At 39.9% G+C, this 121896-nt stretch overlaps 1 protein-coding gene across 2 annotated transcripts; it reads left to right on the forward strand.

Annotated features, from left to right (window-relative positions):
- Window positions 1-4591: 4591 nt before the first annotated feature.
- Window positions 4592-121255, forward strand: LOC101941550 (sodium channel protein type 2 subunit alpha). Of its 2 annotated transcripts, XM_065561783.1 has the most exons (27): window positions 4592-4844; window positions 30850-31168; window positions 35274-35392; window positions 39898-39987; window positions 41792-41920; window positions 42604-42695; window positions 43608-43880; window positions 49531-49594; window positions 50253-50394; window positions 51148-51354; window positions 52898-53191; window positions 55091-55435; window positions 56562-56694; window positions 59338-59576; window positions 61143-61316; window positions 71647-72003; window positions 73197-73676; window positions 91660-91780; window positions 92174-92328; window positions 94134-94307; window positions 101350-101472; window positions 111119-111400; window positions 113657-113710; window positions 114987-115124; window positions 116384-116488; window positions 118137-118407; window positions 119936-121255. In XM_065561783.1, the coding sequence occupies exons 2-27, from the start codon at window positions 30902-30904 to the stop codon at window positions 121129-121131; spliced, it is 6024 nt and encodes a 2007-aa protein (XP_065417855.1). In that variant the 5' UTR covers window positions 4592-4844; window positions 30850-30901; the 3' UTR covers window positions 121132-121255. The 2 variants fall into 2 exon arrangements, with proteins under 2 accessions (XP_065417855.1, XP_065417856.1); XM_065561784.1 differs by lacking the exons at window positions 4592-4844; window positions 30850-31168; window positions 35274-35392; window positions 42604-42695 and adding an exon at window positions 42416-42507 and having other exon boundaries at window positions 39881-39987.
- Window positions 121256-121896: the final 641 nt, after the last annotated feature.

Consider the following 121896-nt stretch of genomic DNA (forward strand, 5'->3'; position numbering starts at 1 on the left):
TGTTACCCGAAATTGGGCCAGTTAGTAAGCTTAGGGAGGACTAATGACCCACCAGAGTTTAGCAGAAAGCAGCATGTTTATTATATTGATAGCTAAGCTCAAAAGAAGGAGGGGAGGATGTCACATTCACATACTCACACTCCCAGGACAGGCATGGCACTGGAGATGTCAGGATCCTTCAAGGTAAGTGTTCCATAGTGCAGCGATGGATGGTGCAATGAAGGTAAGTCTTCCCAAGGCACAATGGAATGCAATACGGCAAACCACTGACCCAGCGGTCCGGGCAAAGGGCCTTCATGGGAGGTACAATCTTGTGAGTGCACTCCTGAGCACATGGCCCCTTCCCCTTTTAAGGACCTGCTCCTCATGGCCTGTGACTAGAGATGACTTGGCCATGTCTGGTTGGTCATACTCCACCTCGGACAGTGTCCATGCAGTGTCCATGTACTGGACGTGTGCTTGCTGCCTAATCAGAGTGCCAGACACCTTGTCTGATCTTCCAGCTGCTCATTCATCCCACAAGCATTCCAGGAGGAAGTGGGAGGGGGAAAGCCACTTCACAGGCATTCAAAGAGGGAGAGGAGACACAAACGGGGGGGAAGGTGTAACTGACTTTTTAAGCATACAGGTTATACATAGCATACAGATCGCTACTGCTCCTACAACACCTATGTCAGATAGCCACACTTTTTGAAACCAGATTATGTCAATGATTTCAGGCTTTCTAGGGTCACTGACCTCTAGATCATTTGACATACTAGTGCACATTGTTCTCACATTCCAAAAGAACGTCTGAAGAGGGCAACCATTGTTCCTGAACCTTCAGTGTGTACGCCTAGGCAGAAAAAAATAAGGAGGCAGAGGTTCGTCTTAGACTCATAGTCCCCTCTTGGCCATGCTGATTAGGCTCAAAGACTTGGAGATATTTGTAAGCCAGCCCAGCAGCAGGAGATGCCAACCACCTGTCATTTTCTTTGCAGTGGATTTGGCTCAGGGTTTTCTCCCATAGTTTTTGTTCAGCCAAAAACTAGTTGCAAGCGTTGTGTACTAGACCCTTAATGTTCATTTTCAGATGGAATATTTACAAGAATCATGGCTTGTATAATAAAGCAGACTCTGCTCTCTTGTAGATCCATCTTCAACACCCAACTGAATTCACATGATCTACAGATTAATAATGAACATTAGTTAATGGAAATGAATGGTGTGTTTTTTCTGGAAAAAAATTGCATTATTGCCTCTTTCTGACACTCATACAAGCTAAAACAAACTTTTTCATCTAAAAATCACAGACAAAACATAATGGCATGATAAAGTTGGTTAGGAAATATCCATATATTACATGTATAGCCTACTTTTGTAATTTTGCTTTTCTCTCAAACTACAAATAATATTTATTTATTATAGCAAGGGATGTCTTACAACCAAATTACCCTAAAATATATAAGCATGTAGGCAGTTACAAAAATTAGTACATGAGGAATCTCCTACAATAATTGGAGTAACAATGTACATTGGCCTGATGTGAGGGAAGGCTTGGTCTTTGTGACAGATCATGTCCTTGATTCTTCCAAGCACACAACAGTGGCCAATACCGGACTAACATGAAGACATATTGGCATATGGAGGAACACAATGGGCCTGGTTCTCCACTTCCTTCACCTCCTATTGTCATTTAGTCTTATAGACAGTGAGTGCAACTAGTATATAAAACTGCAATGTGTCTCCTCAGCAACATGGACTACCACAAGCACATCAGCCTGACCTCCTCATGTTACACTGCCTTCCCAGAGACTACTTCAGTGTGCTCAATGGCCTGAGACCATCATATCTAATGGATCACCTAAATCTTTGGGATGAGGTTTGTGGTCAACAATTCCACTTCACAAGCAGAAAAGAAATTTCTACCAGGAGTGCAGGAGACAGAGCTTTCTCAGGGGTCAGGCTGAGACTGTGGAGTGAGCCATCACAAACGTCATCATCTTCTGCTCCTAGTGCAAGGTGAATGTCTTCAACCTTGATGTCTCTAACATAAACACATTTCAACTTAAAATAAAGTCAAAACCTACCAAAATAAAACACTACACTACACACATACTTTTCCCTTTGGGGAAAGACTGAGACAAAGAATGATCCATGTGTGACAGAGGTTAGTCACACTGATGTAGTATTGGAAAGCACACAGATACTACGGCCCTGAAGAAAATACTGGAACCTATATAGAAAAGAAAAGTGCAAATCACTAACAATTCTGAATGGTAGCATTTTATATTTTGCACAGGTATAAATGACTATATAACCAAAGCTGTGGAGAAATAGGTCCTACATCAAATGAAAAGAGATCGTTGACAATTGACATTTGATCCCGCCATACTGAGAAAGGAAACATAAAACAATAATTAAATTAAATAAAACATCAAGACAAAGACAATGCAGCATAAATGCTAGATTATGCTAGAGTGGCTAAAGGTTAATCTTTCATGGTAGAGTCCATATAGAGAGTTAAAATTATTTCTCCTCCCTACTTCATGACTGGCAGCCCAGAAGTTAGCTGCTTTTCCTGTGCTCACAAAGAATCTCTCTCTCTCTCTCTGTTTCTGGAAGAAACGGTCTTATGTCCATCTTTTTGCAAGCATTAAAACTAGTTTCCATAATCTCAATTTTTCCATGGAGCAATACATTGTTTTCTGTGACACCAGGAAATATTTTAAACTTTCATCCTGCACTTGTAGTCCAGATATTTTATCCTAGAGTCTACGCTGGAGTGTGGCCACTTTATACCATGCTGCCAGAGCAATCCATACATGTAACCAGCCGTGGGTGAATCACCCCGCTATAGGGGATCCTCCAGTAGCACAGTGATTCCTATTACACACCAACTGTTGCTGACATAAAGATCATGACTAGAGCAAAACAGAGTGCGGCTGGGGCAGCCATATCAGTCTTGGGGCCACTGGCAGTCAGCATAATTTAAGGTCAGACGGGACCATCATGATCACCTCCTGCACGCTGCAGGCCAAAGAACCTCACCCACTCACTCCTGTAATAGACCAATAGCCTCTGGCTGAGTTACTGAAGCTCTCAAATCATGATTTAAATCAGTGGTGGGCAACCTGCAGCCTGTCAGGGTAATCTGCTGATGGGCTGCGAGACAGTTTGTTTACATTGACCATCTGCAGGCACAGCCGCCCACAGCCCCAGTGACCAGAAACGGCGAACTGCGGCCACTGGGAGCTGCGGGCGGCTGTGCCTGCGGTCGGTCAATATAAACAAACTGTCTTGCAGCCCGCCAGCGGATTACCCTGACAGGCTGCAGGTTGTCCACCATTGATTTAAAGACTTCAAATTGCAGAGAATCCACCATTTACACTAGTTTAAACCTGCAACTGATGCATGCTTTATGCTGCAAAGGAAGGTGAACCCCCCTCGGGTCTCTGCCAATCTGACCACGGGGAAAATTCCTTTCCGACCCCAAATAGGGTGATCAATTAGACCCTGAACATGTGGGCAAGATCCACCAGCCAGACACCTGGGAAAGAATATTTTGTGGTAGCTCAGAGCCCTCCCCGTCTAGTGTCCCATCACCTGCCATTGGAGATATTTGCTGCTACGTGTCATTATAGGTGTCATTATCATACCATCCCCTCCATAAACTTATCAAGCTCAGTCTTGAAGCCAGTTAGGTTTTTTGCCCCCAGTGCTCCCCTTAGAAGGCTTTTCCAGAACTTCACTCCTCTGATAGTTAGAAACCTTCGTCTAATTTCAAGAGTAAACTTGCTGAGGGCCAGTTTATATCCATATGTTCTTCTAGCCACACTGGTGCCTAACTTAAATAACTCCTCTCCCTCCCTGGTATTTATCCTTCTAATGGATTAATTTACAATGGAGACCAAAATTATATAGAGGCTGGCCAAAATTAGGGAAACACAAAAGTGAGTTTTACACTTCTTTAATTCCTTCCTCCTGTGTGATGTTATGCTCATTGCCCCAAACCCAAGCATCTATCCCTTTACATAGGAATCAAATCATTAATTTTTGAATTATAGAAATGTACTTTAGGTCATACAGAACCAAACCAAGGCTGAAGGCATTGTATGGCCAAAAAGCAATCTTTAACATTAAGTCATTTTTAGGAGGAGGTTGACATGGGGATGATAATTTTATATGTAAAGAGGCCACATGTTGGTATATAACAAAGGGAAGATGTTATAGTGCCCTGAGTTTTCTTGCGATTCATAATATATGGATCCAACAAAAGCAAAAATTGTGTCAAACAAGTTTATTAATATAAAATCAGAAAACTATAAGTCTTTTATGCCTCACCTCACTCTTTACTAAATGTTTAGTGGTCAGATTCAATAGTTCATATTTTCTTCTTTTAGATCAATGTCGTTGTAGGCTAAATAGTGATTATACCAGTTTTTTAAAGATAACTTGCAGTTCTGACCATAAGGGTGTTAAAAAAACTAGATGATCTAATTCTCTCTGCCAGTAGGTGGCGCTGTCATGTAATATGCTGTCTTTTTTTTTTTAACATTATCTTTTTTTCTCCCCACCCCTCCACCTCCATCAGTACACCCCTTCCCCCCACATCAGTTTGCTGATAGATGTTGGGGACCATAGAGTGAATCTCATAACAGGAAGCTAGGGCAGAGGAGACAGAATACTGCAGAGGTTTCTTTGTTGTTGGGTTTTTCTTTCTTTCTTTCCATGAGGCTAATATAAATATAAGAGTTACAAGCTTCTTTGCTGAGGAACCTGAACAACTGCAGCAGAAGGAGCCTGATCATCTATAAGTATATGGATGTATATTATGCTATGATTTGTAATTCTCTTTTTATCAGGTAAGAAAACAGAATATTTCATTAAATTATCAGACAATATATCTCAGCCCATTTATGCCAATGTTCTTCTCTCATGCTGCCACACCTAGTCTGCAATTAATATTAGATGCAACAAGAGGAACAGAGAATACAAAGCCATCCTTTCAGCTGGCTAACATTTTCATACTGTTTTTGTGCTAAAATTACATCTGGGTCTAGTAATAAATTATTTTGGTATCCTTTGGGTTTCACTGGCCTTATATTCTTTAGAATTCAGGTATATTTTGTAATTTTGTTTAGAATCAATTCTTTTTTTTTTTCATCACAGTGGTAGTATTTTGTTGTTGTTGCTGCTGTTGTCATCTGTAAGTGTTATATTTCTTCACTGAAGGTTATATTGATGCTTTATGCAAAATGCAAATTGGAGTGAAATGTTAAAGCATATTAACAAGACAGTGAGATTACCAAGCTTTATATTGCAGGGGTATGCTGCTTCTCTATACCATCTTCAGACAGAGGCTTTGCTTTATATTCTAAATTCCTTCTCTTGGAAGGTATTGGAGATTTGTTGGGTTTTTATCCCCCAAAATAAATAATTACATAAATAATTAAATAAAATAAAAATAGCCTCTCCCTTATTGAAGACAGAATGGAGGATACCTATAATGAAATACAATTTTACACCACTGCGGACTTCACATAAGACACATAATGTGAATTGCTTTATATTCGAAGGCTAAATTTTTATTTTAAAAATTCCATTCTTTATTGTTTGAGGCACAAATATGATTTTTTCTTTATTATTTTTAATCACATATCACAGACTGTGAGAGACAGCAGAATGACTCAGGGGGTGGAGAGCTCATGCAGCTCCATGACTTGTCTCTTCAATTCTTGTTTTTTATTTTTCCTTACCTTTTCCTGACTACAAAAAGATTTCTTTAGCCAGGGAAAGCACTAGAGAAAAGCACTGGAGTACACAGCCAGAGCTCAGAAGAAGGGCATGAAGCCTAAGCGTGAGAAATTAGAGGGTCTGATTAATTTTAAAATACCTTGCTTCATTTCATAGGGAGGGAAGTAGAAAAGCCATTATTCATGCTTTCCTGTGCCTGTATAGAGGTAGATTTTGTCCGCATTATCAAAGCAGGAAGAATTTACCAATAAGGATTTGTGGGCTAGAAGCAACCTTGGCCTAACAAGATTCTCTGACATATATGAAATGTAAAGTGGTTTCACATATGCTCTTGCTCTCAGTGCATGTTGATTTACCCCTTGTGTTTTCCTGAGCACTGCTGATTTGTGTGTGTGTGTGTTGATGGGCTACTGTAGTGGATATAGGGAAATTACTGCTGTCTTCATGAGGTGGAAGGGTTCCTCCCTTCTTGGCCAGGAATTGGGGAGCAGGTGAAAGCATTGTACCTAGCTGAGCTGCTATTTCCTTCAGTGATGATTGTATTATGATAAAATAGGTTTGGTTTCTATTAAGGATGATGGCCCCTTGTGCCTATAGACCCTAATTAAGCAAGGTACTTAAGCATGTGCCTAACTGTAAGCATATGAATAATTCTGAATCAATGGGATTACTCACATGCTTAAAATTAGGCACATGCTTAAGTATCTTGCTAAATTGGAACCACAGTATTTTTGCTTTAAAATTACACCTGTTCTCACAAAGACAATATCTTTTTTTAAACATGAACTCAGTGTTATTAAATAGAAGTTACCTAGCAGGACAGATGGAACTGTGGCTACCTGAGGTTTGATCTTTCAATGAAAATTCCAGTTGTGAACCTTCAGGGCAAATCCTGGCTCCAAAGCCATTCACATTCTGAGTAAGCTGGCTGTGCACATTAGACATCCATGACGGTTGTGGGAAATGAAGGATCAAAGCAGTGGTCTAGCATCCTCTCGGCCAGTACCAAGTGTTTCTGAAGAAGGTTCAAGATGTAGTGCACAGTTATGAAATAAGATGACTATAGGGGAAGTTTCCTCCCAACCCCCACCAGATAGTGGTTGACTTCTGCCTAAAAGGGTGAGGACTTATATCCCTTACAATGTATGTTCATCCTATCAAATGTAGTTTAGGATGTTCTCATTATCCATATAAATGTCTAGTTCTTCCCATCACAGAAAAGCTGCTCTGCAGCTGCTGCTGTAGCCTCAGAACTGCAGTACTGTGTGTGGCTCCTGCCCTTTCTCTAGAGGTTTTGACCAGTGGACCTGCATTAGTGACAGATCCACAGGTCACAAGTCTTCCCTGCCCCTGCCCAACCCCTAAACCCTCTGCCTAGTGATATTGAGAGCACTCCCTTATTAACAAAGAAAACGACAGTAGCTGCATGAATGATCCAAAACACTACAGTATGGAAGGGTATGGACTGCTACCGTGGAATACCATACTTGCTTCATATAAAGGTTGCTGTGTGTAAGCAGGGAAAACACAGTCCCTCCCATGATTTCTGCATTGTTGAGACTCTTTGTGCAGTGGAACTGAGATTTTTGTTTTTCCATTGCCTTTCTGCAGGCTAAGTAAATATTTACTAATTAAGAATGCATTACATACAAAAAACTAAGGTAAAAGAACATGAACGTTGCAAAGCCAAGCACTCAAAAGTTAAGAAATATCATAATTAAGGTTGTCCTTGTATAATTACATGCTCACATACTTTTCCCGCACAAGATTCCTATCTCATTTAGTGCACAGGATGGATGGTGCTCTAAGAATGAAATCAGGGTTGTGTAGTGTATGGGTCTGTTTTCTATAGGAGCCCTGTTGTCTTATTTTTGCATAAATTGGAACGTGTGCAATGTATAGAGAAAGAATGGTCTCTGTTTAAGGTGACTGAATGCCACCTAGATAATTGGATTCCATCTCCGCCTCTGTCCTGGAGTGCTTTTGTGATATGGGGCAAGTCGTTTAAACCAAACTTTTCACAGGTAGTCACTAATTGTGTTTTTGTTGTATCACCCAGGCAAGGTACTATCAAGCTTCAACAGGACTTTATTTTTACAGTGGAAACCTCTTTACCAAGCTGCAGCTGCACCCTCTGTAACTCTCACTCAGCCTCAACTCCTCCCCCCTCCTTCCTGTTTCCTGTCCTTTCAGACTCCCAACAGCCAGTGCTCCCAGTCCTAATAATACAAGCAGCATCTAAACACCACATTCCCTCCTCTCTTAAGAAACTTTCCCAAATAAAATAAACATTGTTGTTCTAACCACAGGAACAAATATGAAACAAGACACTATACTATTGGCAAAAATATTACACTGAAAACACTGTAGATACTACATAACAGTCTCTAGTCCGGGTAGGTGGTTGTCTGGATCTGACAGGCCATCTCTCAAGCCCCGGTTCCCGTGCAATGTCTTATGTTGGTTCTATGGTTCTACGGTGAAGTCATCCAGTGCAGACTGGGTGCTGGCATACCTTGCCTGGTTGATACAACAGTTTTTTTTCATTTCCTGGTGCTTATCTTGAGACTCTTGAAACCTGGTTTGCAGAAGTGCTGAGCACTTCCAACTACAACTGAGGTCAATGGGACCTCTATGTGTGAACATATAAAGCACTATATAATGCTAAGTACTCTGAAAAAATCAAGCATTTCAAGTTGGGCACTCAAGTTTAGTAGATATTTTTGACAATTTTGGCTTTAATCTCTCTGTGCCTCTGTTCTACATCTGTAAAATGGGAACAATCTACCTTACTTCACAGTGGTGTTGTGAAGATAAATTCATTAGTTTTTGAATCACTAGATACTAACTACAGCAATAAGAGCCATAGGAAAGTCCATGCTGAAACATAATTCTGTATTAAGTGCAGGTTTTGGAGTGTATGCAGTAAATAAGGCCTGAGGCCGCACATTAAATGGGGAAGATAAAAAGAAATACTGAATAACAACCTTCCCCTCTAGCTTATTCCTGTCTACCTCTGCTTCCGTTGTCTCCCAGCCTGCATCTGTTCCCTTTTTCCTATTTCCTTCACAGTCCCCTGATTCTTTTGAATCAGGCTGCTTCCTCCTTGTCCTCTGTGCTGTCTAGGTGTCAGCAGTAGGAGCATTCACAATGCATGAGAGACAATCTTTCTGCTTTCAGTTCTAGTGCTAAGTATCACAGTAGTCCCTGGCAGCCAGGAAGAGCAATTGGGATGAAAGTGCTGCTAAGCCCTGATGGAATAGGCTGGAACATATTCACTGCAGATGAAATCTTTGGAAATGTTTACTGAAAGTCTCTATCAAGCCTCTATTGAGCATGTGTAAAAAATGTTGTAGAGGCTTATAACCTGGCCAAACTTTTAGATTTCCTGTACATTCTAATCAGAAGGCTGATTCTGCTACTCCTGTTGTGGATCATCACACTGTCATGGTGACATCTTCAAAGCTGATTAATTTTTAAACTTTGTTATATTTAAGACAATGTTTTAGTGATTTTATCTTGGTTGTGATTGGAAGGATAAAGTGAAATTCAAATTATATTGCAGTTGTTAGTTACTTGGTTAATGATAGCTAAGGGTAAGATTCTGCTCTGCATCCTGGAGGTGGATTGCAAGGCAGTATGGAGGAGCCATACTGTGGCTGGAGACCTCAGGAAAAATTCTCCAGTGAGCTCCTGGGATATGCACATTGGAGAGGTAGCTCTGTAATCCTTGAAGTGGGTGCAGTATAGTCCATGTTACACTGACATGTGCTGCTGATCTCCATGTTTAAGATAGCAGACTGGAGATGTAACTGTGCCTCCAGCCAGATAACAGTATCCCCTCAAGCCAACAAGCACTGGCCAGTACTGAAGCTGCACTCCACTTGTAGGACTTACTCAGCATTTCACAAGATTATCTTGTAGGACCGAGTCTTCAGTGTGAGGCAGAGATCTCTCTCTCTCTCTCTCTCTCTCTCTCTCTCTCTCTCTGTGTGTGTGTACTGTATATAAGAGGATTTCTACACCATTTCTTTTTGCCCCCTCAGTGCAATTTCACAATGCTGAGCATATTTGACTCTTAATGTAGTTTTTGCTTAGTGACAAATACAAATGCCTCATTCTGAAACTAAGGGTCTGACACAAACTGTCAAAAGTAAATAAAATCTGCCCTAAATTCACCTCTTTGTACTTGGTAAGATCACAGACCAAAAGATATTCTGATTGCAAGTACCTACACAAAATGAGGTAAGGTAAGGACAGAGTGACTATAGTTTTGCTTTTGCAACTCCAGAGAGGCAATGACCAGTGTTCTCTGCTCTTATCAGTTTTTTAGAGTTTAATTGTTTGTGATACTCTTTTCAAAGTCTGAAATTAAAATGTTATTTCCTAGACATTATGTGTGTTTTAATTAGCCACACTCTGATTCTTGTTTACTTACATCACTTCAGTTACTGAGCTTCAGTAACTCTGATCCTGATCCTGAAGTATCTGATCAGGCAAAACATTAATTCACTTCGGTCCTGATATTGCTCCCATCACATTTTATTTTATTATAAGTAGTAATATTTTCAAACTCCCAAAATGTTTTAGGCGTATTATTGCTATTGAAGTAGCACCCACATTGTTCTAGGAACTGTCCAAACATTCAGGAAGATCACTACCCTAAGGGGTTCAACAGAGTAAGGAATTTTTCAGTGTAACATTCAAAGCGCTCCAAGGGCATATACAACATTTGTGACTGTAATAAGATCTTACTTGCACTTTTTCCAACTGTATAATTTATGAATTAGATGATTTCTGATTATCTGACGCAAAGCCTTGGTTCTCTAAGCCAAAGTGAAAGGTCAGCAATGATACAGTGACAATCTGTTACTCTACTTCACCAGTAGGCATCAGAAAAAAATAATTAAATATGAGAGCTTGCTTGAAGGCATAAAGGTGATGATCTCTAATTCTATGTGGAAGACTTGGATGCAAATTGAGGCTGATGTCGTGATCCCTGGGTTGTCAGAGGCTGGGAACACACCCAGACTTGGAGGAGGGGCTATTGTGCCTTTCTTAGCCAAGTTATCTCTTGCAAATTAAAGATTAGGAGTTCACACATTCTCCAGAGAATCACATCCTGTCGTTTGTGAGAAAGATGGTGGATGCGATGCAGAAACTTGAGGATGCTGGTATGAAAAACATGGGAGAGATGGGGAGGTATTTAGGGCTCTGACAGATACTGAATACTTCACTCAGAAAGCATGATAAAAGACAAAGAAAAAATGAAGAATACATAGGGCGTGAATCAAAGGAAAAGAGAAAAGAGAGACAAAAAAGGATCAGAACATAGAAAAGGAAATATAAAAAGGGGAGAGTAATCCAGTGCAGGGAGAGGGAGGAAGTAGTGTAATGATGTGTAAAATCTGTAAAAGATTAGGAAGAACAGAAATTCAGTTGATAAGACAGGAAAGGGGGATAAGAGGGCTGTGTTAACAAAATATTAAAAGTTCTATTTGGTTTTTAGCTCAGTTGAACATTGTTGGTAGTGCAGCGGTGCATTGCTCCTGGCAGTGGTGCACTGCAGGATAGTACAGTGCCCCCAGGAGATATTGTGAAAGAGGGGTGATAGGGTAATGTGTTTTCCCTCTAAAAAGGGCCAGTTTTGCTGGCTAAGGGGAAGGGGAGTGAGCCATCCCTCCGGGGAGGCTTCTTGCCTCCACTCCCTTGATTTGCACAGGGTTAGGCACAATTGATCAAAATGGAATGCCAAAAGAAAGGAAACGTACAGTTAAGATGCAATGGCCAGATTCTCGGCAGGTATAAATTGACATTACTACATTGAAATCAACAGATCTAGCCCCAAATCGCCAAGTCACAGTGGGTGCAATTGCACTTTGTTTGGACTAGATTTTGGCAGATGATTCTGAACAGTCAATTTCCTTTAACTTGCGGGTTTAAAGTGATACTTTAATGGTTGACAGACTAAAAATTTAATTCCCTTAATTTTTTTTTTAGTCCCTATGAAACTGAACAAAGTACCAGCCTGTCCAAACTTAGGGTTGCAATGGTGGAAAAATTCCAGCTCCCATGTTTTGTTTGGTGGCCCCCAAGGGTGCTAGTGTAGGTGTGTTCATATCATGCCACTCTTCCAGTCCATTCCTGTTCCATTCTTGAGCTTGAGATGACAAGAATCCTGATCTGTTAGCACTTGGAAAAAGAGTTCTTGTTAAATTCAATAACCTGCAAATTTATATATTAGTATGTTCAAAAATATTTAAAATGTATCAAAGTATTAAATCTTAGTTTTAAAATGTAAAAGCAGCTAAGCACACAATCTCAAGCTGGCGGGAATTTAGTCACATAGTAGGACTCTCAGACCCCAATCAGTCAGCACAGCTATAACTCCTGTTTACAGCAGACTCATTCTTCTTTGGATAACATTTTGCTACCCCCAAGTTCTAGCTAGTTTTCTCAGTGGAATAGTGATAATCACCTTTCTGCCCTCCCTCAGCCGCCTATGTCTGCCGTATGCACTTTGTCCCCTAGGATAACTTGAGCTATAAACATGTTTTATGCTGCTCACAATGCTCCCAATTAATTGCTCTCTATTATAAAGTTTTAAGTCATCACAGCAATGTATAATGCAAGTGGAAGCTGGCCTGGCCAGCTGTTGCAATTTTTTTTAAATGGCATTTCTATTTAATTGTGGGCCAATTAACTACTCAATTTTCTTTCAGATAAAAAACCCAAACACAATAGAGATCTGCTTAATGCTTCTTAATGCTGTGCATCTTACTGATCTTTTCATTACCCAGTGAAACAAACATGCTGGTCAAGTCACAAGGGAGCACTGGTGAAACCTGCTTTTCCAAGGGAGCAAAATAGTCTGTTGTGATGCCACAGCTCCAGATTTTCTCAGTATAGCAGCCTGCCCAAAGTAGGAAAACGTGAAATGATCAAACAGCTCTGGCCTACACAGATCACCTAGCTGGTCATTCAGGGACTGTTTTCACACTGTTTGGCCTAATCTATTATTTTAGGTTAAAAAGTAGAGAATTTTGAGCCTGTATTCTGTCTCACAAAATGACATTTTGAAATGTTCACTTGACAGGCCTGACCACACTAATGTAGAGGTGCTCAGGGTTTAGTAGTTTGCCATTGTAAAAAATTAATGCCATAAGCAGCAGTACATCAGGAATTCCTGAGTTCTGATCCTAGCTCTACCATTGTGGGTCTTTGGGCCAATCATACATCTTCTGTGTGGTTCCTTTTCCCACTTGGGTATTGATACCAAGCAATGTGTTTTGAAAATTAACTGGCTAGTGTTTAATAAAGAGCTTTGGAGATATAAAATGTTAGATAAATATTACACACAAAGAAACTACATTAAAAGAAAAATTAAGGTTGCAAACACTCGAAAGTTAGGAAATACCAGAATTAAAGTTGCCTATGTAACCTCAATCAGGCAACCAGAAAATGAGGAGCACACAATTAATGACCATATCTGAAAAGTTTGGTTTAAATTACTAACCCACAGCACATAGGAATTCTGTGGCAGAAGCAGGAAGAGAATCCAGTTCTCCAGGACAAAATGCACCTGCTTTAATCCTGAGAACCTCCTTTCTCTTCCTGCAGTCCCCTGCATCATTCCCAGCAAACTTTCTAACTTCTGCAACAAATGAGGTAAGGGTCCTACAGATAATACCCTGATTCATTTCCAGAGCAAATCCATCCTATGTGTACATGTGTCTAGTTTCTTAGGTTTTTAAAAAAGCAAACTGAAAGAACAGAAATTCCATTATGTGGCATCATAATGACACCCACATGGGTCATCAGCAGAGTTGGAAGCTTTGGATTCACTGCACAGACCTCTGACATTTGAGTTATCTGAGTAACTGATAACAGTAGTAGGTTATCATCCTCTATGTAGACCAGGACTGAAAGGGGATGAGACACTTTACCAATGGGTTTCAGATATTTGCTGACAGCAGAGGAATGGTGCGAGTCAGAAATCATGGGTTCTGGAGGAGAGTGTGCTCTAATAGTACAGACTCTTCTGCCTGCTCCAACTAACCTGGCCCCTTCAACCTCATTCCCTCCAATCTGTGCCCTTTCTCCCAGTCCCAGTCTTCCTCACTGCAGCCCACTGTTAATCCCAGTCTCCTTGCCCACCCAGTCCCAGTCCCCGCTCCCTCTCTGGCTCCTCATCTGATCTGCTTCTTTTTCTGCAGCAGCTATGTTCCCCATCTCTTGTGTCTCCCAGTCCCAATCGCCTCCTGGCCTTGGCTCTTTATCCCAATATCTTTGCCCTGTCAGTCTCAGTCTTCACTTCTGGCTCCTCGTCTGATGTCCATCTCCCCACACCCCTGCACTGCCTCCCATTCCCCCTCCACCCCTTGTTTCCCTTGCTTGCTCACCATCTCCTTGCCTGGCCAGTCCAGGTCTTCTCTGAGGGCAGACTAGGTGATCTAATGGTAAAACCTATGAATCCTCCACTCCCTGCAGCTCCCAGTCTCCTCCCACCCCAACCCCTGTCCCCATTTCCCTCCCCCCAGGTCTAGCCCTAGTCTCCTCTGCTTTTGGATCACATGGCTTCCTCTGCCATGCTCTGGGTGCCAGCCAGGGGGTGGGGGAGGGTCATTGAGAACAAAAGAGAGGAAGCCTTCTTGCTCTTAGTTCAGGTGCCAAGACCCAGAATGATGACCCGCAGCAGTCCAGAGCTGCAATTACAAGAAAAATCCTGCTCAGCTCTGAGCTGGAGCATACCGGGTGCAGACAGTATCTTCAGAGTTTTTAGCTGCGAAGTTCTAGCATGTGCAAATGACAATTTGTTAAAGGCTTATACCTAAGCTTTTGTCTTAGATGAAGATTTTGTCATGGCTATTTTTAGGGTGCTCCAGGGTCCCCTCTGCCACTTGTGCTGGCCGGGAACTGCAGGGGACACCCTGCCACCCGCGGCACCCAGGAGCTATGCCCCCCCCCTCCGCCCACAATGGCCAGGAGCTGCGTGTACCCCCACTGTGGCAGCCGGCCACTGTGGGGTGCCAACAGCAACCAGAAGTTGCGGGGTATCCCTGCCGCCCATGGTGTCTGGGAACTGGGGGGCCCCCCACCGCCTCAGGTGACAGGTCCCAGCCCCCAGCCGCCTATGAGCTGAAATCACAGAGGTTTTTGGAAGTCACGGATTCCGTGACTTGTGCAACCTCTGTGACAAAGACATAGCCTTACTTATAACTTGGTAGCATTTGGGCAAATTTTCATGGGTCTAGCAAAAGCTACTTCCTGACACAAAGGCTACACCTGTGCCAAATTTCAAATCTCAGCTCCAGAGCCTAGGGCTCCTAGAGCTTTTCAAAGGATAAGTCACCAGAACTTTTTAGCATGAGCAAAACAAACCTTTCCCTAGCCTCATTCTCAGAAACAGCTGAACCATTTTGGCTGAAATTTTCAAAAAATATTCAGCCTGAATCAGTTATCCAGCATGGAAAATTTCAATCCAAATAGTTAAAGTTTGGCTACTCTAGCCAACTGAAATCCGTGTCTTACAAGGGGAAGCATCTGGCACCTAATCATATGCAGAGCTACCAGACCTGCTTATAATCAATAATATCACATAACATGAGTACAAAGAACTAGCAGCTGGGCTGTGGACCCATCTGCACACTGAACTATGTGCTGCTTCTTGCTGAGAGGCACTGTAGGAACTGCTACCCCATAAAACTTTGTAAGACTAAATACAAAGAAAGAAACCTCAAATGTTTACAAATAAATACTGGCCTAATTTACCTTGGCTAGAACTTAACTACCTGGATGACTATAGCTAGGTTGCTTCCACATGCTAGAATCTGGAAATAGATATGATAACCAGCAAGTCCCTGATAAAAGACCAAATTTTTCCCTTCAGTAACATGAGCACAAGGGACCGGGTTGAGCATAGCTGGGCAGGGGATGTATAGGGGAACACATGCTCCTCCACCTCCGCTTTCTCTTGAGCCCATGGAAGCCCCTTCTGCTGCAGCTCCATAGGGGCAGAGGCTCCACAGACTATGCAGGGCTGATAGGGAAAGAACTGGGAAACAGGACTTATGATATTCTGCCCTCTGAGCCTAACATATATCCCAGTGGGAGTTAATATTACTCCAAGCAGAATTAACTCCTGCAGCATCCTCTCAGCAGCTGGTACTGTGCAGCTGCAAGGAACCTGTCAGTGGCAGCTTGGCTCCTGAGGGAGAATTTTCATATAGTGTCTATGAAAACGTCAGTTTCCTCCATGTTGGATGCTTGTGCTTTCCATGTGTTCATGGAGTTCCCAACTCAACAATAAGTGCTTCATGAGATCAATAAACTGTTAGAATTCGGTGCCTACTAGAAGCATTTTTCAAAGCGTAGCACTGTATTTACATACGGATTCCTTTTTTACTTTGTAAATGTTTTAAAATGAGTTAAAATTAGCTACCTCTCTCTCACACCTGCATACATGCCTCTCCCCCCGACCCCTTTGCAACATGTACTTGGCACTAGGGTGACCAGACAGCAAATGTGAAAAATCAGGACAGGGGGTGGTGGGTAATAGGAGCCTATATAGGAAAAAGACCCCAACATTGGGCCTGTCCCTATAAAATCAGGACATCTGGTCACCCTACTTGGCACTCACTAAAGTCTAATTCCCCTGTCTCTTAAAGGGGCACTTGAAATCAGGACAGTCCTTAAAAATGAATTACAAATATTTTTAGTATTGCACCTCTCTCAAGTCCCCTTTCCCAGTTTCTCTGGTTTTACAGTTACATTTTCCTATTTCTAAAAATGCCTTTCTATCTCACGTTGTGGTTTAAAGATCACACAAGCAACAAGGGATACTAACTGTTTAGAGGGGAAACAGCATAACTGAGGATATGCTTAGTGTTATCAAATGCACAAAGTGAACAAACTGAAAAACATGAAACATTTTATTCTCTAAGCCCTTTCAATTATAGGGAAGGCTATGTTTTAGTCATGGGCATTTTTAGTAAAAGTCATAAACAGATCACGGGCAGTAAACAAAAATTCACAGCCTGTGACCTGTCCATGACTTTTACTATATACCCCTAACTAAAATGTGGGTGGAAGGCACAGGTGTTCAGGGGGGTGGTGGTCCAGGGGTATCATGGGTGCTGTGCTGGGGGGGGGTGGCCTGGAACCCCTCTGGTGCTGGGGGAGAGGGGCGGGCCACGGCGTATGGCCCTGGACCCCTGCTGGTGCTGGAGGGGAGGAGAGGGTTGGAGTAGCTGGTAGGCCCCCTACCCAGCTCAGCATGTCTCTGCAGCTCCTAAACAGCAGAGGGGCCAGAGGGCTCAACGCGCTGCTCCTGCCACAAGCACTGGCTGCGCAGCTCCCATTAGCCAGGAACCACAGCCAATGGAAGCTGCAGGGGCGGGGCCTGCCAGCAGTGTGTGGAGAACCCCCACCCTCCCCGTTCCCTCTGCCTAGGAACTGCAAGGCCATGCCAGTGGTAGCCAGGGAGTCCCCCAACCTGAGGTAAGCGCCCCCCCTCCGCATCCTCCAACCCCCTTCACCCTCCAACACACCTCAACTGCTGCAGGCAGCCCCTGAGCCAGCACCGGCCACTGCACAAGTCACGGAAAGATTCGCAGCCTTAATTATAGTTATTTAAAGTGTTACTTGTTAAAATGGGGTAAAACCTTTGACAAAACTGTAATTTTTAAATTGGTGTCCCTTCAACTCTCTTCACAATGGGACAAATCCAACTTGAATAGCCAGTCCAGTCATTGGAAGAATGAGTGATGGGTAGAAATCCTGCCCACACTCCGCAGCTACAGAGACAGTATGTAGCTGCTACTGCAGCTGAATAGTCCCCACAATGGGAGGACTGGATATCAATAATACAGCATCTGCTGTGGTTTAACTCCTGTGGGCTCCTGCAGGGTTTGTGCATCCTTGTACCATGACCGACCCCTTTGCATAGCAGAACTGCCTTATTTTCACAGCCTCCATGGCCAGACTCAGGGGCTGACCCTACCCCTCTCTGATTTACTCCTTTATTTTGAATACTTAGTAGCTGCTGTTTTCCTTTAGTTCTGTTTCTCCTCCTTAATGTTGGTTAGTTTCTGTTGAAGCAGGTGGAGGAGGTTTTTCTTCTGAAAAACCTTCTGCCTGGAGAATGGTTTTAATTCTAAAGTTTCCTCAATTTTATGGCAGCTGTGGAAAATCACCCCTGTATTCCTCCTCCCTCTCATGCTGCTCATCTAGCTGCCAGGTCACAACTCTCCTGCTGCAGCTTCCAGGACGAGTTGCTAGGCAACCTTTTTCCACTCCCTTTTCTATGCAGCCTGGCTGTCACAGGGCCCCTTTCTCAGAGCAGGCGTAAAGAGACAGAACCGCCATTGCAAATCCATTTGTTTTAATATGGGAGTAGTTCTCCTTACATTTTCTTCTAGCCAACTTCTCATCCATCATCCTCAGTTCAATTGCCACCAAACTGCCCATCTCCTTCTGTCGGTCCCATACTCAGATATCATGAATGGAAATGATATACAGTACAGATGGGGTTGGTGCTGTACCTGAGACCATTCAGAAATGGCAGCAAATGCAGAATGCAGCAATCCACTTGTATAGTGATGCTTTGCAACAATGCTTTTACACTTGTGTTTTATGAGCTGCACTAGCTTCTAGCTGATTTGGGTGTATTTTAAGGTATTAGGTTTGACATTTAGTGCCTTAAATGTTTTGTGTCCTGGTAATCTGCCTCTCTTGCCATCTGATATAACAGTTACTATCAGCTATAACACTCATGTCTAAAATCCTCTGGTTTAAAAGGAAGGTTACTTGAAGCAAGTCATTTTAAGTGAGGGGTTCCTGACTCTCAAACTCACCTCCCACACATGTTTAAAAAGACCAAAATTTGGCCTGCAGTATCTTTAATACTAGTGATGCATGAGCGAGGGAGAATATAGATTCACTTTCAGATCCCACTTATTAAAAATAATCATAGAGGAGTTTTTAAACTAAGGGCTGGGGGGAAGAGGTGCAGAAGAGCACATGGTTTGGACAGATTTAGTGGAGGATTTATTAAGAGGATACTCTATATCCTAGTAAAGAGGAGAGGATACAAGTTGATAATGTACAGGTAAGAACTGAAGGGAACCAGTCAAATGAAAGAGAGTCCCATTCAATTACATCACTAGTTGTCTGCCTTCATAATATTGACAAATTTTATAAGTGCTCGTATACAAATGCAAGAAGTCTAAATTCTAAGATGGGAGAACTTGAATGCCTGGTATTAAATGATGATATTGATATAATAGGTATCACAGAAACTTGATGGAATGATGAATATCATTGGGACATGGTATTACCAGGGTACAAAATATTTAAGAATGACAGAGTAGGTCGTGCTGGTGGGGGGAGTGGCAGTAATGTGAAAGAAGGCATAAGGACAGAGGTAGTAAAAATCTTCAATGAATCAAAAGTATCCTAGAATCACTATGCATAGAAATTCCATACTTGAACAATAAGAGTATAGCAATAGGAATATATTACTGACCACCTGACCAGGATGGTGGTGATGATTGTGAAATGCTCAGGGAGATTAGAGAAGCTACAAAAACAGAAAGCCCAATAAAAACGGGGAATTTCAGCTATCCCCATACTGACTGTCAACATATCATCTCAGGATGGGATGCAGAGTTAAAATTTCTAGATGCCATTAATGACTGGTTCTTGGAGCCGCTAGTGCTGGAATCCACAAGGAAAGAGGCAATTCTTGATTTAGTACTATGTGGTGCACAGGATCTGGTCCAAGAGGTGACTACAGTTGAACTACTCAGGAATGATGACCATAATGTAATTAAATAGAACGCCCTTGTAGGGGGGAAAATACCAATGAACCCCATCACAGTTGCATTTAACTTCAAAAAGGGGAACTACACAAAAACAAGGAGACTGGTTAAAGACAAATTAAAAGGAACAGTCACGGGAGTGAAATACCTGCAAGCTGTGTGGAAACCTTTTAAAACAGAGGTTCGAACTACATGTATACCCAAAATAATTAAAAAAAAAACACAGTAAGAGGACCAAAACAATGCCACCAGGACAAAACAGAGTAAAAAAAGAGGCATCTTTGAAAAACTGGAAGTCTGATCCTACGGAGGAAAATAGACAGGAACATAAACTCTGTCAAGTTAAGTGTAAAAGTATAATTGGGCAGGTCAAAAAATAATTTGAAGAGCAACTAGCAAAAGACACAAAAACTAACAGCAAAAAAAAATTTTAAGGACACCAGAAGCAGGAAGCCTTCCAAACAATCAGTGGGGCCACTGACCGATAGAGGTGCTAAAGGAGCACTCAAGGAAAACAAGGCTGTTGTGGAGAAGCTAAATGAATTCTTTGCATCGACTTTCACTGCAGAGGATGTGAGGGAGATTCCCCCACCTGAACCATTCTTTATGTGGTGACAAATCTGAGGAACTGACCTAGATTGAGGTTTCAGTAGATTTGGATTTGGAACAAATGGATAAATTAAACAGTAATAAGTCACCAGGACCATATGGTATTCACCCAAGTGTTTTGAAGAAACTCAAATATGAAATTGCAGAACTGCTAACTGTGGTATTTAACCTATTGCTTAAATCACTCTCTCTACCAGATGATTGGTGTATAGCTAATGTGATGCTGATTTTTAAAAAAGGCTGAAGAGGCGATCTTTCCTCACAGACCTGTGAGCCTAACTTCAATACCAGGCAAACTCGTGGAAACTATAGTAAAGAACAGAATTATCAGATACATAGATGGACATGATATGTCAAGGAAGAGTCACCACGGCTTTTGTAAAGGTAAATCATTAGGGAGTCAACAAAGGAGGACAAGGGTGATCCAATGGATATAGTGTACTTGGACTTTCAGAAAGCCTTTGACAAGGTCCCTTCCCAAAGGCTCTTAAGCAAAGTAGGCAGTTATGGGATAAGAGGCAATGTCTTCTCATGGATCAGTAACTGGTTAAGAAGATAGGAAACAAAGGGTAGAAATAAATTATAAGTTTTCACAGTAGAGAGTGGTAAATAGCAGGGTTCCCCAAGGATCTGTGCTGGGACCTATGCAGTTCAACATATTCATAAATGATTTAGAAGAATGGGTAAACAGTGAGGTGCAAAGTTTGCAGATGATAAAAAAAATTACTCAAGACAATTAAGTCAAAAGCTGACTGAAGAGTTACAAAGGGATCTCATAAAACTGGGTGACTTGGCAAGAAAATGACAGATGAAATTAATGTAGAGAAATGCCAAGTAATGTACATTGGAAAACACAATCCCAACTATACATACAAAATGATGGAGCACTCAAGAAAGATCTTGGAGTCATTATGGATAGTTCTTTGAAAATACCTGCTCAATGTGCAGTGGCAGTCAAAAAAGCTAACAATGTTAGGAACCATTAGGAAAGGGGTAGGTAATACAGTAAATATCATAATGCCTAAATCCATGGTACAGCCACAACTTGAATACTGTGTGTAGTTTTGGTTGCCCCATCTCAAAGAAGATATTAGAATTGAAAAAAAGTACAGAGAAAAAAGTAATTAGGAGTGTGGAACAGCTTCCATATGAAGAGAGATTTAAAAGACTGGGACTGTCCAACTTAGAAAAGAGATGACTAAGTGAGTGATATGATAGAGGTTATTTACTCCTTCACATAATACAAGAATCAGGGGTCACCCAACAAAATTAATGTGCAGTAGGAATTAAAACAAACATAAGTGCGTACCTCTTCACACAATGTAGAGTCAAGCTGTGGAACTGGTTGCCTAAGGATGTTGTGAAGGCCAAAAGTATAACTGCGTTCAAAAAAAGAATTAGATAAGTTAATGGAGGACAGAGATATCAATGGCTATTAGCCAAGATGATCAGATACAACCCCATGCTCCAGGTGTCCCTAAACCTCTGACTGCCAGAAGCTGGGACTGGATGACGGGATGAATCACTTGATAAATTGCCCTGTTCTGTTCATTCGCTCTGAAGCATCTGGCACTGGCCACTGTCAGAAGACAGGATATTGGGCTAGATGGACCATTGGTCTGACCCAGTATGGCCATTCTTATGTTCTTATATAATTTTACTTGTAAACAGAGCAGTAGTGATCTAAAAATCAATGCGACATAATAAATGTGGAACTACATAACATCACAGTCACTTCTCGGAACAGAACTATGATTAATGTTAGTTGCCCAGAAACACTGGTTGGGTGTTACAATGATATTAAAATCTTATATCGGCATAATACCCTTGTTCCCAAAAGATAAAAATAATTTCCTGTGGCATTTCTTGTAACTGTGCTATAGTTAAGACTGAGATGGGGCTTCAATCTTAAATACCTTCATATGTTTATAACAGTAATGTTTAAATAAGCACTCGGGAATCAGGTTTGTCAGGAGAGAAGACACATCACATTTTATTAACTGCACAAGGACTCAGCACAGTCTCACTGTGCTCAGGCTATGTAGAAACCAAAGGGCCTTTGTACCCATGCCAACTCACCTCCTACTGGTCATACTGGGAATTAGCTCTCTTGGACCACCAGGGCACCTTTTACTAGCAGTGTCTCACTTGTCATTACTTCCATTTCCTCCACCGTCTGGACCCACGTCACTCCCAGCCCTCTGTCCTTCCACTTGCCTCAGCGGCCAACTGCAGTCTAGCCTAGCCCTTGGTTTCAGGGCCAAACTGCAGTCTGGATTTAGGCCACTCTCCTCAGTGGCAAGTAGGGGGAAAGTGTGTGTAGGGGGGGAGGAACCCAGGCCCACCCGCTACTCTGGGTCCCGGCCCAAGGATCCTATAGCTGGCAGCCACTTACTGCCCCTCCTCCTATTCACACTGCCTACTTGCCCTGGGCCACTTCCCCGCAGCCCTAGCACCTTCCCTGCCCTTGCTTCAGGGCCTCAGTCTGGCCATGGTCATCCAAGAGTTCCCCTATTGCTCCACTACCTTGCCCAGCACTGAAGTATCTCTGGTGCTCCTTAGCAGACAGTCCTTCCCCTTGCCCTCCGGGTGAGACTGCCTTTTGCTCCCCTGAGCAGCCCTTTATATATGGGCTGCTCCAATAAACCTTCTCCTGATTGGCTCTCCCAGTGAGCCCTTTCCTGATTGGCGGGGTTCTGCACAGCTTCTCCAAGGCTGCCTTAACCCTTCCGCAGCAGCTGCCCCACCACAGGCTTGTTTGTTTACTGACTTTGAACTAAAGATAAATAGAATTGTTGACAGAAAAAGACGGTTTCTTATGTAAATGGTAAAAATGAGGTAGCCAGATATACAAGATAAAGGATAACCAGAGATGAGGCAGTACTTGTTATAATACCCCTGTTATAGTAATACATTTTTATCAATTTATTCCACTTGGTCTGCCTTTCCTCAAATAGTTCAGTGTTTAATCTCGTACAGTTTTTACCTTTCTTTTTTCTGGTTCTTTTCACCACATTGTTTTAGATACTTGTTTCTGAAACCACAATAGTGAAATACACTTATCTGATGCAAGAATTCATAACAAGCATCTAGCCTTGTTTAATTTCAGTACATCGGGTTATTTTCTTAATGCTATAGTAACAGGAACCTGGCATACATAGTCCTGAAATAACTCTTGCAATTGAGGCCATTAAACTTTCCTACCAGGGTAATTTGGTATTTTCCTTACATAGTAAAATCCTCCACCTAGCCTAGAGTTGGCCATATGCCACCTGCTCCTGCTGGAAGCCACCTCCCTGGCATAAAGGACACATAGAGGCCCAATGGTGATCCTGGTCCCCTTAGGGACCATTGCACACAATGTAACAGCAATCCTGAGGTTGTTATAACTCATGCCATGGGCTGACCTGATCCCTGGCTTTCCTCAAAAGATTCCCAGCTTCCAACCTCTCTCCCTTAGGCAGGGCTGCCAAGTGTTATGCATTCTCTCACACAGTCCACTGCTGAGATCTCATGCAAGCAGTGGGGCTACAGGGACTGAACAGAATTTTCCCAGCAATTATTCTTCCTGGCCACAGTGGGGCTGGCCATGAGGGCAGAGCAACTCTGTCCTTTCCTGTCTGCTTCACCTGCTCCTCAGTTGGCAGCATGGAAGAGAAGAAGACAACATGTTGCATGGGCAACACCCGGGATGGGGGGATGAGGGAGGACAAAGGGAATAATGTGAAGCTGGGGCAGAATGTGCTGGGAGCCTGTTTCAGGCCTGACCTCACCCTCCATAACCCACCAAGGATCCAGGCTCTCCCACCCCATGCCAGCACACCCTGAGGTGAGAATAGAACATTGAAGTTTGTGCATAGAATTAAAACCTCATAATAAGGTCATAATCCCATTTGCAGACGACCTGTGACCAATCCCCAACCCTTTGTTCTGATCGTTCGTGTTACAGACCGATGACCCCCCTCTGATCTCGCCCTCCAACCATGTTTGACAAGCTTGCAATCTATCTTCCATCTTCCTCAAAACTCTGTCACAAGCATAAACTGCCCACGGGTTCACCACCTTCCTTCAATTCCTCCTCTTTTCTGGGCTATCCTGTGAGCCATCTGTAATGTGACAAACACGTAATACCAGTAGCACCCAGTTTCTGAATGCAACACATGCTCGTCACAGTATGGAAAGGAAGAGATGGTAGCGCTTCCTTAAGGTGTCAGTGTATTTGACCGAATATCTAACATAGGAAGGGAACATAATTAAAAACTCTTTCATTCCTTCTTCCTCTTTTTTGATTTTTTTCTCTTTTAAGAATGAGGAATGAGAAAATTAAGTAAAAAACAAACTGTCAATGCAATATTAAGGTTGAGAATTTAAATACACAAAACTCAAGCATTTTGAAAATTAAGGTTTTTAGAGTAACATTAACATGCCGCATTGTAAATTATAGTAGGAACTGCAGTCACCCCACACTTTGATTAAAGTTGCATAATTATTTTCATACCATACCCTGTTTCAGTTGCACATAATTTTGTGGAGCTTTTACATCTGGAATTGAAATTGTCCACACTTTCACTCGTCTTAAAGGTGAATGTTTGGAAAGTATAAGTAAAAACTGTTCATCCATTTTAAATATTAGAGAGGGGTAGAAAAATATGTACTTTTCCCAATTTTAAAAAAGTGACTATTTGACATGGAAATACCCTTCATTGGGGAGAAGTTTCTTAGTATGTTCTGATGATATATGGTTTTAATTTGACCAAGTTTTGACCCTTTCAAAATATCACACTATATATGTACAGTATATTTTGCTCAGAAAATGTTTCTAAGCTTTAAAAATGCCTAGCTAATGAAGGCTGTACTGCATATGCGTGTGTGGGGTTAACTTAGCTGTTTAATCAAAAGTGTACTGAAGGTATAAAGGGGCTATGAAGGGCAGCTGTGCACATTGGACCAGATTGTAATGCCCTCGCTTTGTTGAGCCATCAATCAAATATGTGAGTAAGAGGGGTTGCCATCTGGCTGTTTATAAAGTGTGCAGGGCAAAGCGAGTGGAAACACAGGAACTGTTGGCTGAGACCCTGCAGGTAGATCTACTGCATATTTTGTAAAGTTGTCAGGGGGAGCCCCACTGTGATGTTCCTTGTTAGCTACATGGTCTTTAAGGTTTGAAGAAGAGAGGAACTCTCCTGTGGACCTCCTAAGATATGGGAAATGGCTGTGCCATTCTACCCAAAAAGTTAGATTAATGAATTACATTTGCCAATTTTCTGAAGCCATCTAAGTTTCAACGTCAGAAGAGTAAAATATTTTTTCTTAAAAAAAAATAAAGACAGAAGAAATTCCATTTTAAACATATGGTTTATTTTATACTTTACGTATAAATTACTTTAATTGACTCTGTATAGCATGCACAGAATAGCACATACTCTAGGATCCTTGAACATGCTTCATATTTGTATCTAATAATATAGAAAAAAATTGTGTATGAGAAATAGTACAGCACAGTAGGCAGTAAGAATTGCAGTTTATGTGCAACATGGCTGCTGTGCTCAGAGGAACGTTGATTTTTGAATTTGCTGAATTGTGCATTTAAATTCTCCACTTTTATATTTAATGGATATAGTTATTTTTTAGCTGTCCCTGAGGGAAAAGCTGGTAATTTGTTTTTCTTGAGGGTTTATTAACCAGGATTAATTTAGCTGGAGTGCAGAATGCTTCTAGAATGTCAGAAAAAGAATGACATGGTTCTCTCAGATCTACCTTGTCAGAGGGTTAAATTCACCCCAGTGCAGAGCTCCTACACAAGGTTCTGAGCATCACTTATGCTCCACTTAATTCTGCCCCTTGTGTGGGCTCTCAGCACAGGGATGATTTTTTCTCTGAATGAGTAAAAGAGAAAACAGAAGTGATGTTTGTGGTCAAGAAGAAGCATTTTAAGGACATTTTCAGACGTTTGCATGTGAAATGCCCACTTTTTAGGGAGTATGGGCAGATATCTCTCATGAGACAGATGTTCATGGCGTTCATCATTGGCTGCTCCTGTGACCTGGAGGTCTATGTTGAGACAGTGATTAAGATTGGCTATTATCTTATCATAGCTACTTTTCATTCTCCATTAACATTTTGTGTAGTTTTACGTATACTTAAAAAACGTGTACATGTAGGTTATATTGTATTTTTTATTTGATTGAGGTCTACATTTGTTTGTTGCTGATCTCATCTATCTTAGGTATTGTTAATTATAAACTCAATCAAGATTTTTTTAAGTGGCAATTACCATCTCCAGCTTCTCTGGAGAGTCAGTCCATTATTTTCAGATACAGCTCTTCCAATGGTCATCCCTATCTTTGTCACATCCAGGCTGTACTAATGTACTCTACTCCCTATAGGTATATAGTTCTCTGTAGTGCAGCATACATTGTGCTGTACATGCTGCCCTCATGTCCACTCCACAGTGCCCTTTCACTTCACTTCACATTTTGCCACTGCTTCTTCCCTTTTATCTCTCTCTCTCTCTCCACTGCCCCTTTTTTAGCTTATGCATGCAGATGTTACAGATTGGGTTGAGGTGCCATAGAATCTCAAGTCCGTACATTAGTACAATAAAAATCACACATCTCAACTTTTTATGCAACTTTTGCAAATTAACTACTAATATAATGTCCACACTTTTTAAAGTTTATTATCCAATCATCAGAGACCAGTATTTACTGCTTTGAGTATTCCCCACTGATTTTCTTGTCATCTGCAGGATCAAGGCTTTAGGTCATCCTCTTTCTTGTCTTGCAAATGTATTTTTTCATCTTTTTTGTTATTTCTGTGTCCTTTTACTTGCTCTCACTATTTTCTTCTTCTGTATATCCCTTGGTCCTTTTTTCTTATGTCTTCACTGTATATATATCACTCCTTTCTGTACATGTGTGTTGTTTTGTTCTTCAGGATACAGGATGGCCTTGCAGAGGGAGAATAGCATTCCTGCTTAGTTTTGTGGTGCTTATTATCTTACATTACAATAATGATGGAATCAGACTTCTTACCCAAACTGTGTGGATTAGGCAAGCTTTTGAGGTATTTGGTTTATCTGAGCTTTTATGTATACATATACATATCTATGTATTATATATATATAATCCACATGACATTAGACGCTAAAGTAGAAATCTCATGACTTAAAGTATTTAATATGTGATGTCTTTGAATTGATCATATTAACTGTATTTATGGATAGTTACTATTTGAATTGTACATTTGCATGGTTTAAATTATGTATTTAAAGAAAAATTAAAGAAGTATTGGTGGGAAATTGTTAGTCTAAGGCAAAGTGAAATAATCAAGACAGCTACATTGTTATTTGTTGAGACCTAGCATACACAGGGCTGCTGCTGGGGGACACCTAAAGCATTTGTCTTAAGCTTGGGGTGGTATGCCTCTACCACTCCTGCACATCAAGCCTTGCCTAGCTAGACAGCTTCCCTTGTTCTGGGCACTGCTGTGCTGAACAATGGCACAGCCTTGACCTCTCTGAGATTTTATTTTGTCACCTACTACTCTGATGATGAGATTGCACACAGTGCATGAGTTACTGCAGTGGCTCCTTTTGGGCTCTGGACCACAGTGAAAAATCACACAGCTATTTTTCTTCCACTCCTCTTCCTGAAACTCTGGACACCTTTCTCTCCTTTCCTCCCTACTACCTGAGGAAATGGCTCTTGCTGGAGCCTCTGTACCCTCTCCCCCAGAGTGGCATCTCTTCTGAATCTGGGGCTCTGTCTCATAATCCTCCTCCCCTAAAGCTGCAGCGTGACTTCATGCTTCCCTCCCTCCTGACTCCATCCTGTCAAGGCCACAGGAGTGGGCTTTTCCTGCACCTCATAGTTTCCTTACTCCTCCCTTCTCCATTCCAGCCTCAAATTGCAGTGGCCCACTGTTCACAACCCAAGAGAAAGGCAGCAGCTGCTGGATAATGAAATGGATATGGAGTGAAAGAACGAATGAATGAGTGCTTGAGAGCAGGGCCAGCTCCAGGCACCAGCAGAGCAAGCATGTGCCTGGGGCGGCACATGCTAAGGGGCGGCATTCTGTCCATTCTTGGGGCGGCAGAGTCCGGGCAGATTTTTTTTTTTTTTTTTTTGTGCTTCGGCAGTTCGGATGGCAGCAGTCCGAGCTTGGGGCAGCAAAAATGGTAGAGCCGGCCCTGCTTGAGAGGGAATGGATAAGGGTAAGTATGGGTGTAAAAAGTGAGTGATAGAACATAGTGGTGGAGAGATAAGGAAAGGGTAGCTAGCCAAGTGAGCAAATGAAAAAAATAAATAAAAATAAAACCAATTAAGAATAGAAAATCCAGAGAAAGCAGGAGAGAGAAAAGGAAAAGGAAATAAGGCAGCATTTGGAGTGGGGCCCAAAAGGGATTACTCAGTGGGCTGTCTCGGGGTCGAGTTTCTGAGGTTCCTGCTTCTGCATCTTGTTTTGGGCACTGTAAATCCTGGCTGCATTCCTGAGCACAGATTCAGTGCAGCATTGAGCTCCCATACCTGCCACCCTCTACCCGCAACTTGCACCCAAGGGCTGCATTTCTCTGCTGCTTGTGTTGAAAAGACACCAAATAAATCTAATTCATTTATATTGGTAAAAAAATGTATCCCTTACTTTAAATTAATCTAGACTACCATAGGTCTCAAGAAATGCCTTAGTTGCAGCCAGCCTGGGCAACACCCATTTCTCTATTCCTCCTCTCTTTTGGTCATTGTAATTTTCACACTTTTAATATCTGTGATCTCAGCATCAACAAATGTTGCATGAGTTTAGAGAGTCGTGAAAATTGGAGAGATTCTGTAAAAGCCAGATTTTCAATGCAAAAGCCTCAGGTTAGGCAAGCGTTTGAGTATCCAAAGTTTCTAGTTGAATTCTGCAGTTGGTTTCTTACAGAAATGTCTTCTGATCGTATATGAATGCCATCTAATGGTTGTTACAATTACAGCAACTAGTAGTCTCTTGCACAGGAAATGCCAGTTTTTACTTCAATAACCAGGATCCTTTAGCAGGAAGTTAGGTGTGGTCTGTTGAAGGAAAATTAAAAAAAAAAAAAAAAAAGGCATGATGGAATTTTAGCTGCATTCTTCATGATGTCGTTCCAAATCCACACACGTGCAAGATTCTATACTGGTAATGCATTTTTTTAATTGTCACCTATAGTGTTGAGAGAGGATTCTGTCTTTTTCTATCATTAACAATAAAATCTGTAAGGATTTTGCAGTAGTACCACTTTCATTTTCATAATTAACACTTCTGCTGCCACCAAACTGTACATGTGTTCCAACAGCAATTTTCTACAAAACATCCATAATAGGATGCACCAGGTGAATTTGACTGCAATAGAAGAGCGTGTTTCACAGATGTACTTGCATAAGTTGCAGCATGCCTGTGTGTGTGTGTTGGAGGAGATGGTTATGTATATGGTGAGGACAGAAGAATGGAGAATTAGACATGGTGTTAGCGTCAATTCAGATAGCTCTGAAAACATGAAGTTGCTGCAGCTGTGGTGGAATCGGACAAGCCTATGTGTACTTAGTGGGGAAATAAAAAACAGAGCGTGCAGGAAAATTCAGATTGTCGCATCATTTTAAGTTGATAATTGCTTTTTTGGTATATCATCTGGCACTGAAGCTGTTAATCTTGTATTACATCTGCTGTTTTATTACATGGATAATATAATTTGCCCATTCAGATAAAAAAATCTTGGGGAAATTATCAAATGCACAGATTACATTCATGATTTCGGATCATAGTATCTCTGCATTGGAAATATTTTTCATTTGTCATTTTTGGCAGAAGTATAAGGTGGCTTTAAAAGAAGATGGTTCTGCTCTCAGTTCTGAAGATTATGCAAAATATACACAATTTAAAGATAGCAACAGAAAATAAAATGTCTAAGAATGTTTAGTAGCGAAGACCAATTTGGATTTAACACAGAAATTCTTTCAGGACATGATATGTTACCAGGGAGGGGATTTACGTTCAGGTACCTAAACCTGGTTCCTTGCTCCCTAATCTGTGAAGCCAACATGCTTGTCCCTGAAAAGAGGGAGCATTCCTCTGGCTGATGCTTTCAGTGTCAATGATGGGATCCTGAGGAAGCCATGTCCACACCTCCTCACAGAGGGAAGATTGATCTGACATAAGACCTTTCATGGTGGTAGTGTTAAAAGGGCAATTGTGCTGGATGCTCCCACCCGACACCACATAATAAACACTTTTTTAACTGTTAATTTATTTCAGTGAGTGTGGGAAAAATCCTTTTATACTACCCACTAACTATCTCATTCACTAGAATGGTCACAACATTTTCCGGGGAGGGGGGAAGAAAAGAAACAATTTTTCTACTTACTTTTAAAATTAATGTATACACTCTGTATAGCTGCCAATTCATCACTTTTATAAGCAATACATTAATTTTAAACTAAATTTTTAAAGATTTGCTACTTTTCCAGACATCTAAAGAGACCAAATGAAAAGTTAAATGCCCTGTCTTGAAAGAAAAACAAATGAATGGATCAATTTCACAACACACTGTTCTCATATAAGTACCCTATTTAATACATTGCCCTACAGACAGTGATATGAAGGTGTATCCATTTAAATTGCTTGTGTGGTGGTGGTCTAATATTTTTCTGTGTTTTTATATTTTTAGCACTTTTTTATGTGTGAGGCTAAACGGTAATTAAGAAGTGCAGGATGAAAAGATGGCACAATCAGTGCTGGTACCACCAGGACCTGACAGCTTCCACTATTTCACAAGAGAGTCACTTGCAGCTATCGAACAACGTATTGCTGAAGAAAAAGCTAAGAAGTCTAAAAAAGAACGTAAAGATGATGATGATGAAAATGGACCAAAACCAAATAGTGATCTGGAGGCAGGAAAGACACTGCCATTTATTTACGGCGACATACCTCCAGGAATGGTGTCCGAGCCCTTGGAGGATCTGGACCCATATTATATCAATAAAAAAGTGAGTGTTTCTTAAGACTGCAGTGAACATGTTTCTGTTAGAGATTAAGAGTATTAAAATACTATAGACCCTTTGCAGGACTCCCTTTTTTCCACTACTTTGGGCCCAACCCAGATGTAGTGCTCCAATGGTTGACTTCATTGGCACTGCGTGCAGTAAAATGTGTTTGCAGGATCAGGCCCCTGGTTTGGGTGGTGTGATACACTGTTCGCTTTATTATAATATACTTGGCATTTCACTCTAATTGTAACTGTATGTAAAATCGTCATTTAAGGATGTCAGTGTTTTCATTATGAAACCCACTGAAAAGTTGCCTTGAATGGCCCTCTTGCTCATTTTCTTCACTATTATGTGGAAAACTTAGGTTTTATTCCTGATCTATTCTCTCATTACTTGGGTTGTCAGGGGTGAGGAGTTAGGCAGAGATAGTATATCAGTGTGCTCCTAATGCATTTCTCTTCACCCTGTAATCTCAGAGACATTGTATCTTCTTCCTAGATAATTTGGGTGAAGGACTGTTAGTCTTTGAAGCATATTCCTTATCCAGAATCAGGTTACTGCAATAAGGGGCTCAAAGGAGCGCTTGCAGTCAAAGAGGTAGGGAAATATGGGAAGAGGTAGGGCTCCTTGCAGGAGTACCCATAACATAAAAAAACTCTTTATACTCTTTAAAAATATTTTATTGAAATATGCCATTTTTAATGGAAATATGGAAAGGTAAAATTTTTGCATAATCCTGTAATATGTCCCATTGGAGCCAGGCAGAGAAGTACAGAAATGCCAGGCCTTTGTGCAGATCGCCCTGGTTTCCTCTGATGTCCCAGATCTTCAAGTTTTGGGCTTTGCACTGTACCTACTCCAAAAACAGAAAAACCTGCCCCATCCCAGGATAAGCCAGAGGAAACTCTGCTAGCTGAAATTCATGGAATTTTCTGTCTTCAGGATTTTTTGCTGTATGTGGAAATATATTCCCCTTGAGTATTAACTAGTACTCTCTAAAAACAAAAACAAAAAAAACAACTATTATTAAGAGTGATACATTAGCTGAGCAAACCAAGGAAATATATCAATCCCCATCAATCATTTTCAGTTCTGAAACCACAGCAATATCATAATGAGATGAGCTTAAGACAGATAGAAGACTTAAGAAGAAATATGTGTCTTTATTTGCTCAATGTTGTGTTCTGAAAGTTCACATACTGACAGACACTTCATATTCTGCTTGCCTTACTCAAGTAAGTAGTCCTGCTGAAGTCTGGGAGTAAGGCAAGCAGGATTTGGGGCCAGCTGCTAGTGTTTTTTCCCCCTCAGTTCTCCAGTAATAATGATGTAGGACTCACCGCTGGAGATCTGAAACTTAGCATCAAGATCATTGTGCCTTAGACATCAGAAAAGTAATTGCTATTAATACTGAAAATGGGATAGCCTCTTTCTTCTGATTGCTAAAACAGTTTCAAAATTGCCCATGTGATAGTGATGTTGCAGACCATGTTATTTTTCTGAAGTATGGTGGTTTAAACGCTTTACAAGTTTATGCATTATGATCAGAATTTCTCATAAATTTTCACTGATTTTCCTTGAGTTTTGTACTTTTAGATCAGGCTCCATTTTCATTTTATAAATGTGTGTCAATGAGCCTGCATCACACAAATGATGGCTTCAATAAGAATTTGTCTGAGTAAGGGCAGTAGAAAACGTGTGAGGAGCTCAGGATTTCAGCCAGAATTTCCTGAAATAAAGGGATGAAGTTCCAAGGGAAACAAGGAGAGAAGGGGGCAAAAGTGTGGTGAAAAGCAAATGAAATTCCAAGGGTACTGAGGACCAAAATAAAGCCTCGTTAAGGTCTAAAATGTGGTTCTGGGAGTCAGCAGCGGGCAGGGGGTGAGAATCAGTGTGTGGTTTAAAAGTTGTAGCATTCATTCTGGTGGAGGGAAGTACTATGCCTCCAGGGATACAGCAGCAGCATTTACTATACCTGTACATAAAGCAAAGCATGCCCTCCTTAAGTGCTGCCCTCCTCTCCTAGCTGATGCAGCGGGGCCACTGGCCATACTACTGTCTTATGTCCCTTTTGATATGTCCAGTGCTGCCTGCAGTGCAAAGAAGTCCCTGTTACAGTCAAGGAGCACAAACATTCATATTATGGCTTTCTTCTCCATGGGGAGGAAAGCAGCTCAAGCCTCTCCCACCTCTGAGCTTGCCTGAGCAGAGACCGTCTTAGGTTGGCTCCATGTGTATGTGGAATATAAATGTTTCAGAGACTCAGGTGTATAAGGTACGTTGAATAAAAGGTTGAGCCTTCTTGGCTTCTCTGGTTTTAAGAAAAGATTTTCATTCAAAGCTGTTCCATTTATAAATGCCATTTTAACACAATCAAAATATATAACCTATTACTGACGCTGTGGGCAGATGGTAGGAATTGAAATACAAATCTTCACTGAATTCTGTGTGTTAATTAGGTAGCACAGATAAGCTTTTAAATCATTAAATATGAAAGGTAGATGTATTCATGGCCAAAAAAGCCTCATGATAAATATGAAAAAGAATAACAAATTTTAGTTCTATTTTTTTAGTGAAAAAAATTTAACCTTGTGCATGAGAGGAAAATCTGAACATGCCATATCATGTCCATACAGTGTGTGGCTTTTAAAAGCTCGAGGCCTCTTTTTCAAGGGCACTGAGCATCTTCCATTCCATTTATTTTGATGGGATATAAGGTTTACAAAACACCTTTGAAAAATCAGGCCATCAGTGTTTATCACTCCACCTCACTATTTCCTTATATGGGTGATACCAGAATTACTGCAGATACCTGGTGTAGGAAATTCTGAAGTTTTAATGAATGTATAAAAATTATGTTTAGCATATCTTAATATGCGTTATAAGATAGGCACCAACAAGGGTGAAAGTAACTTAAAGGACTTGCCAGTACACCAGAGTCCTGAGCAGAGGGCCTGGCCTCAACCAGAAGAGGAGGGGCCTTTAGAGCTCCGGGCCTTTTAAATCGAGATTTAAATGGCCTGGGACTCCAGCTGCGGTAGTGGCGGCTGGGAGCCCCGGGCCCTTTAAATCACATCCGGAACTACCAGCTGCTGAGGCGGCTGGGAGCCCCGGAGCTTGGGAGCCATTTAAAGGGCCCAGGGCTCCAGCTGCCGCTACCGCAGCAGAGCCCCCACCCTTTAAATCACTGCCCGAGCCCTGCTGCTGGAGCCCTGGGGTAGCAGCGGTGGCCCGGGGCTATGGCAATGATTTAAAGGGCTCGGGGCTCCCGGCCGCTGCTACCGCAGCGAAGCCCCAGGCCCTTTAATTTGCTGATGGAGCCCTGAGGGCTCCCAGCTGCTGCCGCTACCCCGGGGCTTGGGCTGCGGGGCTCGGGCAACGATTTAAAGGGCCAGGGACTCCGGCCACCGCTACCACCTCCAGCCCTGTAAATCGCTGCCCGAGCCCCCTGCTGGAGCCCCCAGGGTAGCAGCAGCGGCCAGGATTTCCGGTGGTGATTTAAAGGGCCCGGGGCTTCCAGCTGCTGCTACCATTGGGGAGTCCCGGGCCCTTTAAATCACTGACAAAGCCCTGGGGGTTCCCGGCTGCTGTCACTACCCCAGGGCTCGGGATTCTGGTGGAGATTTAAAGGGCCTGGGGCAGTAGCAGCGGCCGAAGCCCTGGGCCCTTTAAATCGCCACCCGAGCCCCACTGCCAGAGCCTGGGGTAGTGGCGGCGAGGCTCTGGCGGTGATTTAAAGGGCCCAGGGCTCCAGCCGCTGCTGGGAGCCCCAGGCCCTTTAAATCGCCTCCTGGGGAAGCCGGTCCAGTACACAAATGGTGTGTACACTTAGAGCTCACTTTGTCCTCTGTCAAATAAGACATAGAATATTTATGTTTTCTAAATAATGCTGTTGAAATGTTTTAATACAATTCTATTTGTAGAAATTCAGTTGGAGGCTGTCCTGCATGTTGGGTGAACTACACATGAAGTTGTTGAGTCTGCAGAGGTGTAAATGAGAGCAGAATTCAGCTAATTGTAACTAATGATGAAGCACAAGTGATGCAGAATATGAGAATCTACACTGTACATATTTTCTAAATTTTCATTTTGTTTTCTTTTTCAGACTTTTATAGTATTGAATAGAGGGAAGGCAATCTTCCGATTCAGTGCTGCCTCTGCCGTGTACATGTTAACTCCCTTCAATCCTCTTAGAAAAATAGCTATTAAAATTTTGGTACATTCATATCCTTTTTGAAGTGGTTGGTTCAAAATATTAATGAACAAAATGCTGCTTTTATTTTAGTATTTAAATCATTAGTTGGTAGGCCATCCCAGGACAGGTAAGATCCACAATGCTCTTTCCATCCTCTTTCTGCTGCTTTCTCTCGTCTCTCTCCCTCCCCTTTCTCTCGTTTCTGCAGCTGTTCTGGTGAGATCAGAAGCCACACAGCCAAATCCTCTCCCTCTTCTTTTCCCCTTACCACACCTTCCTTATTTTTTCTCCTTCCATCTCTGGTATTACCCACTTATTTTACTTGCCCATTCCCCTCTCCAGTAATTTTCCCCACATGCTCCAGGTATGTTGCTTAAAATGTTTTACAATTCTTAAGTGACACTTTGCATTAAAAAAAATGTAATCTTTGATCCCCGATTTTAGTTTGCATGAACAGCTGCAGAAAATATTTCTCTACCCCTTTTCATTTTCTGATTCAGATCACAGCTGTAGTAGCGTAGGTTAATAGGGTTCCTTGAAATTCTGAGTTTTATTATACATTATCAGTCCTATATGTATTTTTATCATTCTGTTTTTTTCTGGCAACCATTGCCATTTTATGTACTTGTATTTCTGGAGGTACTTTAATTTTAATCTTCAAGTAGCTCATGAGCATTCTGACTAGTGCACAGAAAACCTCAAAACTGAATGATAGTAACACAATATATGACTCTGTCTCACTTCTATGATAAACATAAATCATATGAATCTAGTAGTAACTATGGATCCGATCCTCCAAACACTACCTTGAGTAGTGAGTGCCTTGACATCAGTGGCTCTACTCAAGGTAGTAAGCAAAGTGCTCAATGTGTTTGCAAGATTGAACCTTATAGAGTTAAACTTGAGTCCTCTATCATCAGAGCCCTGAAGCGTGTGCATATCATTACTCGCATTGTTTCTCAGAGTTGTGTTCTACATATTTGGAGATGGTCACATGATTTTAAAAGGACAGTCTTTTATTAAAGCTGAAATGCAATTGGCATAACAAACCCAGTAACGTCAGTAACTTTTAATGTGTTCAATGCTCCTAAAAACAAGAGGTACTATGTCAATTATTTTAAAGTACTGTAAGATCCCTCGGTGTCTAGTTTTTGTACTCCCATTCCAGGTTGCAAGGTAACTAAATACTGTGCTGGTAATATCACACCCCTCAACACACTATGGAATTCTCCTGGATCATGGAGCTGATCTTGGTGCGGGTAGTTGGGATCACACATTATGAAAAAATTGGGTGAGCACATGTCTTACAGTGTGGGAAAGACATGCCCCTGTTATTGCTCCATTCTGCTCTGATGGTGAGACACTTCTCAGGAGCAGCAATACGGTAGGGGCATGCAGCTTTTAGGAGGCATTTCTATAAAAATCATTTGTAAGCCCTGTGCAATATATTAATGTATAAAATTATTAGAATACATGATTTTAGATTAGTTGAAAAACTCCTCAGAGTTGCTGCCCCTTGTCTTCTGCTCCTTTTAAATTTGAATTTCTGTGGTATCACAGCAAACCGTATTCTGAGAAGAAGGGATCTTTCAAATATTGCAAACTAGCAGAATGATTTGGAAGGGGTGCTATGTGCTGCCTTGGCATGATGGTTTGGAGGGCAGAGATATAAAATGTTGCAATAAGAAAGTACTCTACAGATTGCGATTTTGTAGTTGCTATTCTATTCTATTCTATTATTTATATTGCAAAGCCTTGTAAAACCTTTAATATAAGGGAAGAAAATTAAAATAAAGGTACTTACTGACCTCTTTTCACACCCTTCAGTCTCCATGTTTTAAACAGATTTCCCTGGTGGATGAGATCTTACCAGGTGGATTGCATACTGAGACATCGCACAGAACAGGAGCCAATGATATATATTATTTGTAGGAAAGTGAAACTATAGACTAGTTAGCTATATGCTACATGTCTTCCTTATCCTAATTATTTGATGCATTCATGTGCTTGTTTTTAATAACTCTTTCAAGATTTTCTTTAAAACCATATATCGTGCACACTGTTCCTCTGTCCTCTTGGATATTTATATTTTTACAATTTTCTATTGCTAAGCAAACCACAGACAAGGGCATTATTATGCATTTTATTTCTACATTTACAATTTGATTTTAAGGAAAGTGGGTGGAATGATGGGAACTATGACATCAGAATTATGGTTGGAGTTATAACACTGTCAGTCACCCTTTCGTTAACCACAGTACGTTCTAGTCATGAAATAGTTTCCTGATAGCAACATAGTTGAGATTATTTTGTGGCTGCTTGGTAAGTGGAATTTTAGTTAAATGAATTTAAAAAGTAAATTATTTTGAAAAAAAAACTTCAATTCTTATACTAAGTTTAATGTTTTAACTCAGTGCTCTAGGGGCAGGTCTTCACTACGGGGGGGGGGTCGATTTAAGATACGCAAATTCAGTTACGCGAATAGCGTAGCTGAATTCGACCTATCGGAGCCGACTTACCCCGCTGTGAGGACGGCGGCAAAATTGACCTCCGCGGCTCCCCGTCGATGGCGCTTACTCCCACCTCCGCTGGTGGAGTAAGAACGTCGATTCGGGGATCGATTGTCGCATCCCGACGAGACGCGATAATTCGATCCCCGAGAGATCGATTTCTACCCGCCGATTCAGGCGGGTAGTGTAGACCTAGCCTAAGACAACGTGGTTTTGCATGACTGGGTTAATAGCCATCATTATTTTATGATTATTAGATAAGAGAGGAACTGATTGTGCCCTTAGTATCCATGCACAGAGTAGAAATCTCAGGCAGAAAGTGTGATGGAATCAGTTGCCTCTGGAACAGCATTGCTCATCTTTCTCCAAACTCAGCAGAAGGCTCTCTGTGAGTCTGGCAATTTGGTGGTGGGTGGAGAGGGATTGGGGTCTGGAGGAGAGTGCATGAGGCTTGTGACTTGGCAGAGCTTCTCTCCAGCTTGCAAGTATTCACTGTCACACTCAGTCTCCTTTAAGTGGGTTTATTATCTATACAAAACCAACCAACCAAACAAAACCACTCCCTGAGCTTAGCCTTTGTCCTAGGGTTTCACAGCTTTCCCTCCCGGGGGTCTTAGGTAACCCTGCTTCCTGCAGCTTCCCAGTCCTGGCCAGCTTCCTTATTCAGTCAGCTCTGTTACTCTTCTGCGACAGCAGCTCCAAGGCTTCCTGGGCACCTGGCCCCTTGCTCCCAGGACCCCACCACAGGAGTTGGTTCTGCTTCTAGCCCTAGACACAGCCTAGCCTAGCCTACCCTATCCCACCCATCTCTCCCCTTCTTCTTGTCCTCTGACAGTATTTTGTTGCCCCAGGTATAGCCCTGTCCCCTTTAATTGGCCTCAATGGCCCACCTGCTCTCACACTGGGAGCTGGGCCTGCTATTCACAGGGACCAGCTATCCTGTGACAGGGCTGGAGTAGAGAAGGAGGGGTAATTTAGAAGCTAGACCCTACATTTCTGTCTTGGGAGAAGGAAGTGTATTGTTGGAAACCTCACCCCCCTCACTGCTTATCAAAAGATTGCATAGGAAACTCCATGAGGGGAACATCATAGTGTTTGCTGTCCCTTATGCTGGTATTCCTGAGCAGGAGTACCGTCTGCACCTATGTTTTTAGTCATAGCCACAAGCTAAAGCAGTTCTCAAAGTCTCTAAAATACAAATGTTCTTAACATTTTGTAGGTTTTGGTGCCACCGTGTGGCCATTTTATATATCATATGTCTGTATGTTTTTCATTTTGGTGTACTTTAATGTTTATTGGGCTGTGGTGGTTTTTATCTCTCCTGATAGTGAATGGGGTAAATCCAGAGCAACTCCATCAAAGTGAATATAGTGATTTTGGATTTGCTTCAGTGTTTACTCTGGATCAGAATTAGTGAGAACAGAATTTGGTCCAAAATCTTTTAACATTATAGCACAAGCGGGTGTCATTCATGCTTCCCCCTGAAGTATGGGACAAATTTCTCTGTGTTCTCTTCCAATGTCTTATAGGCCTGCCTTGCAACATATGTAATATTCTAGCCCTGAACAGGTACAGCAAAATGTGCCAAATTATGTAGTGATTTTGTGAAGCATAGCAATATTGTGGAGAAACTATAAATTTAGCTGTTTGGCACTAATGAGCTAAATCAGATTTATGTCCATATCTTCAGACTTGAAAGATTGTTGCATTATCCCATTGTACTATAGTCCACCCCTTCTCAAGTCATTCTTTTTTTATTAAAAAAATCATCTATGATCTCTTTTTAAAACTTCAGTTTTCTTTATGTCAGACTTTTTTATTTCAATGGCTGATTATTCTCTTTTAAATGTAAAGCAACAACTAAGAAAATTCTGAGATATTTGGGGCTTTTGCCCTGAGCATCAACAGAGTAGTGAAGGGATTAATAGTTCCTGATAATGAAAATTTGCTTAAATGTTGATCTTCATGTAATATTCTTGTTATGATGACATTTTTCTGATGTATGTTCCTTGACTATAATCTACATTGTTCAGCATGCTTATTATGTGCACTATTTTGACCAACTGTGTATTTATGACCATGAGTAACCCTCCGGAGTGGACAAAGAATGTAGAGTAAGTTAAATGCATTTTCTTTAAATATATTCACAAATCTGATATTAGCTTCTGTAAGTGATCTTATGTTATTTATGATCATATGAATTGACCACAACTAGTCTGTGACATTGTTGCTTGTTTCCTCTGTCTCTTGTGACTCTAACTTAAGACCGTAAATGACCTCCCTTCTAACAGGTTGTTTGTAACTTCCATTCTCTACATGGGAGCGGAAAGCCGCTTGTAGTGCCATACAGGATCTGTATATCAATCTTTTTATACACATATTTCTCATTAATTTCAGTGGAGTTATGTATATGTAATGATGGCAGGAATCAGCCCCTTCTCTGCATATTGTGGGTTATTGATATTTTTCATTGTGTGATAAACACGTCAATAGAGAGATTATCTCATGGACCGCTGTGCCTCCAGTTCACAATTGGGCAGACCTCCCTTCCATGGGCAAACAAATAACATCCCTGTGTAGGGTAACCAGATGTCCCGACTGTATAGGGACAGTCCCAATATTTGGGGTTTTGTCTTTTTGGGTGACTATTACTCCTACCCCTATCCTGATTTTTCACACTTGCTGTCTGGTCACCCTATCCCGGTGACAACTAAGGCATCTGCTTGTATGAAAAAGTAATAGTGGGAGAATACTTCATGGATTTATAGTTCTTTTCATTTGATTTAACAGCTGGAAAATAGGAGGAGGCAATCCAGCACTTTGTGAACAACCAGCTCTCTACAGATCACTGGCAGGTGCTCTGTGGATGACTGGTACAGTGTACACCACAGTTTGGGAACTACTGCTCTCCATGCTGCTTCTGGTATTTGAAGAACATTAGCTTCATTGTTCTCTTTGATAAAGGAAAATCTTGCATAGTCCTCAAATGCTGAATGACCACACTATTATATTACTTACTTTTTTGAATGATATCCACCTGGTTAGTTAAATCCTGGCACTATTGAAATCAATGGCAAAATTCCCATCAACTCCAATAGGCCAGGTTTTCTTTCAAGATGTTTTAACATGTAGTAACTAGAGATAAGCATGGAAGCAGACTCTGTTTTAATTCCTACAGGCTCTGAGCAGGCCTGATGCTACCAAGGGTTCTCACAGAACCTTCAGGGGTAGAGGGCAAGTCACAGTGTATGAACTGCACCCATGGAACTTATTCTATACTTATTGTGGCTTTGGCAGTGGGGAAAATCTGGCGGAATATGGTCAGTGCCAACCCTCCCCCCAACCGGGGATCTGTATTTCAGCGGAATCCCCGTGGTTGGCCTTCTATGATATTTGGGAGCAAGAAGAGAGCATGTCACAAAGTTGCTTTCTCTCTCCAATACCTTCAAAGCTAAATCTTCATTCTTTGGCTGCCCTTTGCTCAGGGAAGGAAATGAAAGCTAGGAGCTGTTGGCTATTTTTGAGTTGCCTGAGTAAAAAAAGGTGTGGTAATAAATTCTTTGCGGTCGAAGAAAAAGTTTTTTTAAATAAACTCATAAAAAGTTAAATGGATTTTTATCAACTTTTCCAAAATACTCAATTTTGGGCAGAAACCAAAGGCTTGATCCTGTGACATGCTAAGCCTCTCTTGCAAATGCAGAGTTGTATAATATATTTTAATATTCAGATTTCGATTCCTTTTTTCTCAGACAAATAATTCTGCAGATGTTTAAAGTTAGTTAAATCCTCTATTCAATCCTTAAGCCATTTAAAAGAAGAAAATAAATCAAATAAAATAACTATAAAAAGTAATACATATAGAAATGTTATGTCATTAATATTTGTCTCTATTAATTTTTGCTTGGATATTTTCCTCAGATACACATTCACTGGAATTTATACCTTTGAATCACTTGTAAAAATTCTTGCAAGGGGCTTCTGTTTAGAAGATTTTACTTTTCTTCGAGACCCATGGAATTGGCTAGATTTCACTGTCATTACATTCGCGTAAGTCTTTTAACAATTTTTAACGTTTATGAGGGTATGAAATTAGTGGCTACAAATTACATCATATTTTGGAATGCAGAACATTTGGAGCATGGATTTCCTGTTGTTTCAAAATGATTTTACCTGTTTTGCGTATTTTAATATTTCAAAATTAAACATACTGCAGAAGCCAGAATGGTGTGTCAGCCACTAATATTGTGACTAATATTGGATTATACTCTCAAGAGAAGCTAATTTCATATCCTGTCTTCTTTCTGTTTACCAGAATGGAAGTGATCCCTTTGACTTCATGCCACAAAGTTACCAAATTAGGTGTTCAAAATTAAAATCAGTGTGGTTTACTTCAGTGACATTTAAGTTTAATTTGATGGTCAGGAAAGCATATTAATAATACAAGGCAAAATACAGTGAAAGGTGAAGAGGTCTTGATGAAAGACCCAAGTAAGTAGCATAAAATCTGCCTAAATTCTGAATAACTGTGATTTAATCCTACAGGTATATAACAGAATTTGTAAACCTAGGCAATGTTTCAGCTCTTCGAACTTTCAGAGTATTGAGAGCTTTGAAAACTATTTCTGTAATCCCAGGTAAGAAGTAATTGGTGTAAGGTGTTAGGCCCCTTGTATCTCCAACTGTTATCTGTGTGCTGTCATTGTGTTTGTGTGTGAACTCCCCTATTACAGATATGTGACAGAGTTTGTGGACCTGGGCAATGTCTCAGCGTTGAGAACATTCAGAGTTCTCCGAGCATTGAAAACAATATCAGTCATTCCAGGTGAGAGCTAGGTTAAACACTGAGGCTGACTTTAATTCCACTGAAGCTTTAATCACACATTTTAAGCATAAGCCGTGTTGCTTGCTTCACATTATAAACAAAATAAAAAGCAGGAATCAAAATTAAATTTATTTAAATTTGCTTTTTGCTTTTTTAGTATTAGTTTTATTTTATTTTCTGAATCAGCCTTTGAGTTTAACAAATTCTTGCATGAGACATTTGCAGTAAACAGCCTATGTGATTTGCATCTTATGACATCAAGCTTTCCTTATACATTTTTTAAAAAGTTAATCTTAAGGCTTTCATATTGATGCAAATTTTATCATTTGTTGCAAGCACTTGGGATTGAAGCGTGCAATCAGTTTTAAAAATTTAACATAAAGAAATAAAACCATAAAGGATAGCATGGGCATGCATGGGGGATTTTTTTAAAGATGTCTTTCTTCTCCAAACCATCACCTGTTCTATAACATAAGATTTAACATTGTATCCTTAAAATATTAGTATGTAATAAGATCTTTTCTGCTGTCTTACCAATGTAAAATTTTTGAAACAAAACAATATAATAAAGGTTTGGGCAAGAAGCATCAGCAAATGAAAACAAGAAACTTTTTCTATATAGGGCTGAGATATAGCATGAATAATAAAATCACTTGTTTTGGCATTACCAATGTGTTTGGCAATATGTATTCTTTATTTCCATACACAAATTTCAAATGAACATAAACCTACAGCTTTTCATTCATCCTCACAAGCGATTGGGCTTTTCATAAAATTTACTATATCACAAACATTAGAATCATTTTCTTGTCATTCTGCATGAAATCTTTATCTTTGCAGGAAAAAGCACATAATATTTTATATGTTTAGTATCTGCTTAACATCATAATAAATATCCCTTTCTGTTTGCAGGCTTGAAGACTATCGTGGGAGCCCTCATTCAGTCTGTGAAGAAGCTCTCAGATGTAATGATCTTGACTGTGTTTTGTCTGAGTGTATTTGCACTAATAGGGCTGCAGCTGTTCATGGGCAACTTGAGGCACAAATGCTTGCAGTGGCCTCCAGACAATTCTACTTTGGAAATAAATGTTATTTCCTACTTTAATAGCACAATGGGCGAAAATGGAACATTTGTTAATACAACAGTGAGCACATTTAATTGGGAGGAATACATCGAGGATAGAAGTAAGAATTTATAATATGATTCATTACATTGTTTTGTCTGAAAGATTTAACAACTGATAGAAAAGCATGGTGCTATTGTCTTTCCATTAAGATTAAAGTAGTATAACCAGATTTAAAGATATAAAAAGTCAAAGGTCTGGTAGTTCTGGTACAACCAAGGAAGCCATTATTTATAGATAAATAATCAATCTCAGTGTGGATTAAAATTTCTCATCAATAAATCATCATCATATTATCGCCGCATGTTAAAATTTCCCTTAAAAAATTCTTAAAGATAGTTTGGATGGAGTACAACTAATCCCTCCCTGAGTCTTGATCTGGAGGAATAAGCAAGAGCTTGCATATTACACAGCTGTTCGTTTATTTCTAATCTGTGAATAAATCAATGACCTAACACTTTAGTATCCTTAATATCCTATCATTTGGACAATGATTTAAAGGAAGGTACAGGAACCAGTGCAGCATTTGCATTGTCTTAGACAGGCAGCTGGTTAAAGACACAAACTGTTACATTAACAAACAAAAAATGTTAATAAAAATAATAAAATCAGTATAGAACAATTCTGAAAGTCTTTGTCATGCTTTGATATGGTGAGCTGTATTTCCTTTGTCCTAATCTATACCATTACTGTCAAGGTGTCAGCTCCTTTTCTGATTGTTAATTATCTATTTTATTATACTTACAATCATGTTTAGTGATTTAACCTACATTGTAATTAGATCTTGTCTTATATACTTAGCCCCTATTACTATAGTATCTCCCCCTCACAATCTTGTAATATATTTATCCTCTCAACACCCCTGTCTACTATTATCTCCATTTTACAGATGGGGAACTGAGCCACGAGACTAAGGGCCAGATTTTTAAAGGTATTTAGGTGCCTAAAGATGCAGATAGGCACCTACTGGGATTTTCAAAAGCACCTGCACCTAGTGGGATTTTCAAAAGCACCTAAGTCCCAATGACTTTTAAAAAATCCACACTAGGTACCTAAATACCTTTAAAAACAGGACCTAAGGTTATACTGGAAGTCTGTAATAGAACAGGGAATTGATTCTAAGTTTCATGATTTCCAGACTAGTGCCCTAACTACTGCACCATCCTTCCTCTCTAAATAGTTATTAGATGATCCCCTACAGTGGGACTGCAGTTTTTCTTTAAGACATCTGGGGCATAAGGTCTGCACATTGTCTGTCTGTATTTATATTAGATTCTCTACCGTGTCCAGCTTATGCTGTTGCAGTAGTGTAGAGACATGGTCAAGGAGCTGGTTACAGTTCCCTGATTCTCTGGTTGCATGTGGCCCAGCTGGCAATGGTCCATAAGGGTAAGTCTACACTGCATTTTAAAACCTGCAGGAGTGAATCTCAGAGCCCGCGTCTACAGACTTGGGCTCACGCTATGGCACAAAAACATTGTGGCTCAGGCTGGAGCTCCAGCTCTGAAACCCAGCCCATCCCCTGGCTTCAGAACCTGAGTTCCAGCCCAAACCCAAACATCTGTGCAACAGTTTTTAGCACCATAGTCCTATCCCAAGTCTGTAGTCTCTGAGATCACTGCAGTGAGTTTTAAAACAGAATAGACATAAGGGACTGTCTGCATTCTGGTGATAACCAGAAAACATCTCACTCTGGCTATTCGCCCTCCCTGCCTTGACATGCCACTTGCACCAAGAGTTGGGCTAGTTCTGACGGTGCTACATCTATTAGAGATTCCCCATTCCAGGGGGAGATAGGGTAAATTGCTGTTCCTTTTGCACCTCTTGAGTGGCACAAAGGAAACTGGGGGCAAGAACCTGCCTTAGGGATTTTAAGAATTCTATCCCTTCCATTACACTTCAGCTTATTCTCATTGTTAGCCAATATGTTTAAATTATCAGTCACTGCTATTAACATGGTAGTTAAGCTAGAGATCAGATTCTCTAAGCCCATCATACATTTTCATGGTCTGCATTTCCCAGACATTTCTTCATAAGTAAAATGAGTTGTCTTTTGTGAATCAAACCTATTCTTACTGCCATTGGCATTTTAAGATTAGTCATTCCTCTGGCCCAATATGTTGCACGTGGGATATCATCTGATTTCATAACAGAAAGCTTTATGTCTGTACCTCAAGGCCAGTTTTCCTCTTAGCATAGTTTTATTCTGCTAGAGGCATAGTCAATATTCCTTCACGAGTAAATTTACTATGGGACAAAAGGTCAAAAAATGACCAGTTACGTCTATCTGTATAGTTTCAGAGTAGCAGCCGTGTTAGTCTGTATCCGCAAAAAGAACAGGAGTACTTGTGGCACCTTAGAGACTAACAGATTTATTAGAACATAAGCTTTCGTGGGCTACTGCCCACTTCTTCGGATGCATATAGAATGGAACATATATTGAGGAGATATATATACACACATACAGAGAGCATGAACAGGTGGGAGTTGTCTTACCAACTCTGAGAGGCCAATTAAGTAAGTGAAAAAAAACTTTTGAAGTGATCATCAAGATAGTCCAGTACAGACAGTTTGATAAGAAGTGTGAGAATACTTACAAGGGGAGATAGATTCAATGTTTGTAATGGCATTGAAGTTGATTGTATGCAGTTTGCATATCTATTCCAGCTCAGCAGTCTCTCATTGGAGGCTGTTTTTGAAGTTTTTCTGTTGTAAGATAGCCACCCACAGGTCTGTCATTATATGACCAGACAGGTTAACGTGTTCTCCCACTGGTTTTTGAGTATTATGATTCCTGATGTAGATTTGTGTCCATTAATTCTTTTGCGTAGAGACTGTCCGGTTTGGCCAATGTACATGGCAGAGAGGCATTGCTGGCACATGATGGCATATATCATATTCGTAGATGTGCAGGAGAATGAGCCCCTGATGGTATGACTGATGTGATTAGGTCCTATGATGATGTCACTTGAATAGATATGTGGACAGAGTTGGCATCGGGCTTTGTTACAAGGATAGGTTCCTGGGTCAGTGTTTTTGTTCAGAGATATGTGGTTGCTGGTGAGTATTTGCTTTAGGTTGGGGGGTTGTCTGTAAGCGAGGACAGGTCTGTCTCCCAAGATCTGTGAGAGTGAGGAATCATCTTTCAGGATAGGTTGTAGATCTCTGATGATGCGCTGGAGAGGTTTTAGTTGGGGGCTGAAAGTGACAGCTAGTGGTGTTCTGTTATTTTCTTTGTTGGGCCTGTCTTGTAGGAGGTGACTTCTGGGTACTCGTCTAGCTCTGTCAATCTGTTTTTTCACTTCAGCAGGTGGGTATTGTAGTTTTAAGAATGCTTGATAGAGATCTTGTAGGTGCTTGTCTCTGTCTGAGGGATTGGAGCAAATGCGGTTATATCTTAGAGCTTGGCTGTAGACAATGGATCGTGTGGTGTGTCCTGGATGGAAGCTGGAGGCATGTAGGTAAGTGTAGTGGTCAGTAGGTTTCCGGTATAGGGTGGTATTTATGTGACCATCGCTTATTAGCACAGTAGTGTCCAGGAAATGGACCACTTGTGTGGATTGATCTAGGCTGAGGTTGATGGTGGGATGGAAATTATTGAAATCATGGTGCAATTCCTCAAGGGCTTCTTTTCCATGGGTCCAGATGATGAAGATGTCATCAATGTAGCGCAAGTAGAGTAGGGGCGTTAGGGGACGAGAGCTAAGGAAGCGTTGTTCTAAGTCAGCCATAAAAATGTTGGCATACTGTGGGGCCATGCGGGTACCCATAGCAGTGCCACTAACTTGAAGGTATATCTTGTCCCCAAATGTGAAATAGTTGTGGGTGAGGACAAAGTCACAAAGTTCAGCCACCAGGTTAGCTGTGACATTATCGGGGATACTGTTCCTGATAGCTTGTAGTCCATCTTTGTGTGGAATATTGGTGTAGAGGGCTTCTACATCCATAGTGGCCAGGATGGTGTTTTCTGGAAGATCACTGATGGATTGTAGTTTCCTCAGGAAGTCAGTGGTGTCTCAAAGATAGCTAGGAGTGCTGGTAGCAAAGGGCCTGAGGAGAGAGTCCACATAACCAGACAAGCCTGATGTTAGGGTGCCAATGCCTGAGATGATGGGGCGTCCAGGATTTCCAGGTTTATGGATCTTGGGTAGCAAATAGAATACCCCTGGTCGGGGTTCTAGGCATGTGTCTGTACAGATTTGTTCCTGTGCTTTGTCAGGGAGTTTTTTTAGCAGATGGTGTAGTTTCTTTAGGTAATCCTCAGTGGGATCAGAGGATAATGGCCTGTAGAATGTGGTGTTAGAGAGCTGTCTAGCAGCCTCTTGGTCATATTCCAATTTATTCATGATGATGACAGCACCTCCTTTGTCAGCCTTTTGATTATGATGTCAGAGTTGTTTCTGAGGCTGTAGATGGCGTTGTGTTCAGCATGGCTGAGGTTATGGGGCAAGTGATGTTGCTTTTCTATCTGTATGAAGCACACCAGAAATGCAATTTTACCCATGAATGCCCACAAAGAATAGATATTTTTGGTTTTGCTTACAGATATGAGTATTCTCTGTTCCCCTTACTCCTGTCAGCCTTTAGACCAAAGACAGATATTGGGATATATTGTTTGGGAGATACCAAAGAAGAAAAGTCTGCTAATTCCAAACAGTACATTCCAATCTCTTTTGCTTCCATTAGAATTTTCCACAAATAGTTCTTCATCTTGATGATAGAATTTGGACTTTCCCTTAATATTGGGCTGGATTGTGCAACCCTTACTCATCCTGATGAGCACTTATTTTAAAAATTATCCTAATTCTGACAATGGGGCTGCTTGGTTGAGTAAGTGCTTGTCAGTAGGAGTAAGAGTTGCACAATCTAGCATTTTTGCTCATGTGCGGTTTCACCAATTGATAGCTTTAAAGGGCTGAATTTTGAACATCTTTGTGGCTATCTAAAAATCATCTCTCTACTTTTATTTACTTTGGGATTTAACTTGATTATGTTTGTTATTCAGTAATGAAACTTTAAGTGCAATAGAACATGGATCCATTTACATCACCAGAGAATTTGACTTAGTAATCCTGTCTCTCTCACACACACACACACACACACAGCTTGGTGGTCTCCCTCCACTTCTCAAAATCAAAATGTAATAGCAGCATGCTGTACTGAGTTCTCATGTTACTAACATTTAATTACTTCAACAAATTGCAGTGTAGTAGTTGAATAAATTAGTATCCTATGAAGTATCATAAATAATTAATATCAAAACATATGGACAAATACATTTTGTTGATTCAGTGTCCTTGTAATTTTTTCATGGTATTTGTTCAGTTATTTGCAAATGTATAAAATTTGGTAATCCACAGAGGGTTTCCCTATCATTTGTATGGCTTAACAAGATTCTACTGTACTATTGTTTTGCTGTTTCTCCAAAGAAATGCGTCTTCTAGACCTCTTAGAAAATCTTTTGTTTGTCAAAAACATTATTTTTGCTTTTTCCCCTAGTTCTAAAATTATAAGATATTTCTCCTAAAATTATGTTTGTGGTTTCCATGTTATGGTTACATTAATTTCCTTTAAAACACAAACGTTTATATTATTTTGTATGCTTAAATTTAGATTTAAATGTTTTCTTTATGTGGTGATTAAACACATTTTTTCAGTAAATTCACCTCACTTCCTCCCCCCACCCCCAACCCCTTTCTCTTTATAAACAGGTCATTTTTACTTTTTGGAAGGTCAAAATGATGCTCTGCTGTGTGGCAACAGTTCAGATGCAGGGTAAGAAAATGTTTCATTATATTTTATGGTCTTTTATGAAAACAGTTATATGTATAGATATAACTTAGGAAAACTCAAGCGGACAACCCACTGCAGTGTCTTCCACAGTTTATTATTTCAAATCAACAAAGTTTCTGGAGTATGATACTGGATTTCTGAGTATCAGTATCAACATGACTTGAACTTGCAATGGTCCTATCTAAGTGCATCAGGCTAGCCTCTTTCCCTAAAAGTAGGCATTCAAATACTTTGAGAATAAACATTTGCTGCCATCTGGCTGAGTAGTGCCCTTATTATCAGCCATGCCAGTGGACACTCTTTTGCAATTCCACAGGAGATGTGCTGACAGCTGACAAGCTTGTGAGAATCAAGAGCTTGAATGGGAAGGATAGTTTATTATAAATTTGATTATTAAAGCATTGAAATGTTCTTAGAAAATAACATACTTTTTTTCTTTTCTAATTTGTTTTGTCTTAGTTAACCTTACAGCATCCTTTATTGGATTGTTTTGTAGCGTAAAATTTTAGCTGAGACTAATTTAATCTTGAGTAAGTGACTGAATGTTGGCAACTCATACTCCTGAACATTTCTATGATGTACAGTCGTGTGTAATGATTTGGAGTATCTATTTAAAATAGCATTTCTTCTTCTTTTGTAGTCAATGTCCAGAAGGATATATATGTGTAAAAGCTGGTAGAAATCCCAACTATGGCTACACAAGCTTTGACACATTCAGCTGGGCGTTTTTGTCACTCTTTCGACTGATGACTCAGGACTTTTGGGAGAATCTTTATCAGCTGGTGAGGATCCACTAAAATAAACACTATTACTACTACTACTAGAACAACTACAACATAGCATTTACATAGTGCTTTTCATCCACATATCCCTGAGAATGCTTGGGGCTGGAACCATCTTTGTGTTTTGTGTTTCTGTACTACCTAGCACAATAGGGATCTGGTGGATGACTGAGGCTCTTAGGTTATACTGCATAAGAATAATTGTGAATAATCAAGAATAACTGTATTAAGGTGGGTAAAGTATCTATCTATCTTTACCCAAATTGGCAAAGTGTATTGTACAATCAGTGAATACCAGAGTCATGTTTGGCTCCTAGTCCAGTGTTCTGTATGTCACTAGACCATGCTTCCTCCTTAAGAGGCACATCCTGTCTCTAACCTCCTTGGGTGTGGAAGGATAAGGTGTGACCAGTGGGCCTTCTACTATGTAGATCTACAGGATAAAACCCCAGTTTAGGGGGAGAGCTGTGGCAGCTGACACTACTACAGCCTCTAGTTTGTAGAAGAAGTTGTGAAGCAGCTGAGCTGCAGAATCTTATTTACCTTGAACCCAGTAGAGATTCTTCTGCAAAGCTCATTTAACTCTAGTTTTGCACTTGTGAGCAGATTATGACCCATATGAATTATCTAAATTCAGTTGTGTCAACACAAGCTCTTATTATAATAGAATTGTGCATTACTAAATTATAATGTATAGAGACTATGTAGTAACTTTAAAAAACTGATAAAGCTATTTATTTCTTTTTTACCCAGACGCTACGTGCTGCTGGCAAAACATACATGATATTTTTCGTTCTGGTGATTTTCCTGGGTTCTTTCTATCTGATTAACTTGATCCTGGCTGTGGTCGCCATGGCCTATGAAGAGCAGAATCAAGCAACCATGGAAGAAGCAGAGCAGAAGGAGGCAGAATTTCAGCAGATGCTTGAACAGCTGAAAAAACAACAAGAAGAAGCTCAGGTACCTTTGTAATCCAAAACTGCTCCTTTAGTGCAAGACTGTGCCCTGGTCCTTTTCAGCCGCACATGAGAATAAACCCCGCTCCTTCACAGTAGTAAATTACTTCCCCCACACAAACACAGCCCCTGAACAAGGGTGAGCAATAGAGAAATAATGACTCTGCTCTACTCCTTGCTCAGGCCTAAATGATCAGTTCAGTCTGTTGATTAGTAACAAATCTGGTAAAGAACACTGAGCTGAGACACTGGAGATTGAAGTCTCAGATGGAGATGTGAAAAAAACACTGGTTCTGCTACATGAATTATTTACAGCTAAATGACTTTTCATTACATTTATTGAATGTAACTCAGGACAAATATTTTGCTGTGAAAACGGCAAGACTGAGCAGAAAATTACAATAGAGATTCAGGCCAAAAGAAAACTTACTTATTTTGTGGGCAGTGCTCCCCACTAGAGTAGTGTTGCATCACTTGGAATCAGATTGGAAAAAAGGCATACATTTTAAATGGTGAGAGTAATTAGCACTGGAACAATTTAGCAGGGGTCATATTGGATTCTCCATCACTGACAATTTTAAAATCAAGACTGGATGTCTTGATTCAAGAAATTATTTTGGGGAAGTTCTATGGCCTGTGTTATATAGGAGGTCCGACTAGCTGATCACAATGGTCTCTTCTAGCCTTAGAATCCATGAACCTTTGGGTCCTACTTTGAAGCCTCTTTCCTCTTTTTGAAGCCCCTCACACTTCCTAATGGACTGGTTGGTTGACTGACATCGTACTCCTGGCCAATGGCTAGCTAAAGCTGGAGTTGATCTGTATCTTCCTAGTACGTGTCTGGCTAAAGACCAGCCGAGCTGTGCCTTCTAGCAACATCTGGTGCTGACTGCAGCTTTAAAAAACGCATTATTTAGTAAAATTCTCTACAGATGTTTGAGACTATAAGCAGGACCAGGGCTGTTGTGGAACATAGTTTAACTCAATTCTATGAAGACCACTTACTGGAATGATGGCACTGGACATTGCTAGTCCATTAAGGAGTTGGAAAGTATCCATATGTGCAAAGGACCCAGCAAAGGTGGTTTAAGGAAACGTTATCCCCTGTTACTGCAGATTTTTTTTCTCTTATATTTTCTTTTCTCTACATTCTTTCTTTGACTACATTCCCTGAACTTTGTATAGTTTCTCTGCTGGTTAAGATTCATTGCAAAAATGCTATATTGTTCCTTCTTCTTTAATCCAACAAAAACATGATTGTTCACCTGTGGCTCCAGTGATGCAGTTTTCTTCTGGACTGTTCTACTCCCTGTCAGGTTCAGGCTAGAATATCAGGGCCATTTTTGGTCTGGATTGCAGTGGACTGGTGAATTATTGTTCCTTACACATTGACAAAAAGGTGCTTTGTGAAATATGCAATGCTTTATGAAGTGGGTTCAGTGGGTTCAGTGCTTCACTCTCACAAACATCACATTCACTCACTTTAAAAAAAATTAAAAATATTAGTGTTGTACATTTTAATTGTGTTTAACTTTGTGACAAAACAGGCAGCAGCAGCAGCTGCAGTAGCAGCTGATTCAAGAGAGTTCAGCGGAGTAGGTGGGGTAGGAGGATTCTCTGAAAGTTCTTCTGAAGCATCGAAGTTGAGTTCAAAGAGTGCTAAAGAGAGAAGGAACAGAAGGAAGAAGAGAAAACAGAAGGAGCAGTCTGAAGGAGAGGAGAAAGATGAGGAAGATTTTCACAAATCTGGATCAGAAGATAGCATCAGAAGGAAAGGTTTCCGATTCTCCATTGAAGGGAACAGGCTGACATATGAAAAGAGGTTCTCTTCTCCACATCAGGTACAGTGGTATTATCCATTCAACTGTGTCTTTATTGCATCATAATCTGTTTGTCATGGAGAGTGCAGTAATGGTAAGGTCAGAAGGTGAACATCCTTATTCCTGCAGAAGGTGTCACAGGATCTTTAATGTAATTTCAAATGGTCAGGACTTTTTGTTAAACACTTGCAGTGAAATATGAAGCTGTTAGAATTAGAGAGATTTTGTTTTTCATTGCAAATTAAAAAAAATAAACCCACCTGAATGAAAAATGTGTCACTTCTCACATTTCTTTCTTGAAAATGGGCCCATTTACTTGTGAAAATGGGTGCATTCAGAGTGAATAGTGGTTTCAAGATTTTGCATGTTCGTAATCTGAAATATCACATTTCCAGTGACAAAGCAGCCATTTAATGAACTTCACAAAAAACAAAATATGAGGGACACAAAGTCACTTCACATGGCAAAAATTTCCATGTGAAATTTTTCATGTGAAAAGTGTTCATTAGTTTCAGGACCTTGGTTTCATGTCTCAAAAAAAGATAGCAGTCCCAGTAGCAAAGTGCCACTTGCCTCTCTCCTGTGGCATTGGCACAATGGTGACTGAGAGAGAAGAGTGCCATCTACAGAATCCACAGCACACTTCCTTCAGTAGCTGTCTTTTATGCAGAGGTCTTGGATCCCAACACTGACCCAGCTCAAACATGTTTAGTATGTGAGATAAGATAGGATAACCACACAAAGTCGTATCGCTCCAGCAATATAGGCTATGTCTACACTTACGGCGCTATGTAAAGTACAGACACTGCATGCTCCCCAGCACAGGTATAAATAGCACTGTAGATGATGAGGCATTGCTTAGATGAGTAGAGTAAAGACATGCCAGAACTTTATGATATATACTCTACATACTCTTTACATGCCCCAACAGTGCCTCTCGCCATCTACACTGCTATTTTTAGCAGTGTAGTGTCCCCCTGCCTCCCTTCAGGCAGAGTCTTTCATTGCCATGTGGAGTTTCACACTGAAGTGTGTTCCAGCCTCCTTTTCATTGCAGCGGTTAGTCACATGTACCCTACATGCTGCCCTAAGTGTAGACAAGGCCATAGTGTTTCTAATTAAGTCATAATAAAGGATGACCGTATGTAGTCATTCAAGTCAAGAGGAGTATTCATATGAGTAAAGTTACACAAATGCTTGAATGGTTTTAGGACTGGAGTTTAATTTGAGGTCGGATCCTGAAAAGACTCATGCATATGAGTAAATTAACTCACATGAGTAGCCCCATCAAATTAAATGGGACTACTCACACAAGTAAATTTATTCATATGCACTTATGTTTTTGCAAGATGACCCTTGTTAGTACTTGTTTAAGGAAATGCAAACAAAAAAACCCTCTGAGAACTCCTTGCAGGATTGGGGCCTAAATGAATAATATCTAGGAAAATATTTACATTTTTTAAGCTAACTCGTATTTGTTGGCTGTCTGTCAGTACAAAGTAGGGCCCAAGAAATTTGCAAAAAAATTTATGTAGCCAAGCATACAGACCAACACAAAGCAGGAATAAATAAGAGTCTAGCTTCAGTTTTATTAATTTATGAACAGCATGCAATAAAATATGCAGAGAGTTAGAGGAAGCAATTTCATTAAACAGCATCTTTTACTATAATTAAACTGATTGATTTTATTTTTCTAAGTGGAAAAGTAACTATGGGCAGTGGCAATCACTTATGTGCTCTCTTTGATTAATTTTACTCTCAAGCCACCTAAAAGTGTGTGTGTGTGCACGCGTGTGTGCAATAGTCTCTATCTTTGTCTATGAAATAAATTTTTAGAACATATTAACTTTGTATTTGTCCATATGAAAACATTTTTTAAGAATTTTCAGCTAATAATTATATAATTTTCTTTTCATACAGTCTTTGCTGAGCATTCGTGGCTCCCTGTTTTCCCCAAGGCGCAGCAGCAGAACGAGTCTTTTCAGCTTCCGAGGTCGAGCAAAGGATGTAGGATCAGAAAATGACTTTGCCGATGATGAACATAGCACTTTTGAAGACAATGAGAGTAGAAGAGGTTCTCTCTTTGTTCCACATAGACATGGTGAACGGCGCAACAGTAACATTAGTCAGGCCAGTAGGTCATCCAGGATGGTACCAGTGCTTCCAGCAAATGGGAAAATGCACAGCACTGTAGATTGCAATGGAGTGGTTTCTTTAGTTGGTGGACCTCCGGCTCTCACGTCACCTGGACAGCTTCTTCCAGAGGTGATCATTGCCAGCAGTGGCTGTTTTATGAATGTAAGGAAGTTTCTAATAGGCAAGGTGGCCTCTTCTTACTACACAGGCCTGTGTTTCTACAAAATGAAATCACTTGGGAATGATTTCTGGTTGGTCAAGCTGTGAATGATCCTGAATATTTTAACACCTCCACAAATGACACAGGCTAAAAACTGAAATTTGTCTCCCAATCTCTAATTAAATACCTGAAAATACTTGTTAATACACTAGGCATTAACAAGATAAAATAGTAAATAATGTAATTAGCAAAATGTATGGCTTTATTATATATCAAGGCAGTCAGTACATTTTCACTGAAGATTTAACCGAGAAGTTCTGCATTCCTATATCAGATGAATGTCAAAAATTACAAGAATGATAAATGGGTTATATATAATTAATGGAATAAATTAAGCCATGGTATAACTCCCATTAACTCCACATACCCCTGTCAATAGAATACTGTGTTTATCGTGAATGGGTTGTGATGGTACTACTCTCAGTCAGTTCAAGATTCTTACAGGTTAATTTTTTGTATAAATTTCAGTGTGATTAGACATTATTTGTCCTTTGATTTTGGTTTGAAAATTTAGGTATAGGCTTGCTGCATAGATTTTCAATCTAAATGAAGAATCAACCCAAGAAAATATGCACACTTCACTTGTGCCCACAGCTGTCTGTCTATGTAGGCTGTGCTGATACAGATTTATGAAAAGATATTCCCACATATTTAGAAAGATATTTATAAAAAAGCTCAGTACCAAATTCTGTGGATCTTTTTTCAAATTTACAAATAGTTAAATCCAATGTGAGAAAGACGTGCAAATTGAATTTCTGGGCCCTGAATCAGCAAAGTATATAAGCACATGCCTAACTTTAAGCACACGAGTAGTCCCATTGAAGTCAATGTGGCTATTCACATGCTTAAAGTTAGGCATGTGCTTAAATTTTTAACTGAACTGAGACTTAAATGAAATCAGTATACTGGGGATATGAACATACACGTCCCTCATTTTCCTGGAAACTCACTACATTTTTATAGAATCCATATAGCGTTTGCTTATTAAATCAATACACATGGTGATAGTCTATTTTATCAGCCTTTTATTTTCAGGGCACCACAACAGAAACAGAATTAAGAAAGAGACGGACAAGTTCTTACCATGTTTCTATGGATTTCCTGGCAGAGCCCAGTGCAAGGCAAAGAGCAATGAGTTTAGCCAGCATACTCACAAACACAATGGAAGGTATGTAGCATGGTATGTTTGATATGACTAAGTATAAATAGTATAAATACCTGGTCAGAGAAAAACTCTGCAACACTTGACTTGTTCACCTGGAAGTGTATATGGGAAGGGATGGTCTTGTGGCTAAAGCACAGTACAGTGAGTTAGGAGACTAGGCTTCTACTCCTGGCTCTGTCACAGAATTCCTGTTTGACTTTGGGGAAGTGACTGAGGATCGGTCTTCTCTATGGATTTTTGTTGACATAGGTGTCAGTCATGGTGTGAAGAGGTGTGATCCATGACTGACATAGTTGTGCTGGCAGATGTCCTTAGTGTAGATGAAGCTATACTGGCAAAGCTGGTGACTGGTATAACTTGTTTTACTCATGGTGGTGATTTTATTATATCAGTACAAAGTGTCCACATCAGGAGTGTATTGACATTATAGTATACCATTTTTCCTGTACCAGTAAAGTGCTCCTGGTGTAGACATGGTCTAGGGCTGTGTCAGTGCTAGATTTTTTACATAAAATTTCCCACCATTACTCTCACAAATGCAATTCAATTGGGACGCAGCAATAGTAGGAATGCTAGCTAGAGCAGCCACTGGTGTTCTAGCTGCCAAGTAACCCAACCCTGCTCAGATCAGGTCTGTTTTCAGTGCCTACACTAATATTCCCACCATTTCTACCTCTTGTGGAGCCACATTGATAATAGCATCAGCAGGTCCTTAGAACTTCTTGCCTTCAGGAGCAGCAGCTGTCTTTTCTGTTGAGGTCTTGGATCCAAACACTGACCCAGCTCAAACATGTTTAGTATGTGAGATCATATTGGATAACAACACTAAGTCGTATCACTCCAACAATATAGGCTGTGTCTAAACTTACAGCACTATGTAGAGTACAGACACCGCATGCTCCCCAGCAAGGTATAAATAGCACTGTAGATGATGAGGCATTGCTTAGATGAGTGGAGTAAAGACATGCCAGAATTTTATGGTATATACTCTACATACTATCTACATGGCCCAAAGGTGCCTCTCATCATCTACACTGCTATTTTTAGCATTGTAGTGTCCCTCTGCCTCCCTTCTGCCAGAGCCTTTAATTGCCATGTGAAGCTACACACTGAAGTGTGTTCACAGCCTCCTTTTCACTTCAGCGGTTAGTCACATGTACCCTACATGCTGCCATAAGTGTAGACAAGGCCATAGTGTTTCTAATTAAATCATAATAAAGGATGACTGTATGTAATCATTCAAGTCAAGAGGAGTATTCACATGAGTAAAGTTACACAAATACTTGAATGGTTTTAGGATTGGAGCTTAATTTGAGGTCGGCTCCTGAAAAGACTCGTGCATATGAGTAAATTTACTCACATGAGTAGCCCCATCAAGGATCTTTTTTCCTTCCACACAGTGAACCCACTTTAGATAATAAACAATAAACAAAAAATTAACTGCTTCATAGCTAAAGGCCAAGTTGTAGGTCTTTTATAGACTTGTTTTAATTGGTTTTGTTACCACCTTGAGGCTCTTGGCACCAGTTTTCACCTTGGGTAGCAGCGCAAAATAGCATCTGAAAATCAGAAGATCGTAACTAAAACAAAACATCACCACATCACCCCTCTTACAGTAAAGTGCAAAAGTACGTCTCTCATGCACCTCAAGACCACAAGGGCAAAGGAAAGATTTACGTGCCAAGAGGACAAGGTTAAGGGCATATTTATGTCTCTTGGTTCTTGTCTAGAGACAAACAGGCAAGAGTCCCACTTGCACAGATGCTGATAGCAACTGGGTTCCCCTGGTTTCATCCAAAAGAATACTATCAAACAAGCAGATGAGGTGCCCACTCATGCAGTCAGTGATAATCACCAGGTACTTCTACTCTTGTCATAGAAATACTACTTCAAGTGATCAGGGAGGTTTTCACCCTCAGCCATGACAGCCATTGGATATAAAATAAAAGAACAACATGAGCTAAGTGACCCTGTCTCTGACTCTCAAGTGCAAATAAAATCCCTCCAAAATTATTTAATTAGTTTGATTTCTATGGGGAAACAGTCATGTATCCTTCTCTTGTATTCTTGTACTCTGATACTTCCATCCATTTCTGTTGGGATAATTGGTGGATAACAAGGGCAGTGATAGCGTGTAATGGTTCCTTACAGTCTGGGTCCTGAATCTTTCCAATTCTGACATTGATAGGGCCAATCTAGCTATTAGATATGGAAAACAGTCTCATAAATGTGAGAGAAAAGCTCACTCAAGAAATGAGAACATGTGCCACATCCCATCCCCCAGGTAAGTTCTATACTGTGTCAGAAGGTGATTGAAGTACACCAGGATTCTGCTATGGTATCCTTTGAATTAAAGCTGTGTTTTGCTTCCTGTTTAGATTCTGGTTTGTGAATGGCTATTTTATTAATTGAATAGCTAGGATTCTTTTAACATCAGTTTTAGAATTTATTGGTCCAAGTTCCTCTTTTTAATTATTTAACTTTTGCTGTGGCTGGACATCAGTCTGGGTCTCAAGGGATCTGTTTCATCATACCATTTCTATCACCTAAATATTGAGAAGAATGCTTAGGCCTTAAAACAAAGCCCACTTGATACATATAATAAAGAGCTATCTTTTTAAATTTGTTTTACACTTTTCCCTCTAGAACTTGAAGAATCCAGGCAGAAATGCCCACCATGCTGGTATAGATTTGCTAACACATGCTTGATCTGGGATTGCTGCACTCAATGGTTAAAAGTAAAACATATTGTAAATTTGATTGTGATGGATCCATTTGTCGATCTTGCTATTACTATCTGCATTGTTTTAAACACATTGTTTATGGCCATGGAGCATTATCCAATGACGGAACAGTTTAGTCACGTGCTTTCAGTAGGAAATCTGGTAAGTCTTTCATAATGTATCATGTGACATACAAATACATTTCTCTTAAAAAGAAAATTGAGTGTCCTTACACATCTTACAAAGATATTTTGTACAGTCTGTGATATGCTCACAGGCCGCTCTGTTTAACTATGCATGTTTAAGATACACTGTTTGTCTTTTCTTTAATGCAGTGTTTGTAAGAGACCTCAAAAGCATATCTCCAGTTTTGCCTATACAAATAGACTGCTAATAAAAAAAGTTTAATTCATTCCCCTTCAAAAAAATTATCCTAGTTGTAGAACAAATAAGGAGCAGACACCAGAAGTCCTGTAAAATTGTCTGATATTTTGAATGGCTCTCTCAATTGTCATTGATCTCATTTACAGAAATGCATGCTCCCAGAAATGGTAATTGGTGTGACAGAGTACAGAGGATCACTCTTGTCAATAAATTGCAATCTGGTTACAAAACACACACCTTATGCCTTATTTGTGAGGTACTTACTTGTTTAATGGAATCCAGATTTGGATTCAGAATGTGCCTGGATGGGTGAGGGGTGAGGAAGGGCAGAAGAAACTTTCCTCACCTTGTACTCTCCTACACTAGAGGCAGACACAATTCAAAGGGACAGTTATGATAATATCTGACCTCCTACATAACACAGCTATGGTATTTCAGTTGGTGATTCCTGCAGCTAGTGCAATAACTTGTAGCTGAATTAGATCTTTTTGAAAGACAATCAGTCTTGATTTAAAGACCCCATTGATAAACTGTTTCAGTGGGTTAATTACCCCCTTACTGTTAAAAATGTTCACCACATTTCTAGTTTGAATTTTTCTACATTCACCTTCTAGCCGTTAGATCTTATGACATCTTTGTCTGCTTGGTTACAGAGCATTTTACTATCAGATAATTATAGACCACGATTGAGTTGCAGTTGCAGTCCCTGTACTCTTCTAAGTATAGAAACTGCTTCCTGCTAACTCTTCCTGATGTGCTAGCAACCCCAAAGGATGGAACAGGAAGAGGGCCATAGTTCTGGCCCCTGTGCACTGGACAACAATGTGGACAGATGCACAGGGGAGAACATAGTCCACCTTGGAAGAAGATGGTGCCATGGATTGATAGTGCCTTCTGGAGGTCATCCTGGGAGAAAGGTTGCTGCACACCATCCTCAATATAGTCTGTGTTAAAATGGAAAAATCTGGTCTCAAATAAGTTTAGCCTTATCTCAGAAAATTGAGTAAAGATGGCATTTGAGAAGGAAGGAACAACTAGAATGGTTTCTGTTTGACAACCTCCATACATGCTTATTAGCAGTTTGAAGAGAAGACCTATTTCCCTTCTTTGCTGATTCCCATTTAGCTATTAAATGTTGTGAGGCATGTTTTAGCTTCACTTCTGAATTTGATTGCTAAATCAGTGCACAGAAATATTTAGAAGCTATGTAGATTTATCATAGAAAGCCCTTCTATTTTGATAAGAGTTACTGGACACATATAACTTGTTAAACATTGTCACTATTATTTTTATCTAAAATGTTCTTCAATATTATTAGAGTAACAGATTATCTTTTACCTTTAGGTCTTTACTGGGATCTTCACAGCAGAAATGTTTCTCAAGATAGTTGCCATGGATCCTTATTATTATTTCCAAGAAGGCTGGAATATTTTTGATAGTATTATTGTGAGCCTCAGTTTAATGGAGCTTGGTCTTGCAAATGTGGAAGGATTATCTGTTCTCAGATCATTCAGATTGGTAAGTACACTAGTAAACAATGCAGACTTTTACATTATATGTTTACTTTATACACACAAATATACTGCTTCATTTTTAATTTTCTCTTTGTATATTATAAATCTGGTGCACATTACTTTTCTCCAAAGGGAGTATTCTACAGTAGATTCTCATAACCGAGTCAGAAGTTCATTGCATAATTTTTTAAAAGCTGCTAAATTGCCCAGCCACTAGTTGCATGCGTCTACTGTAGGTCGTGCATCTTCCTCACAATGTATTAGTAATCTGACTTTCTTCTTTGAGTGATTGTCCACACAGATTCCACTCTTGGTGTGTGAGATTGGAGTCTTTTTAATATCAGTGTCTGCTGGGGCTGCACATGTGCCCTGAGTGCCCTCTCATTCCTCAGAGCCGAAGGCATAAAGGGTGGGGCAGCCACAACCACACTCCATTCCTTCATTTTGCTGATGCCTGCGAGATGGAACCCTGTAGTATCTGCATTCCTTGCTTTTAGTGTGTAGCTAGCTTAGTTCTCCTACAGTTTGTGAAGTTTATTGCTAGTTTTAGCAATATCGGTAAGTTTTTCTTTGCCAATTGGCTTAGTTGTGTTCTATATAAGGACATTTTCCCAGTAAACACCCTCATATTCATGGGTTCTTCTCCCCCATAGAATAGCCAAAATGAGCACCCACCCAGTCTCACCTGTTCACACATTGGATTTCTGCAATGTTTCGAAAGCCAAAGTCAAAGCCCTGCCACTAGGGGCTGAAGCCCAAGCTCCCCAATGCCAGGCCCCTGTGGCATGGGGCCCCAGGCAATTGCCCTGCTTCCTACCCCCTAACACCAACCTTGCAAAGCTGTAAGGCTAGACCAATCTACCCCTCAGGAGAAAAGACATGAAGGACTTAGATCTCTTTGGGTGGACCCCCTCAGATGAGTGTGTCAAATTTTCAGACACTGCTCTCTGCATATCAATTTCTGTAACAGGATAGTATCAGAGGGGTAGCCGTGTTAGTCTGAATCTGTAAAAAGCAACAGAGGGTCCTGTGGCACCTTTGAGACTAACAGAAGTACTGGGAGCATAAGCTTTCGTGGGTAAGAACCACACTTCTTGCATCTGAAGAAGTGAGGTTCTTACCCACGAAAGCTTATGCTCCCAGTACTTCTGTTAGTCTCAAAGGTGCCACAGGACCCTCTGTTGCTTGTAACAGGATAGACATTCCAATTTAATGGACAGACTCCCGAAAGACCGGCACAGGGCACTGAAGTGCCTAATGATAGAGGGTCAGCCCAGGGCCTGAACAGCAATACAAGCAGTGCTTAATGCATCAAACACGGCAGAGAGGTTGATGGCCTCTGCCATGGTGATGAGGAGGTCTTCTTGGCTGCAAGCATCAGGAATTCCATTGGGGATCCTGGTCACCGGACTTGTGATTCAAGGGCAATGAGCTCTTTATAGTTGTATGTATGTGGCATTCCATACCTTAAAAGACCCCAGAGCCAATCTAAGATCCTTGGGACTGTATGTCCCAGCCCCCCAAAAAAGCACCCAAGACAACAGCAACCATTCTAGAGGCAGAGACCATATTGTCAGTACTATCCACAGCAATGGTCTTCAGATTGCTTGAGGAAGAGGCAGCAATTTCACCAAAGATGACCACTGCTTCTTCCTCAGCTGCCCCCCAATCTGAGGCTTCAGCAAGCAACCGTTTTGATACATACATCTAGAGTCTTGCTGGATGACCTTCAGATCCTCCTCCTTCCAAACCTCCTTTTGGCAACCTCCCTCCCTATTTCCAAGAAGCCTGGGTTGTTCTTCAAGTGCTTGCTCATGTCAATTCCAAGTATGTGTGCGTGCGCTGCATGCACAGTCGTCGGAAGGCTTTTCCCCTAGCAGTACCCATTGCATTGGCTGTGGAGCCCCCTGGAGTCGTGCCTTCATGGCGGTGTATATAGATCTCTGCTGACCCGCCGCCAGTTCAGTTCCTTCTTACCACCTGTGATGGTCGTTGGAGCTGCTTCTTCTCTCTCTTGCTATGGCAAGCGATCCCCTAGTGGACTTTCCTATTGTATCTATAAATAGTTTTAATTAGAGTTATTTAGTGGTTTTAATATAGGATAGTTAGTTAGATAAGTTTCTGTTGGGGTTTATTCCCTCCATGTTCTCCCTCCTCCTTCTCGGGAACCGGGACATGCCTCAGTCTCAAGGCTTCAAACCGTGTGGGTACTGCCAGAAGCCTATGCCAAGGGGAGACCCTCCTGATTAAAGCGCTTGGGAGAAGCCCACCAGACAGACAAGTGTAAAATCTGTAAAGGCTTCCACTCAAGAACCAAGAAGGAGAGGAACTTTAGGTTAAAACTTCTCCTTATGGAATTGGCTCTTCGTCCCCAGCTGGCACAGCCCGTATTGGCCTCAGCCCCTGCTCCAGCGAAATCAGCAATGTTGACTCTGGCCTCATAGGCAGGTCTGTCGAGTCTGGTCCCGTTGGACTCCCCAGCATAGGAGAGCTAAATGGGGGAGTTGGATCTTCCATTCCCTGGACATGTTTGAGGCTGCCAGGAACCTCATAGCGATGACAGCCCCGGTACTGCACAGAGGAGCCATGCTTTCTAAGGGCAAACCGGCCATGATGCAGCACTGGTCACCCTCCCCTTGGCACCACTGTCCGACACTGTCCCATTCGGCACTGGCATGATCACCGAGGTCGGACTCGTCTTTGGGTTCGGAGCCAGAATTGTGCATCTCCAGATGGAGCCAGCACCACTGTCATCACCATCTGAGGCAAGAGGACGATCAGCAAGTTCCCATGATGTCCTGGCCACCACAATGGCAGGTGCCCACACAGTGGCCTTTCTGGAATCCAGATCTCTATATTTTGCCTTGGACAGGCAGCCCCCCCCCACCATCCTCCATAGTCCGGGAACTTCCACGGGGATCAGAGCTCAGCATCCTGGCCGGCACCGAGACCGTCCCTGCCACCGTGCAGGAAGTATCAGCACGAGAAGACCTCCACGAATCAGAGGTTCAGGAGGACCCGGTGCTGCTAAGGGCAGCATCCTGTTCCTCCCCAATCGAGGCAGTAGCGGGTTCATCTGCCACATTGCTGACTATGCACAATATTGCCCACCAAGAGCTACTCAGAAGGGTAGCACAAAATCTGGGCCTCCAGGTGGAGGAGATTTCAGAAGAAGCAGATCCCCTGGTGGACATCCTGACCCCCGAGGGTCCTTTAAGGGTGGCCTTATCCTTCAACAAGATCATCCAGAATATCACCAAGAAGACCCTATGGCAAACCCCCACCTCCATTCCCCCCATGACCCAGGGGGTGGAAAGGAAGTACCTTGTACCCTCCAAGGGGTACAAATACCTATTCACCCACCCTCAGCTGGGCATGCTGGTTGTGGCAGCAGCAAACACAAAAGAAAGACCAGGGCAACAGGGTCCTACGCCCAAATTTAAGGAGGCAAAAAAGCTATGACCTCTTCGGCCATAAGGTCTATTCACCGGGGGGCTCCAGCTTCGGATTGCCAATCAACAAGCGGTCCTCAGCCCTTCCCACTTGTACACAAGGTCCTGATGAAGGTCAGAAGGGAGGGAGCATCAATTATATTAATAGCACCATTGGGGCCACGCCAGCACTGGTTCACCACGCTTCTAGACCTGTCAGTGGACATGCCGATAACTCTGCCCCTGGTCCCAGATTTGATTACACAGGACCATGGCCACCTCTAGCATCCCAATCTGCAGTCTCTCTATCTCGTGGCATGGAAACTCTGTGGCTAAGCCCTTTGGAACTCACATGCTCAGACCCTGTTAGAGAGGTCCTTCTTGGCAGCAGAAAGCCATCCACCAGAGCCATGTATCTGGCCAAGTGGAAAAGATTCTCCATTTGGGCATTACAAAATGACATTCCACCCTTACAGTCATCGATTCCCTTTATCCTGGGCTATTTGCTGCATCTGAAACATCAAGATCTGTCAGTATTGTCAGTAAAGGTGCACCTGGCCACTATCTCAGCTTTCCACCCCAATCAATTGGTCACTCTGTTTTTGCAAACCCCATGGTGGGCCACTTCCTCAAAGGCAGAGAGAGGCTGTACCCTCAAGTAAGACAGCCAATTCCCCCATGGGATCTCAACCTGGTGCTCTCTAGACCAGTGGTGGATATGGGGACAGAGTAGGCAACGAGGTTTGCTACAGAGATTGGTTCCTGGGTTGGTGTTTCTGTGGTGTGGTGTGTAGTTGCTGGTGAGTATTTGTTTCAGGTTGGGGGGTTGTCTGTAAGCGAGGACTGACCTGCCTCCCAAGGTCTGTGAGAGTGAGGGATCATTTTCTAGGATAGGTTGTAGATCGTGGATAATGCGCTGGAGAGGTTTTAGCTGGGGGCTGTATGTGATGGCCAGTGGTGTTCTGTTATTGTCCTTGTTGGGCCTGTCCTGTAGTAGGTGATTTCTGGGTACCCGTCTTGCTCTGTCAATCTGTTTCCTCACTTCCCCAGGTTGGTATTGTAGTTTTAAGAATGCTTGATAAAGAACTTGTAGGTGTTTGTCTCTGTCTGAGGGATTGGAGCAAATTCGGTTGTATCTTAGGGCTTGGCTGTAGACAATGGATTGTGTGATGTGTCTTGGATGGAAGCTGGAGGCATGTAGGTACGTATAGCGGTCAGCAGGTTTCCGGTACGGATGGTGTTTATGTGACCATCACTTATTTGCACAGTAGTGTCCAGGAAGTGGATCTCTTGCGTGGACTGGTCCAGGCTGAGTTTGATGGTGGGGTGGAAATTGTTGAAGTCCACGTGGAATTCTTCAAGGGCCTCCTTTCTGTGGCCCTCAATATGGACCCACGGAAAGCAAATACTCACCAGCAACTACACACCACACCACAGAAACACTAACCCAGGAACCAATCCATGTAGCAAACCTCGTTGCCTACTGTGTCCCCATATCTACTCTGGCAACACCATCAGAGGATCCAACCACATCAGCCACACCATCAAGGGCTCATTCACCTGCACATCTACTAATGTTATATGTGCCATCATGTGCCAGCAATGCCCCTCTGCCATGTACATTGGCCAAACCGGACAGTCCCTCCGAAAAAGAATAAATGGACACAAATCGGACATCAGGAATGGTAACATACAAAAGTCAGTAAGTGAACACTTCAATCTCCCTGGTCATTCTATTACAGATTTAAAAGTCACTATCATTGAACAAAAAAACTTCAGAAATAGACTTCAAAGAGAAACAGCAGAACTAAAATTCATTTGCAAATTTAACACCATTAATCTGGGCTTGAATAGGGACTGGGAGTGGCTGGCTCATTACAGAAGCAGCTTTTCCTCTCCTGGAATTGACACCTCCTCATCTATTATTGGGAGTGGACTACATCCACCCTGATTGAATTGGCCCTGTCAACACTGGTTCTCCACTTGCGAAGTAACTCCCTGCTCTCCATGTGTCAGTATATAATGCCTGCATCTGTAACTTTCACTCTATGCATCTGAAGAAGTGAGGTTTTTACCCACGAAAGCTTATGCCCAAATAAATCTGTTAGTCTTTAAGGTGCCACTAGATACAGACTAACACGGCTACCCCCTGATAATTTTTAAAAAGGCTGCAGAGGTGATCCCGGAAATTACAAGCTGGTAAATCTAACTTCAGTACCAGGCAAATTGGCTGAAACTATAGTAAAGAACAGAATTATCAGACACATAGATGAATATGATTTGTTGGGGAAGAGTCAACATGGTTTTTGTAAAGGGAAATCATGGCTCACCAATCTACTAGAATTCTTTGAGGGGATAAACAAGCATGTGGACAAGGGTGATTCAGTGGATATAGTATACTTGGACTTTCAGAAAGCCTTTGACAAGGTCCCTCACCAAAGGCTTCTAAGCAAAGTAAGCAATCATGGGATAAGAGGGAAGGTTCTCTCATGGATTGGTAACTGGTTAAAAGATAGGAAACAAAGGGTAGGAATAAATGGTAAGTTTTCAGAATGGAGAGAGGTAAATAGTGGTGTCCCCCAGGAGTCTGTACTGGGACCAGTCCTGTTCAACATATTCATAAATGATCTGGGTAAAGGGGTAAACAGTGAGGTAGTAAAATTTGCAGATGATATAAAACTACTCAAGAGAGTTACATCCAAAGCAGACTGTGAAGAGTTACAAAGGGATCTCAGAAAACTGGGTGACTGAGCACCAAAATGGCAGATGAAATTCAATGTTGATAAATGCAAAATAATGTACATTGGAAAACACAATCCCAACTATACAGATAAAATGATGGGGTCTAAATTAGCTGTTATCACTCAAGAAAGAGATCTTTGAGTCTTTGTGGTTATTTCTTTGAAACATCTACTCAATGTGCAGCGGTGGTCAAAAAAGCTAACAATGTTGGGAATCATTAGGAAAGGGGTAGATAATAAGACAGAAAATATTATATTTCCTCTAATATAAATCCATGGTATGCCCACATCTTGAATATTGCATGCAGATCTGGTTGCCCCATCTCAAAAAACATATATTGGAATTGGAAAAGGTACAGAAAAGTAGGGGTATAGAACAGCTTCCATATGAGGAGAGATAAGATAAGATAGGGACTTTTCAGCTTGGAAAAGAGACGAGTCAGAGGAGATATGATAGAAGTCTATAAAATCATGATTGGTGTAGAAAAAGTAAATAAGGAAGTGTTATGTACTTCTTCTCATAACACAAGACCTAGGGGTCACCAAATAAAATTAATAGGCAACAGGTTTATAAATTAATAGGCAACAAGTTTAAAAATTAATAGGCAACAGGTTTAAAACAAACAAAAGGAAATATTTCTTCACATAACACATAGTCAATCTGTGGTACTCTTTGCCAGAGGATGTTGTGAAGGCCAAGACTATTAACAGGGTTCAAAAAAGAACTAGATAAGTTCATGGAGGATAGGTCCATCTCAAACTTCATTGCACCGCGACCCCCTTCTGACAACAAAAATTACTACATGACCCCAGGAGGGGGGAATCAAAGCCTGAGCCCACCCAAGTCCCACCACCACCCCCCAAGGGCTTCGGCCCCAGGCAGGGGACTTGTAACCTGAGCCCTACTATCCAGGGCTGAACCCCTTGGGTTTCAGCTTTGGCCCCAGGTGGTGGGGCTCAGGCTTCAGCTTCCACCCCAGCAAGTCTAAGCCAGCCCTGACAACCTCGTGACCCACTTTGGGGTCCCGACCCACAGTTTGAGAACCACTGATCCATATAAGAACCACATTGCTGTTGTTGTGAGGAAAAGGTTATTCTTGTAGCTACAGAAATCTTTCTGTTCAAGCTAAGTTCTTCTTTCCACAATGCCTGGGAAATAGTTCTTTCATAATTTTGTTTCCATCCTTAGCACCAGTTGGCATGTAAGGCATCTGGGACCTAATTATGGAGTAGTACTCAAGGTTCCCTCTACACAGTCTCTATTGGCATTGTGGGAAAAAGTGTTTGAGCCTCATCTGAGGAAGATTTGTGAAACAGGTTTCCATTGGTACTAGGAAGGTGTTGTTGGGTTGGTTCCCAAATAATTCCTTAAATTAAAAAAATCTTGCTCTGTATGGGGGAAACTTCTATGTCTGTCTGTTATTCTACTCCAATAATAATTAAAACTCTGCTTACCCTTTCCTTTCCTCTGTGATTCACTTCTTGCTACATCCCATTAGTGATGAATGAGGAGAGAAGGTGTGCAGGAGAATGAGAAATTTCTTACCTGATAATTTTCTTTCTGCTAGTAGCTTCTCTCCTCATTCAGCTCACCTTGATAGTCTGGTAAATTACTGAAATACAATTTATTACAATTGACATTTTCCTCTGAATCAAGAGTTGGATATATAATTACCTTAATGTTATTTATATAGTCTATCAAGTTGTGTCTTAATGCTAATAATCAGTTGCTAGAGTTCTATTTAGAAGAACTTATCTGGTGGCCCGAGTTAAATAGCCTCTAGCAACAATATTGAACTGCCTCCATATTCCATAGGAGGGAGGTGTTATCCATTAGTGATAAATGAGGAGAGACGTAGCGAACAGAAACAAAATGATAGAGTAAGAAATTTCTTATTCACTTCACCAGTGAAAATAGTGTGGTTAGTTTAATTTTTGTTTCTACTTAGTTTTATATCCAGATCTTTGTACAATAACACAATGCTATACTGTTTGGGTTGTAAACAGTGCAGGAAAATGCTTCGGTCCTATCAAAAACTGGTTGTAACTGTTTTTAAATCATGAAAATATTTATATTAATACTGAGCCAAATCCTGGCTTTTTTACTTAGGTAAAACTAATTGTATTCAATGGCAGTAAAGAATGAATAGGGATTTCGGGATTTGGGCTATTAAGTTTTGCAAAACCATTTTATTCTAAAATTAATACATTATACATCTGGGGCTTATTCTACCTTACGGTGTCTCTTGAACAAAATAATTCCTGGAAAAAAACAAACTAAGGTGCTGATCACCCTCAGTGAGAGAATTTGGGGAGCTCAGATCTTGCTCTGTAAATAGGTTGCCAAATTAAATTACTTTGGCAACTTTAATTAGAATCTTGTCAGGTAGCAAATATAATGTAATTAACATCCTTCCTCGTGTATAACATCTTTCATGATGAATATTTGCATACTGCCATTATTACCAGTGAAATCAGGGATACTATGAATCTTCTCAAGAAGGTTCAATAAATTTAGCTCAAAGAAGGTGAGTTGGTCAGTATTTAACTTGTGCATTGCTGCCAGCTCTCATGATTATATCACAAGTCGCATAGAACTTAATGTTTTTCTTGAAACTCCAGCTCATGGAATCAAGTGATACTGGAAGAATTTATCTTTCATTTAAATAAGTAAAAGTAAGTTTCTAGCTCTCAGTGTTGTGGAGAAAAGCTTGAAAATATGAACTGAATGTATCCTAACAGCTCAGAAAGCAGAAGACAAATAAAAACAATCTACCATTTTTTTTAAAAAAAATCTAATTATTTTTAAGCCAATCTCATGTTTTTTAAGCAGATTAATAATTTGTGAATGCTTCAGATTGGCAGTACTGTTTGTGGTACCACTAGAAATGTATGAACCAATTCAAATGAAATAACAAATACCATTAGCCCAATTCCTGAAATAATCCCAACCAGAACTTTTTTGAGGTTTGATTTAAAAAAAAAACCACAAGTGTTTGTTTGTTTAATTTATATGCATTTGCTCCTCTGCATTTCAGCCAAGAGGAAATACTAAAATACACCGTTGGTTGCAGGCCTGGTTGAAACCAAAAAAGGAATTTCATGCAATTGGAATAAACATTGTAACTCTATCATCCTTCTTTGAAGGAAACCTTCCAAACTTGTGAGGTCCACCCAGACCTAACCATCACTGAAAAACAACTGCAGGAGCATCAATGATGCATTCTAGCAGCAATTACATCCAGTACTTTCCCACCAGGATGATCTCTGTGACCGGAGGAAGTGAACTTGGGGGAAGAAAGGAGACAAAATCTTTTTCTCAGGTGGTTTTAATGAGACAGGGTAAAATTTTCAAAAGTGCCTAAGTCCCATTTTCAAAAGGGATTTAGGCACTTAAGAGCCTTAGTCCCATTGACTTTCAATGAAATGTAGGATCTTACATGTCTAAATCACTTTTGAAAGTGGGATTTAGGATCCTAAGTCACTTGGGTGCTTTTGAAAATTTTACCAACACTCCTCTTATAACATCTGGGGGCTTCTTCCCAGATGACAAATCCCCCTCCTATATACATATATATATGCTGTTAGTGAGTATTCTCTTTCATTGAACTGAAAGCAAAATGTATTTTTATATTATAAATTTTTTAAAGGGCATAGGGCCCAAGTCATCCCTGAGATAATTCCACTGATTTCAGTGATTTATCCCAAGGATGAATTTGGCCCATTGTCTTTTTGGTTCTATGTAGCTTGTTAGCAACCAGTCATCTGCACTTTGTCTATGGGAGCTATATCCTTGAGAAAATCAGTGGACACGATGAGCATGTTCATTGTAGTGCTACTGATCCCAACAGAGTGGTTCTCTTTTTTTTCTGTGGTTACAGAAAAAGGCACAGTCTGATGTTCTGTGGCATTCTGTGGCATTTCACTAACTGAAGCCCGTAGTGAAAGGCTACATTTTTTTGGCTGCTAGGGACTTGAATTAGGACTTCAGTCTGTACATGCCTTATTGTAGAAACCTGCTAAGCCTTCGTGGCCAGCTTCTATGAAAACATAAATGTGGTGACTAAAGGTTATAACAATTAAATGAGACATTTTACAGTTATGATAATTTCATTATAATTAGCAGCATCAGTAACAGTGTTCCTTTGCTCTTGTTTTTCAGCTTCGAGTTTTCAAGTTGGCAAAATCTTGGCCAACACTGAATATGCTGATAAAGATTATTGGTAACTCAGTGGGGGCTTTGGGAAATTTGACCTTGGTGCTGGCCATCATTGTCTTCATTTTTGCTGTGGTTGGTATGCAGCTGTTTGGTAAAAGCTACAAGGAATGTGTCTGCAAGATCTCCAATGACTGTGAACTTCCACGCTGGCACATGCATGACTTCTTCCACTCTTTCTTGATTGTGTTCCGAGTACTATGTGGAGAATGGATAGAGACTATGTGGGATTGTATGGAGGTTGCGGGGCAAGCCATGTGCCTTATTGTTTTCATGATGGTCATGGTGATTGGAAACCTAGTGGTATGTACCTAATTTATTTTGCAAAAAAATGATGCCTTATGTGATAAAATATGCTTTTAATTTTAACTGAGGTGAACTAACGGGCGTTAAGGGCCAACTTTTTAAAATTTAAACTATCCAAATTCATTTCATATTTTAATCAAAATAAGACATGTTCATATCATAATTGAACCTGGAATGTGAATTGATGGCTCTGTGAACACTCTTTCACACATTTCTTATTGATTTAGATACAGCAGCCTATACTAGGAATACTCTGTCTGTATGGTATGTGTAGTGTATGTGTATGTCAGGACAGCCATGTGACTGGCTGTAGGTTGAGCAGTAGTAGACTCAGGCTGGAGCAGGAGTAGTCTCTGTCATTACATCAGGTAGCAGGGAGCATCCCCAACAAGGTAGTGACACGGAGCAGACTGGAGTTGCTACTTTCATTAGGATCTTATATACCTGCCATGGGGTCACCTGGTTAGACCCTTGCTTGTGGATTGGCTAGACCATTAGGACCTGTAAGTAATTATCTCAAATGACTCAGGCTCCGAGCACTCAGAACACACATGCTCAGAGATAACTCTTTAGGCTTAGAACACTCAACACAATATATTACATTGTATGAGTATTTATTTCTGTAGCATTTATTGAATATTATTTTTCTGATTGTCATATTTATTTAAATAGTAAAGGTCAACGGTTTGCTAAGTATCCATCCTAAGAAGCTGGGTAGATGTATGGTGGGAGAGGGGAGGAAGAAATTATCTCATCCCCATGCTGCAGAATGACTGCACAACTGCGTCCTAATGGCTGGAGTAGCCTCTGTGAGTCCTTTATAGCCCCTCTTCAGGGCAGAGAGTGGGTCTACTGCCACCCTCTCGCAGCCTCTCTACACATGCCTTCACCTGTCCCATGCACACTATTGTGCAAAGAGCTCATACAGCGTGGGGCTCAACTTCTGGGACATGGGTTTTCTTAATTGTCATCTAGCCAAGTGCATTTTGTGGGGATTTGCAACCTGAAATGCTGTTGGCAAGAAATAGTACAATACAGCAGGAATAGACTAGGAAGAATGGCCTTCAGATAGTTTGATATTACCGCTAATCGTGAAGTAAAAATTATGTCATTAAAAATGCCATAAAGTAATTACTGTCATCACTTAAAAAATAAGACATCAGCTATGTTTTCTACTTACTGTCTTTTAGGTACTCAACCTCTTTCTGGCCTTACTGCTGAGCTCATTTAGTTCAGACAACCTTGCGGCTACAGATGATGATAATGAAATGAACAATCTCCAAATTGCAGTGGCAAGGATTCAGAAGGGAATAGATTATGTGAAAAGAAAAGCACATGAATTCATCCAAAAAGCCTTTGTTAGAAAACAGAAAGCTTTAGATGAAATCAAGCCTCTTGAAGATCTAAACAACAAAAAAGACAGCTGTATTTCCAACCATACTGTCATAGAAATAGGTAAAGACCTTAACTATCTTAAGGATAGGAATGGAACTACCAGTGGCGTAGGCAGCAGCGTGGAAAAATATGTCGTCGATGAAAGTGATTACATGTCATTCATAAACAATCCAAGCCTCACTGTGACAGTACCAATTGCTGTTGGGGAATCAGATTTTGAAAATTTAAATACAGAAGAGTTTAGCAGCGAGTCAGATCTAGAGGAAAGCAAAGAGGTAGGTCTATTTTATATTTATCAAGATGAGTTGTGGTTTTATTTTCCATTTTAGCATTGATTTATCTAAATTTGATTCCTTTATAGTACCATATACAACCTTGTAATAGTAGATACGAAACTTGATGGAAGGTTGTAAGTTTCAAATGTGAAAGAAGTAGAATATTCTATTCTGTTTATTGTGACAATAGAGACACTTTTGACACTTTTTGAAAATTAAGATTAATTTCTATTTTTCATTTTTATTTTATCAGGACAATTCAATAATTGCAAAAGATGCCAATTTTCTAGCCCAGGAAATCGAAGTCCTCAGTTTATGCATAGAACCACCATAGAATGAGAAGCAGTCATGCAAATTTCCCCACACTTGCCCCACCAGTGCCTTAGTATTTCAACTGGATTCTGGGGGGTCTGCTTATGGAAATAACAGTCTCCATTCCTGTTCAATGTTTGACCTCTTTGAGGCTGTCAAAAAGAGTGCCCATGATGTCTATGGCTTTTTTTCAGAATATAGCACTTGGATTCTGTACTATGATCATTGACACCACTGAAGTGCCATCAGATGGTAACAACCACCAGTTAGGGCTAGATCTAAACCAGTGACCTAGAGGTAACTGTCATGGAGTGTGGGGGAGTCAGGGCCCTACACCCTCACTTCCTGAGATTCACCATGACTCTCAGCCAGCCAGAAGGTTTATTAGATGACAGGAACACAGTCCCAGGCAGGGCCTGTAGGTACAACCAGGATCCCTCAGCCAGGTCCCTCTGGGGAGGCAAGGAGCTTAGACCCCAGACCTGGGGTTCCCTGCATCTTCCCAGTCAGCCCAAAACTGAAACCCCCTCCAGCTGACTCACTCCCCTCCCCCCCGGCTCCTCCTCTCGCCTTTGTCCAGTTTCCTGGGCAAAGGTGTCACCTGGCCCCACCCCCCTTCTGGCTCAGGTTACAGGCTCAGGTATCATCCCTCAAATAAAGTCATCCCCTGCTCTCTCATCCCCAATGCAAACAGTCCCAGTAAAACTGGATGACATTCCCAGGTCAATCCGCCCTGCTCCCTACTGCGTCACAGTAACAAAGTCTGGGAGCTTTTTATCCCAACATCAATCAAATTCACACAGCTACCCATCTTTATCCTGCAAATGTTGAGGCATTTGAATCCAATAACTTTCCCTGCCACAGATTAAAATTTAAGACACAAGTGTCCATGGATGAGCCTCTCATGCCTGAGTCTGAGGGTATGTGTAATATTTAATAGCTCACCCTGACTTCCTTTTTCCCACTGGCTGCGTCAAATCTGGAACCACTTTTTCCAGTTTCTCTAGAGAAGTTCCTTTACTGTCACATTTTACAAATATGTTTTTGTTTAAAAATTGTTAAGAAGAGTGCTTAATTTGTAGTTTATTGTTGAAATTATGACTCAATATAGAGCAGAACAGGAAAAGTGGTTTAACAGACCTCTGACATTGTAAAGTTTATTATTATCCCTCTAGGCGTCCTACATTTCCTAAGTGCAAACATAGGACATATATCTGCTGAACTATTCTATTCCATTTAAATCTGCACTAAAGAAGAAGAAGAAACATTCCCCCTCAAGCACCTTCTAAGAGGTTTGGTTGGTGCATCATTCCATGATGATCTATTTCTGAGCTTTCACTGCTACCAGAGGATCAGCCAAGTTTACTACCAAGCTTGTCAAAGTCTTTCTAATACTGAGAGAATCAGTAATGGTCAGATAACAGCAGTGACACAGGTTCTTTCTCCCCCTCTACCTAAATCATGTAGTTTCTTGGTATAATCCTGCTCCTTGAGCCTTCTGTTTTTCCATGTTTCCAGACATTTTCCCCGAAATAAGATTATACACACCTATAGATGATATCCATATGCTATGTTAGAATTTTGGGGAGAAAGGATCCATGTATGGTTCAAACTCATGATGAGGGTCAGAAGACATGGGTTTTGTTCCTTACAAACTTTCTGTGTTATCCTGATGAAGTCACTTAATGTGTCTATCTCTGTTTCTTCATCTGTAAAATAGGAATAATAATTATATAAATTACAGTGGTGTTGTCAGGCTAAATTTATTAATTTGTGTAAAACACACAGAACTTTCCATATGAGGAATTAAATGGGACATCAAAATACTACCATTGTATTGTACCATATTTGTGTGCATTGACTGTAATTGTCAGTGATGCATTAGGTGGTAGATACTATTGTATGAATGATGATAAAGAAAAATTCTGTGAACATCAATACACTGAGATGGTGACTAGTCCTACTAAGACCAGGACCTTGTACTCAGTGGTACATTTATAAAACCTCTCTTTCTCTCTCTCTCCACTTCTTATTCTGAGCTCCCACCCAAATCCAAGTAATTTTGTGTAAATACCAGATTGGGGTCCACATATTAATGGAGGGGCTTTCCTTTTGCCTTGCACTGTTTATGCTTCTTGCTGAAAGTACTTGTTGAGACATGTCTCAGGCATCCACTTTTGCTTTTCTAGTCTGTCCTTTGTCCCCAGGATGGATTCCCAAGCACAGGACTCTGAGATCCCTCACGCTCCCACCAGATTCTCTTTTTTTAATCTTCCTTTCTGGATCTTTTCCTACAATATGAATTAAACTTAAATAAACAGGCATTAACATCTATCTTCTCTTGGGAAATCCTGTCTGGAATTAGATTTATATATGCTTTTCCTTTATTCCTCTAGGGCTTGAGCCTGCCAGGCACTGAGCATTCAGGCTCTGACTCATCTTTAAGCACAAAGTTAAAGCACTTGTTTAAGTGATTTGCTGGATTGGCACCAGAGTGCTCAGCACCTTGCAGGATCAAGCCCTTAATAACAAGGGCTGTACATAAGATAAGACAGGGCAAAGATCCTAACATCCCTTTCGTGGGCTTGTCTCTATTGACAGCTCCTATAGACAGCTTCATCCCAGCCCATTAATAACCATCAAATACATCCACAAGTATTACATTAACATCACCACAATGCCATCTAGACCATTTGTTGTTCCTTCGGAAGTCATGTGTTCCCTTTAATCACATCTAATGGGTTTTGGTTAAACTAAGAAAGGCATCCACTCATAAGATTTTCTTTTACATTTTAAAGTAATAGAGATTCTTGGCAAGATGCAGTAGTAAAAAGTTTCCCTGGTGGATTCATTAATCACTTAAATTGTACATGGTCTCCTCTCTTTATTCTTCTCAGGTATATAAGTCTTATTAAACTGTCTTTCTCCTCTCAGACTAAAACTGTTAGGCATTTCAGCTTCATCCTGTAAGGCAAAAAATTGCTCTGTGTTCATGAATTATTTAGTAGGTAATTTTCCTCATTTAAAATCTCCAACCTTTAGGTGTTTCCTTAATCTGGTATTTAGCAAACAGTAAGCCTCTGCAGAAATGTCCTGTGTATTAGCTCTCCTTCAAGATAGTTGTTCTCAGTCATTGATATTATTGCTTCTGGAAGGTTAGTGAACTGCAAGTTCGGACGCTTAATTCCATTTCCTAGGGATAATGAAGTTCTATGTCCTTATCTTAAAGTCGTGTTAAACTTTTGTGAGACAGGGTGAATGAGGTAATATCTTTTATTGGACCAACTTCTTTGGAAGAGCTGTGTGTAGCTTGAAAGCTTGTCTCTTTCACCAACAGAAGTTGAACCAATAAAAGATATTACCCTCACCCACCTTGTCTTTCTATCCTGGGACTAATATAGCTACAGTAATGCTTAATTTTGATATAATTCCTGGAGGGATCATTCTCTAGGGATCAAATCATGGGACAGTTGGTAAGCAGGGGTTCTAGGTTCTATTCCCAGCTCTTTCACTGAGTCATTCTATATCCCTGGGCAGGTCATTCAGACTCTCTCCAGCTTTTCCATCTGTAGGATGGGTATAATATTTCCTATTTCACAGGAGTATTATTGGGTATTATTTACTAATGATTGCTAAGCACCTTAAGATCCTCAGATGAAAAGAATTATAGATGTGTAAATTATTCTTAATTATATTTTGCAAGCCTTTTCCTTTCATCCTCATTCTTCAGGGTTTGTGTTGTTTTCTATGACATTTCTATTTAGAGGGCAGTAAGTATCTATTTGTACATAACTCGGATGTTTCATAAATCTCGTCTCTGACATTTTTGGGGGAACAACACTAATCTTTGAAAACAATTAACAGAATTCTTACTCATGTAAATGGGTGCAACTCTGTTACAATCAATAGAGTTGGGCCCACTGACATTAGATATGAATTTCTCTGAGTAACTCAGATACTAAAATCTGCTACATGCTTGAGATTTTAATTAAAAGGATTAATGCTCTTACAGTCTGCAGACACGTTGCTGAAAGTAATTTGGAACTTATAATTAGACTAGACTGCTATTTTAAGGTTATAGGTTATAAAAAATTAATCTAGGGAGTAGTTCTGTAAATATTTTTATTACTTTGTTGTGGTTAAAATTGTTATGCTGAAATATTGTTAAACGTTTCTACTTTGTTTACAAAGGGACACAAGTTTCCCACTAGCATTTTAAGAATATAAGAATGGCCATACTGGGTCAGACCAAAGGTCCATCCAGCCCAGTATCCTGTCTACCGACAGTGGCCAATGCCAGGTGCCCCAGAGGGAGTGAACCTAACAGGTAATGATCAAGTGATCTCTCTCCTGCCATCCATCTCCACCCTCTGACAAATAGAGGCTAGGGACACCATTCCTTACCATCCTGGCTAATAGCCATTAATGGACTTAACCGCCATGAATTTATCTAGTTCTCTTTTAAACCCTGTTATAGTCCTAGCCTTCACAACCTCCTTAGGCAAGGAGTTCCACAGGTTGACTGTGCGCTGTGTGAAGAACTTCCTTTTATTTGTTTTAAGCCTGCTGCCCATTAATTTCATTTGGTGGCCCCTAGTTCTTATATTATGGGAACAAGTACATAACATTTCTTTATTCACTTTCTCCACATCACTCATGATTTTATATACCTCTATCATATCCCCCCTTAGTCTCCTCTTTTCCAAGCTGAAAAGTCCTAGCCTCTTTAATCTCTCCTCATATGGGACCCGTTCCAAACCCCTAATCATTTTAGTTGCCCTTCTCTGAATCTTTTCTAATGCCAGTATATCTTTTTTTGAGATGAGGAGACCACATCTGCATGCAGTATTCAAGATGTAGGCGTACCATGGATTTATATAAGAGCAATAAGATATTCTCGGTCTTATTCTCTATCCCTTTTTTAATGATTCCTAACATCCTGTTTGCTTTTTTGACTGCCACTGCACACTGCGTGGACGCTTCAGAGAACTATTCACGATGACTCCAAGATCTCTTTCCTGATTAGTTGTAGCTAAATTAGCCCCCATCATATTGTATGTATAGTTGGGGTTATTTTTTCCAATGTGCATAACTTTACATTTATCCACATTAAATTTCATTTGCCATTTTGTTGCCCAATCACTTTGTTTTGTGAGATCTTTTTGAAGTTCTTCACAGTCTGATTTGGTCTTAACTATCTTGAGCAGTTTAGTATTGACTGCAAACTTTGCCACCTCACTGTTTACCCCTTTCTCCAGATCCTTTATGAATAAGTTGAATAGGATTGATCCTAGGACTGACCTTTGGGGAACACCACTAGTTACCCCTCTCCATTCTGAAAATTTACCATTTATTCCTACCCTTTGTTCCCTGTCTTTTAACCAGTTCTCAATCCATGAAAGGATCTTACCTCTTATCCCATGACAACTTAATTTACATAAGAGCCTTTGGTGAGGGATCTTGTCAAAGGCTTTCTGGAAATCTAAGTACACTATGTAAACTGGATCCCCCTTGTCCACATGTTTGTTGACCCCTTCAAAGAACTCTAATAGATTAGTAAGACATGATTTCCCTTAGAGAAAGCATGTTGACTTTTGCCCAACAATTTATGTTCTTCCATGTGTCTGACAATTTTCCTACTTAGTAGTAAGCTTTAGTTTTCTGTTGCAAGATAAAGTCAGTTTCCAGGTGTCAAACTGCTAGCCTAGAAATCAACCCTGATTGAAAATTTCAAAACTGTTGATGGTTCATTAGATTAATGTGGTTCTAAGGTATATATCAGACTTTTTTATGATATTTTGCAAAGGACATAGTGTTGCAAATATAATTGTTCAGAGACTTTCCCAGTGGCACACGTCATACTGCCATGGAGGTAGGAATGGTAACATTAGAGAAACGATGCTTTCAGTTCTCATCAGAGGGAGGACTGTTGCTAATACTGTGGCAGTCCTTGCCAGTCAATTTGGATAAAAAAGAATTATCCAATGAAATCTAATTCATGCTCCTCTCTGGATGATTCTGCTCTACTGTGAGCTCTATTATAGGGAAGAATGAGGATATTTCTGCTAAATGACCAATATTGAGCCCTGTCATGAAAGAATATTCTTAATAGAGGGAGACATTTAAGATGAATTTCTGGTCAGAAAAGTGACCAAAAAATGACATCTTTGTTCAATACATTCCCTCTATTTTCATGTCAACCTCCCCCCCCCCCCATTTTTTATTTTATTTTTTTTATTTTCCCCTAAATGGCTTTGCAAAACAAAATGGCTGGTGTGATATCCTGGCTCCATTGAAGTTGATGGGAAAACTCTGCATTGATTTCTGTGGGGCCAAGATTTCACTCCTGCTGTTTTACAGTTAAGTTACTGGTCACAGCCACACTGTATGTAGAAATTGTAATGCATCATGAAGCCATGATGTAGAGCTCTTAAAACTCCCTGTTTTGGGCCATGTATCCTCTTTCCCGAAGGCTTTACTGTGTGTTTAATGAGCCACAAGATAGCCAGCCAATGTGCGTGCGTGTGCGTAGCCAGAGAGCTGATATGCCATTTTTTAGATGGGGCAACCAGAACTGCATGCAGTGGCATTATATTGTCTGTTTTATTATCTATCCCTTTCCTAATGGTTCCTAACATTCTGTTAGCTTTTTTGGCTGCTGCTCCACATTAAGTAGATGTTTTTAGAGAACTTTTTACAACAGGGGTCGGCAACGTTTGGCACGCGGCTCGCCAGAGTAAGCACCCTGGCGGGCTGGGCCAGTTTATTTACCTGCTGACTTGGCAGGTTCGGCCGATCGCGGCCCCCACTGGCCGTGGTTCGCCTTCCCGGGCCAATGGGGGCGGCGGGAAGCTGCGGTCAGCTCATCCCTTGCCCACGCCGCTTCTCGCCGCCCCCATTGGCCCAGGACGGCGAACTGTGGCCAGTGGGGGCCGCGATCGGCCGAACCTGCCACGTCAGCAGGTAAATAAACTGGCCCAGCCCGCTAGGGTGCTTACCCTGGCGAGCCGCATGCCGAACGTTGCCGACCCCTGATTTACAATGACTCCAAGAACTCTTTCTTCCATGGTAACAGCTAAATTAGACCCCATCATCTTATATCTATAGTTGGGATTATGTTTTCCAATGTGCATTACTTTCCATTTATCAACATTGAATTTCCCAGTCACCCAGTTTTGTCAGATTCCTTTCTAACTCTTTGCAGTCTGCTTTGGACCTAACTATCTTGAGTAATTTTTTATCATCTGCAAACTTTGCCACTTCACTGTTTACCAATATTCCAGATCATTTATAAATATGTTGAAAAGCATTGGTTCTAGTACAGATCTGTGGGGGATCCTGCTATTTACATCTCTCCACTGTGAAAACTGTCCATTTATTCCTATCCTTTGTTTGCCATCTTTTCATCAGTTACTGATCCATGAGAAGACCTTCCTTCTTATCCCATGACTGCCTACTTTGTTTAAAAGATTTTGGTGAGGGACCTTGTCAAAGGCTTTATGAAAGTCCAAATATACTACATCCACTGGATCACCCTGTCCACATGTTTGTTGACCTCCTCAGAAAATTTCAGTAGATTAGCAAGGCATGATTTCTCTTTGCAAAAGCTGTGTTGACTCTTCCCCAGCATATCATGTTCATCTATGTGTCTGATAATTCTGTTCTTTACTATGGTTTCAACTAATTTGCCTGGTATTCAAGTTAGGCTTTCTGGCCTGTAGTTGCCAGGCGCACCTCTGGAACCTTTTAAAAAAAATTGGCGTCCCACTAGTCATCTGGTATAGAAGCTGATTTAAGCAATAGGTTAAATACCACAGTTAGTAGTTCTGCAATTTCACATTTGAGTTCCTTCGGAACTCTTGGGTGAATGTCATCTGGTCCTGGTTACTTATTATTGTTTAATTTATTAATTTGTTCCAAAACCTCCTCTACTTACACCTCAATCTGGGACAGTTTCCCAGATTTGTCACCTAAAAAGAATGGCTCAGATGTAGGAATCTCCCTTACATTCTCTGCAGTGAAGACTGGTGCAAAGAATTCATTTAGCTTCTCTGCAATGACCTTATCTTCTCTGAGTACTCCATTAGCACCTCGATCATCCAGTGGCCCCACTGATTGTTTGGTAGTCTTCCTGCTTCTGATGTACTTAAAAAGTTGTTGATGTTAGTTTTTGTGTCTATTACTAGTTGCTCTTCTAATTTATTCTTGGCCTGCCAGATTATACTTTTACACTTGACTTGCCATAGTTTATGCTACTTTCTATTTTCCTCAGTAGGATTTGGCTTCCAATTTTAAAAGGTGTCTTTTGACTTTAACTGCCTCTTTTACTCTGTTATTTAGCCACAGATTGTACTCATCCCTTTCCCAAGCAAATAGGGCAATTAGCATATATGGGCCTACTAGTATGAGTAAGAAGTACTCACATCAATGGCGGTTTACAGAATTGGGCCCCAATTTACTATCACATAACATGTTGGTGCTCTGGCTCAATCCAGCACCCAATGAATACAAAAGGAATTTTTTCATTCAGATTTTAGACAATATGGCAATGGATGCTATAGAAATAGTGATCCATTAGATTTCCCACCAAAGTGTAAGTTCCAGGATAATAATCTTATCAAAAATATTCATCTGATATTTTTAAAATTCTTATTACAAATGGAGGAATCTTCTAGAGCTATTGTAATCATGTTATAATGTATTTTTTATTTTAATCAGGATTCAGAGATCTAAAAAGCGTTTATTATTTTACACTCTTACATTTTATTATATTTCTCTGAATGTACTTAAAATAAATGTTTGAAGTCTTTAATCAGTCAATATGTATAAGAGTTTCCAGAGCAGAAAAGCAGAGATACTTGGTATCTTGAACTTCATTTCCTACAATTCTTCTCACAGGAATAAAATCAAGCTGGATCAATCAAGAATGCAGCTCTGGTTCTTTTTTAACCAGGCCGAGCAACGTATCACCAATTTTACACAGGTTACCTAAACAAGTTCTAAATATATATGATCACTTTTCTAATGGATATTGACTGGCCTGCATGCTACTCAGCTATGTTTCTTGCCCATCCATTTCAATATAGTAGAAACATTCAAAACTGCGCTTTGCTGAGTCATGTGACTCACATCACCGCATGGTCAGGCAAGATTGGCACCCCCAGTATTTTTATGAATCAGATCCTGACTTATCTATGAATTTTTTAATGATATTCTTTAATGATATTCTAACACATTTTTGAAGTGCATGCTATGTAACTTTTCCAGCTTTGATGACAAAGTTTTGGGACTTAGTTTTGAAGTAGCTAAGGTATAAGAGGGACCAATTAGAATATTGTTTCTCATAAATATAAAAAGGAATCTTTTTAATAAGCCCAGGAGTATTGGTATGGAGTATTGATAATAGAAAGCTTTTGGAATTTTCTCATACTATCCTATTTTAGTTTTTAATTAAGGTAATTTGCAGATTCAAATAACCATCCACTTGTGCGAAATTGTTTGTTTATATTTTTTATCTTCAGAAATATTTGTTGTTCTCTAAATCTTGTATAGGCAATTTAATTATTATGGACTATATCATGCAGTAACAGAAGCACCATATAGCATAAATTTTAATTTAATTTACATAATCAAAGTATGTTACCATCATCTGGTAAAATAGCTTACACAAAACTGATATTCTGCCAATCAAACATTTGGAAACCATTCTGTACTCAATTATACACACACCCATATCAAAGTCTGGGATTGCAAAGAGCTATCTGAGAGCAAAATCTAACCCATTTTGATCATCGTGGAGCCCTTTAATTTATACATAGAAGACACCCATCCTAAAAATTGGCAAAAAAAATCTAAAAGTGATAAAACTGCGTGTTGTGAAGAACCTGAACATATTTTCATCTTTTAAGTCACAAGTAAAATGAAAATTCTAATCAGCAAGGTATTATTGATTTTGAACCAAGGGTTGTCCTCTTTTCTTCTGTCCTCCATCTCACCCACTCAACATTACCATGCTATTTATTATGTCATGAAGCAATATGAGGCTGTAGTCAATCTGGAACAGCACAAAACACACTATAAATCAGCTGAGTGAAAATGAGTGAACATTGACTGCATTAGAGGTGGTGAAATTCGTGTGGTGAATAACTTATCTGGCAACAGTCTGTGATTTTATAATTATTCATTATAATTGTTTAATAAATATTTTGTGTGAAAAAATTCAACCCTATGGATTGTTCACAGATTTGTCACAGAATATTAGTATTTTGTAACTCCACACCATGTGAGAAGTCAATTAATCACAGGATATTGTTTCTTCTCCAAATTAGATTATCTAAACTTGATAAACAGGAACCCCTTTCTCTGTTAGAGAATTATCCATGAACATTCGTGTTGGTTTGTGCGAATTAAACAGAGTTTTTTAAAGAAGCCTTTAGAGTACTTCCAATGTGAATGGTTTTGTAGGTATTTGAACTGCTATTCATGTCTGGTGGTTGCCCAAATGTTCACAAACAGGCAGATCAAATGGGTTATGAATAGCAGCAAAGCATAGCAGTGGTTTTATCACAAGAATTCTCATTAATTGTTTTTATGGTATTTGTATCAATTTGGATATAACATCACCATTTTCATCACAGATCATCTCTTTTACCTGTTGGTATCCAAGCAACTCTTAAGTTGAGTGAGAAATGAGGAAACTATTGTTTCTGTTATTTTAAATATTTTTTCTACAGGTATTTGGGAAAAAAAATGTTTATTTAAAAAAACCAGGGTCTCTGCCTGCACCATCTTTCTACTTACTCCCTCCTGTTCTACTCTTTGGTTCCTCAGTCCCTTTCACCCTGATTTCAGCAGCTGTTCAACGGCATACTGGCCAATTGTGAAATTTCTGACATTTATTTTAAGAAGTTAAACTCAGAGCTGTTTATTACTCTCAGTTTAGCATTTTAAAAATAAATAAATAAATAATAAAAGCTAAAAGTTCAAAGGGGCCTGGATATAGGTGAAGCAAAATTATATAAATCCGAGAGGCGTGTGTGAAGTTCAAAAAAGAAATCATATCTAAAACCTCTTGACAAACTCTGTTGCTACATTTTGTAGTCCTTCCCTGGTGGCCAGACTGCTTTCAACTTTTCATTTCTATTTTAAAAGCTAAACTAAGAGCTATTCCTCTTTTATCATATTGCTAATTGAAATATGACTTAAGGTGTTACTGGTAAATGTGAAATTTTAAAGATGCCTATGTGTGGGGATCAGGATAATGACGCTTTAAAAATATTTAAGTATTTTTGTATCTTTCCTATATTATGTGAAAAGTAGGAGGGAGGGTACATATATCATAAGTCAAAGTAGATACCACTGAATCAGAATAATTTCCTTAGTATGCTATCTGGGGGGAAAATTCTCTTTCTAACTGCCAGTCTAGCAGCCTGACTTTTGAACATAGTATCATAGGGCACGTCTCCACTGCAGCAGGGTGCATTTCTCCCCTTTCGGCAAAACAGACTCACGTGCGCTCCGCTCAAGCTAGCATGCTAAAAAGAGCATTGTGATAGTTGTGGCACTGGTGGTGGCTCAGACTAGCTGCTCAGGTCCAAGCCCGCCTGACCTCTGGGTCTCAGCTCTGATGCTGATGCTGCAGTGTCCACACTGCCATTTTTTAGTGTGCTAGCTCAAGCAGAGCTAGTACGACTGTACGAATCTGTTTAACTGGGCTGGGAAGCATGCTCCCAGCTACAGTGTAGATATATCCTAACAGTTAACTCTGAGATGCGTATTGTAACCTGAGTGATTACATACTTTCTCAAACATAGAAATTCATATTTGGTAAGAATCAGAAAGGGCTTGTTAACATATCCAAAGGTATGTTAACAAAAGTAAAATTTGTCTTTGATAATTAATTTGTTTGTATCTAGAGATGCATTGCATCACAGAGGGCAGCATATATGCTGTCCAGTATAAAATGTGGACTAAATGTAGTTCTTTGGAATACTGGTGTGCAGAGAAAGAAGCTATCAGGTGCTTTGGAGGTATGCCTAGGTAATAAGTGGGCGGGTACACTCTGTTCCTAAAAAAGCATAGTCTACAAGTTAGGGGACAGGTGTCTAGCTCCCAACCTGGCTTGCATGTATGCTGTCATCTGCAGTAACCAGGCTAATACCAAAATGTGGCCACATATTAAACCACATGTTAGTGTGTGGTAGTGGCCTGACTTGTGCCAGGGTGTTGTGCTGGATGCAGACAGAGTAATGCAACATTCTTCCCCACCCCTGTGTCATCTGCCTCATGCTAGAATAGGATTTAGTTGTCTACCTGCAAAATGGCTGTTACTGAAAGCTGCTATTTGTGTTATGGTATTTTAAACCATCCCATTTTTATAGAGCCATTTTAATGACTGCTTTTTTTAAGAATGTTGAACTTTTCTTGGCCTATTGAATTTAGTTGTATGGTTTGACATCTTAATTACTGCAGATGTTGCCTCATAAACAACTTTCTAATGTATGCTTAGTTTTATTAACATCCATATAGAATGCCACAATTAAAACTCAATATGGAAAAAACACAGAGATATAGAGTAGTTGAGCAATCTTTACAATATTTAGAATTTTCCTCTCACATACTTTTTTCTTTTGAACATATCAGTGTTAAAATTTCCCTTCTGCAGATAATACCGACTCATTGTAAGTTTCAGTTGGGTAATTGTTTTAATATACTTGTCGATAGAGTAATCTTGTCTGAGACACACAGGAACAGCATACTAAGGAAATATATTTTCTGTGACATCAAGAGTGGAAGAGTAACAGAACTCTCAGTAGGACAAGACAGTTTAAAATATTTTTGTTTTGTTTCAAATATCAACTGCTATTGGTGCTGTTCGTTATTTTGGTAAGCAGACTGTAAATCTGCCTACCTTAACTCATGTGAATGTAATCACGGCTCTTTACAAGAAGCATACCAGATTTTCTGTGAGAAGAGACTAGTAAGACCCAATTTACCATCCATAAAATTCAAATTCTTACCCTACATTAATAAAGACTGATTGCTAATTTTCCTGATAATTAATTGCCATACTATATTGTGTTTCTGCTTGATCATTTTGTTCTCTTCTCATCCCGGTTATCCCTAATCTTGAGTTATCTAACTGTCTTTAAAATATTTACGGAATAAATCTCATGTAACTTCAGTGATAAGAACTTATTATTCACTCTTGCAATGACCTCCTGCTGAATTAACACATTTCACAATGGATGAGTTTCTAAGCTCTTTATTCTCCTTTTACAAAAACGAACAATAGATTTTTCAAACTTTGATTTATTTTTTTAACCAATTCATAATTTTTGTTTGCTCTGCTATTGCTGCAGCATTTTTGATATAAATGCTGCCCAGGCTGGAATGATGCAAGTAAAATCTTAATGTAATTCCATAGTATACAAAGAGAGTATTTTCCTTGATTTTAAAGTTATTTATTTATTGTATTATTAAGAGGTAATTTTTATGCTGTGGTATGAATTTATTTACTTGGAATATACTTTGACATTTATCTTATTTATGGCTTTTCCTGAAATTGATAATTGGTATTCACAGTAAGCCAAACTCTATGGCCCTTACTTGAGAAATACAGAATCTGGCCCTTTACTTATCAGTTTTAATATTATAGAGGCAGTATTTCACAATAGCTAAACTGCTGTGTGAAAAATGCATTTCTGTAATTTTGCATATATTACACTAGAATACTAATTGAATTAATATAATTATTAAATTATGTTACTTTTTGTGTTGCACAATATCTATTTACAGCAAATTTGATGTACGTATCTTCATAAAGAACACACTGGGTGATTTCTGACCTCATATCTGTGGATAGGACTCCCACTGACTCCCCTGTGAAGGTCATAGATGGACAGGAGACCAGAATTTAACCTTATATACGTAGGCTTGGATTTTCAAAGAAGCCTAAAGGAGTTAGGCACCCATATTCCATTGAAATAACATGCACAATACACTCTGAAATAATTTTTCAAACTTGCAGGACCTTGTCCATAAGGCTGGTATAGGTCATGGAAATCAAAGAAGTTAAGTCCATGTCAAGTCCTCATCACTGTAAACCTTTCCATATATTATTTGCTAAGCATTAAGACTGGCGGACAGAGAACTCCTGAAAAAGTCAGCACTGCTAGAGGTGACAAGGAGGGGAATTCAGAGATTATCCTCATCCAGCTATTTCTGTACTACTCAAGTGAGCTGGAGCGGCAGTTAACATTGTGTATTTTTGATATTGAGAAGAAAATTGTGTCTTCCATTATGACTCGGCAAGTTTAGATGAGTGAAAATCAGCTAAGTAATTTTTTATATCCTATAGGGTATGTTCATATTGTGCATGTGAAAAGACTCTGTTCACTTCTTTGAGATACTAAGCTATCTGTAGGGTTTGGAAATAGAGGAAAGACCCGTAGAAAGAGAAAAGATCCCAAATTTATAGAACATTTATCCATATATCCCTAAGAATAAAGTAAGTCTTCCTTTGGGAACTCACAAGGGAACAGGTTTAGATAAAAATAAGACAAACTGACATTACACCTCTTTGTACAATTTGAAAATTGTAAGAAAAAAAAAGTGATATTTTTTAGTGTTGCAGATTTCAATATCCTTGTCCAGTTTAGTACCAGACATTTCAAATACTACTAATTTATTTCCATCCTGACCCTAAACAGCTCACAAAATTTTTATTAGCTTCCCAAATTCTACAGACCTGTTCCAAATGGTCACTTCCCCTCACAGTCAGGGCAAAGCACCTACTAGGCAGGCTCTAGGACCATCCACTGTATCATATATACTGGACCATTTCTGACTGATATATCTGCCCAGGATGCATTACAGCACTTACACATTTACCTTTACATTTTTCTGAGTGAAGGGTTGTTTGCATCCCCCTTTCCTACAACAATACCTGAAAATGCTACTGCACCACTGAACTTAAAATTCCTGAATATTTGAATCCGTAATCATTATTACAATTTCCACAGAGATCATAGTACAACACAGTCCCCACAATACAGTCAGTGTCCTATAAGATTTTGCAATATTTTATTTTGTAGCATTTAATCATGGAAACTAGACTCTCTGATAAGTAGTTTGGAGGTTCCTGCAATTTTTTTTATTTATTTTTTTTATTTTTTATTTTTAGTTTGCAGCTCATCAGCTAACAAAGGCCCAGTCCTGCAGATAGGCTGTACACTCAAAATTCCCACTGGTTAGAGTCAGGGCCAGCTCCAGGCACCAGCGAAGGAAGCAGGTGCTTGGGGCGGCCAGTGGAAAGGGGTGGCACATCTGGGTCTTTTTTTTTCCGCTTCGCCGCTTGGAGCGGCAAAAAAGCTGGAGCCGGTCCTGGTTAGAGTGTCTATCCTCTGGGCAGTAGCAAACCCCGGTATGTTAGATGCTAACTTGCATAGAACTTTCAGACACCATTTATATAAGGGATCTTTATAAATCACGTATATTGCAGAAAGATTAGATAATCTTGATTTAAGGAAACCAACATTTCCTGAAAAGCAAAAATTGTAGTATATTAAGGTTTTCCTAGTGTATTTTCTTTATGCAGCATTGTTAAATAGTTTGCTATAAATAATTTGCTAGCAATGGAGGATTTATTTGTAAACAAGACAATATAAAATTAAATCCAAAGTAATAAATCTGCTACTGTAATCAAAGTGTCAAATATTATTCTCCTCATACAAGTCACCCATTGACTTCAACTGGATTACTTAAATAAAGTGATCAAATTTTGGCCCAAAGTCTGGGCATCCTTGATGGGTCAACTGTAACAGTTTTAATTATGGGAATCAATCAATTTCATATAATTACAGTATACAATTTGATTTCACCAATATAACAGCTATGCGCGAAAGATTGTAAATCTGACACGCCTCTTAAACTACACTGGTGTATATCTATTGAAATCAGTGGATTTACAACATGGTAAAACTAGAATATGTGAGAAGCAAATCACTTCTCTTTAAGCCTGAAGAATATTTTAAAAGTTTATGTCTGCTTTCTGTATTCACAAATTAAGATGAACAGGAGATAAAATGGTTTTCTTTATAACTAACTTTCTTTCCAAGCACTAAAAAAAGTTGAAGCTCCATAATAATAGAACATTCTTCCTAGGAATAATGCCTCTAACCTAAGCTTCAAAAGTGTCAGCGAAGTAGAGAAGGTGTCTTTAATGCTGCAATGCAGCAACCATCTGTCTAACATTAACACCACATAAGTATGTACTCTCAATCTGTTTACATCATTCCCTTTATAAAATTAGCTATTTATCAACGCAGCCATTTTACTGATGTTATACACTACATGGTAATAACATTGTAAGAGGTCATAGAATGCTGTGATCAAAACTACTTTTATTTAGTATGGTACTCACATTTGTCCGTTGCTAACCATATGATATCCTAGCATAAAAGAACAAAGTTGAAGATTTGGATTACATCACTGATTTTGGTTCATTGATGCAATATTCTTGTATTACAATTTTTTCTGAAAAGTATTTGATTTCATTTCAGCTATCCTAAAAGTATGAATATCTCTGCTTACTTATGTATTAACTGGACATGTATGTGTACTGTACCAGAGTAACAAGTAGTTTCAAAATGCACAATAGACTATATAAGTGCATTGGCAAAAGAGAATGCAAAATAATGGCTATTGCTCTAAAATTAATCTGCTGTTCTTTCTGAAAATCTAGAAACTTTAAAAATACTTATAAACAACTGGTTATATATGTTTTCATGTCAATGAGATGAAAAAGTTTAAATATCAACTTTTAGATTTGACAGATTTGATAGATTGCCATCTACATTAGACATGAAAATACTGCTATGCATCTTTCTATTGGTTTGGTCATAATGTTGGAAAAATGATATGCTATCCACAGTATAATCCAGTGATACTCAGACCTCAGTGGTTCCGGAGCCAAATTACTGATCAAATTATTCAAAAGAGCCACAGTAGTGTGAATTCATTGTTTCATTTACTATAGTACTATATATTCATATTTAAACAGTTGACAGGGGAAATATTTAGTTTATATATGTATATTATTCTCACAGCAAAATGACTGACCGAGTATTATGATTTTATCAACTACAATTGGTTAATAACATAGTAAAAACATTCTGATTGGTTAATAACTTAGACTGGTTAATAATTAAATCACAGAGTGTTATTGTATCATGTGCTGCAAAGAACTGCAAGAGACGCATTAAAAAGCCACTTGTGGCTCGGGAGCCTTAGTCTGAGAATCATAGGTGTAATCTACAATACAGTAACATGATTGGTATAACCTAATAGCACAAAATGTACACAGGGCACCTAAGTTTAACCATATTGAAATTTCATTTCAAAATTCTCATATGTGGTGCAGACAATAGCCAAATTATTCTGGTGACTCCCTGTATGAAGATATTTTCACTAGGAAAAAAATCCATGTGATGTCATTCTAATCTTGTGACCTTGCCTGTAGTAAAGCAATTTGTCATTACATATGTAATATGCTTTTAACTTAGAGCACTGAAATACCTGCAGAGTATTTTGTTATGCATTACAAATATTAATTTACTGTTTAAAATAAACATATTGATTAAAAAACAGTTATGTGGGCTTTTATTTACAGAAGCTAAATGCATCCAGCTCATCTGAGGGTAGTACAGTTGATATTGGACTTCCTCAAGAAGGAGAACAGCCAGAGATAGAACCTGAAGAAGCTCTTGAACCGGAAGCCTGTTTTACAGAAGGTGAGTGGTGCAAATTGTTGTCTAGTGGAGTGTTTTGCTTCCACAAACTACTCCCCACTAGTGCCACCAACAGTACTAGCAACCTCAAGAGGGGGTATTGATCATGTTCCCAGTTCCCTTTTGCATTAGTATCCCCTTCAGAGGTGTTGCAGCAGGCATACAGCTCTGCAGGTTCCAATGGTGCCTAATAGGTATCATAAAAATATGTTATACGAATCTTATTTTTCCTGCAAAAGGTGAGACTAATGTGCTGAAGAATTCAGGGGGACACTTGTTTACAGACATCCCTTAGAATAACTCTAGAGTTAGTCAAATGGATATCAGTTAATTAATGTTTCAGAATACATTGTTACCTTATTTCCATATCTCACAACTTAATATCACATTTGCCAGGCTGTGTACGGAAGTTCAAGTGCTGTCAAGTCAGCATAGAAGATCGGAAAGGAAAAATATGGTGGAATCTTAGGAAAACCTGCTACAAGATAGTTGAACACAACTGGTTTGAGACCTTCATTGTCTTCATGATTCTCCTCAGCAGTGGTGCTCTGGTAATTGCAATGTGAAACAACTGAGATATATGCTAACATTAAGTGTTTAGAACTGTGGTTAATCATATAGATATCTTTAACATAGTTTTTCTTCCACTGAAAAATTCCCAATTCAGAAATGTCATCATATCTCCACAGAAGTTGTCTCAAGAAACATTTGGCATTTAAAGTAGTATATATAGAAGTTCTTGATGGCTATAAATGCAACAAGAATGGAGAACTGAATATCAGTTGTATATTGAAATAGGAACCTAATTATATGAGCCACGCACCAAAATATCTTCACTTACTCTTTATATGTTAATGACTTTTTTCTTCATTTTCCTTAAACAGAAATAGAATATGAATTGTTAGTTTCCTTGTACTTTTGTAATATATAAATGAACTACAACTGACCCAGGAGTGCACCATCAGCAGGTTGAAATATCATATGGAGGTCTCAGGTGCAGAAATGATTAATTCAAATGTTTAGTTTCCAGGCTGGAATGAAAGCAGGTGTATTGCATAAACGCTTCAGTAGTTAATGCTCTATACTAAGTATAAATATACTGTACTAGCTACAATTGTGCTTAAATGCATGTATTATTGGCAAGTTTGTTGCACAGGTTCCCTGACAAGTGCGGACAGAGTTTTGCCTGAGAGCTGTTATAAAACCATGCTGAAGACTGCTTTGTTAGTTAATCTCTATAGCTTGGTTTCATTGGTATGATTATCAGAAAATCCCTGTTCACAATAGTCAGGACTAGATCCTGCTTGCAGCAACTATGTTGACACATAGTAGTAGCTAGCAGAGTTCAGATCCCAATGTCAACAGGTTATTATTATCTAGGGGAAGAGGAAAAGGAGTTTGAGATTCAAAGAGCTCTACTGGAGTGAGCTTTCTGGATCGTCTTCATCTTGGCTGAATGTGATAATAGGTAGAGACTTTCACGGATACAAAATGTGTACCTGCACTCTGATCCACAAAAATTCTCTGTGGCTATCTGCTATTTGCTGATGCAGATCTCTGCGGATATAAAGCGGATATACGCGGATTTGCAGGGCTCTAACTAACAGCTCCAGAGATCACTGTGCACCAGTGACGCAAGGCTGTGCCAAATCCTCGACCCCTAAACATCCCCCACTTCTCCACAGAGACCTCCTTCCCCGCCACCCACTCTGCCTACACCATACCTCTTTTCCCGCTCCAGCCAGGGAAGCTACAATCCTGGGACCTCATGTGCAGCACCGCTCTCCAGAGGGGGGCTCAGACACCCTTATACAGCCACATCAGCTCTAATGCACGCAGCACTTGGCTCGCTGTAGGAGCATATGGTCGCACCCCCTTTGGGGGGTTGTAGTTTACCTTCTCTGCCAGAGCAAGTTGGGGACTACAACTCCCAGCATGCCCAGTGAACTATAGCCACATATTACAGCCCGCTGCTGCATAATTCAGAGAGCCGAGCTGGAGCCTGAGGGCTGGGTGACAGCCGCTCCATTTAGAAGAGCGTATGCTGCAGAGCTCTGTGCGGATACAAAATTTGTATCCCCATCCAAGCCGCAATCCGGAGAAATGGTCCGTGGATTTGCAGGGCTCTAATAATAGGCATGAAAGGAAGGAATGTGTTACAGAAAGTGAAGGAGAAATGGTGCCTCCTGTTCGAACTGGGAAGAGAAAGTATGTGTGATGGGGGGAAACTATGGTCTGTTATCCGCATATCACCTTACCAAAAAAAGCATACTGGATATTTTCCTCAGTTCCTTTGACTTACATGGCAAACCGTTAAGTCATATGAGCACTTCATATACAAATATTTTGTTCACAGGCTTTTGAAGATATATACATTGAACAGCGCAAGACTATCAAGACCATGCTGGAATATGCTGATAAGGTCTTCACTTACATCTTCATTCTGGAAATGCTTCTAAAATGGGTTGCTTATGGTTTTCAAACCTATTTCACTAATGCCTGGTGCTGGCTGGACTTCCTGATCGTTGATGTATGTATTCTCTTTTATATACTGTGTTACAAGTCTATCATGTAGATAGATAGATAGTCATTCACAATATTATGTCTCACTTATCTTGTGTCATTGATTTTTAAGCCAAACTCTCCATTTATTCCAGTGGGGAGCTCTGTTTAAAAACTTTCAGCACAATATGGCCCCAGTAGTTCCAATTTTGAAGGCAAAATTTACGGAAAGTTAACAGTAGCTTTGAACATTTTGCTGATATTCTTTGGACATTTTATTATGTTATTAATGTACATTTGTACTTTTTTTCTTCCTTTTTTCATTTATTTGCAGTATGGAAAGAATGTCATTCAACCTCTTGATTTTTATAGTATATGGATTTTTAATATTTGTTAATGTGGTTCTTTTGGGGCTTTTTTTAATACTCTAATCACAGTTGTGATAAATTCTCTACTCCTTAATCAGTATAATCTCAAAGTAAAACAGTCCCCCACTTTTTCCTGCAGCAGCATACCAGGGCCAGAAAAGTCTCTTAGGGGTTTGCGGCAGAATTTCCCAGGCACAGGTACTATATAGGACCCATATGTGTCCTAGGTATCACAACTCGGGCTGTCAAATGATTAAAAAAATTAATTGTGATTAATCATGACATTAAAAAAATAATTGTGATTAATCACAGTTTTAATTGCACTGTTAAACAATAATAGAATACCATTTATTTAAATATTGATTCTGTTGCACAGCTTATCTCCTCATTCATTACTAATGGGCTAATCCCGCCACCCATGGAATTCAAAGGCAGTCCAGTGTTGCTGGAGACTTCAGTACTAAGCTCTGCCCTTCATCTCAGCTTACCAGATTTTCTGCCTCTGACAGTGGAAAAAGTTGGCAGTTCAGTTTCTCCCGACCATTTTGTTTTAAACCCTTTATTTTACTTTTTTTTGTGCAGTTGCAACTTAGAATCTTCTTCCTCCTTTTCCTCGACCCCCAGATCATGTAAATAACAACATTGGTGGATCTGACACTGCAGTGCCTCCCTGATGAACTCCTCTACACCAACTTAGTCATGGCAGAGCTATCCTGCAAACACCTGGCTTAAATCTAAGTGGTGCTCCTTATGAGAGACAGCACTTACAGACTCTAGAGAGGGTGAATTATGCCCTGCCTGTTCCCAGCCAGCCAGTGCCTTCTTGCACTGCCAGGGTACGGGGCTCAGAGGTGGTCCTGCATGTCACATCCCCACCCTTCCCTGGGGAGTTGCGGCTCCAATACAGAAAAGTTCAGTCAGGTATTTCTGAGCTTTTGCGGAAAGTGTCTAAGGATAGGGAGGAAGCTATCCAGCCCACTCAGAGGGTAAGTCCTGGAACAGACCTGAACTGGAAGAGGAAAAAAACCCTGAAAGAATCCAGAGGCACCTTCCCCCCTCTCCCCAAGATACTGAAGTGGGGCCTCAGATCCCTGGGGAAAGAAGCAGGGCGCCTATACAGTTTCCCTTCCTCCTACTATGAATTGTGGGATTCTCTTTATACTCAGGGGTAAGTCCTACAAACATCCGAGACTCCGGGTCCCAAAAAGGCAAAAGGAAGTATGTCCTTTGCAAGGCAGCGATTAGTGTTGTTAATGAATGAAGGGGGTGAAAATCAGGGGTTAAACCCCTTCTCTTTTGCCTCTTCCCCTGAGGGATTGTTCACTGGGGCTTGTCTCCTACACAGTGTCTTTTTCACAGTGTTCTGTCATGCTTACCCCACACCCTGCAGCATATCCGGGCATGTGGAGAAGCCTGTTCCTTGTGTTCAGGCTGCAGCCTAGTGGAAGATGTGGCTGTCTGGCTTTCAACCCAAGGGCCTTCTGCCAGGGAAAGGGGCTCAGATTTCAGGCAGCAGCAGAATGGGAATTGTGCCTTCTGATCATCAGCTATAAACCCTGCTCTGCCAAGGAAAGAGGCTCAGACTCTGAAAGGCAGGAACGGGTCTTTCTCTCCATCCCTCCCTTTTTCCACAGACTGGCTCCACATTTAAGCCTTAGGAGCACTTGTTCCAGACATATGAAGATTCTGCTCCTCACAAAGCTGCCCCTTTATGGGATCACAGTAGGGTAAGGGAGAAATCCTTTTCAAAGAGATCCTGATTTACAGTGTAAAGCCTCAACTGGTAGCAGGTTGCTTCTACAGTACTTGGGTGCTAGCCAGCCTTTGGGAACAAGCTGGCAGCCTTTCTTGCTTCTGGGATATCTAGCAAGCTACTTTCACAATTGAGATCTGTAACCAGTAGCCACCCTCTGTTGTGTGGTCCCTATGCCAGGATGAATAGTGTACTACCTTCCCCTGTAATCAGCCAGAGGAAGAAATACCACAGATGCATCAACAAAAAAATCCTACAGGACTTTTTGAGGAGAGAGTGTCAGTCAGTGGTTTGCAAGGAACTCAATATTAATAAAATAACTTCCCTTTTATTAGATACATGTTTTCCTGTCAATGTCTCCTTTGAAGGCATCATAAGATTCAGATGAGGATATCTAATTAAACAAAGGTTAAACTAAAATGTTTATATAAAAACAAAGACATTTCATAAATTTGGGGAGCTTAAGGTTGGTATGGCAATGAAAGATACAGTCACACCTTTGGAAGGGACTTCCTTCTAAAAGACCCCATAGACCAGGGGTGGGCAAACTTTTTGACCTGAGGGCCACATCGGCATTGCAAAACTGTATGGAGGGCCAGGTAGGGAAGGCTGTGCCTCCCCAAACAGCCTGGCCCCCACCCCCTATCCGCCCCCTCCCACTTCCCGTCCCTGACTGGCCCCCTCAAAACCCCTGACCCATCCAGCCCTCCCCGCCCCCGCTCCTTGTCCCCTGACCGCACCCTCCCAGGACCCCCGCCCCAACCGCCCCCCGGGACCCCAGCCCCTATCCACCACCCCCTGCTCCCTGTCCCCTGACTGTCCCGACCCCTATCCACCCCCCACCCCCAGACAGGCCCCCCCCAGGACTCTCATGCCTATCCAACCCCCCTGCTCCCTGTCCCCTGACTGCCCTGACCCCTATCCACATCCCCGCCCCTAACTGCCCCCTGGGACCACAGCCCCTATCCAACCCCGCCTGCTCCCTGTCCCCTGACTGCCCCGACCCCTATGCAACCCCCACCCCTTACCAGGCTGCTCAGAGCAGCAGGAGCTCGCAGCCCCGTTGCCCGGCAGAAGCGGTGGGCCAGAGTGCTGGCAGCGCAGAGCGCTGAGGCTGCGGGGGAGGAGTGACAGTAGGGGAAGGGCCAGGGGCTAGCCTCCCCGGCCAGGAGCTCAGGGGCCGGGCAGGACGGTCCCGCAGGCTGGATGTGGCCCACGGGCCGTAGTTTACTGACCTCTGCTATAGACCATATGAATGATGACACACTGCACAGCAATTTCAAAGCCTCAGCTAAAGCCATTCAGACCAAAGTCTTTTTATTTTTATTGTATTTAGTAAAGAAAACCTACTTTGTGACAAACAAGTGGCTCATTGTCTAGAACTATGATACTTGCTTGGAACGAGACATTTCTGGTTCTGTCTTGGTGAAACCCTTGATGTGATTTGTGACAATTAATAGATTCTGACTTGGTAGCTACAAGACAGTCATGTTATAACCATGAATAGCCATTCAAACTGATAGCAAGGAGCTATCTGGCTAAACATTAGGGAAAGTAGTAGCTGAGATTGCAAAGAAGCCTCAACCCTCACTGTCAGAGCCAGCATAGCAACTCCCAGGGTATCCTTGAAGGGACTATTGCCCTGGCAGAGGGAAAAATCTGGAGCAGAAGCCTCCAAGGAAACATTGATAAACGTTCCTCCAAATCAACAAAATCCTCATCATAACAAAGACAAAAAGAGCATTTGTGTATGAGACCTCACAATTTCTGTCCAAGACTCATCCTTCTGATTCACCCTCTGCACCGAGAGTTCTCAGTGGCTGGTAGTTCTCACAGCAAGGCACAGGTTGCACAATATGCAGCTATAACCATGCATAGACAACATGCTAATCAGTATGAACAGAAAAACAGACAGCTGCTGGAAAGGATTCATAGTCACCAGTTCTTGAAAACCAAAAAGAGTTTTTAATCCTAGTGCAGAGAATTGCTCACCCAGATATCAAAAGAGATCATGGGTATGACCATAATTTTACCATAATGGTGAAGATTAGCAAAGATCTAAAACTACATTGCATCAATCATTTCTTGAGGGATCAGTTATCTCCAATGGCTAGGATTATTGGTGCCATGCATCAGCTTCATCCCTTGAGTGGGTTTCTCAAAATGTACCTGCTGAAATTCCTTCTGAGGACATAGGATCGTGCACTTGATACAGTGCAAAATTAGGTGTCATCCTCAGACTGCATTTCAATGTCCCTTTGTGGGCAGAAAAGGGCAAACAAAATGCTGAAAGCCAAGCCAACTTTCACTCTAGAACTTAGCATACTCAATATGGAGAATTTTCCAATATTTTATAGTACTCATGCTTCTGGCTAACTTCAACACCTCTGTTGAGTGTCTTCAAAAAAAGAAAAAAAAACCCACACATGACTCTATGGGATCAGAACAGTGGTCCACCAAGTTCAGTCTGTGACAGTGACCAGTACCAACTACATCAGTAGAAGGTGCAAGAAACCACATAGTGGGCAATTGTCATACTTGCAGAGTAAGTCTCCTCTTACCTCCCATGACAGATCGGCTTATGATCAAGTCACGCGTGTTTATATCACTTACAAAATCAGAGAGTAACCAGGGGTCAAAGCTTCTCTGTGGCAATGGAAATAATGTCCTGGGTAGAAAAGAATCTGCTGCCTTTCAAGACAGTTCATGTAAAAGGATACAGAAAAGAGGAAAAGGGAGAGTTGTGGTCCTCCTCCTAAACCTCCACTAGCCCAGAAGACACGTTGTATTTGATAGATACATTGTACTTACAAGATCTCTCGAAGCAGGGACTTCACTCAGACTCTGAATACCTACAGTTACCAGCCCCAGCATCAGAAGAGAGATGTAGTTCAGCATGGATTCTACATTAACCTCTGAGACAATTTGATATCCAGATAGAACTCAGCCAGGATGTTTTATTCATTGATCTGGTCAAATTCACATTTCTGATGTCAGGGGAAGCAGAGAGCTCTTTGAGACCTGGCCTGGCTTTTTGTTTGTGTGTGCCAAGCACAATGGGGTCCAGATCTATAGATAATATAAATATTATAATAATCGCAAAGATTTGGGGATCTCATCTACACCAGTATTTCTCCAAAGAGGTTTGGTTCGAGTCCTACAGCCAAGCACCTTAGAAATGTGGGTACCAGTCATAGCGGCATTTGTAGGCAGGTACATTGGATTGTCCATATAAGTATCAGGTGCCAAGTTTATCACAAAGACAAATTACACAAGCCTGCGGCTTGCCTTTCTAGGTGCCATTACCTCCAAAAGTCAAGTTTTGGAATTGGTTCCCATATCCATGCAAGAACCACACTGCTTTTGTTATAAGGAAAATGTTATTCTTGTAGGTCCACAAACCTTTCTGTTCAAGATAAGTTCCTCTTTCCACAATTCCTGAGAAATAGTTCTCCCATCATGTTTTCCTAATCCTTGGAAGGTTGTGGCATGAATGGGCTCTCAAGCTAGATCGCTAAAGATACATCTGAAACATATGGAATACATACGCCAATTGTATCCTGTTAATCTCCTTCTATCTGAAATGCCAAGTCCTTAGGGCCTCAAGGTTGCTACAGTCAAGATGTAAGTATCTGGCACTAGTTGGCAGGCTAGGCATCTGAGAAACTATTCACAGAAATCTCAGGGGGGGGCAAGGAAGTATATGAGCCTCATCTGAGGAAGGTTTGCAAAGTAATTTTCCATTCCTTCACACAGGCATTGTTTCGTATGAGGGTGCTATTTGGTTGGTTCCCACATAGCTCCTTAGTTTATAAAGCTCTTGCTTTATATGGGGGGAACTTCCATTCCTGCCTGTTGTTCTACTATAATAGTTCTTTCCCTTCCTACTTCTGGGATTCATTGCTTACTACTTCCCATTAGTAATGAATGAAGAGAGAAGCCGTGTAACGGAATGAGAAATGTTTTACTTGATGAATTTCTTTCAGTTATCCATTTGTCCCTGTGGAAGCAGAGAGAGAACTGTCATGCATTGCATCCCCTTCCTGTCAGTTCTTTCTCTGCTTCCACATCCCTGAATTCAACCCACCTTGGTAGACTGGTAAATGACCAGAATATAAATTGAAATTGTTCTCTAAAAGGAGTCTTAGACATATATTATCTTAGGGTCAATTTAATATGTCATATCAAGTTGTCTTAATGCTAATAATTGGTTACTGGAGTGTTTCTTTGTCTGTGGAAGAACTCTTCTGGTGACCAGAGCTGAAGGACAGAACTTTGTTCTGTAGCCTCCAGCAGCTACATTGGACCATTTCCGAATTCCACAGTTGGGCGGGGGGCAGGGGGAGAGGTTAGGCCATTCGTAATGAATTCAGAGAGAAGTTGGTAACAGAAAATTATCAGATAAGAAATTTCTCATTTATCAATCTTCAACAATGCCAAAAATTCTGAACAGCTCTGCTAGCTATGGCTCTTGAGTGAGACACTTTGGACACTAGAAAGTTACTATTGACTGTGGGCCAAATTAATCCTTTTCTGTTGTGACTGTTTACACCATATCTGTATTTGATCCTTGAGAGTATTCAGATTACTGTCAAGATCTGTGGACTTTCTGAAAAGTCTTATCCTAAACTGGCAGTTCAAATTCAGATAAATTTTTGGAAGTTCTTTTTATGTGTATGACTTCATTTCCACTGAATATTGACTATTATGTGTGAACTTATAAAGCATTTATATCCTTGTGCCAACAGGATTTCAAAGGTGTCATGTAACACACTTTTGTTCTACTTTGGCTGACTTAAAAGATCTCTCCTAGGTTATAGAATGATTCCTGGAGAAAGAGATCCAACCTTCATTCTTCTTGGGAAGTTCATGGCACACACCATTCCTTGCGTATGTATAGGAGGATATACAAGATGAATGAGCATTATTGCTTTTCTGTTTTTATGTAGGTCTCTTTGGTTAGCTTAACAGCTAATGCCTTGGGCTACTCAGAACTTGGTGCGATTAAATCCCTTAGGACATTAAGAGCTTTGAGACCTCTAAGAGCCTTGTCACGATTTGAAGGGATGAGGGTAAGACAAATGAAAGAACATGAAATATTGCATGCCTAAAAAGAAACCATGCATGCAGAATAAGGAATCACAAATCCATGCAGAAATGTCGCACTATTATCTTATCTCTTGCATATTTATCACTAACAGATAAGCAAAAGGCTTCAGTTGCTTATGTAAATTCATATGTTATCTCACACGTTAGTATGCTCATGTAGGTTATTTTACCTCCCACCTGATTTGGAATTTTCCTGTTGGGCTCTAGGACTTATCAACTGCATGGATGTATTGTGAATTCCTAAAACTATAGTACTAAGTTAAAGTTAAATTGATCCCATATGATTTCCTCTTCATGTGTTGTAATGTGTTTTGTTAGAAGTTTGGATCTTTGTGTTTTCATTACGTAAATTAGTCCTAAGAACATAAGAACGGCCATTCTGGATCAGACCAATGGCTCATCTAACCCAGTATCCTGTCTTCTGACAGTGGCCAATGCCAAATGCTTCAGAGGGAATGAACGGACCAACAATCATTGAGTGATCCATCCGTCCACTCCGAGCTTCTGGCAAACAGAGGCTAGGTGCACTCAGAGCATGGGTTTGCATCCCTGGGCATTTTGGTTAATAGCCATTGATGGGCATATCCTCCATGAACTTATCTAGTTCTTTTTTTAATCTTGTTATAGTTTTGGCCTGCACAACATCCCCTATTCCACAGGTTGACTGTGTGTTGTGTAAATAAATACTTCCTTTGTTTGTTTTAAATCTGCTGCCTACTAATTTCATTCGGTGACCCCTGGTTCTTGTGTTATATAAAGGAGTAAATAACAGTTCCTTATTCACTTTCTCCATACCAGTCAACATTTTATAGATCTCTATCATATCCCTTCTTAGTTGTCTCTTTTCCAAGCTGAAAAGTGCCAGTCTTTTTAATCACTCCTCATGCAGAAGCTGTTCGATATTTCTAATCATTTCTGTTGCCCTTCTCTGCACTTTTTCCAATTCTAATATATCTTTTTGAAATGGGGTGACCAAAACTGCACATAGTATTCAAGGTGTGGGTGTACCAGGGATTAATATAGAGGCATTATATTTTTCTGTCTTGTTAGTTATCCCTTTCCTAATAGTGCCTAATATTCTGTTAGCTTTTTTGACGGACACTGCACATTGAGTGTATGTTTTCTGAGAACTATCCACAATGACTCCAAGATCTCTTTCTTGAGTGGCAACAGCTAATTTAGACCCCATCATTTTGTATGTATAGTTGGGATCATGTTTTCCAATGTGCATTACTTTGCATTTATCGACATTGGACTCATCCTCTGTAGATTCATCTGAAAATCAATCTACAAAACAATTTAATATCTTTGACGGTCTTTGAACCAAACTAATTGTGAAGCTTCCTAATTTCTTCAGCACAGCTCTGTGACATCAATTTTTCTAGGGTATTTGTTGATGTCAGGCTGCCTGGAGTGGCTCATGATCGTGCATGCCAATCTCAGAGTTGACTATTACAAACTGGTTGTGTTTCTGTAATTAGATTTGACCAACCAAGTATCAGGTGTGAACTCTTCAAGCATTATAACAACCCTGTACCTTTGGGCACTCCAGTCTATCTTGCCCCCGAGGCAAGTCTGCCTTTATGATAAATGGTCCCTTCCACCAAAAATGACAATAATATTCAGGTTACTCCCAGTCCCGAAGGACCAGTCACTTACTCCAGATCAATTGTACCATAGATCTCACACCACAGACAATGCTTATAGCCAATCCTATAATGAACTAACTAAAGAATTATTAAGTAGGAAAAAGAAATGAGAGTTATTTACAAGGTTAAAGCAGGTAAACATACGCACACAAATGTGTTGCAGTCTTAGATTTCAAAAAGTAATGGAAGCTGCTGTAATGTGCAAATTCTATATGTCCTTTAGGGCTAAACCATGCTAAGCATCTTGGGGATCCCTTATGCTTAGAAACATTGCCGTCTCCAAATTTCAAGCAGGATAATGGTCACAGATTTTTATTCCTTTTCCTCAGAATTCAAACTGTGATGGGTTGAGGGTTTGTGCACATCCCCTTTTTGTGTGTGCGTGGAGCAATCAACAAAGTCTTTTGTCCACTGATGTTCCACAGTGGTTCGTCTGGTGTCTATAGGCTGTCTTTTGTTGGGCAGGAGATGACATGTCTTGTGGAAAACTAGTATTTCACACTTGGTAATGCTTCTCTCTTGACTATGGGGATGTCCAGTTTCATAGCAAACACTTTTACAGTTAAAAAACAAACACTTAATTATCTTATAACATGGGTTATAACATGGATATTATAAGTGAGATTAATTCATGCAGCAGCTCACAAGCATTTCATAAAGTCCAAACACTAAATGCATTCTTATAAATTTAATATATATTTTAACAATGTTAACACACAGGTGAGCCAAGCTGGTTTTCAGCTATGCATCTGACAGTGTTCAGTGAGGCCTAGGCATGAGCAGGCACCTGATCTCCCAGCATCGCAGTTGACAAGTCAGAAAGTTTAAAAGTTCACCGCGAGAGTTCTCTGTGAAAAAGTTTGCACCCACCCAATATATAATATTTTAAATATCTGAAAATATTGTGTTGTGACTTCAAGCAGTTGTTGCAGGAAGAGGTTTGTTTTGTAGAGCCAGGGCCAGCTCCAGGCACCAGCCCACCAAGCTTGTGCTTGGGACGGCACCTGGAGGGGGGCGGCGCGGCGCTCCGGCCCCCGGGGAGAGTGGGGCCATGGCCGGGCTCGCCGCCCTCCCCCCGGCGCTCTGGCCGTCCTCCCCCCCCGGTGCCCTCCCCCCAGCCGCCGGCGGGAGAGCGGCGAGCCATGGCTGGGGCTCGCCGCCCTCTCGCCGCCCTGCCCCCTGCGCTCTGGCTGCCGGGGGGAGAGCGGAGCCCCCGCTGGGGCTCGCCGCCCTCCTCCCAGGGCTCTGGCCCTCCTCCCCCCGGCCGCCGGGGGGAGAGCGGAGTCCCCACCGGGGCTCACCGCCCTCCCCCCGGGGCTCCGGCCGCCCTCCCCCCCTCCCCCGCAGGGGGGGGGGGGCGGCAAAAAAGCCAGAGCCGGCCCTGTGTAGAGCAAACCTTCCACAAACTTTCCCAGCCAACTGTTTTGAAACACTTGACTCTGCTCAGACTGGCTAGAACATACACCTACTTTTGATATAAATGTATTCCTCTTCACCTCCAGAGACATGCTGGAACTGAGGAGCCGCAAGGACCTTATGCTGTTTACCTCAAACCTAACAGATCTTTTCCATCTATAAATTTGATTATGTCTAACCACACTGGGAAAGCACATGTCCTCGACATTTCCACTAAAATGATAATCAGTAAAATACTTATGAGTGTTAAATAATAAAATGTTTTATATGTGCAGTAAGGAGCTACAGTGGAAGAGTAAAGAATAGCAAGGGGGGAAAGCACTGCCTGTCATGAAGGATTGAATCTGACTCTGAACCCCATGTTATCTACACTGTTGTAAATTCTTTCTAGATTAAGATTACAGATTTGAATACAGTCTACAGACCTGATCACTGTCTACCAGTATCTACGTGGGGGAGAGATTTCTGATGATAGAAAAATAGCATAATGAGATCCAGTGGCTGAACCTAGACAAATTCAGACTAGAAACAAGGTGCAATTAAGAGTGAGGTAATTAACAACTAGCTTAAATTATCTATGGATGTGATGGATTCTTCGTCACTTCAAGTCTTTAAATCAAGACTGAATGTCTCATATAGATCAAATTCAAATTATGGGATTGATGCAGAAATTACTGAGTGAGGTTCTGTGGCTTATGTTATGAGGAAATTCAAACTATATGATCATAATGGTCCCTTCTGGCCTTAAAATCTGTGAATCTATGAAGTAGCAATATTACAATATAATATTATTTACTGATAAGTAAATAATACAGTGAGCATTAATTGCCGCCGAATACCTGGACGTGCCGCCCCTCTCCAGAGTGGCCGCCCCAAGCACCTGCTTGAGAAGCTGGTGCCTGGAGCCGGCCCTGGCTGACACACATCTATCCAGTATGGGACTGGGGAAAGTCCTTACATATGCCCTACTAGTGAATGACAGTCTCTTGTTATTCTGATTTATATTAATGGTTTACATTAGCAATTTCCAATTATGCTTTGTAGTATGTTTTTCTTCTTTTTTAACCATACTATTTTGATTTTAAATTACCAGATGTCATACTAGAAATCTTTGTTTTCTTAGAATTTGTACTTTTTATTGTTATGAGTGTAAACTCGTTGATATCAATGAACAAATTAGTGCTAGAGAGAGGATAGGGTCAAGGACCCCTTTAACTTACCTGCAGATGCATGCTAGTGGTGAGGCTAACTAGTTCTGTCATAAGCATGTAGCTCCCTAAAATAAACATATAGGATTGGCAGGTGTGGAGCCATGAAGGCATAGCAAATGCCATTGCCCAGCATACTTACCCTCCTCCCCAGAGCCCAGGAGATATTATGCCTTGTACACGCACAATATTCCCAAGCTAGTGGTTTTCTCTTTACTCAGACATTCAAGGACTGTATTTGGGCCCCAGAAACTGTTTTAAATTAGTTGTAAAATCAATCATCTAACTAGGTCATTTCTCATTTTTGCCCTTTTATACAGATCAAAAAATTTAGGCCAAATTTCCTTAAACTACAGTAGTAATCTACATATTGTGTGTTCCAGTGAGAAACAAATAATACATTTATGTTAGAAGAAAAGGTTTTCACAGTTACTAATATAGAAAGCATTTTGAATTTTTAACTTTTCGTATTTTAGTTTTAGATAATTTTTTATTTTGGCAAAGTAATATCCCATAAATTACAGTAATTATTATAAATGGACTCATACCGAAAGTCCCTTTATTTTATAGAGACTAAAAATGAAAAATCACTGCTATCAGTATAAATAATGGCTATAATATTAATAATAATAATCTATGTGTGACATCAAATTAGGCACAATATTACCAATACTAGAAAACAATCCGCAACATATGAAATCTTAATATATCAATAAATACACTCTCTATCATTAAGTATACCCACCTAAGTAATTTTAGCAATTTATAGTTACAATTGATAATTTCTGGAGTGAACATAATTATTTTATTAATGCTGCATTATTCATTTTCCATCTGAGGCTTTGAAGTTACATTATTACATTTGGAGTTGACTCTTTTCATACAGTGAAGGATTGTAGCAGTGTGGCTTTAAGAAAAAAAGAACTTCAGTTGTAAAGTTAAATACGGACAAATGGGCAAAAAATATTAACTCTATACAACAAATGCTGACTGTATCCAGACATGCATTGATTAAACAGAGTTTCAGGTTTTATGCAAGCCTGACAGCTGATAGATTTTGCTTTTGATAGAACATTTGTAGAACTTTTGTTCTGTCCATTGTTGTAAACCATTTTTTCCCTCAGAATTGTGATGTATTTTGTGTTCCTTTTGCCATGTACAGTAAGCCAAATGTGGGAACAGACAAACGCCTCCCTGGTCTAGGCTTCTTTGCTTTGGATGTGATTTCAGAACCTATCTTTAAAGACAACTGGAACAAATAAGCCTCCTAAAGGAAACTACTGGGAAATTAGGATGTGATAAGAGAAAAATACTTAGCTTAAGTGAGTTACAATGGGAAGTCTGATGAGTTTCCAGTTCCTACACACCACTTTTAAAATGTAAATTAAACTTTTTTAGAAATAAATGGTTCAGTCTTAGTATTACCTTGTTAATGCAGCCAATGCCATGATTAGAAAGGATTTCAGCAAATGTATAGGTTTCCTGCAGAGATGCAAAGACCGTGGTTGGCAGTTTCCTAGTTCGACAGTTCACCACTGCATGCCCATGATTAATATCCTCTGATCAGCACTTGACTGTGCAGTCTGCTTATGGGAGGGGAGAAGAAAAAGGAAGTTAAATGTATAGTTTATATTATTTTTATTTTTTTCTGCATTTATACTTTATGCCTCAGTAAACTATGAAGTAAAAGCGTTAAAAAAAACAACTAGAAAGCTACTAAATATTGAAAAAATTGACTTACCTCCTCTCATAGGCAGAATTCATAGTCCACCAATAATAATAAGAATTACTGATGTCACCAGCACAGTGCATGCTGGGGCATCTCTTTAGAATGTAAAATCTACAATCAGGAGGTTATTCAGTCCTACATGTGAGAAATTAAAAATACCTATTTTGAGACTTGGGGGAGCGGAATCACATGACACTTCGGAATTAGAAAGATGTATAGCAAGGAGATGTGTACCTCATCAGATAATGTATGTAAGGCTTTCATCCACTGCAGTAAGCATTTCCCTGATGCAAAACTTTTAGAAATTGTAGGAACAATTCTCAAGACTTTAGATGTAATGTCCTAGTAGGACCCAGAACTCATTAGATTGCTTTTTTGATTTACCCAACTAGACAGATTGGGCCCTGAGTCGCATACTGAAAAATGTCATTTCCCCAGTACCAGAATCCCTGCTGGAAATGACAAGTAATCAAGACTGTATCAACTCTTATTACAGATGATAGGATCAAGCCTGAAAACGCATGGAGACTTTTACTTTATATTTCATTTAACTTGGACAATGAGCCTTTCCTTTGAATTGGGCCATCATATTCCCACTCAAAAATCTCTAACTAGTTCATTACCTTTCCCCATTTACTAAAGTGTTTTAATTATTAGGATGCAAACAGAGCTTCTGCTACATGTAATCCAAACTGTAACACCATCAGTATTTCCTTCCTCCATTGTAATGTTGTTATTTAGCACAAACAAACAGCTCATGTGGAGAAGAAATATCAATAAGGCTTGCATATTAAATATTATACACTATTTCTAGCCTGATCTTTGCATGTAAGTGGTAAATCCAAGTTTTTCACCAGAAAACTGAAAGTGGCTACAAAAGCCGTAATATGCTATCAGAATTAGAAAAAGCAACATGTTTTCTGAGATAGTTTCATAGAAAGTGATTTTCCCCTTTACTTCAAAAAGCACCCATGTGCTGAAGTCTCCTTTGATGCTCATATGGGCTCTCAACAGCACATAGAAGGGTACCAAACTTTGCCCAACTGAGGGTTGCAGTGGCAGCTTATCAGGAACCCATGAGCTGCACACATTTCCTGAAAAAGGAGCAAATTACAGCTGCCTCATCTTTAATATATTTGAGCCATCTCTTGATGCAACACACCATCTTGATCCAAGCTGAAAAAATTCAGCTAATAATACATTTGTGTTATATGCCAGAGAGGAATGGGAAGACACAACCCTGGACATTTTTAGATGTAGGTTCTAGTTCTGGGTCTGCCACAGAATTTTTATGTAAGCCTTGAACAAGTAACTTAACATCTGTGCCTCAGTATCCTCATCTGGTAAATAATATTTATCTCAGGATATTGTGAGGCTAACTATTGGTCTTTGTAAAGTGCTTTGAGGAAAGATGCTGAAATAATTTTTTTTAGATCTGTTCACCTATAATCTCTGCAAAAACAATGAGAAGTCTGGTGACACCTTAGAGACTAACAGATTTATTTGGGCATAAGCTTTCATGGAAGCTTATGCCCAAATAAATCTGTTAGTCTCTAAGGTGCCACCGGACTCCTCATTGTTTTTGTGGATACAAACTAACACGGTTACCCCCTATACTATAATCTCTGTGTATTTCAATTTGATTTGCGCTTTGATGTTGTTAGTCCTACTTAATAAATAGAATTCTAAAAGTTTGAGGTGGAAAAGACCTATCCCATCATCAAGTCCATTTCACTGCCAATGCAAAATTGTTTCCATTATATCTTTTTTAACCTGGACAATGAGCCTTTCATTTTAATGGGCCCATTATATCCCTGCTCAAAAACTTCTGACTACTTCACTGTCTTTCCCCTTGTCCATTTTCTAGTGTTTTGTCCAATAAACTTTTAAATGTACCAGGCAAAGAGACTTCCTCCATTTCTTTTGGGACACTATTGTTTTAATATCATAGTGCTAACGCATGTCTAATTTGCTGCCCACAGTCATCCCTAATACTTTCAGCATTAATGCTTTTCATATTTCTCCACCACATCAAATATCTGAGTTTTATATTATTTTCCCCAAAATACATTACCTTGCATTTCTCAAATTAAATATCATTTTGCTATTTTTGATCCATTTTTAAAATATTTCTAGGTCTCTTCATGTTACTTCTTTGTCCTCACTAGCATGTGCATCTGCTCTCAATTTAATATCAACTTTGTTAGCATGATTAGTATTCTCTTCAGGATTATTAATGAAGGTTTAATATAAGATCATACTTAATAACAATTGCTGTAGTACCCACTAGACATCATCTACCCAGTTGATACATTGTTACTTATTCTTTTGTCATATTATTTCACTAGGGACAGACAAAAGTTAGACTTACAGAGCAGTTATTTGTCCTAGGATCCAGATCATATGGACTGACTAATTTGCATATGTTCACATTTATCAAATATTCTCTTAGCTGATCTTGTTTCTTTAGGTATTTTACAAAATCTCTCTTATTTTCTAGCAGTCTGATCCAGCTGCCATTGTAGTCAATGACAATCTTTCCACTGACTTCTGTAGCAGTTGGATTGGACCCTAATTGTTTGTTTCTTTTCTTTATTATTCTGGTTTACAGACAGATTTTTTACAAAGTATTAATTATCTTAACCCTTTTCAATCATTATTAATCTAAACATTAAGTAAATCCTTTTTAATGGACCTACTTTCTCCCTACTGTTTTTTTTTTTACACTGGCATATTTGCAAAAGCCCTTAAATACTTTGGCTAACAATAACCCATTCTTACATTTTGCTACATTTGGGCCTGATTCTGTTCCCTCTGAAGTCAAGTGGGAATAATATAAGTATCTTCCTCTAAGTCTTAACTGTTTCTGAGTATTTTTGTTTGAGTATGTACCTGCTTTTCCATTTGTATTAATTACCACCATACTTCCTTAACATTTTCATATTAATATTCTGACTTCTCCTAATTTCCTGTTAATTACACTCAGTGACAATGTTGTTTAGACTGAATTTTGAAATTGACTGCTTATCCAACTAAACACATAATACACACTTTGATTTTGCTCTTTTTAATGTAAAGCTTGCTACTGGTCTTTAGAAGAATAATGTGTGAATAAATAAGACAAGAAATGTGTGCACAAATTTTAGGGTTACATAAATTAAACAAACTTAAAGAATTAAATCATCCTGGTTTTTTTCTATTTTTTGCCAAGTCCTTTTCAGCAATTAGTTCTTCATGTCATCATTCCTTCTTTAAACCTATGATTTGCTACATTTTTATAGATTTTCCTTTATGTCTGAGTTTAACATGTATCTCTTTTTTCTTTTATTAGAGTATTCAAATTATAAGGCAACATCCTACCACTATCAGGTTTTTATTTATTTTATACCTTTTTTGCTTTCTACCTAGGTGAAGTTTGTTCATCTTTTGGTTGTTAAATTAATTGTATGAGTTATTTTCACCAATTGAAAAGCAGAGTGCAAACAGATTTAAAATACTGTATTACCTTTTAAGAAAGATTGATTAAAATTGATAATGTATCTAATTATTTTATTGCTATACATATTCTCACACAGTTTCCACTATTTTCCTTTTATTTATATGCTAGGTCGTTGTGAATGCCCTCTTAGGAGCAATTCCATCCATTATGAATGTGCTTCTTGTTTGTCTTATATTCTGGCTAATCTTCAGCATCATGGGAGTAAATCTGTTTGCTGGCAAATTCTACTACTGTGTTAATACCACAAATGATGAGAGGTTTGATATCAGCCAAATCAACAATTATAGTCAATGTGAGGACCTCATAAACAACAATGAAACTGCCAGATGGAAAAACGTTAAAGTAAACTTTGATAATGTAGGACTTGGCTATCTTTCTCTGCTTCAAGTAGTAAGTGACCACTCTTTAATATGTTTCGTATTGTTTACTTGTAGTAAAGAGTAATTTCTCAATGTTTTTGTCACTAAGTTACCCTTTGTTTACTACTGTGCCATGAAAATCCTTACATATGGTAGGAATGCTGAGCACAATTTTTAAAAAGACAGATACATACAGACTTACATATCTGGCTGTGGAAGAGATCTCGAGCAAGCAGAAATGGACACTCACAATACTCATTGTCTCTCCCTTTACATACCTGGGACTCACTTCCAGCTTGCCAGTTCAACTGGCTATGTTGGCTCCCTGTATTATGGAGAGCAAGTTTGGCAAGTGTATATGCTATTGAAAGTATATGGCTAAAATCACACATCCAAAAATAGAATAAAAAGCAAAACTGAAGGGTACTGAGATGTTCTGGAAAGGAGTAGTGGAACTGAGTGGCAGTGGTGCGGGGTCCCTTTGAGGAAGGATGGGAGGCTTCAATACATGACAAGAAATAGGAGAGCTGATTGGTTGCCTAGTTTGCATGACCAGAACTTGCTGGGACACGTGAGAGGAGGTGGTGTTTCCAAGGTTCAATGAGGAGCACTGGGTGTGGCTTGGACTCTGAAGCACTACCACTTTAACTTTTGAGGATGTCATTTGTTTTTTCTTATACTTGTACCCTTGCTTTAAAAAACAAGTTTAAAAATACATTCTGTAAACTTATAAATATTAGACAAATCCTTACTCATTTCCACAAGACCCGGAATCACACCATTTCATGCAAACATGTTTATCACCTCTTCGACACATTTTGGTCTGCTTTGTTTCTGCTTGACAATTCTAAAAGCCCTGAGAATCTATCAATTCAAATCTGGAATGTTTTCTTACTTTAGGCTCATATTGCCATGACTACTACTTTTCCCTTATGGTGCAAGTTTGGGGGACATAATTCACCATATATTATAAGTTACTTTATCTATATTTACCTCTTGTAATTACTGGTAGCAACCCATCTGTAGCCATCGTAGGACGAATTAGTTACTCCTGATCTAGAGGTGAAGTCATTCCCATGCACTCAAATGAGTAACCTATTTAAGTGTCCAGCATGTGGAGCAATTGGTCTCTGGGCTTAACACACACACTATCCATGCTTCAACATGCTTTCTCTTTCACTGCAAGGAGGATGTATGGTGGGGTTGCTGCAGAAGAGGTAAATAAATGGGCCCTGAGCTATGCAGGAGTCATGTGGAGTAACCATTGCTACTGTTGAGTGCATAGTATGTTTGAGCACCAGAACTGGTGACGTGCAGAGTGTGTTTTACAATCATGTATATACAGCTGTGACACAAAGTATAACTATGGATGTATTCAGTATAATTATAATATAATAAAATATGCGGTCAGTTAAATGCAATACCTAATCTTTTACTATAGAGGATAATATATCTATTAAAAATTCTCATCTAACTACACACTATCAGAAATAAAAATGCATTTTGTGGAGGGGGGATTATGGTTTATATGATGTAAGCACTGCTCTTGATTTCACAGTTAAGGCTGAGTGTCTTTTACACTTAAATATCTATCTATATCTAGCTATATATATGTATGTGTGCATATTTATTATACTGACTATATCCCTGGTTATTCTTTGTGTCACAGCTGCATACACATGACTGTAAACACACTCTGTGCACATACACCTCTACCCTGATATAACGTGACCCGATATAACACGAATTTGGATATAACACAGTAAAGCAGTACTCCGGGGGGGCGGGGCTGCGCACTCAGACGGATCAACGCAAGTTCGATATAACGTGGTTTCACCTATAACGTGGTAAGATTTTTTGGCTCCCGAGGACAGCATTATATCGGGGTAGAGGTGTATATAGATATTTCAGTGCTAAAACCAACTCAGCCTTAACTCTGAAAGTCAAGAGCAGAGCTTACATCATATAGACCATGATACATCCCCCCCTACAAAATGTATCTTTGTTTCCAATAGTGCATATTTAGATGAGAATTTTTAATAGATATATTATTCCTTGTAGTAAAAGATTAGGTATTGCATTTCGCTGGATTGCATATTTATTATAATTGTTTACAATTTTTGTATACAAAAAACAAGATACAAGGTAAAAGCCAAATATTAATCTTGCACTATACCAGTATTTTAAAATGAATATGAATATAGTTAGTCTTCAGTTCATAAACAGTGTCTCCAATTAGTCATTTTCTAGGAACAGCAGAAGTTAAGCACATGTGTTCTGTTTATAGGCCACATTTAAAGGATGGATGGATATAATGTATGCAGCTGTGGATTCTCGAAATGTAAGTATATTCCCTAGAGCCATTGTTTTGATTGTGTGAACTCTGTGATCCCAGTAATGTAACTGATATCTTACTTGAGTGACACTGGAAATGAGATAACATGGAGTTATATAGTTCCATCAAGCAGAAAAGGTAGCAAAGAGCATGAAAATACAAAAGAAAAGGAGATCAAGGGAAGATCCTTTAAGGTCCCATATATTCTGTGGCACAGCAAGACCAAATTCCACAGTAACTTTAACTTATTCTTTTGTTATGAAATACCCTTGGCTCCTAAGCAAACACTCAAAAAGGTATGACTCATGCTTGGAAACACTCATTGATGGAAAATTTTTAGGAATTATTTGCAACAATGATTATTTTCAAGGATGTGGTTGTTTTCCAAGCAGCTTGGCTCCACTCCTCAGGTCTCAGTTCCTGTACTGTTCTGTGCTCCACATTGCTCATCAGTTTATCCTTCTTTCTCCCTCTGCTCCCAGGCTACAAGCTGTGCTCCATTCTGGCTCCCTAACTTCCTGCTCCCTTGTTCCATGAAACTATGCAGGGAGTGTGTCCTATAATCCTATTAAGTCCCCGTTAATAAATGGTAAGAAAGGGGCAGTTGAAGGGAGGTCTTGGCAGGAGGTCCTAGCTATATTAAAATGCAAGATTCTATGGCAGAATTGGTGAACTCCATGGTATCTTGGAAAACATCAGATTGTTTGCCATTGGAATTGCAGAATCCACAAGAACCTGACGGAGAAGAATGGAATGGTTCATACCTCTTAGAGCAGGGGTAATCAGTTATTTTCTGTCAAGGTCCAAATTTATTGGTCAAGGTCCAGACTCCAGAGAAAATAATACAAAAATAATAACAATAATAATAATAATAAGTAAATAAAAAGTTTTCAAGGTCTGTTCAAAAGCATCTGGCAGTGTCGATTTGGCCTGCGGTCCACCTATTGACTACCCTGTCTTAGAGCTATTGTTTCAGGTTGTCTACAGATTGAGGCAGGTGACACAGTGTTTGTTTACACTCATTTAACATTTTCAAGGTTTTTCCAAGAAACAACAGGGCTAGAAACTTTATTTTTTAATGAAGTCTCAGAACAGAGTTCTGGAACAGAGTTCTGTGGCAAGGAGGTGAATTCTGGGGCTTCAGAATCAGAGTATATGGAGCCTAGTTCATAAGGCGCATGAGTCCAAATAATAGAGCCTTAGGCTTTATATAACAAATAAGGCTTTTGACACACAGTGTTCACCCTGATACTGTAGCTTGACATTTGTGCATGTTTTGTAGGTATTGGATCAGCCTAAGTATGAGGACAACCTGTACATGTATCTTTACTTTGTCATCTTTATCATCTTTGGATCATTCTTTACCCTGAATCTTTTCATTGGTGTCATCATAGATAATTTCAACCAGCAAAAAAAGAAGATAAGTATTTCGTCACTGTTCTGAAAAGAAAGCTAAATACAAAAATATTGCTTGTTTTGGTATCTACCATACAATGAATTACTGTAGTGACTTCAGGTCAGAAAAATATTATACTTTTTACTCTTTATGATTAACATTTATTATCATTTGCTGTAACACGCAGTATGTAATGTAAACAGGTTTAACTATATTCATTCCATTGCAGGATGGATGAATTAGGAAAACCATACACATGAGCATATATAACCAAAATAGAAAAAGAAAAAAGATAATCAATTTAAAGGTGTTATATCATAAAAAAAGGCTAAAGATTTAAATGGCCAAATCAAGCAATAAAAAAAATGTTGGCTACATTGCCTCCATGTCTGAGAACTCCCAAATGTAGACATATAAATCATAGTTGTAGGACCATGTTATCCTTCTTTGTACTGTATTGAGTCTTAATTTTTGCTGCAGTGCTGAATAAATACTATTACTACTTGAGCTACAGGATTAAATACATTAGCCGACAACAGGAAAAGGCTATTATCCCAGATGGGGCGGAAGGAGTGCTGACTCCAAGGGTTTGTTGGCATGGGGGGAACCCAGTCAGACTTAGCTCTCTTTGCTGGGGAAGCTCCTGTCACATGTGGTGACCCTGTGGGTGGAGAGGTGCTGAGACCATGTTGTGCTAAGTCTAGGAGGGAAGGGAGTCCTTTTCACCCCTGCAACATTCCACTGTGCCTTCATTGGCAGCTCCTTGGTGTACCCAGTACAGTATGTGTTGCTGCTTTAACAAGGGCATGAACCCAGTCATAGAATATTCATATTTACTTATTATTTAAGCATTTTGCCAAATTTTTCCTAAGCAAAAACAAGACAAGGGAAGTTGAATTTTTTAACAATTCATGTCTGGGCAAAAGCTGAAGGACTTGCATGGGACAAAGACAAGGTACATCTGTTGCCTGAGTGCATTCCCCCTGCAAAACATCAAAGGCCTACTGCAAACACTGGACATTTGAGAGCTTCTCAAAGAAAAAGTTGCAAACATCTTTTGGAATGGAAAGTGTTAGGCAACCTAAATTCAGGAGTTGCTAGCAGCTCCCCATACAATGACAATAAAAATAAGAAGAATGAGAGAGCAAGCCAGTCTTTATGCCCATTCAGTCCTTGGATTCTGTTGAGACTCTGAACAGGAGTGATAATACTAATTGTGATGGTGGCTGTAGGTAATCAATGGAGGTACATGGTTGTAACTAGTTTTGATCTCATTTCTTTACTTTGGAGGCCAAGACATCTTTATGACGGAAGAACAGAAGAAATATTACAATGCAATGAAAAAGCTGGGTTCAAAGAAACCACAAAAACCTATACCTAGGCCAGCGGTAAGAATGAAAGTATTTCCCTCCCTCTTCCCCACACTGTTTAAATAATGTATTGGGTTAAGTTGTAAGCAAGAAAAATAATTGACCTAAAGCAAACTTTTTCTCTCTTTAAATCCAAATGAATTTTCTCTTTTGTATTCATTAATCTCCTTGGTTGTGGAGGACCCTTCTTTTTGCTTTGAATTCTCACTCTACATCTGTTGGAAGACTAGTGGGATTGAAGGTTGCATCCTTCAAACCACTGATCTGTCTAAAACAACTAACTTACAGCTCAAGTACTGTGAGTGCCAAAGGTGTCAAGGCCTTAGGAAGGAATCCTCTTCTCAGGCCAAGAGTGGCTTTGCAGCTGTTCTGTGGCAGCTAATCCACATGTCTCTTACATGCCTGTTCTTGGATATAGAGAATTGGAGTATCCATGAAATGGTGGATTCTCGGCCTCTCTCTTCCCCATCCTCCATCCTGTGCAATGTCAGTTAGGGAGCAACTAGAGTACAGCTCTGCATTCCTCAAAGTGTTCTCCCTCCCCATGCAAAGGACCTTCAATTCCTGTTCTGCTCCTTGTGCAGTGGAACCATACTGGTTCAGCTGTCAGCATATCTTCAACAGCTGCACAGATGGAAGAAGGATTTTCTCTAGTGAATGTTTTTTATAGTTAATTGAGGCTGAAGATCTTATTAGTGGTACAAGAAGTATTTCTTAGGGAGGCTGTATTTTCTTTAGCTCTGAGACCGGTATAGGTTTTCAGGGAAGGGAATTGATGTCCGTGGGCAAAAAGCAAAACTTGTTTGCCAGTTTTGCCAAAGCTAAACATTTTTTTAGTCTGCTGTATCACTAAAGCCCATATATTAAAATGAATGTCAATAAGACAACCAAATCTTGTAGCTTTGAAAATCTTCCTTTTAATATGCATAAGTAGAATCTTTGGAGGCCTAACTACTGAATTTGTGTGGGCAAATGTCTATGTATGCACAAAAAAGTGAATGCATATTAAAAGGAGGCTATCTTATGCAGTCCTCAGGGTACAACTAATAATAATAGTAATAATAATACCTAGGTCCTATATAGTTAGGCTTGGAAAGATCAGATTTTTATTGGTAAATGTCTGTAAATGTCGATTTCACTGAACACACATAAACCAATGAAAATTTTTATATTTTTTTTTCAAAAATAAATCAAAATTTACCAATAGGCGAAGTAAGAAAAACACTCCTTGAGAACTTATTAGAGTTTGATTTGTGGATAATTACTTTGTATATTTTGATGTGATATTGACAATTTGTGTTTTAACAGTTATCAAACTTTAATTTTTTGAATCTCAATGTCTGCTGTCATTAAATAATTGACTGATTCTATTGTCTGATCCCCCACAATTTCCTATGACTGAAAATTTAAAGTGATAAAAATTGAAAAAATGCTTAAAAATTAACCTTGATGTTATCTGTTGAAATTATAAAAAAATAAAAATCAAATTTCACCAAGTCTATATATAGTGCTTTTCATCAGTAGATCTCAAAGTACAAAGGAGGTCAGTATCATTATCCCCATTTTACAGATGAGGAAACTGTAGATTTAGTTAATTATTTGTAGTAATTTGGGAATGAAATTTATACACAAGGTGTATGCATGATGCATTCTTTTTTACCCACAGAACAAATTCCAAGGCATGGTCTTTGATTTTGTGACAAAACAAGTATTTGACATCAGCATCATGATTCTTATCTGCCTTAACATGGTCACCATGATGGTAGAAACAGACGACCAGAGTGATGAGATGCAAAATAATTTATGGTGGATTAACCTTGTGTTCATTGTCCTTTTCACTGGAGAATGTATTCTGAAACTGATTTCACTTCGTTATTACTATTTCACCATAGGCTGGAACATTTTTGATTTTGTAGTTGTCATTCTCTCCATAGTAGGTAAGTACAATTCACTTTCAAGAAAGGACTAAAAGTGTAGAAATTGAACATTTGTTTTAGGAATTTAAGTTCCTTAACATTTGACTTGAAGAGAGTCTGATTCTTTAGTTTGCCAATGTCTTATTCCATACTGTGCATGAAATAAAGGAACTGTGTATTAAGAGTTTTTATACCAATTAAATTTGATTGATTGTCATTTTCAGTATCAAAAATTAGACCGTAGATTTACCAACCTTCCAGGATTGTCCTGGAGTTTCCAGGAATTAAAGATTAATCTTTAATTTAAGATTATGTCATGTGATGAAACCTTAATGAATACGTCCAACCAAAATTGGCAACCCTATTAGACCATGACTCCGAGTGCAGTAGAAATTGCATATTACTCTAGTATAGAAACAAACCAATAAATGGAAAGGCTGTTTCGAGGCAAAAATGAACAAACTTTATTATTGGTAATCACAGGGAGAAATTGTGCCCTGCAACCCTGAGATGACAGACAGCACTAACAGCAAAAGAACCCCGTCTGGTTTTACTGGCTAGTGTGGATAACATGCTAGGACCCCACACAGCAGGTCAGCACCCCCACCATTCCTGCTGCAGAGCCACCTCTGGCACTTACATCTGAGGGCTCCTTGCCTGTTAACTCAGGAGAGGCATAGGGAAGGGCCGGAGCAGGTGGATCTATAAATATGTAGTTCCAATGGCCTATTTCTCTGTCTAGCGCACAAGAGCAGAAAGGGCTGCCTGGAATGGGTACGATTCCTTGTCTCCGGCCTTGCAGAATTCCTCAGTCCACAATCTGGTTTTATGGCCTATTTTTTGGGAACAGGATTTCACCCATAGCTATCTTCTGAGTGGCTGAAAAGGTCACAGTTTTTCTGCTTCTCTGATGCCATAATAAAGAAATTTTCTGCCACTTTTTTCTTCTAAGAAGCCTTTTCATTGCTGGTTTATTTATATACTGGTTTGCTGTGGGATTCCCACTAAATTTGTGGTCACATTATTTCATTGGTGATTAAAGAGTTAAGTACCTGTCTAAATTTGCATATTAAATTTAAATAATTTAATTTTAATGCGTTACATTATAATTCGCTACCAGAAACTATGAATAGGGCACTTCCTTCAGATTAATCTAGATTACTTTTATTACAACTAAACAGAAAAATATTCTGTAAACTTCAATATCCACTGGTCTATTCACTAACAGATCATAGAAGTGTATAAGTGAGGAGCAGTTCCAGGAAAAAATATAGTGATACCGTCTAAAATCAACAAATCTCTTTGATGCAGTTTTACAAAATCCTGCAAATTGCTGCAGAAGTTCTAGCTGGATTTTTCAGATTTGTATGTCAGACCATAGTACTATAACTGTTTGGTTAAATGAACTAAAGCCCATAATGCAAACTTCTGCTATTTGAATAAGTTTGCTTCACTTCTCATTGGTCAACATTGTATGTAATAGTATAGATCTTTAGTAGTTGCTATTACATTTTATTACATGTTTACTAACTAATTTATTTTTTAACAGGTATGTTTCTAGCTGACCTGATTGAAAAATATTTTGTGTCCCCCACCTTGTTCAGAGTTATCCGACTCGCCAGAATAGGTCGAATCCTGCGTCTCATTAAGGGTGCTAAAGGGATCCGCACTCTGCTTTTTGCTTTGATGATGTCTCTTCCTGCTTTGTTTAACATTGGTCTCCTGCTTTTCCTGGTCATGTTTATCTATGCTATATTTGGAATGTCCAACTTTGCCTACGTTAAGAGGGAAGTTGGTATTGATGACATGTTCAACTTTGAAACTTTTGGCAACAGTATGATCTGCCTATTTCAAATTACCACATCAGCTGGTTGGGATGGTTTGTTAGCACCAATTCTGAACAGTGGAGAACCAGACTGTGACCCTTACAAAGATCACCCAGGAAGCTCGGTTAAAGGAGACTGTGGTAACCCTTCAGTTGGGATTTTCTTTTTTGTCAGTTATATTATCATCTCATTTCTAGTTGTAGTAAACATGTATATTGCTGTTATTTTGGAGAACTTCAGTGTTGCTACAGAAGAAAGTGCCGAGCCCTTGAGCGAGGATGACTTTGAGATGTTCTATGAGGTTTGGGAAAAGTTTGATCCAGACGCCACCCAGTTCATAGAGTTCAGTAAACTGTCTGATTTTGCAGCTTCACTGGATCCTCCTCTTCTTTTAGCAAAACCAAACAAAGTTCAGCTTATTGCAATGGATCTGCCCATGGTGAGTGGTGACAGAATTCACTGCCTTGACATCTTGTTTGCTTTTACAAAGCGTGTTTTGGGGGAAAGTGGAGAAATGGATACACTTCGAATACAAATGGAAGATCGGTTTATGGCAGCAAATCCTTCTAAAGTTTCCTATGAACCGATTACAACCACATTAAAACGAAAACAAGAGGAAGTATCTGCTGTCATTATTCAGCGAGCTTTCAGACGTTACCTTTTAAAGCAAAAACTTAAAAAAGTTTCAAGTATGTTTAACCAAGATAAAGATAAAGATGAGGATGACCTGCCTATCAAAGAAGATATGATTATAGATAAGCTAAATGAGAACTCCACTCCAGAAAAAACAGATATGACCCCTTCCACAACCTCTCCACCTTCCTATGATAGCGTAACAAAGCCAGACAAAGAGAAATATGAAAAAGACAAATCAGAAAAAGAAGACAAAGATAAAGACATCAGGGACGGTAAAAAGTGACAAAGAATTCCATTGGTGACAAATAGTTTACATCCCGAGAAAGTGACATATTTGTGTCAACAAGACTCCTGTATGAGGTCTATGCCAAACTGACAGTTTTTACTTATATAAATATATATATAAAATGATTATATATATATATATACTTAAGGTCAGTGCCTATAACAAGACAGTGACCCCTCGTCATCAAACTGTGACTCTGTAAAACAGGGTAACAACCTTGACAGGAGGTTATTGTTTTCACTACCAGCTGATGCTGCTGAAGAGGAGACAAAATGGCTACTCAGACTGTAGGGACCAGTTTAAAAAAAAAGGTGCAAACCTACAATTTCTGTGTGATTAACAAAAAACACTTGAGTACAGTAATTGTATCCACTGTCTGCATTTCAACTGCTATATTTTCCATATTTTTACAAAAATTGGTGTTGGTGAATTTATCATTTTTTTTTAATTCACAGGTTGTTTCCTATTATCTGTGACTATTTTTGTAAATGGGTTTTGTGTTGGGGAAGGGGATCTGAGGACCAGGTCTTTTATCCTCTGATTCTCTCTAATGTACAGGCAGAAGTGATTTGCATGAAGGCATGCTGCACTCATTGTTCATGCATGGAAAACACATGACACCATTCGCACAAAGCAAGGGTTTTAACTATTTCCATGTTTCAGGGTGGCTCAATATTTTGAGGTGCCTACTGAAAGTATTCATCTTGTGTCTCATTCAGAAAAATCTTAATGTGCCTGTAAAGTCCCATAGAACCTACAATA

The sequence above is a fragment of the Chrysemys picta genome, chromosome 11, assembly GCF_011386835.1.
Source record: "Chrysemys picta bellii isolate R12L10 chromosome 11, ASM1138683v2, whole genome shotgun sequence".
Classification (NCBI taxonomy): Eukaryota; Metazoa; Chordata; order Testudines; family Emydidae; genus Chrysemys; species Chrysemys picta.

Excerpts from the sequence above, each read along its gene's own strand:
- LOC101941550 (XM_065561783.1), top strand. The coding sequence starts at position 30,902 with ATGGCACAATCAGTGCTGGTACCACCAGGACCTGACAGCTTCCACTAT. Across the intron at positions 55,436-56,561 it reads CTGGACAGCTTCTTCCAGAG|GGCACCACAACAGAAACAGA; the intron begins GTGATCATTGCC and ends TTTTATTTTCAG. Across the intron at positions 61,317-71,646 it reads TTCTCAGATCATTCAGATTG|CTTCGAGTTTTCAAGTTGGC; the intron begins GTAAGTACACTA and ends CTTGTTTTTCAG.